At 34.4% G+C, this 144,179-nt stretch overlaps 1 protein-coding gene across 6 annotated transcripts; it reads left to right on the top strand.

Moving 5' to 3' along the window:
- Window positions 1–40,207: 40,207 nt before the first annotated feature.
- TRIQK (triple QxxK/R motif containing) lies at window positions 40,208–122,135 on the top strand. Of its 6 annotated transcripts, none has more exons than XM_055303530.1 (7): window positions 40,208–40,283; window positions 52,385–52,544; window positions 83,086–83,153; window positions 84,840–84,918; window positions 115,739–115,824; window positions 116,692–116,772; window positions 121,082–122,135. In XM_055303530.1, the coding sequence occupies exons 4-7, from the start codon at window positions 84,858–84,860 to the stop codon at window positions 121,193–121,195; spliced, it is 342 nt and encodes a 113-aa protein (XP_055159505.1). In that variant the 5' UTR covers window positions 40,208–40,283; window positions 52,385–52,544; window positions 83,086–83,153; window positions 84,840–84,857; the 3' UTR covers window positions 121,196–122,135. The 6 variants fall into 6 exon arrangements, with proteins under 6 accessions (XP_055159505.1, XP_055159504.1, XP_055159506.1 ...); XM_055303529.1 differs by having other exon boundaries at window positions 84,837–84,918; XM_055303531.1 differs by lacking the exon at window positions 83,086–83,153 and having other exon boundaries at window positions 40,214–40,283.
- The last annotated feature ends 22,044 nt before the right edge of the window (window positions 122,136–144,179 follow it).

The following is a 144,179-nucleotide window of genomic DNA, read 5'->3' as shown; positions in this document are numbered from 1 at the left end:
ATTAGTTCTTCTAATCCATGAACATGGGATATATTTTTATTTATTTGTCTTCCATTTCTTCCATCAATGTCTTGTAGTTTTCAGTATAAAGAGCTTTTACCTCTTAAGTTAGATTCATTCCTAAGTGTTTTATTGTTTTCAATGTTATTTTAAATGGGAACTGTTTATTTCTTTTTCAGAAAGTTGTTAAGTGGGGACAGCCCAGGTAGCTCAGCAGTTTAGTACCACCTTCAGCCCAGGGCATGATCCTGGAGATCTGGAGTCGAATCCCATGTCAGGCTCCCTGCATGGAGCCTGCTTCTCCCTCTGCCTGTGTCTCTGCCTCTCTCTTTGTGTGTGTGTCTTTCAGGAATAAATAAAATCTTTTTTTTAAAAAAAGAAAGTTGTTAGTGTATTGAAATGCTACTGATTTTTGTATGCTAATTTTAAATCTTGCAGCTTTACTGAATTCATTGATTAGATCTACCATTTTTGGTTGAGTCTTTAGGATCTTCTATGTATAGAGCCATGTCATCAGCAAGTAAGGATAATTTTACTTCTTACTTTCCAATTCTGATACCTTTTATGTCTTTTCTTCTCTGGTTGCTCTACCTAGAACTTCTTGTATCATGTTGAAGAGGAGTGGTGAGAGTTAGCACCCTTATCTTATTCCTGGTCTCAGTGGAAAAGCTTTCAACCTTTCACTGTTGAGAATGACATTAGCTGTGGGCTTGTCACATATGGCCTTTATTAAGTTGAGATACGTTCTTTCTATGCCTAATTGGTTAAGTTTTTATTATGAATAAATGTTGAATTTTATTGAATGCTTTTTCTGAGCCTACTGAGATTATCATATGTCTCTTTTCTTTTTTTGCTATTGTGATGTATCACGTTGATTGATTTGCATATGTTGAACCATCTTTGTATTCTAGGAATAAATACCACTTGATTGTGATGAATGACCCTTTTAATGTGCTGATGAATTTGATTTGATAATATTTTATTGAAAATTTTGGCATCTATATTCATCCGGCATATTGACCTGTAGGTTTATGTTCTAATGGTGTCCTTTTCTGGTTTTGGTAACAATTATTTTTTTATGTTGGTTTACAGTCAAGCCAAATAGTCAAAGAATTACTAAATAAAGCCATGTTAAATAAACTTGTATATTCTTTAATTAGGGATTTTCTGTAGATGGGTACTGTGGAGGCTGTGCATTGCCCTCAAAAAAAAAGTTCTCAAAATGTAAAGGTCTTAGAAAACTTATCTTAGTGTACCATGGACAATTCTGAAGAAATTAGCAAAGGCCATTTGGGTGATTCCTCTTGTGTCTGATGTCATCTTCCTCAGACACTCTCTTCATATTCCCTTTACATACAGAGAGAAAGATTCACTACACTGGTGTTTTTCAAATTTAGCATGCAGCAGAACAACTCAAGGGCTTGTGAAAATGCAGACTTCTGAGCCCCAAATCCACTGTTTCTGGTTCAATAGGTCTAGGATGAGGCCTGAAAATTTGCTTTTCTGACAAGTTCTCAAGTGATGTTGATGCTGCAGACTTGGGTACTACATTTTGAGAACTGCTGCATTATAACATTTAGGAATATTTTCTATCCTCTGATGGAGAGGGTTTACAAAGAAACCAAACCTACTGACAAAATGCTATTAGAGTTCATGATTCAAGTAGGTACATTACCTTTGTTAAGAGATGGTGAATTAATGCTGCTTTGCTCCCTGCTCTGGTAGCAGTGTACAATTAATTAACAACAAACTTTGAAATATATTTGAATTTTGATTTAACGTTAAGGAATAAAATAATCAGAATTAGAAACTAGGAAAATTTTTCAGTAATTTGTGCAGTTCAGTTAAACCATTTCTGGGGGTGACCAAATGGGGCATTGGATATTCACAATTATAATCAAGAGTTTACTTTGCCAAAACCACTGTTGTCCACTTGCAACTACCACTTCTCCCTCCAGTTTATATACTCATAAGATCTTGGCACATGGACCAAATCTTGGACACTCTGTTTTACCTGACCATCAACAAGGATATTTCAAACTATGTATTTGACTGGACTTAGGATGTTTTCTGGCACAAAGAAAAGACAGAATAGTAGTCATTTTTAATGTACAAAGAAAAGTTGAAAAAAAAAAGAAACCCAACAAACCAAATCTTTGCCCTTTCAAGACCTACAGGTCTTGACTGATCTAATCAATTTTGAGAATCCAAAATCAGCCCATATTTCCTCCTACCCATTTCTAATTCCTATCACATTTCCCAGCACCCCCCCACCTCACAATGTCTTCCTTCATACCTCTGTGATGAACATCTACTGCACACCCTCTCTAGATATTTTTCTCCATCTTATGAATATTTCCCCTCTCTCCCCACCCGATTCCCCATCATCCACTTTAAATTAAGGTTGAATCTCATCTATGATAGTACTTGTATTACTTGAGTCAAATTTCCTAAACTCTCTGGTTCTCAGTTGCTTCCTTTATAAAAGAGAGTTCATTTCCATGTTACAGTTTATGTTAGTAATGATCCAGTGATAAAACTTTTGTAAAGTACTGCTCAGTGTTTGGGACAAAGTAAACACTTAATTTCCTTCTCTTCTTCTCCCCTTCCCACAAGCTGTGCTTGACCACAGCTACATTGCTAGGATCTCTACTTTCTCATCCCTTCCATCACCCCTCTGACACGTGGGGGGAACCTGAAAATGATAATAGTAATCTAGGATGATATCTTCTTAAAAAGAAATAAACTATTTTTAGTTTAGAAATAAACTAAATAATAGAAATTAGAAATAAACTAAATAAATATTTTTAGTTTATTTCTAAACTAGAAAGTTTCTTCTTTAGTTGCTTTGTTAAACTATCAGCTTTCCTTATTTGCATCTTCCCTCATAAAGACATTATTGGTAGGAGGGCAATTTTATAGTTAAAATAGTAGGTATGGTGTAAACAGGTTTTCATTCACTTCCATTGTTTTAGATCAGGAAAGAGGAACAAGAGGAACACCTGTAGATAGAGGGGTCACCACACACACACACACACACACACACACACACACACACAGAGTTTATCAAAGACCACATGGACATCCATGATACTCAGAATCCTTCACATGGCATTGGTATAAATTGGCCACTAAACTGAAGCATCCAATCCTGTAATACCATTCAGGTAAAATACTAAACTAAAATGTGTTATGGGCTATGCCATAGGTGACATGCTTCAGAGTGCATGGAAAATTTGTGTAGCAAAACGACTTAGGTCAGAGAAAGTTGAATTAATTGTTAAGTTCTTTTCAAATAGTATGAATGTGACAAATACTTGCAAAATAAAGTATTATTTTCTAAGAATCCAAGCACCCATTTTTTTCTCTCTTCATGTTTCAGTTTGTTTCTAAATTTTTTCATCAATTAATACAGTATTTCCAATAGGTGCACATAGTGGCTGGCAACATCTTACAATATTAAACTACTTATATAACTACAAAATTTATATATATATATATATGTATATGCACACACACACATATATAGCTTTATGGAATATAACGCTGATACACCAGCAATGAATGGTGTTAAAAATAGAATTCCAAAGGTTTTATCTTTCTAAAAATATTTAAAATATTAGAGATTTAATTACATTTTCAAGAAGACATTTTAAATTTAGCTTTATTTAAATGATTTCAATTTAAAATTTATATGTATTAGTTTAATTTTATACTTTTAAATTTCAATAATTTTGAAAATTTTAAAATAAAAATATGACTTCGAAGATATACCAAAATAATTTTTAGGTTAGATTTCTCTACTTTTATTATGAATATATATATATTTTAAATTCCTTAATATGTCTAGATCATTTGGAATGAATACAAGTGGAGAACATGATAGAAACTGAAACTATAAAAATGGAATTCAGAAAAGAAAAAAAATATATTAAAAAAATAGAAAATCTACAAGAAGAAATTTCCTTAAGTTTTTAAAAGTTGGAAAAATGGGAGGGGGCCAATTTTTACAATGTGTAACTCATATCAACTTCATATATAAAGCATTATATATATATTTTTTATTTAATGGAGATTTAGCTACTGCTCAAAACAATGATGAGAAATAAAATTATGTTCACCAAACTACAACTTGAATTAATCAGTTGAAATCTCATCTTCTTTATTAAAAGAAGATTTAAATGCTGGTCAACAATGAGAATAAAAAATTATTTATATCAAAATCACTACTCAGAAACAACAATTCCAAATCTGGTCTGCCCATTAGAAGATGAAGAAAGTTATATTAATGAAGTAAAAAAACTGGAGTGAGAAAAATGAGATCTCAGGAACTTCACTGTTAATATTTGGTGATGATATTAGAAGATGGCCATCAAGACCTTCTGACTTCATAAACTATTCTAGCAAAATATGCTCCTGTTTAAACTAAAATTACAATATTCCATTGGATAAACGTTTACCAACTTCCATTAAAATGGAGAAAGAAATTAGGATATGTAATATATAAATGGCCAGGGACTAAGTATTTTTTAACTTTTGTCATAAGTTTCAAATCAATAGTCAAGTCTGTTATTGGCCAATAGGACAAAAACACTTAAGGTTTCAATAAAAAGAAAATTAAAATGTCACTTGCAAATAAAACACAAGCTACTACTAGAGCTATAATAAAGATTTAATAAACAGCAATAGCTAGTATTCAACAAATAAAAGCAAACACTGCTGTATATTGGCATGATGGTTGTAAAACAATAATATAATAGACTTTTTAAGCCATATACAATAATGCTTTCAGGCACTAACAGAATAGTATTTACAAAAAATAATAAGCACTTTTAAGTTTTGTAAAAACAACTTTAAAGTGTGATATTGGAAGAGACAAACACATAAGACTGGTAAAAAAATAATGGAAGACATAATCACTATCCAGAATGAAAAATTCAACATGAGATTAACACTTTAAAAGAAAAACAAATTATACATGAAATTTTAAAAACTAAATATTGCTCAATCAACCAGAGTGCACCAAGGACAAAAGTCAAATTTAACAAGAAATATTTATTATATGTATTGTTGAGTTAGCAGCAGCAGAAGAAAAAATAAAGTTAATGACTATTTCATTAGTTTCACACTTATTACAAAACACATTTGTTTTGACTCAAGTAAAGAACTGAGAGAAAAATGATTTTCAATTTTAGTCGAATACTGTTGATTCTATGATAGTAACTCTGAAATGGTTAATAAAGAAGAAGGAAGAATTTGGTCAACAATCTAGAAGAATTATTTATGCCATAGATGGCACATAATTTAAGTTGATTACTAAGAGACATGGCCTCAACTATGCTTATGGTGATAATATTCTTCAAAGTAACTAAAAAATTATATTTGATCAAAATTGTCTGGGTTTGCTACATCTTGAAAATATGTCAAATTTCAAATTTGACTGTAGCAGTACTCTGGAAAGCTGGAGGGAAATGCCTACCAAATGCTGTTAATGCAATTATATTTGTTTATTCAACATTTCAGATGCCCCAGAAGAATGTGATCTGGCTCATATCGGTATGCTTGTTTTCTCTCTCCCTTTCTCTCTCCCTTTCTGTCTCTTTGTCTATCTCTCTCAGACACACACACACACACACACACACACACACACACACACACACAGAACTCTGAATTTCATTAAGTGCTACTAAACTATTTCTAACTACTAGTTCATAGCTCCCTGAAGCTGGAAACTGATTCTTCATTATATTTTCCGGCACTTCAGATGCCCGGAATATGGTAAGTACCAAATAAATAAATACTCATTTGTGTTTGGATAAACCATGTCTCATGCCTTTACATCTTTGAATCTGATAGTCCTACAAGTCTACATTCCTCTGCTAAAGGCATATTTCTTTTCCTACCTGAGATATTCTAATGGTCTCTAGAGATATTTTTGTAAATCTTTTCCTAAACTGAGATAGATGTTCTTTCTTCACTGTTCCTAGCATCCCTTGGTTTTCACCTATTAAAACATATTAACCTCTCTTGAAAATGTGATTTACTTGTTTGACTTTCCCACTGAAAAGTATGAGTACCTTAAAATTGTTATTTTACTTTTGTAGACTCACTTCTAAAATGCTAACATAATAGAGTTTTAATAATTATCTATTAAAATGAATAAAAACTAATAAAATTTACTATTTTCTTTGTGTTTGAGGTATCAATAATAATTCTTTCCAAGTGCTTTTGTAATTACATACTTACCGAGAGCTGACCTTTTGTTACACATAAAATATTTGACCTTACACAAAGTGAGGGAATTTCATTTTTATCATGGTAGTTTTCAAGTTCCTGACAGTCTTTGATGAGAAATATAAAAGTTTATAAAGTATTGATTTAATTTAATTTTCTGCTTTTTTACTGTCCTAACACTAATCCCTTAGAAATTTCTCAATTTCTTTCAGTAAACTGCTCTCTTATCCAACAATCTTCTTTGTCAATTGTCTTTCTTAAAGTGAATCTAAGTCCTCACACTGAAGCTTAAACCCATTTCCTTCTCTCTGCATTTTTATTATAGCACTGAAAATTAATGGAAAGAATTAAAATGGATATGGAAAGAGAATTAAAATATATCAATATTAAGTAGGCTAAATATTTAATATTTGATTACATAATGTGATCATTAATCATTTATTCATTTATTCTACAAACATTTACTGAGGGATTATTAAGGGCCAAGCACTGGGTTGAGGACTTTCTGTAGGATTAAGAAATGAATAAGTTAAAGTTACTGTTTATTAAAGTTTTAGCAGAAAAAGTTTTAGTCTTGGGATTGACTGAGCATTTACATTTTTTCACTTGTATTGATAACTGCTCTTGTTTCTCATACTATATACCTTTATCTATCTATATATAATCTATTTAAATGTTCAGAAAATTAATGTTATAACTATTTAATTAATTTGTCTCGATTAATGGGTATTATAACATTTCTAGGCTTCACAACTTCATTTTTGTAAGTACTGTTTTATTGATAGAAATTTCTTAATATTCTTTCTTGGTCTATTAGAACTAGAATGATTTCAGAGATCAAATTCAAATTTTCTACATTAATGGGTAAGAAAATTGAAGACTAAAAGTCAGAATTAAACCCAGTTCCTAGACTCCTTGTTAATTCTTTTCTTTTTTCATTCATTCTTTCATTCATTCATCCATTGATTCATTCACTCAACATATATACATAAAAATCTACTTGTGTAGGTACTAAGATACCAGTCCCTTTTCTTCAGTGCCCTCCTGCCTATTTACTAGCACTGAACACATCAAGGAAATGGTCTCCATTATTTCAAAATCTAAGAGTAAATCATGAACACTAAACCTCACTTCTGATGACTAGATGTAAGGACAGAAATTGAGCTGCATTTAAGATGATATACCATTACCATGATTCACTTAAAGAAATAACATTGTGACCTAGATATCCAGAGTCCTCTAGCCCTCTAAGCTTGATAAAGTTTGAGATGCCCTTTCTTTTAATATATAAATAATATTTCTAAAAATCCTATCACAAGTACTGTGGAAATACCAGCAAGATCAAGTGATTTTGAGAATTTCACAGAGGACTTTTTTCTTTACTCCTTTACACAATCTGAATTCCTAGTGCCAGTCTCCTGATTTTGGTCTACTATGTTACTTCCTGTGGGCCTCCTCTTGCAGTTCTTCTCAGTTTAACCATTTCTTAATACATTACTAGAAAAATATCCTCTTTTAAAATATTTTACTGAAGGTTTATAGGAAATGAAGGGAAATTATACTCTAGCACTGCAGAGAGGCAGTGTGTAACTGAGTACTGGTCATTATAAAATTATCTAATTGTCCTCCACATAAGGAATTTCTCAGTGGATACTAATGCTCATAGATGTCATTCTGTATCCATCTTAATTATGTGCACCTCATCTCTTTCAAAGTGATTTTCCCATTTCTCCATTTCTTCAACCAACTTCTTCCTCTTGCTAGCTAAGAATTTCTATTAATTTATTTTGAAGATTATTTCAGTTTAATTAACCTAATAATTAATTTAGTCTCAGTATCCACTCTGGTCATAATTCTAGGTCTATCTGTGCAAATTTACGAAGGTTGCTTATTAAACTTTCTCAAAAATAAAATAATAAAATAAAATAAATAAAATAAAATAAAATAAAATAAACATCTGACCAGTCTATCTGAGGTCCAAACTCTTGCAAATTAATAATGCAAACAAGTAGAATCTTCCAGAACTTAGAAGAGGTCAGGCTCTCACTTATTTCACTATACTAATAAATAACTGGTGTTCAGATGATTCAGAGAATTAATCACAGTTCTTGATGTCAACGTACAGTCTAGCTGTTCACGTCCCTTCATTTGTGTACCTTTTTCTTATCAACCATTAACCTCATATACAAGTAGCTCCTTGCTCCTTGATGTTCGACATGATTCCTCCCATGTTACTATAATAGCATCTATAGGACACCCTACACTATATAGCCCAAGAGATTGTCTTGATTTCTGGTTCAAGGCAGCAGGCTACACACATCAATATACCCTCTCCAATTTATTGAAATAACAAAAAAATTAAAATGCCGCATAGAACATTGTAAAATAATAAAAGGGTACAATCAATAGACCAGTAATTTTCAAGAATTTTTGTAAAGTAGAAGATGGAATAGAAGGACAAGGTTTAGCATGGTGCATGCTGAAGCTGGGTAAGCAGACAACATAGATCATTCAAACCTTGCAGACCATGGAAAGGAACTCAGATTTCATTTCAAGTACAATGAAAAGTCATTGAAGAATGTTAATTAGGGGAGTGACATGATCTGATTTACATTGTTAAAACACACTCAGAGAGATTCTGGGGAAATTGCATTCTGAACTCAAGCCCAGGACAGTCACATTCCCAATTTCTTATCAACTATATCTCTGAAAGGCAGGAAACAGGGTAAGTAGCTTGTCAGAACTGGAACAATGTGTACTCATTCAAGGCCTTTGCCAATATATTTGGAGGAGAAAACATGTAGAACATGTTATCCTGGGGGTGGGGGAAAGGGCACTGGAATTCAGGATATTCCAGGATGCAGAAGGACTACAAGGAAAGTCACACAGATGGACTAAGATAATTCTTATGTCAAGACTGGGAATGCATTAAGACTTTTACCTGGAGAAAATATAGATGAAAAAGCCTCCTACTAGTGTTTTAACAGAAACATGACAGTTACTAAATTACATACCATTTGCTCACAGGATGGCAATTCATGTGCCTTCTATTACTCTTAGATTTCCTATCACATGAATACTCCAGGAAACCCGACCTAGCTGCTAGGGGTGAATGAAGACATGAGTAGGTAAAGAAAAAATATTGGTACTTTCACAGGAATGAAGAAAAACTATTTATTTATTTATTTATTTATTTATTTATTTATTTATTATTTATAGGATTTTATTTATTTATTCATGAGAGACACAGAAAGAGAGAGAGAGAGAGAGAGAGAGAGAGGGAGAGAGGCGGAGACACAGGCAGAGGGAGAAGCAGGCTCCATGCAGGGAGCCCAACATGGGACTCAATCCTGGGTCTCCAGGATCACGCCCTGAGCTAAAGGTGGCGCTAAACTGCTGAGCCACCCAGGCTGCCTGAAGAAAAATCTTTAATATAGATGCCCCTTTAAGAACTAGAATTGCAAGACATATACATAACAATGTTCACTAACTTCAACCAGAAGAATAATATCATTTTAAATATAATAAATTATAACATATAAATGACTACCTGTTTTCAAATTAAAAAAAATATTGGTAGATGAACTGAAAAAAGATAATTACAATTGAGAATGGTATCAATGATATGGAAGACTAAGAGGAAAATTACTTAAAAACCAAATGAAAATTTTATGGAAACAGCTAAAAGGGAAAAGATTCATAGAGGATCTAAACTGAAGTGAAAGGAGAAAGTGGAAACAACACAGACAAAAATTCTTTGCTTTTAGCATTGTTTTTATCCTGCAGATTGAAAGAGTTCACCAAACCCTAGGCAGAGTAAATGGAAAAAAAGACACATATCTTGATAATATTTCTGAATTCCACTAAAAGAGAAAAATGTAGAAATTTCCTATCAGAACAATTGAATTGAAAACAAAGGAAGAAAGATCAGATTGACATTGGACTTCTTATCTGCAATACTGGAGACAAAGAAATACTGGAATAACATACATTAATACAATAAGAGAGTTGTCTGAAAATTTTATATTTAGCAAAGATATCAGGGTATAAAAAATGACATTTAAGTAAAAAAAACAAAAAACAAAAAACTCCACTATAACCAAATAAAGAATGAATTACAAACCAGGCTCGCAGATAATGGTAGGAAACTATACAGTAAACAATAAGCTTTCAATAAATATAGTTTAGTGAACATAATTAATAATATTGTGACTGTAACATAATAAACATGGATTTTTGGTAAGAGCAGGAATGTATTATGATAGAAAATCAACAGTACTCTAGAATTAAAGTTCTAAACTATCCAAATAAGGAGTTTGGCAGTGGGTACAGGAAAATTAACAGCATTCTAAGAGAATTATTTTGAGAAGGGTTGGAAAAGTGGGGCAGTGAGTAAAAAGAGTGCTGTAACGACAGAGTCAGTATCTCATTTGATATAATACAATAAATATATATTTTGATTGAGTGTTAAGAATGTGAAGGACAAGGAGAAATATTAGGACTTCTAAACTAACAACAGTAAAAAAGGCAATAAATGATCTAGGGAAAAAAAAGAAAAAAACAGAAGCAACAAAATAAATGATAAAAATATGTTAATGTTGAAAGAATAAAAAATAAACATATGACTTGTTCCTCTAAATATGAGTGGATAAGTTCCACCTCTTAAAGAAAGAAGTTGTCAGCTTTGTGATTATTTTTTATGAAACGTAATTGAAACAAAGGGATTTTTAAGAAGGTGAAAAATAGATACCAGGGATATACTGAGAAAAGGAAAGCAGTCATCTCTATAAGAGATTCATTTGGGATCCAAAGACTTAAACAGGTTGCAAGTGAAAAAAAAAAAAAAAAGGGAGAAAAAAAACCCTTACTGCTATACACACTCTTTAATATTAATAAAAAAAGATAAAAATAAAGGAACACAATCCTCATCTTAGTAAATGTAAAAAATTTGAAAAATAGTAGAAAAATGGAATTAGAAAAATAGGATTAGAAAAATATACGTTGAGATTAATAAAATATTAAGAAGTACAAAGCAAGTTTTCTGGAAAGACCAATAAAATAGTTAAATCCCTTACTGAACCTTATAGAAGGCAAAATTAGGAGAGCAAAATACATGATTTAAATATGATTAGAAACATAATTAGAGATACATATAAAATTAGAGATATAATAAAAGATTTTTAAGAAGAAAATGGAAACTTTAGGAAACAAATTTGAAATATTGGAGGAAATTATATTTTTCCAGCAAAATTTAAGTTAATAAAATCTAACAAGGGGTGTAAAGCATGAGTAGATCAATGATCATGAAATACACTGAAAACTGTATTTAATATCAATAATTTTAAAAAGGCATCACACTCTCCTGATATGCTGTGTAAACCTCTCTGTGCTTAGGTTTTCTCATCTGTAAAATGTAAATAATAATGTCTACCTCACTGAGTTGCTGTGATGATTAAGTTAACATACATAAAGTGCTTAGAACAGTGCAATATATTAAACTTCATATAAATGTTAGCTACTCTTATATTGAAGAAGATACAATCCTAATGCTATTTAAATGCTAGAGGCCATAAAAAATAAAGATGGAGAATCCCTCATTGAAAAAAATTCTTAAATTTGATTATGATACAATAGAAAAATGTAGACCAATTTTCCTTATAAATAAAGCTATATTAAGTATAATATTAGCAAACTGAATCTAGCATTTTAAAAATAATCATTATTAGAAAATATTATTTATTCTAGAAAGACTAGAATGAGTTTATATCCATAAGTGTAATTAATCTCATTAATGAATTAAAGGAGGAAATCTTTATGAATGTGAAAATGCTTAAAGTAACTTTATTAAATTTAGCTGTCATTCCTAAAAACCAAAATAGAAAGAAACTAATTAAATATAAAAAAGAATGACTTCACAGCAACAGAAAACACTCATTTTAAATAGTCAAAGTCTATACTCTAAAATTAGGAACAAGGATTTCTCCTGTTACCATTATTTTAAGCCCACCCACAACATTATCTATGATCCTCCTTGTTTTATTTTTTTCATCAACACTTAAAACTGTATAATGCCCTGCATAATTTATGTATTTTCCTGCATTACTGTCTATATGATATTGACTTCCAGAATGTAAATTCCAGGAGTAGACTTTCTGTCTGTTTTATTCTCTGCTATATCCTCTGAGCCTTAAACAATGGCTGGCACGAAAATTAAGTAAGTATAATTAAATAAAGAAGTAAGTAATTTATTCCATTTTATTTTTGAGGTAATAACTAATGCAATAAGATAAGAAAATTGGGTTAGAAAAAGACAAAATTATTGTGATGACTGCATATATCAAGAAAACCTAGGGACTCAAAATAAAAATTTAAAGGGCTCCTAGAACTAATGAGCTATTTGGCAGGAGTTGGCTTTTTATTCCAGAAATTTAAATTTGAAGGAATATTCAAATCTCCATAGTAGTATATAAAATTAATGTTGAGTCACTCTTTTAATAGTAACCTAAAAAAATATTATGGGCCCTTGCTTCTAAAATCCCTGGAGCTCCTTTAATTCCTTTAATTCACTTTTCTCAATTCTATAATCCAGTAATACATTTAATTATTTTTGCCTAAGTTAATGAAAGGCAGTTTTTGTCACTTGAAGTAACACATCCTACCTGGTACAACAAATAAAAGTTGATTTTTAGGTCTTTTTAAATTTAAAAACCAAAAATACAAATAGAACTTTGGCAAATCTGACCAAAAAATTACAGAGGAAGCACAACGAGAAATCACAGGAAATAAAACAGGAGCATCACAGTAAAAATAGCATCAATCTTAGTCCCATAATTGACTGAAATTCTTAGAGAAGCAGATGTTCTGGCTAATTTACTTTTCTTATTAATTGACAAATAAAAAAGAAGTTCTTAACATTTGAAAAAAATTTCATGAAATGTATTTCTTCATTTTGTTATTTTAATATGTGATGTAAAGAGCATAATACACAGTTTCTTTGAGATTGCCAGCAGTACGCTTCAATTTTACCACATTCTGGCCAATATTGAATATTGGTATAGCACTATTCAGTTGTTTAATTTATGTTTTTATATATTGCTCTTTCATGACCTTAGTAATTGAGGTATTAGTCTTTTTAAAAATTAGTTATTACAAATGCTTTATTAAAATCATTAACACTTATGGCAAACTTCCCATTATTCATTGTCTTTTAATTCTCTGATTTTTTAAAAACAAACAAGAGGGTTTTTTTTTTTTTTAAGATTATTGACTTATTTATTCATGAGAGACACAGAGAGAGGCAGAGACATAAGCAGGCTCCCTCTGGGGAGCCTGATTCAGGCCTCGATCCCAGGATCCCAGGATCACGACCTGAGCCAAAGGCAGAGGCTCAACAACTGAGCCACGTAGACGTCCCAAAAAGAGTTTTTTTTTTTTTAATACTTTCATGTAGTCAAATCTATATTCCTTGACAGTTCCTTTACTTTTATGCTTAAAAGTATAGGTTCTGATTATCCAGATATCGTACCATATTTTATTCTATATATTTGCAATATCTTCTAAGTCTTAATTTGATGCATATGAAATTTATTTTCACTTTTGGGGTGAAATAGCTCTAAACTGACTATTTTAAAATAGAAACATTTTACAGACTAATCCTTTCATTGCTGAAATATAACATTATCTTTATTGCATATTAAATTAAATCCTCATGGCTAAAGAGTTTGTTCATGCATTGTCTGTTCTCTTTCACTGATTTGTCCACATATTTTTGCATTAAGTACTAATTTTCTTAGTTTTTTTGTTCATTACTTTTCTAAATAAGATTAAGAATAGTTTTTATATGTCTTACTGCCAAAAGTGAATAATAAATCACTACTATATTTGGTTGGAATGGAATTAAAATTTCAGATTGGAGAAAAAGGGGTAGATTTTTACAATCTTTTTAATAAAATTTAATTTTTATAAAATGTACTTCAACATGTATTCATCACATCATATTCTAAGGTATAAGAAATTGAATAAGACAGGGACACCTGGGTGGCGTGGTGCTTGAGTGGTTGGCTTCGGCTCAGGTCATGATCCCAGGGTCCTGAGATCCAGTCCTGCATCAGGCTCCCCGCAAGGGAGCCTGTTTCTCCCTCTGCCTGTGTCTCTGACTCTCTCTCTCTCTGTCTCTCTGTCTCTCATGAGTAAATAAATAAATCTTAAAAAAAAAAGAAATTGAATAAGACATAATCCCTAATTTTGAGAAAATTACAGTCAATAAAATTTGCTAAGTGTTCAGAGAGAAGTATCTTTTGGTGTAATGAGAATACAAGAAACTGATGCATGGGCCAAATGGATCTCGGGAAGCTTCTGGAACAGATGATGCTTGAGAGGACCAATTTATTAAGTATAAATGTTACCCAAGTAAATATTGGGGATTAAGTAAAACACAGTCAATCTAAAACAGAATAATTTTAGATGAGTTAAATCACTGAACTAATCATAGTACTTGAAAATAAGATTGACTTCATATTTTCTAGTATGAAAGTAAAACATAAAATGTACCTAATCCATCTAGTGCCCTTTTTGATTTAAATGCCAGAAAATGTGGCATGGAATTTAAACACCATGTATACATACAAACATACATACTTTTCTTCTTTCCTCCTTCCTTTTGTGACAATGAAGAATATATTAAAAAGAATATAATTTCACCTTTTGGGATATAATAATTTCAGAAAATATAAATAAGTATGAGGTAAAAATAAAAATCACCAAAGCTCACTATGGGACAGTCCCAGACTGTGATAACTTCACATTAGGTCCAGAGGTGTCTTAGAGACCATAGGCCACCAATGGAGGATAGGAGACTAACTTATTAAATACCAGCCTACGTTTATAGATATGCCTAAAATAATACTTAAAACCTGTCAAACTTTAAACCCAGCATGCTTATCCTTGGACCTGACCATCATACTTCTACAGAGCATAACTGTTGAGAGGTTATTGATCTTGGTTATTCTAGTTGACTAAATTTAAAAGATTCCCTTTTGGAAATGCAGATGGCAGTTGGTTTACTGATAGCAATTGTATCATGGAAAAGGGAACAATAAAAGCTGGGTATGCTATAGTATTCACTTGTGTTTTGCAATCACCAAAGCCTTATATTGAATATTCATACTGACTCCAAATATTTCTTCCTAGTCCTACATGCCTATGGAGCAATTTGGAAGGAAAATGGATTATTATCAAGTCATAACTCCCCAATTTAATTTAGGCCTGAAATTATGACTCTTCCTTAGGCTGTACCATACCTAAAGAGGTAGCTGTAATTCATCTCAAAGGACATCCAAAGGATATGACCTTAGAATCTAAAGGAAACAATTCAGTAGACTGTACAGCCAAGCCGACAGTAAAAAAAATAAACAAATAGTAAGTCTTTTACCAGTCTTAATTCCAATCAAGTCCATAAATCCAGTCTACTCAGACCAAGAAATTCATGTAGCCCAGGAATGAGGATATTAAAAAAAATGCACAAGATTGGCTTGTTAACAGGGAGGGAAAAATCTTTATAACCAAAGTAACCAATGGAAGGTAATACAGGATTTATACAGGCTACTGATTTGGGTAAAAAGAACACAGAGGTGACAAAAACTTTGGTAACAGAAACTGTCCCTAGATTTGGACTCCCTTGGTCCTTACAAAGTGACCATGGACTGTCTTTTATTACACAAATTAAAAAATGGGCCCTCTAAAACTGAATAGCCCGTGATATCTTAACTACAGTTAAAGGAGGCCCCAAATTAGATGACTGTCTCCTAATGGAATCCAAGGGCTATGTAGCTCTACCTTGTGTCCATGGCTTCCTCCAAGCTGGATAGGCTGCTGTACTCTGGGTTTTGCCTGAATGCACAGATGCATTATTAAAACCAATTTTACCCCGCCAACCTTCCAAATTTAAAATGATGGTGGACATGTTCTGTGTCTTATTGGTATGACCACCTAATATCCATTTTTCTTCCCTCTTTGGGACTGGATGATGTTGTTTGGCACATGGAAGTTCTCAATAAGTACATGGTCTTAAATGACACTCAGCATTTCCCTACTAAATACTGAAGTAACACCAATGAGTAAGGAAGTTTTACAAAATAGAATGGTGTTAGATGTTTTGACTGCTGTACAAGGTGGAACTTGCAGTCTCATAAAAACAGAATGCTGTATATACATTCCAGATTACCACAAAAGTATTTCTGGTTTTCTAACTGACTTGGATGCTCAAAGTGGTGCTTCAGATGATCCCTCTCTTCCCTTTAAGGATTGGCTAAATTCCTGGACTAGAAGAGGATTTTTTTTCAAGCATCAAAGGACTCTTATTTGGGCTTGTTTTTTCTTTTTTTATACTTACAATGGTTTACTCTTTTCTCCCTTCTCTCTCCACTTGGTGTCAAGACTCCTTCACTGTCATAACTTCAAGCAACAGATGATCCTTTCCACTTGGGGAGATCCACACATGCAGTCTCTCTTGGACTCAGCTGCCTCTACTTTCTGTAATATATATTCTGTATATATTTTGCTTTGTGTAATGCCCCCAAGTGACCAATATTGACCCATAGGTAGGGACATTTCTATGCCCCAATTCGGCAAGAAGTTACAGAAGATGAGACCTTCCACCCCCAGCAACCTTAAAGATTTAAGGGTTAAAACTGCTCAGGGGGAATGACGTGGGAAACAAAGGCAGAAGAAAAATTATTAAATTTCCTTACTACATACAGCCCATTGACAAGTCCTTGAAACAGGACATTCTTCTAGGGACTCAAATGCCTTGACGTTAATACTTTGCTAAGGGCAAAAGGCAATCTTAGACTGTCCGCCAGGTTCCTGTAGGTCTACTTCAACATGTAAAAATTCCTTTGGAAACTTCCTTTAACCTCCCACCCCAAGATGCATATTGGGAATCATCTCCCAGGCATATGGCCCACCGATATACATCTGAAGGGCCTCATGACTAAGGTTTTATTAGACAGTCATAAACGACCTTTCCCCAATAATAGCTAGCCCCTCAAGACCCCAAAAACCTTGCTTCCAAAATACCTAGGAGGCTTACACTAACCCCCTCCCAACTTGAAAGTATACAATGGGCCATTCACCGTGACCCCATTGCAGCCCTTTCTGCCCAGGGGTCCTGTCCCTATGCTTTAATAAAACCACTTTTTTGCACCAAAGATGTCTCAAGAATTCTTTCTTGGCCATTGGCTTCAAACTCTAATGTTTCCTACATCATTGTATATTCAAATCACTTCATAAGAAATAGTTTGCTAGGTCTAAGGCCACAAATACTTTTCCAGTAATTCGACTTCCCACATAACCCTGATACAGGGAGAAAATTTGCTAGTCAAATAGAGAAAAATGTCTGGTGTTCTTAGCAATTAAATTACTGCTATAAATTATTAGTCACTGTAGAGAATATTGGATTGTTATTAATTTTGGTAAAATGACAAATCAAGGTTCCTACCCTGTACATATGAGGGGTCAGAAGCTGGATTATGCTCATGACCACCTTATGTAGCCTCTTAGCAACTAGATCCTGGGCATGAAATATGTAAAACAGTTTTATAACAACAGTAATGATGGAGAAAAAGTCTCTAAAGGCCTGATATACAAGAGAAGTCATTTAAGATTTCTTTCAAAGTCAACATGACTGTATATAAACTTTGTTCAAACCCAAAGCCTGATTTATGGCCCTCCGTGCATGCATTATATGTACATCTGCTTTGTGAATCAGTAGCCTAAAGGAAACCCATCTCGTCCTTGAGATAATCAATCAATGCTCCTACTCACTGAATTCGTTAGGATAAAACTTGTGATTTCTGCCTATATGCTAATCTATAATCCTTTGAGCTTTTACAAGATGTAAAAAAAGCATATAACTCTGTAGAAACTGTTCATTGTTCGGATCACTTTCTTCCCTGTGAAGAGTATGTTTCCTGGTCAGTTGCCCTAACTTAGGCTTTTTGAATAAAGCACTCTTTCTTACTTTTAGCTCAAAGATTTGTTCAATTTGTGTCAACAGTAACAACAACAGAAAAGCATTTTACTTACATTTTCCTCAGTTAACTAACATGTTTTTGGTCAAGTTTGTCAGACTCTGTGACAACAAGGCCTGGGGGAAACTTGGAAGACTTTAGGATATGTCAGACATGGACAAACAGTTAAGTACATGACATTAAAGGTTAGCCTTTGGTTTCCCATAGTGAATGGCAACTGAAAATATAGTAAAGTAAAATCTCCTCTAATTTCTCTAATTTAAGCTATCTCCCAGTTTGTTTGTTTGTTTGTTTTTCTACCAGGAATAAATAGGTTTATTGGATTTCATCTACTGAGAGTTTCATCTAGGAGTTGTCAAGGAAAATAAAAAACAGAAGTGGAGGAAGAAATAGTTGATGGAGTCTAGAAACTATTGAGTAGTCATAAGGAATAGAGAAAATATGGTCACTAGCAAAATTTGCAATGAGCATTTATTGTACAGATAATCGCTTTTTCTCTCTTTTTTGCACATATAGACACATGCATACTTCAATTCACATTTAAGTTAAAAAAAAGCTATGTATTTTAGAAATGGCATTATAAAGTTTGGAGAATAATAATAGTTATACAAAATCTATTACAGTGTCAGTTGACTTCAAAAAAAGAAAACTAAAATATAATAAATATATAGTAGTATCTGACTTGAGTCTAGGAAAAAAATAAGGCAATGCATTTATTAACCGTTGGACACATGACAGGTGGAGAGGAATTTGTCATGACAATTAGCAGAAGAATAATTTATTCTACATGGAATTAAGCTCAGTTAGAGGTAACAAGTGCTGCATTATGCATCATAGTTGAATATTACTGCTGTGGTTTCCAGATTTTATAGAATAAATACATAAAAGACATACATAGTCAAGAAAATTTTTGGAAAAATAATGAAGAAAATGTAGGGGAAAGACAGGGAGAGGCACAATGGAAGGGAGAGCCACAATGGAAGGTAAGAGAAGAGAGAGAGAGAGAGAGAAAAAAAAAAAAACATTTTTCAGCCTACCTAAAAATTGTAACTTGGGACTTCATTGAACCAGCACATCATTTTCCAATTTGCATGAAAAACAATTTGATCTTAAGTTTCCATTTAGGTGATTAAAAACAAATTTGTAAATGTTAAATAAGTAATGACTTTTTGCAAAGGAGATATGTTTGAAAGGTAGGCTAATGTCTATAACAGAATAAAAAGGGAACTAAAGAATTAAGCTCCTCTTTTCAATTCTTTAATGAAGAATTAGCTTAAGTAAGACCCTATACTTAGGTTTCTTTCTTATTCTGATATCTAATATAATATTAACAACCAACTGAATTCTCCACTTTTCAGACCTCTGCTTAATGTGACCTTTAAAAACTCCTTTCTCCCTTTTCTTCTTTTGAATCTTTGTCTTCCAAATCCTTTGCTCATTACAAAATGGTAAGATCCTGTCCCCTGTGATGACTTCATTATTTTTTACCTCATAGCTCATTTGAACCTTCTCAGTATAAGAAAGTGTTAACTAAATATCGATTCTACCTGTATAGTACATGTGAAATTCAAATATACATCTGACATTTAAACACCATGATTTGCACAAGGATGCTAATGGACTGGATGAAGACAGGGCCGAGTGGAAATAGAATGCCACATCGTTACTACAGTAATTTTTCAGCCATCTTTTCATTAGTAAAAATAATGCCTCATGCTTCCTAATTTATAAACACATTTTCATGTATTATTTCAATTTAACTTTCCATTTCTGTGATTTAGATAGACATTTTTTCAGGTGAATGAAACTTGGAGAGAGGTTGAGTGACGTCAGCTTTACAAAGAGATAGTAAAAGAATCCAGCACTGAACTAAGATCTGCTGAGCTGAGCTGATCAGTAAATCATAAACTATTCTTGAGTTTAATCTTCAATTTAAGCAAAGATTGGATGTTTATTTTGAAGATCACGTGAAAGGAGCATGCAAAAGCTTAGGCGAGGAAATTAAAAAGACCAAATGTCATTGACCAAATGACAGCTGTGGCAGAAACAATGCTATGTAGTTATCAAACTTTATTTCCTTTCCACCCTGGGCACATAGAGTGTATCTGCAAGCCTCCTCTCTTCCAGTACACGAGACCATGTATGACTAAGTTCCGGCCAATGCAATATGAAAAATTTGGAAATGATATATACTGCTTCTGTGTGTGGTCCCTAAGAATGCATCCATTTGTTTCTCTGATTATTCTTTTGTACTTCTGCTTGACAGATGCAATAGATTCACCCAAGATCTTCAATACCTAAGAATAGTGGCACCTGTAGGTGAAAGAAGCCTGATTCTCTGGGTGACTTCATGGAGCAGCAGCCTCGCTGTCTTCCTGTATCAATTATGGACTCAGCAAGAAATAGCCCATGACTCTGTTAAACCACTGAAATTTGGCACTTGTTTCTTATAATAGTTACTCTACTCTGTACATATGAACAGCTGAGGATATTTTGTTCTGACCTGAGTTGAAGTGAAGTTCTCTCATCTGCTGTCTTCCTCTACTTTGTGTCTGCCATGGCATTACTCCAATAGAGTGACTTGAAGAGACTAGTAGTGTCTTACCACATAGATAGCAACCCTGCTCCTCTATTCAGTGTAGCTAGGTCTTACAGAGTAAATAAAAGCAATTTAGAGTAAATTTAAATTTAAAAACCATATAATTCATAGTACAGGCTTCACTGTATTTGTAACTTTTCAAACATCATCTTGTATAATTTTTATAGTAGCACTGTGAACGGGATATTATTATCCTAATTTATGGATGAGAACTCTAAGGCACAGAGACATTAAGTAATTTGTCCAATCTGTTGCAATATAGATTGTACAGACCTAGCATTTAAATTCAACTCTGAAAGGCCCCAAAGCTCCTTGAAATGGATTGTAGCAAGGTCCATCCTTCTCTTAATACTTCCTCGAGGCACTACCACCCCCACCAAAGAGGAAGAAGAGCCTCGATATCACATCATAACTTTACCTTCCTTCTGAGCTTACGATGTGACTCCCTTCAGGAAGCATAACAGAGGACAGTTGGCTGTACAGAAAAGAGAATATAGTAGCTCCCCTTGATACCTGGGGCATCTGGTACTGCAGGAACACTTAAAAGACCAGTATATCCTTAATCTATTCAATCGTTTAGAAGTAGAAAAATTATTTCTCTCAGATTTTTGCATCAGTTCTAGTGGATGTTCCAGCATGATAAAATTGCCCTGAGAGCAGTCAATCATGATCTCTTCCTCATCCTGGACATTTCCCACAACTGAACAACATATGGTTAATTCAGTGTCAGAATGCTGAAGGAATTTTTTCTCGTCCAGTAATCATGCATTCGGCTGGTTGACAAAACACTTTATTGAGTTTGCAGAGTACAATTATAGTTTAACATTCCACAACAAATATATATAAAAACATGATTTCCATTGAAATTCAGAAAATATACATTGCTAAAATTAAAGTGGACCAACTGTCTAGCTTTTCCATTTTTAAGTCTAGTTGAATCTCAAAATTATGTTTTCCACAGAAAAATCCCCAAGTAAGGTAATATTGCAAATGATGCTGTTGTTAATTGAGCAGATTTCAAATAAAAAATTACCAAAGAGAAACCAGATTTCCAAAATTAATAATGTCTTTTTACTACCTATTGCTAATTTTAAGTATTTCTATTTTGTCTTCATTTACTGATTTTTCTAAGATTCTTAACAAAAACAGAATATCTTATTTACCTATTTCTGGATATTATGAAAATGAGGCTTTATTGTATGTTCTGTAATATAAAATGAAATGTATTATTTTCATAAGGAAAAATAATGCCTTTGAGATATGGTAATATATAATATGGTAAGATGTAATATAATAGCCTAAAACACTATTAATATACCAGGATCAAAATGACACAGTAGGTAAATGCTGTATCCTATCCTTCTGTTTCAGTTTCTTAGAGTTCAGAGTAAAAATATTTTTTAAGTATCCAGGATTCCATTGGAAAACAAGAAGGATATCCTTTTTTGGTCTAGAAACTATGAGAAATTTTAAAAGATCCAATCAGATTGCATTCAATAGAAGAAAGCTCACCTGCAGCCAAGGACACATTATATTAGGACATAATGGAAGAAATAAAAAACAAATAAACCAGAAACTTGTTAAGAAAAAATTAAATAGCAATATTAACATTAAACCAAATAGAATTTAAGGTAATCAGCATTAAAATGAAATGATATAAAATATGATAGAGGAATTTTAGCAGTACAGACCAATAAAGGTTCTTTATGTACCAATCACCATAGTTGAAAAATACATAAAGTAAAACTGATAAACACAAAAATTTAAAGAATCTGCAATCATAGTCAGAAACTTTAATAAATACCTTTAAAAACTTTTCATTTGCTGAATTGAGGATATAAAAATCAGTAAGGATAAGCAATCTGAAAAACAGTATGGAGTTTCCTCAAAATGTTAAAAATAGAACTACAGTACAATCCAGCAATTGTGCTACTAGGTATTTATCCAAAGGATTCAAAAATAGTGATTGGAAGGGGCACATGTACCCTAACGTTTATAGCCACATTATCCACAATAGCCAAACTATGGAAAGAGTGCAGATGTCCACTGATTGACAAATGGATGAAGAAGATGTGAAAGAATGAAATCTTGCCATTTGCAATGATATTGATGGAGCTAGAGTGTATTAAGCTAAGTGAAATAAGTCAGTCAAAGACAAATACCATATGATTCCATTCATATATGGAATTTAACAAACAAAAAGATGAATGTAGGGGATAAAAAGAGAGAGGGAGGCAAACCATACAGAGAACAAACTGAGGGTCGCTGGAGGGGAGGCGGGTGGGGGATGAGCTAGATGGGTGATAGGTATAAAGGAAGGCCCTTGTTGTAATGCAACTGATGAACCACTAAATTCTGCTCCTGAAACCAATATTACACTAGGTGTTAACCAACTGGAATCTATTTAAACATTTTTTAAAGATTTATTTATTTGAGAGAGAGCAAGTGAGCAGGTGCCTGAGTGGGCATGCATGCAAGTGGGGGACAAAATCTTCAAGTAGACTCCCTGCTGAGTATGGAGCCCAATCTCACAACCCTAAGATCATGACCTGAGCTGAAACCGAGGCATTTAACTGACGAAGTCACCCAGGTAGCCCTAACTCAAATTTAAATAAAAACTTGAAACATAAATAAAATCAAAAAAAGCAAAACAAACAAAACAAAACAAAAACAGTAAAGGGATGTCTGGGTGGTTCAGTGGCTCAGCCACTGAGTGGCTTTATATACATAAAGCGTCTGCCTTTGGCTCAGATCATGATCCTGGGGTCATGGTCCCACATCAGGCTCCCTGCATGGAGCCTGCTTCTCCCTCTGCCTGTGTCTCTGCCTCTCTCTTTCTGTGTCTCTCATGAATAAATTAATAAAATCTAAAAAGAACAACAAAACAAAAACAACCCAACCTTGAAACAACAACAACAACAAAAAAAACAAAATTAAGAGTTTAAGCAAGGTATAATATATGTTACTTCTAGATTCACCACGAAGAGAATGAAGGTTATAAAATATTGTATAACATAATTAACAAACTCGATCTAGTAGATACACATACAATTTTATAGACGTTTGTATTCAATAGAAGGTTTAAACACAAATGGGACACCAAAAGAAAAAAAAACTACTGACTATGTACTAAACCACAAAACACATCTCAAAAAAGTCACCAGAAACTGGTATCATAGAGGACATCTTCATTGAAGATACAAGAAAATAAGAAATTAACACAAAAAATTAACTCTCTTCCAAGCCCCCTCCAAATCTACAAACCTATCAATTAAAGACAATGCTTTTAAATAATTATTTAAGAAAAATATAAATCTTAAACTATTTTTAAAGAATAAAACCACTACTTATCAAAATGTATACTTTGTGTTGATGACAGAAGTCAGAGAAAGATTTATGAATCTTAATTTATTATTAAAAACAATAAAGACTAAAGATATGTAACAAATATAGAACAAAAATAACATAAACTTAAAAAAAGAAGTCAGGAAAATTAAAACATACTAATAAAATAACAAATAGAAAAATACAAAAAAATTCTAAAGTTGATCAACAGAAATAGAAAGCAAGATTTTTAGAGAGAAAAATACAAAACTAACTGGAAAATATGGTCATGAAAAAAAGGGAGAAACCCATTAGGAACTCAAATGGACAAAGTTACTGAATAAAGTTTAAAATATTGTAAGAAAATGTACAAAATTATATGCCATAAATTTTAAAACTACAAAAAATGTATATATGTTTCAAGGAAAATGTGAATTCCCAAGTGCACTCAAGAAGAATTAGAATGATTGAATTAAACCTTTAACCTTACAAGAAATTGCAAGCCCAGAAAATTTTTGCCTAGATAGTGAGCTCTAGCAAGAATTCAAAAATAAACTATCTCTCTTCTTCTGCAAAGATTTCCAAAGCAAAGAAAATAAGGTATAAAGCTCCTAACTCAATTTATTAACCTAGGGTGCTCAGTAGCTACCAAAAGTGAGCAATGCTAGCAAACACCACACACACACAGACACACACACCATACACACATCTCACAACATGCCATTTATATTTATAAAATAGACACAAAGCCATTTAAAATATTAACAAGTCAAATTAAGCAATATTTTTAAAAAGGCATGACTAGGTAGTGTTTCTTCAGGGTAAATTATATTACCATATTAGATTATTTATTAAATGTAATGATAGTAAAATGTTATTTGTTTATCTCAATGAGTAATGATAAACATTTAATAGAAATAAATATTCATTTATAATAAAAGCATTTAACAAAACAGACCTAGAATAGAATATCTTTAATTTAAAGTACCAGATATTTAAGGGAACACCATATTCCAATGGTGAAACATTAAAAATATTTCAAATTACAGTTAATAGCAAAATGAAGATTCTCTCTATTGTTCCTATTCTGCAACATTATGTTGGAGGTCCTAGTTACTGGAATAATGAAAGTAAAGTGGTATCACTTGAAAAGGAAGAAATATCTCTGTCATTCATACACGATGCCAAATTCCAAGATAGTCCATTACTATTTGTACATGATCCCAAATTTCAAGATAATTAGCAAGCACAATTGGCAACAGCAAGTGGAATGGCTTGATACAAGATCAATAGGCAAAAATCAATAGCTTTCCCACAAACCAGAAGTAGGCAATTAGAAAATATAGCAGCGTGTAGTAAATACCATGCATAAAACTACAAAACTATAATATTCCAAAAAACAAACCTAAAGAAAAATGTGCATGACCTGAATAGAGAAGACTATGAAATTTTAGTTAATGAGCCATAAAAAAGACTAGTAATATGTATGTTAAAAAATGAGAACACAATATTAAAAAGGCATCTAAAAATCAGTAATATGAGTGAAATGCCCACCAAAATGTGAACAAGATTTTCATGGAATTTGAAAAACTGATTTTAAAATACATATAATAGTTGAGAGCTCCACATCTAGTGATTTGATTGAGCCTAAATACCCAGATTTACCTCTGGAATTCATTGCTTAATTCTTAATGCCTAAAACAACTAAAAACAATGAAAAATGCTTAAATATCTATATATCCAAAGAGTTACTAAGATTAAAGCATTTTACAACCACAAATATAACAGAAGGTATGGCAAATCTGATTTTTCAAAGATGAGTATAGTAATTCCTTCCACCCCACAAATCTGCAATGTGACCTCAACATGCTGTGAGAATCCCAAGCCATACCGCGAGGCTTTGTATAGGTTCTCCTATCAACAGCTCCAGCTAAGTGCAATGCAGCTTTCAAAACTTCTGACCCAGGTACCAGATATTTGTGTAGAAGGGCTTAGACCATTCCAACTACTAGCCATTTAGATCCTTCCTTAGCAGTTCAGACTCCCAGGAGAGACCTCAGATACTCTGGAGCAGACACTTCCTGTTGAGTCCTGTCCAAATTCCTGACCCACAGGATTTTTGCTCCAAATAAAATTATCATTTTATACCACTGGATTCGTGGTGGTGTGTTATGCAGTAACAGTTAATTGGAACAGCTGTATTTTAGAAAGTAGCAGGAATACTGAAAGTGCTTTTGCCCAGAAACTATATGTCAAAGGTAGAAACTTTTGGTGGTTCTCACACCCTTTAGGAGTCAGATCCCATCCGAGGCAGACAATATGATAGGAAACTCTCAAACACTGAATTGGGAACCTCAGTGTAAGAAGAAAGCAAAGTTAAATATACTCATGCCTCTATCTTCAAAGAACTGTTGTTGCCATTTCTAAGCAGAGAAAAGAAAAAAAAAAATCCCTGAGAAGTTGTACCTACAAGCTAGACTTTACATGTACGTGCAGACAACAGTTGACATTCTTATGCTTCAATTCAATTTTTTTTAAAGACCTTATTTATTTGAGAGAGAGAGAGAGAGAACACAAGTAGGGGAGAGGGACTGACAGAGAGGGAGAAGCATACTTCCCACTGAATAGGGAGCCTGATGTGGGGCTCCATCCTAGGATCCTGAGATCATGACCCAAGCTGAAGGCAGATGCTTAACTGACTGAGCCACCCAGGCACCCCTCAATTAGGTTTTAAATGATTCTATGGTCTTACTACCCTAACACGCTTACTGGGGTGATACAAATCCTCTCTGAAAGATTACACCTTTCTCCTACAACCAAAAGGTTCTGATAATTTATTTTCAAGTACAATTGAGTACCTCAGAATTTCTGCTGTCTGTTATAAGTAAGCAATGGATATCAGAGCTAATTTTCACCTGAAACAAATAAATTCAAATGTATCTATCAAATACAAATACAATGGTGGACATTAGGCAGCATAGGACATTGATCCCTGCTGAGAGACAAAAAATTTTAAGGCCAGGGCTCTGAATGCCCTAGTTTACTGCTTGGACAGTTCCTAGACTACAGTGTAGGGAGAGGAGACCCAGCCAGAGGCTGCTGGTACTCCTCAGTCAAGATGACGGAGTTGGGTATCTGGTGAGGCCAAGGCAACTACAGTTCACAGGAAGGAATCTCAGACCACAGAAACCTGCAGAGTGAGAGTTCTGCATTGACATAAAAGTTCCCTCTTCAAATTTCAGCTGAGTACCGGTCAGTGAGTGTGTGACAAGAAACAACCTGAGTTTGAGAAAAAACTACTTGAAAGAGGCAAAGGGAACAATCTATGGAGCTAACACAGGGTCATTAACAGTTTATGTTCTACCAGCCAAAGTGGAAATGCATCATAATTGAAAGGGCATTGGTTGGAATAAACACAAGTTTTGGGTTAGTAGTGGAGAAAGATTAATAGACTACAGTCTGCTCTGCTTCTGCAAAGCAAGCCTGAAAACAATTAAACTATTTCTAAATAACAACTGTATTCAAGAAAACAGCTCAAGAATATTTAAGAAATAAAAAATTTCTAGCATTCAACAAGGTAAAGTTCAAAATAGAGTTGGCATTCAATTAAAAAAGTTGCCAAGCATTCAAAAAAATAGGAATATATGATTCATATGATGAAAACAAAAAATCAGTCAATAGTAACAGACCCAGAGGTGACACAGATGATAAAATAAGCATATAAGAATGATAAAATAGTTGTAATTATCTTCTAAATGCTAGGGAAAGCAGAGGAAAAGAGGTATTTGTTAGGGAAAGGAATACATGATACAGGAAAGGTTAGTAAATTGAACTTCCAGGTATAGAAAGAAATTCCTTACATGAAAAATACACTGGATGGTATTAACAACAAAAAATATGAATGACTTGAAAATAATGCAATGGAGCAATACAAACTATCAAAAGCATATACAGAGATAAAAATATGAACAGGTCAAGTAGTCTAATGTGTATGTGTTTGGAGTCCTTGGAGGAGAAGGAAGAGTAGGAGGATAGAAAAAATATTTGAAGCAATGACTGAAAATTTTCCAAATTTAACAAAAATCAAAACCACGTAGGTCCAAGATACTCAACAAACCCCAAACATAAGAAGCATGAAGAAATCTATATTATAATCAAATTGCTTAAAGGGACTGATAAAGGGAAAATTTTAAATGCATCTGGAGAGAAAAGAATCATTAGTTATAGAAGAATAAATATAAAATGATAGCAGATAGCAGACTTCTTGTCAGAAATAACTGCAAGGCAGAAGAAAGTGGAGTAATATCCTTGAAATGCTGAAATGAAAACCACCAACCTGGACTTCTATACCCAGCAACAATGTCTTAAAAACTTAAGACAAGATAAAGGCTTATTCAGTCATACAAAAGGATTCACCACTACAGGCATCATAAGAAATGTTCAAGGAAGTCCTTCAAGCAGAAAGAAAATAATACCCAGTGAAACATGCATCCATGCAAAGAAGTAAACAGCACTACAAATTATAAATATGTAGGTAAAGATAAAATACCTTTTTCATATTTTAAAAATATTTCTAAAGGAAAATTATTAAAAGAAAAATAATAACATAGCGCTGAGTTCATAACATACATAGAAATAAAGTGAATGATAATAACAAAAAGCCTGAGAAGTGTATGTATATTGTTTTACGTTTCTTTAACTATATGTAAAATAATATAATTTCCTATCAGCAGAAATCAAGGAGGCCATAAGAGCAGACCTCCTGGGGCAATACACGTTATACAACCAGGTCTCCTTGGTCAGTTGCTGATATGCAGAAGAACTGAAATTATACAATTCATATGTCACAGCTCATATGTGCATATGCATTTTGTTCTTGCTAAAACAGTAGTCACACCACACAAAACTAACTCAACTATTCTTATTTCACTTCTTTATATGTGTACATTCTACCAATATTCAACTGATATAAACAGTGGCTTTCATAACACACTTACCTTGTATTTTGTGTCGTGCTGAACTCTCACACATCACCATCTGCCAGAATTCTGGGCTCACGGGGCATCCTGAACTCTACATGCAATGGGACGCCAATGAATGGTTGCAAAATGCATACCATGTATATCTCCTCTGTTCATGCACATCCTCCATTATCCAATTAGACTCCCTTTACAAAAGAAAAGTTCAAAGATAAAATTATTAAGAATTTCTTGATGGCAACAGTAGAGCATTGAGCAAACACAGGGCCTTTCTGAGCATGGGGTTCTGTGGGCCCACATAGTTCTCATGCCATTACTCTGGCCTTGAGTGGTATATTCTGGAGTTCAGTAAAAATTAGGGGGAAGTGTTGGGTTTTAAAGGACTGCCTGGCCTAACACGTAGTGCGACTGGCCTTATCCATCCTCTTCGTTCACTTCCTTCTCTCTTTGGCCCAGGTAGAGAAGATAGTGTTGTCACCCTCCTGGTTGGGGTCATATCATGTGACATGATGCCAAAGGATGAAAAAAGTTTCTGGTTCCCAATGTTATGTATGTTCCCAATGTAATGAAGCCCAATAGCCAGGGCTTCAACTGCACCTGGTCAGATAGTGTGAAAGGCCCTGGGGTTAACTTCAACATTGAAAATTATATAATTCATTACACCAATAGGAAAAGTGGAAAAACATTATGATGATTTCAAAGGATGAAAACATATATTTGATAAAGCCAATATGCACTTGAAACCAAAAGAAAAATTCTTTGAAAGCTAGATGCAAAAGGGAACTCCCTGAACCTGGTAGAGAATACCAACAACAACAACAAAAATTCATAGCTAAGAAATACTTAATGATAAAACTGTTGTGAAAATGTTAGGGTTCAGAGTGAATGGTCAAGAAAGAATTCAGTGCAAAGAGGTGTTTTTTTTTTTTTTTTTTCTAAGGTGTGGGGACAGGATGACTGGGCAGAAGGAGCTGCTTTGGGTTAGAAGAAGTGGCTGATTATATACTTCCAAGTTGGAAGGGTTTTAGGGATAGTGTAAGTCTCTATGGAATTTGGAAGCAAGGTTTCCAAGATCTTGAGGGGCTAGCTGTTGTAAGGCAAAGCATTGACTACCGACTAATAAAATCTTAGCCATGAGACCCTTCAGTTGCATACCAGTGGGCCATATGTTTCAAGAATGATTGCTAACATATATTTTGGAGGGTACAAATAAAGAAAGCTTCCAAAGGAATTTTTCATGTTAAATGAGACTTACTGGGTCCTGAAGGTCAGGCTAATGTTAAGCTAAAGTATTAGCATTGAGGGAGTTGACTTCCTCAAGGAAGGTCACTCTGCCTGTCTCAAGGACTTGTTGTAAGGAAATTTAATTTTTTTCTTTTTTCTTTGTTCCCCACATCAAAAATGTGTAAAGCTTTCCCTTTGAGAATACGGGAAAGACAACAAAAGCCTGAGAAAGAAGTGATAAATATTGAAAAGAAAAAATGGTCATTATTTACAAAATGATTGTGTAAAAAAATAAAATGATGTAGACAATTAAAAAAAAGTTTAGCAGAGTTTTGAGAGAAAATGAAAATTCAAATATCAATGTGAACTTCTGCTTCATGCCATGATAGAATAGTTAGTGCCAGACTAGCCCTTCTACCTTAACAACTGGACAAAATATGTGAAACAATATTTTCCAGGCTTTGGGCAAGACTTAGCACATGACTGTGATTCCTTAAAGAAATGAACACTTGACATGAGCCCAGGTTCACTGCAGCTCTCTGTCTGAAGCCAAATTCCTGATCATAGCATAAGGAGCTAAAGCACAAGCAAAGCACATCAGTTTCACTGATTTGCAGAGGCAGATTTCAGCATTTGAGGCTGTCAAAACAGCTGGAATCTACAGGATATTGGAGAGAAGACACATTAGGAAGGATCCCAAAATCTGTTTGGGGGTTTCCTACAGGTCCTTGACCAAGGAATAGGCCGGGCACATGCAATGAAAGACCTAGCAAGGCTTACCAAAGACCAGTGGCTATGAGATTGGGAGAATAAAGATACTAACGATTGATCAGAGCTGAGAGCCGAAATTCCAGCCCAAGTAGAATGAAGAAACCTCAGAAATACTCCAGGAATAAAACGGAGACGGCAGAACAACCACAACTTAAGTGCAAGGGCCATGTTCTAAAGTAAGAACTGCTCTGGACCTATACCATCAGAGCTTAAAACCAAACTTGGACAAAACAGTAGGGGAAACAGAGTTCAGAATTTGAGAATAGCTAATGCAAAGGGTTTGGGGAATCATTATGGAATTTCCACGAATCCACCTTCACAGAGTATAAAACCAGGCCTGGACAAATTCAAGGTGATTGGATATAACTGAACTTGCTGCTAGTAAAAAAACAAAGAAACAAACAAACAAAATAAGAACAACAACAACAAAAAAAACACTTCTCAGAGGAATTTAACATACTGTAAGGCCCCTACAATGTATCATCTACAATGTTCAGTATACAATAAAAAGTTACCAGATATGCAAAAAAAAAAAAAAAACAGGAAAATATGACCAACAGCAAAGAAAACAGCAGTCAATAAAAACTGATCTTGAGAAAGCCTAGGTGTTTTAATTACTAGATAAAGTGTTTGAAACAAATATTATAAACATGTTCAAGGACTTAAAGGGAAAGTGCCTTAATGAGTGAAGAGTTAAGGAATCTCAGTAGCAAGAAATATAACAAATAGAAATAGAAATGTAACAAACATTTAAATGGGAATTCTATTCTACAGTAGCTGAATTAAAAAAAAATACTGAATAAGCTGAAGGGCAGATTAAAGACAGCAAAAGTGGGCATCCGATTTGAAGAACAAAGAGTAAAGGTACACCTTTACCAGAGCCCCAGTGATCTGGGTGATATGCTATCATTCATGTAACTGGTATTAAAGAATGAAAGAAGAGATGTTAATTACACTTATCTGTGAGAATTGCATAATGTATATAATTGTCAAACCACTACGTTATACACCTGAGGCCAATATAATATTGCATATCAACTATATATTTCAATAAAAGATAAAAACAAGAATGAAAGAAGAATGACAATGGGCCAGAAAAGTTAATTGGGAAATTATAGCTGAAAAATTTCCGAGTAGTGCAAAGCCTTGGCTTATAAATCCCAATTAAGCAAAATCAAAGTAAGATAAATGCAGAGAAGTACATGTATACACCTAGACATGTGAAAGTCACAAGACAGAAAAACCAGGAGAGCATCCTGAAAGCAGTCAGAGGTGCAGAAAAAACAAAAAGGTGGATTGCAAACAGGTACAGTAAGATAAATAATGGCTAACTTCACAAAAGAAACATGGTGGCAAAAGGACAATGGAATGACATATTTAAAGTGCTCAAAGAAAAATTACTTTGGCCTTAAATTTTTAAGGAACTTTCAAAAAGGAAGGAGAAAACAGATTTTTTTTTCAGATAAACAAAAACTGAGAGAAAATATCACCAACACACTCGGACTATTAAAGAAAACTAATTCTTAACACTGTTTATTGAAGAGACTTCTCTCCCATTGCATATTCTTAGATGTTTGGTTGTAAATTAATTGACCATATATACATGGGGTTATGTCTGGGATCTCTATGCTATTCCTTTGATCTATGTGTCTGTTTTATGTCAATTGTTCTTATTACTATAGCTTTGGAATATAGTTTGAATTCAGGAAGCATGATGCCTCCAGCTTTGGCTAAATGTAAACTGGTTGTAGCCACTGTGGAAAGAGGTATGGAATGTGCCTCAAAAACTTAAAAAATAGAACTACCATATGAGCCATCAATTCCACTTTTGAGTATTTATCTTAAAAAAATGAGAACACTAACTCAAAAAGATACAAGCACCACTATTCACTGCAGCATTATTTATGATAGTCAAGATGTGGAAACAACCTAAGTGTCCATCGATAAGTGGATAAAGAAATTGTGCTGTGCATATATTATGTGTATATATATGTGCATATATATAACGTGTATACATGTATAATTCATTAAATGGAATATTACTCAACCATAAAAAAGAATGAAATCTTGCCATTTGCGAAGGTAGATGGACGTCAAAGGCATTATGCTAAGTAAAATAAGTCATAGAAAGGCAGATGCCATATTATCTGCCTTATATGTGAAATCTAAAAAGAAAAACAGAACAAACAACCCCCATCCCCCCCAAAAACAAACAAACAAGAAAAACAAGCTCATAGATATAGAGAACAGATTGGTGGTTGCCAGAGGCAGGGGCAGGGGGTGGGAAAAAATGTAATCTAATTGCATTTTCAACCCAGCATCTATCTATATCTATACCTATATCTCTTAATCCTATATCTATGTCTATACCTATATCTATATCTATATCAAAATCTTGGATTCACTCTTCTATGTATTCATTATCATTTTTGAAGATCTACCTAGGAGGTTCCCAACAGTGAGCTAAGCACTATACTATTGAAGAGTATTGGGTTAAGGAAGATGGATGCTAATTAAAAAGTAAAAGTACACAATAAGCTTTAATGGCTTTTAAAAGTAATTGTTAAAAATTTAATCTCCTCGACCCTCAATTTCCTTATTTCTGAAGATGATGCAGGATAGTAAATGTAACTTCAGATAAATGTTGCAAGAAATAATTGAAATGTATCGACATACTTTGTTGAGTCCAAAGAAAATGTTCAAAAGTAAAAATGTATGTATGTGTTTATTTGTACTTATTTTTATTTGACATATATATGCACATAATAACAGAATTATTTATAATCTTGTATTTTGTGTGAAATGAAACTTGAAAGTTGGAGAGGATAGAAAAATATACTAATTCTACAATATAAAGGGAATTGATGTTATTCAAGATGTAGGAAAGAACAAAAAAGCTCCAGAAATGGCAAATATTTGAGAAAACATAAAAGACAATTCTCTGTTTTCTTCAAAACAGCTAACCATCTAGGTCAAAAGCAGATACATTTTAAAGTGAGGCTTTGTAATGCATTTAAAGGAAACATATACAACAGTAATACAAAAGATGGAGTTGGGCCAGATGAATGGAATTACACTGTCATAAGGTTCTGACATTTGTGAAGTGTGATGTATGAATGGGAAGTGTAAAGTAATATGTGTGAAATGTGCAACTGTGAACTCCAGATCTGGGCCGCTGAGAGTGGAGGAGAAAACTAAGGGTGTGAAGGAGGGGCACAGAGGATCACTCAAATACATAATGTATAGACATAATATGAATCTTAGCAATAATTTTAGGATATATATCATCAATTCTAGAATTAGAGAACACTATCCAACAAATGCTGAATACACATTCTTCTCAAGTACCTTGGGAACAGTCATTGAGATAAATCATATGCCGGGCTATAAAATAAATTTCAATAATTTTCAGAAGTTCGAAATCTTACAGAGTACATTCTCTAACAACAATGGAATTAAATTAAATGTCAATAGTAATAAAAGACATTTAGAAAACCTCCAAATACTTGAACTCAAAACAATACAATTCTAAATAATCCAATGATAAAACTCACAGAAAGAGAAATTTAAAAATATTTTCAAATGAATGCTGATTAAAACACAACATATCAAAATTTATGAGATATCACTACAGCAATCCTTAGAGGTAATTTTCTACCTTTCAATGCCTATGATTTTAAAGTTTAACAATTTAAATCAATTATCTTACTCTCCACCTAAGATTATGGAAAAATATGAAAATTAAGTAGAAAAAAAAAGAAATAATAAAAACAAATCAATGAAATAGAAAACAAATGTGGGAAAGTTAACAAAGCCAAAATTTGGTTTTCTGAAAGGTCAATATGTTTGAATCTCATAAATACTTCAGTTAGGAGGACAAAATACAACACCTTGGGGGAAAAAATGTAGTATTACATTTTTATTTAGAATGTGGACATGCTCTACAAATCTCTGATTCTACTCCCAATTATAAACCAAAGAGAAACTCTTATAAATCTATACCAGGAAATTTACATAAGAGTGTTTATAACCACCCTGTTTATTATAGAACAAACCCTGACATAGCCCCGAAGCCCTACAATAGAAGAACAGATAAATGAATTGTAGCATATTTGTGCACTAGAGTATGATAAGGAACTAAGTCAATTACAGCTATGCAGATCGATTAATTTAATCAAAAATTTATTGAGTGTCCATTAGGTGCTTGACACTGATCTCAGCACTTGGGGTACACCGTTTAAGGACTGACAGGATCTCTACCCTCAAGCAACGTACACTCTTGAGGTAGAGAAAGATAATAAGTAATTCGCATGATAAACAGGTAAATTATGTATAAAGTACACTAAAAAGTGATGGACGACTAAATAAAAGAGCAAGTGAAGCCTTGGTAAGTGGGCTCTGCAGTACTTGAGCTGGAGAAAGTGGGAGGGTAAGATACGAGGGGAGCACAGGAAGGTTGCTGTTATCACTGTGATACTCAAAGAATATGATATTGAGGTGCCTTAGAGATAGTGAGTGACAAAAGCACATACAGATGCTGTGCCTCAAGTCCGTGCTGTAGCAGTGAAAACTATAAAATTCTGCAGTTGCTCTTTTCTCCTCATGTGAGGAATTCAGAGGCTTTGTTTTGAGAGGGAAGGGGTATGAGATCAAAGCAGTTTTGATTAATGAGTCACCACCTGGATATAAGGCAGCTATCAACTGGAAAGGCCATTATTATTATTATTATTATTATTATTATTATTATTATGTGTCCCCTTAAGAAGAGAAAAAAATCCTGTTGGGGAATTATTTATAAACTGCATCCTGATTTCGGTTTAGAGTCATTATCATACTGGGTTAAATTTTCAATAAACGGAGAAAAAAAGTAAATGTAAACAGCTTCAACTGGCTACAAGATATACCTTTTACCGACATGTCATTTGTCGGTTAAGAAATAGCTGGCATCTATACGTTGAAATTATATCCTCAAAATATTTTGTAATATGTGTTCATAACTTATTTTTTATGGTTTATTAATTTTATGAGGTTTGTGAAGGAAGTTTTTCTTTAGGAAAAGCATACCCATTTTCAAGGTTTTATTATAGCATTATGGGCTAAAACCATGATTTTCAAGCTCTATTACACAATGCTGTTTGATTGATTATTTTTATAAACAAGTTAATTTATTCTTGGTCTTCTTATTTGGCTATAGTTTTAAGATCTTGGTGTTTAAAGACATTTACTAAAAAATAAATAAAATAAAGACATTTACTTTGTTATATGGTAAGGTTTCCATATATATATATATATATATATATATATATATATATATATATATTAAAGCAGAACCTTAAATTTACATCTGAGAGTGTGTATTGCATAGAAGCCTATTTTATCAATAAAGATGAGCAGTTAAAATAGAAAAAAAAGACGACTTTGGGGATCACAGGGATTTCTTAAATGAATTCACATGAAAAGTCATTTCTTTAAATGTCTTAAACAAAATTCACTTTAAATGCCTCCCTATGGGGCACCTGAGTGGCTCAGTTGGTTAAACGTCTGCCTTCACTGAGGTTATGATCTCAAGGTTCTGGGATTGAGCCCCACGTCAGGCTCCCTGCTGGGTTTGGGGGGAGCCTGCTTCTCCCTCTTTCTCTGCCCCTCCCCTCCTAATCATCCTCACTCTCTCAAATAAATAAAATATTAAAAAAAGGGCCTCCCTATATTCTAGGATGACTGAACAGAAATAGTAATATGCATAGCCGACCTACTAAGCAGCCATTTTCTGGCTACTGAGAGGGCTAATTTCGATATTTAAACTTTAATATTTAAGGCAAAGCACTGCTGAAAAATATCAAATAATTTGATATTCTATTTATTTTAATATGCCTAATGAATATCATATATTTTGACAGAACCATAATTTCTGCAAATGATCCATATTGGTTCCCCCAAATTTTAAGCTATATGCATATTCATCTAAAGTGTTAGCACATGTAATTATTAGATTCCAATTTATATTTCAACCTACTACAAATTTAAATAAAGCATGTCTGTCATTACATGGCAAAGGAATAAGCATATTCATAACATACATCTGGATGTTTTAATTTTACATTAAGCCATTTACTTCTTATTCAATGTCCCTAAGATACATTTTATTTCATATTAGGTTAGTTTGTACTTCATTATTTCTTCTAATGTATATTTGTGCCTAAGGGGAAATTTCAAATTATATATGTTCCATATATTGGAGCAGAAGCATAAGTTAAAAAATGAATAACTGAGGCATGGATAACGTGAGACTCTTCTACTCCAGAGTGGAGAACTAGAAATATTATTTTTTGGAGTTTAACTATTTGGATAGAAGTACTATAAAACTACATTGCAATAGTCATATTCATATAGGGTGAGGTGGCTAGTGCTCATTTTACAGAACAGCAAAGTGTTTGCAGCACAACTTGCCAGGACAAGCTATCTCATGAGAAAATGCTCAAGATAATAAATTTAGTGACAGAGACTCATTATTCATTGTTCTGGCCTGATTTCCCCATTGCGGGTAGAGTTTTGACGTGTATTCCTATGGATTTGTAGCACAGTATTTTCTACTGGATGTTTAAATAGATACCAAGGTGTAGAGTTCCAGAAATTTGAATGTATGCTTCAAACATCTGGAGCTATACATATGGGAAATATACAGCTGTGTTTATTTCAATGATTACACATTTACATGCATACAATACATTTATTTAAATGTATAATCTCTTATATATGTGAGAATATTCAAACAAATGCATTTGCTGTACTTATTTGAATATGCAATTGAAAAAGGATTCAAATAAATAATTCACCACTTTTATTTTAAATCTTACAGTATTTATTTATGTAATGTGCTTATTAATATACAATCATAGCTCTTTCTTTTTAGTCTAAAACCAAATATTTTTAAAAGATTAAAGAAACATAATGGTGATCATGAGTCATACAAATCAAGAAATTCTGGGGAGAGGTATTCATCGTTAGTGAGCTTTCAGAAGAATCTGAAAATTCAGCAGGACAAGAGAATAAAATCAGTTGCGATTGGAATGTTTCTCCCCCCCCCCAACAATTTTATCATAGTATAGTGGATATTTTAAACATTTAAAAATATTTTATTTATTTATTCCTGAGAGAAAGAGAGAGAGAGAGAGAGGCAGAGACCCAGGCAGAAGGAGAAGCAGGCTCCGAGCAGGGAGCCTGATGTGGGACTCGATCCTGGGACCCCGGGGTCACACCCTGGACCAATGGCAGCACTAACCCACTGAGCCACCCAGGGCTGCCCTGGATATTTTATTTTTTATTTATTTTATTATTTTATTTTATTTTATTTTATTTTATTTTATTTTATTTTATTTTATTTTATTATTATTTTATTTTATTTTATTATTATTTATTTTATTTTTTTTTGCCCTGGATATTTTAATTGAATCTCAACGCACTTCTCGTCCAGAAGAATTGATTTGTTTTGTTTTCCTTTATGATTACAACCGTATCCGACAAGGTAATACACTCCTGGGCATTGGTTTAAGATAGAAGGAAAAAGGGTGTGGGATCCCCGGGTGGCTCAGTGGTTTGGCGCCTGCCTTTGGCCCAGGTCGTGACCCTGGAGACCCGGGATCAAGTCCCACGTCGGGCTCCCTGCATGGAGCCTGCTTCTCCCTCTGCCTGTGTCTCTGCCTCTCTCTCTCTCTCTCTCTCTGGGTCTCTCATGAATAAATAAATAAAATATTTTTTAAAAAAAAGAAGGAAAAAGGGTTGCACTATTTTAAAAACCTCGTGTATACAAATCTGGTTAAGAGTGTTAAGATACCCTCCTTGAACTTCACCTCTATTTCTGGACAGAGACTGGAGACCAGCAAATGATGGAGGAGAAAATAAAATAAAATCCCATTTTGGATTCAATTCCTGGCCCTGATACCCTGAGAGATTTCAGAGACCTTCTAGCTGGGTCTCTTATTTACCCTGGTCTCAATCCTTCTGCATTCTGCGTGCTAGTTCCTTTCTCAGGGCGGATTTTTTTGTTTTTCGTTTTTTGTTTGTTTGTTTGTTTTGTTTGTTTTTGGTCCAAAGCGCTGGCCCTACATACAGGAAAATGACTTGACACTGGAGCAAGAGAAACACTGAGAATTAAATTAGAACTCGCATATATATAATTTTTTTTTTTTGAAAGAGGGGCCGCCCGGGGTGGCTGAGCGGTTCAGCGCCTCCCTTCCACCCAGGCCGTGACCCCGGGGTCCCGGGATCGAGTCCCATGTCGGGCTCCCTGCATGGAGCCTGCTTCTCCCTCTGCCTGTGTCTCTAATAAAAAAAAAAAAAAAAAAATTTTTTTGGAAAGAATTTTAAATTTGATGGACCACAGACTTAAAAATAATAACGATGATGAGTGCACTTTTGCAGTGGCTGGAGGATGAATCCATGCAGCCTCCCGCGCCCCGCCCCAGCGTCCAGAGGTCCTGGGCACCCGGAGCTCTCCTGGGGGGTCGGGAGGGGCACCTGGGCGAAGGTGTGACTCATTCCCTTGCCCGAAACTCCCCGGCTCTGCAGCTCATCCCCATCCAAGTTGTAGGTCCCGTTGCCCTAATTGCCGGACCTCGGGTGAGAGGCTTCAGCCCCACCCCCCCACCCCCCGCGGTTTTCAGGGGTGTCCGATGCCTCCTCCCAGGGATGCTCCCCGGGGAGCGCGGATGCCGAGAGCGTGCACGCGAGTGTCGGGTGGCCAGGCTTCAACAGCAAAATTACGCATTTCTGCGTGTGTTTTCTGCCTATAAAACAAGTCACAGCCCTTCGTTCTTCCTTCCAATTCCTTGGGGTTGCCTCGTGGGTTCGGGGTCCGGGCTCCAGGAGCCCGCGCTCGTGGGCGGCGGGGACCCGCGGCGGCGGCGGCAGCGGCTGCGGCGGGAGACACGCTGGCCAATCAGCGCGCGCGGCCGCCGCCAGGCCCCGCCCCTTCCGCCGGGCCCCGCCCCCTCCCGCACCGCCCCTTGGGAGTAGGGCCGCGCGGCCCGCTGGTCCCGCCCCTCCTCTGAGTGACAGCACCGTGGACAGCAACCTCCGCCGCCGGACGCCAACTTTGTCCGCCCCGGGCGCCTCGGCTGAGCTGAGGTGTGTGTGTCCGGCGACGGCGAGGGGGGCTGGAGGGGGAGGCCCTGCCAGGGAAGCCCGGGGCGGGATGGCGGGGTGCGGGGGGGGGGAGCGTCCAGGCCTGGAAGCGGCCGCACGTCCTCAGCGAGCCTCCCCCCCGCTCGTGGGCCCCCCACGGGCCTTGAGGAAGGCTCGTCCCGCCCCCTGAGAGCGGCCCTCGGGCGGGCCGCGTGCGCGGAGGTTCTGGAACGGGGCTGTGCGTGGGGGGGAACCCGAGGCCCGGGAAACGCAGGAGGTACGGTGCTAACTTAGGGACCCCTTCCGGCGTTCGGGACGCTCGCGGGAGAGGGGGGTGCAGAGGAGAGGCGGCGGGGGGCGTGGCCGCCGCTGTTGCTTAGCAACGCGCGGTTCCCGCCCTGCCAGCGTGTCCGGCCGAAGCGCGGGGCCCTGGACGTTTTAGCCCCGCCCACCTCCCCCCCCCCCCAGGGCCTGGGATTGGCTCCCTCGTGCTGTCACTTACCTCGCTGTCGTTTCTCGCGCTGCCCAGCGCTGCGGGTGTGTATGTAGTGCTTGCTCCCTCCTCCGTGTCCCCCCCCCCCCCCCCCCGTCTCCTTACCTTTTTTTTTTTTTTCCCCTCTGCCTTTCCTTCCTAATAAGTATCTGCAGACCAACACATTTGCAGGGAAAAGCCTCAGGCAGCGTGATGGGTGGCTTTAGGTGCAAGTAAGCGGTGGGGTGGGATGGGGTGGGGTGGGGTGGGCATCTTTGCCTGCTGCTTGGCGCATCCCTGAACCCACAGTGTCCGTGTCCGTGCATGGCCGGGAACAGGAGGTGCGGACATCTGCTTTCTTGGACCTATAATTCTTTTTTTTTTTTTTCTGCTGCTGCCCATTTGAGCTCAGGGGGCAAGGCAACAAGTTGAAGCAACTCAGGTTTGGACAGGTCCCCCCCAGTCCATGACCTCCCTTTCTTGACCCTTCTGTGGAAAAGTGGGTGATACTAAGCGCCTACGGCCCCTTTGCTCCATTGACCCACATTTAATGATTAACTGTGAGCTGGTGACTACAGATGATAACCCCTTCGGATCTCCTGGCTCCTATCAGTTGGGCCCAAATGATTCAGCAGAACAAACATTGCAGAGAGAAAACACAAAAGGAGCTAAAAATCTGCTTTGACTTCCTTCTGCTAGGCTTACTGTGTAAATCCCCAAGAAGGAAGGAAGCTTGTGCTGCTTGATAAGGCAGCGGAGGACTTCGGGCCTAGAAGTTAGAAACCTGGCAGGGTTAGGAAATATTTGTCCTTGGGCAATAACCTTCGTAACTGTATTCTCATCTATAAAGTGGGGCTACTGTGCCCTTTGTTCCTAAAAAAGTAAAGAGGAATAATTGATCATGAACTTATTATTAATGATCTACACGAATGTGAAGTGTTATTTGTTACACTTTATCTTTTGGTCTGTATGATCTGAATTTGTAGACACCTAAGAAGTATGATGATTCAGATTAAAGTATTTTCACACTTCCCTTGTGACTTATCGTTGGGCTATTTAGAATTGGAGAAGAAACTCCTTTATTTGTTATTGATTCTCTGATAGTTCTGGTTATGTAGCACTGTAAATGTCTTGCACGACACTTTTTCCCCCCCATTGACATCACTAGTTTTTTCAAAGTATGTACCTAGCCTGCAAGGATTGGGAAAGATGACCTTCAGCTCCAAAGATGAATGACCTTTTTGGTGTCATATACTACCTTGAGAAGACAAGGAAAGCTGATGACTCTCCCCTGAGAGAAAGACACAGTTTGAAGCATTAAGTGGTCCTGGATTAAGATCCTGTTTTGGATCAACTTCCTGAGTGATAAAGAAATCACTCTCCCCCTTGCCTCGTCCCAGAGAGAGACTGAGTACACAGCTGGGAACAGAATGGGTCTTTTTCCTTTCTTCCACAATGCATTTTCCCATAACTTTAATTCAAGATTTTAAGTCAATCCGACCATCCCCCTCCTTTTTTTTTTAACTATTTAATAAGCAGGAACTAGTAGTGCTCGATAAATTTTTGCTGTCTTTTCAAAACCATGTAAGCTATAATTTTTTTCAAATGCCCTTTGGTCATTCTCTTAAAGGATATTCTTACTTTTAAGCAAATGGAAAGAGAAATTATTGTCAAATATTTTGAGAAAATGTGAAACTGTAATTTTGAGATAAACATTCAATACATAAATTGTCTCTTTTATAAAATTCCATTTTTAAAAAAGATTTTATTTATTTATTCATGAAAAGCACAGAAAGAGAGAGAGGGGGCAGAGACACAGGCAGAGGGAGAAGTAGGCTCCATGCAGGGAGCCCGATGCGGGTCTCGATCCCCGGTCTCCAGGATCACACCCTGGGCTGAAAGCGGTGCTGAACCACTGAGCCAGCCGGGCTGCCCTAAAAGTCCATTTTGGACAAAGAAAAGCTGATTATTTTTAGGATATGCCAGTTGAATACTATGACCTGACTCCTAAATCTCTTTTCTTCAAATTAAGTGAGTTATCTTTTATACTATTTTAATTTTCCTGTGGCTAAGATATATTGTGGTTGCACTGTGGTTCTTTTCCTGATTTCTATATTTAAATAAAAGGCTATAAATAGTTACTTTGTTTGCTGAAGTTTCCTCACCTAGGTTTCCTTACCTAGGTTTACCAATAAAAGTGGGTATCTAGTAGATATTATCATTAGATAGGGAGACATTGAAAAGAGAAAACATTTATTGCTTTTGTAATAAACATAAGAGTATATAGGAGTGCTTGTTTTCTTTATTAGCATTTATAATTTTATTTGAACTCTTTAATATTTAACTATTCCTTTCTTAGCTCCATTTCTGGATAAGAAGCACGTATGAAGACAAATTGATTAGGGAAATCATTCTAATGAAGTTAAAGTTTTTAGGGGCTCAATAGATAATAGCTTTTTTTCTCGAGTTTGTAGACAGGTGGAATTTACAATATCAGCTTCATGACTAAATGTCTGACTAGTCATAATGCTTTGGATAGGAGACCAAAAATGAGTACTTCCCACCCATTTCTATGTCCCCTTCTTTTTCTCAGAACCTAGACTTCAGTGAGAGAAAATTTCAGTTTGCTGAAAAGTTACATTTACGCAGAATTACTGATATGCATGGTCCAGGGCAGAAAGTGAAGTAAAAGAAGGAAAACTTCTGGTACTTACAGGGTTATAATAACTAATATCTACCCGTTGGAGTAATATGGACCAATGGATTTCAGCCGCCAGTCAGATAACTCTCCTATTGGGAAGCTGCAAATAAGGAGTGGGATCTGAGGCCGGTACTATTAACCTAGTGCTCTGATTTTCCAACCTGGATCATCCCTTCGGGTCATTTGAAAGAAGTGGAGGTGTTTTCAAATTATTACTATATGTTTAAAAGCTACTGGCAATGGGGGCCCTGTGTAATGTAGAGGTCCAGCTCAATGAAGAATTTTCCTCCCCCACTCCCAATGCCAAAAACATGTCCTTTGAGAACCACTGTTCCAGTGGAAGTCCTCCACATGGAAACGTGTGGCTAGGCCAGATTTCCCACTCATGTTTATTCCTCTGTATTCGTATTTTTGATATCAATAGATTTAGCTCTAGGTGTGAAGGTTTTAATAAAAATATTGCTAAGAAAAATTATAATTTTTTGGCATTCTTCCAGAATGTCTAAAACAATATGGAAAATAGTGATACATATTTTATAATATTTGATATCCTCAAGACATTTCTAATGAACAGATAAGGATCAGAATCCTAGAGCTAAATCTTTTCACACCTGTTTCATATGCACCTGTTAAGTATCTTTGCAATGAAGGAGTGAAATAGGTATGCATTTTCATGAAAAAGAAAAGATGATTTCCTAGCTTCTTAATGTGGAAATGTTAAATAATGATAGAAAGACAAATATTCTACTCAGAGGCTTAATAAATTCTGTTTCGTTGAATCAGAAAGTGGAGGCAGTTCCATAAGTGAGAGGATCTTATCAATTTCATGGTTTTCAAACCACTGAACATGGAGAATGACAACAAGAATAAAAAGAAGCTTAGTTCTTCCATAGTAGTATTATGTGGTGGTGTAGGTACAGCCTAATTAATTGAACAACTTAAAATTTTGGCAAAGACAAAAGGAAGATGGTTTAACCCAAAAAAACATTTTAACATACTTTAGATATTAAAAATATCCAAATATTGCAGGATGTAGAATAACAAATCGTGTGGATACCTGTGACAGAATCCTACTTGTGGATGACAGTTTATAACCTACCCTAGGTAGAAGGTGCACAGGACTGAAAGTCTTAGACTTGTCACCAGCAGTAGATATGTTATTTTGAGGGAGGGTAGTTACAATGTTCCAGGCATCAAGTTCCTTTTATGTGGATATACATATTTGAAAATTTGTGATATTCTTCCATTTTTATGAAGAATGTGCTTGAGCATTATAACACATTCTCATTATTCACAGTGGTTCAGTATAGCATTGAATGTCTCTGGGCAGGGGCATATCTGTTTTTTTTTTTTTTTTTTTCAGGATGGAAAGGTATAATTTTAAAAAGAACCAGTTTCTGATTCCATTTTGTCATTTCCTAGGTGTCCATTCTCTGCCTCTTCTCTCCACAACATCTCCACCCCCCATACATACATACTTACATTTGGAAAACACTGGGCTACGTAGAAATGATCTGTATAGTCTCTCTCAATGCCAAAATATTCTGGATAATAAAGTGGAACCCCAAAATCCTACAGCTCCAAGGAAAATGTAATCAGAAGATTCAGTGGCATACCTGTGAAAATCAAGAGTTTTAAGCTAAAGAAGAACATTTGAGGGAATTGTTTGACATCTAACACATGCAAGAATTCATGGCCTCTATGGACGGGAGAACTCCATATAAAAAGAAGAGACCATGATTAAGCGACAATAAGAAGATAAGATAAAACAAAAAGACGAAAAAACTAAAAATGAACACTATTAGTTTTATATTCCTGCTTTACCAAACTGCCACAAATTTAGTGACTTTAAAAACCACAGATTCATCATCTTACAGATCTGTAGTTTGGAAGTCTGACATAGGTCTCACTGGGTGGAAATCGGGGTGTTAGGAGGGGTGCATTCCTTTCTGGAGGCTCCAGAAGGGGATGTTTCCTCCCCCCTTCCTGCTCCTGGGTGATGCTCGCATTCCTTGGTTTATGGCCCCCTTCCTTCACCTTCAAAGCCTGTAACATTCCATCTCTGTATTTTTTTGTAGTCAAATCCTATTCGGGGGGATCCCTGGGTGGCGCAGCGGTTTGGCGCCTGCCTTTGGCCTAGGGCACGATCCTGGAGACCCGGGATCCAATCCCATGTCGGGCTCCCGGTGCATGGAGCCTGCTTCTCCCTCTGCCTGTGTATCTGCCTCTCTCTCTCTCTCTCTCTCTCTCTCTCTCTCTCTCTCTCTCTTACTATCATAAATAAATAAAAATTAAAAAAAAACAAAAACAAAAAACAAAAAACAAATCCTATTCAGACCATAGCAGGAAAAGATCCACTTTTAAAGACCAACAGGGATAATTCATGATAATCTCTCCATTTTGAGGTTCTTCATTTTAATCACATGTATAAAGTCCCTTTTGCCATGTGATCCTCACAGGTAATCACATATTCACAGGTTAGGGAATCAGGACCTGGACTGGACATCTTTGAGGGGCATATTTTTCTGCCTCCCACAATGACATATTAAAAATCCCATATTTGGGGCAGTAAAAAACAGAATTGGTATTATTGCAGAAAGTTTAATCAGTGTGGAAAATAGACTCGAAAAGTTCTCTGTAAATATTGAATTCATGAACAGAAATGTGATATAAAGAGGAAGAAGAATGAAGCCTATTATGTGAATATTTGGAGTTTCTGAAGAAGAGAGACTGGTATATAGGTAACTGTTCCTAAAGAAGACTACACAGATTTTGAAAAAAAAAAAAAAAAGCAAGGGGGTAACAGGAAACAAAACTTTTCTGAGCTAAAAAAAGGCATATAGATGCAGAAAGTACATATAAAATGTGACAACTCAAAGAGACACAATATCAAAAAAATTTCAAATTAGTATAGTGATAAAAACATTTTTCATATATCTAGAAAGAAAATAAGATAGCATATACTGTCAGGAAACAAAAAGTAGGCTGGTCTCAGACTCCTGTTCTGTAGCAGTAAATACCAGAAGACAATAGAGTGACATCTTTAGTTTTTTGTTTATGTTGTTTTTTGTTGTTGTTGTTAAATCCATGCAATTTGTATTTCTTTTGTGATGACAACAGAAAACCATTCCTAAGTTTATAAGAGACCCTGAACTACACTTTGTTTGCTTTTCTGGATTCGGGATGGGGATGGGGGGAGAACTTAAGACCTACAACAATTTATTAGAAAATGAAATAATATAAATGTAAAAGTCATGGCATATTAAAAAAAAAAACAGCTGATGGTATATCCTAAGGTTCTAGAATATAGATGTAACTCTAAATAATTTTGTTAAGTCGAGTTAAAAAATGATTGCAAATGCAAAAAACTGCTTGTATGAGAAGATGTATAATGCAAAAGTTAATTCAGCAACAACAATCTAGATTTGAATAACATTTTGTGATTTTCCAATTTATTTATGCTGGCAGTGAAACCTGGTAATTTAAGAATATGAACAGATTTTAAAATATACCTAAATTATTCATCACAAACTATGATCCACGGGCTCCCCAAATCTGGCTCACTGCTTGTTTTTGTATGGTCCATGACCTAAGGAGAGTTTTTATGTTTTTAAATGGTTGGGAAAAACAAACAATGTTCTGTGATGTAAACATATGAAATTCAAATTTTGTTTATAAATAAAGTTTTATTGGAACACACCTACCCATTTATTGACATAGCATATGTGGTGCTAAAACAGCAGAGCTGAATGATTGCAGCAGATACGCAGATGTGTTGCTGTATTGCTTTGCATGGCTCAGAGCACTACAGATTGTTGTGACACAGTTATAATTTGATTTTTCCTCTTGACCTTCAAAGCCTAAATATTTATGATCTGGCCCTTTACAGGAAAAGTTTGCAACTCCTGCCCTATAAACTTTAAACCATAAACTTTGGATTTATATAGATTGGAATTTTCTTATTATTTCAGGGTAGCCAAATTTACTAAGTAATTGCCCTTTGGTGTTCTACCTATCTGAGCATTTCTTTGGTCTTCTGTGGACCGGCGTTAAAAACAAATCCGTTATTCTTCATATTTAATCATCCAAAATTTCTCTTTTTCATCTCTGTGGCTTAAATGAAACATATTCATGTAAAGATTTTAGAATTTCATTTCCAAACACATTCAGTTAGCTATTACAGTCTTATTAGAAATAGCAATGTTTTACTCTTGTATGCCAAAAATCTATGTGCTTATAGAGATAAGCATGTACTGTATCAATAGGTAAGTTACGTTATCAATAAGTTAATTAGCAAAGATTTGTTTGGCAGGTACAGTTATAGGTGAATTATATAGAGACAGTGGCTTTGAAATGAGGTTTTGAAGGATGCCTGTGAATTTAAGGTGGATGAGGCTGGGGCTAAGGTAACATCAAGGCAAAGAGAATGAGATCTGTAAAGCTGCTAAGCTGCCAATAGGGTCACATAGTTGGGAAATGAAAGAAACTCAGTGGCTGGAACACAATTTGAAGAAAAGTGACTGGAGTTGAGGCAATAAAGACCTGCTGGCCCAGGCTGAGAAGGCTGTTATATGCCACACAAAGTGATTTTCATCTATAGGCAGTAAGGATCCATTTTAGATTTTCATGCTATGGAGCCAATGTAATTGGATCAGTATCTTAAAATAATGGCTCTTAAACTTTTCAAATACACCACTCTCTAAATTTTTTTAATGTTAGGAATATACCATCACAGAACAAAAGTAGCATTGGGCTATACCCTCTATGTCCCATTTGTAATAAAAATTTCCTTGAGGGAGGATATATACACAATCCCCTAATTATCCTAATAATTTATATAGTATGTAAATTTTGTGAGCAGGCTTTTAAATAAAATCATATAATTTTAAATTTTCAAAATATTAAGAAGTTACCTGTAAAGCAAATAATAATAATAATAATCTCTCTGGCCTCTCCTGGGTACACAGAACTACCTTAAAATCAAACAATGTATGTTTGCACACTGTACCAGTTTTATATGTGGCTTATTTATTATTATTATTATTATTATTATTATTATTATTATTATTTTATATGTGGCTTATAAAACCTTTTTAAAACTAGAGATGGGGTGCCTGGATGGCTCAGTGGTTGAGATTCTGCCTTTGACTCAGGTTGTGACCCTGGGGTCCTGGGATCCAGTCCTGCATCAGGCTCCCCGCAGGAAGCCTGCTTCTCCCTCTGCCTGTGTCTCTGCCTCTCTCTCTCTGTGTCTCTCATGAATAAATAAATAAAACATTTAAAGAACAAAACAAACTAGAGATGTTTAATTATGGACTACTTGAACATTTGGATTTTCTTTTCTTAGATATTTAAAAAACAATATTTAATGCTTAGCATTTCTTCTTATAAAATAAGCATATTTAGTTTGAATACCTGTAAAGAATCTGACTAAAACTATATCTCACTATAAACATTGATTTAGATATAGTAATAAAAGTAGTTTTCCAGGTAATATTGTCTCACACTTACATGGACCTTTATATTTGCCACATTGTTTTCATAGTAATGATCTTATTTCATCCTTACAATAATCTGTGATATATATAAAAGTGTTCTTTACTCCATTTTATAGATTTGAAGTCTACATCTCAGAGGGATTATCTGAACATACTCTGCACTGTAGAAGAAAGCCAGTGTGCTCTGTGGTCAGATAGATTTGCATTCAAATTTCTGCCCTTTTCTTTGTTAACTGTGTGTGCCTGGAAAAGTCACTTAATCATTAGGAAACTCATCTTTCCCAGTTGGAGTGAATTGTACTTATCCCATAGGCATGTTATGAGAATTTCTTTCTGATAATATGTATGACATACAAAGCACAGTAAATGGGGACTGCTGATAAGATTATTGTTGCTAATATTAATTGTCATCAATAAGGGCCCAACACCCATTAGTCACATTTTCAAAACCCTAATGTTCTGAAAAAAAAAAGTTCTGCTAAATAAGTTTTTCCCCAAGTTTTACATAAACTCAGTTGTGGCATAACCATATTTAAAATGATGTGGGGTTATTTATGTAGTGTTGTTTACTTTCCTAGTCATTGTCAATAGTGAAAAGATTTTGCTATGAACTAGTAATATACTGATCCTGCTTTGCTCCAAGAGAGTTACATAATTATAGTAAATGGGACATATTCCCTCTCTGGAATCTAAAAACCTTCAAGACACAACTGGGCCAAACATTTTAGATTAAGGACTATAAATATATTTATTATTTATGACTCTTTTAATAACAACTTTATTGAAATGTATTTCACAACCATTACATTTATTACTTTAGAGTGTGCAATTCAGTAGTTTTGTAGCATATTTACATAGTTGTACAACTATCCCCACTATGTAATTCTAGAATGTTTTGATAAGCTCAAAAAAGAAACCCTGTACCCATTATCAGTCATGTCCATCTCTTCCACTCTCACATAACTGTTAATCTATTTTCTATCTCTGTAGATTTTCTCATTCTGGACATTTCATATAAAGAGAAGAAGAGGAATGATGTATTAATTGGAGTTTTGTGCCTGGCTTCTTTCACTTAGCATAATGTTTTCAAGGTTACCCATGGTGTAACACGTTCAATATTTCATTTCTTTTTATGGTGGAATAATATTCCATTGTATGGTTATATAACTTTTCCTTATCTATTCATCATGGATTGTTTCCACTTTTGGGCTGTAAGAATAATGCTGCTATGAACATCCATGTACAAGTTTTTATGTGGACATATGTTTTCATTTTTCCTCGGTAAATATTGGAGTTGCTGGGTCATATGATTTACTTTATGTTTTTTGGAGGGAACTGCCAAATTTTTTTGAAGGTGGCTGTGCATCATTATACTTTTCCACCAGCAGTGTGTGAAGGTTCTAGTTTACCTTAATCCTCACTGACACTTTATATTGTCTGTCTAGTGAAGTAGTTTTGATTTGAATTTCGCTAGTGACTAATGAAATTTAGCATCTTTGCATGTGCTTGTTGGCAAATTGTTTTTATTCTTTGTGAGAAATCTCTATTTAATCCTTTGCCCTTCTAAAAATTGGATTTTTTGCATTTTTACTGTTGAGTTGTAAGAGTTCTTCATTATTCTGGGTGTAAGTCCCATATTGGATACATGATTTGCAAATATTTTCTCCTTTCCTGTGGGTTGTCGTTTCACTTTGTTGGTCATGTACTTTGGAGCACAGAAGTTTTTCTTTCTTCTAATGAAGTGCAATATACCTATTTTTTCCATAGGGGCTTGTATGTTTTGCGTTGTTTCTAAGAAACTGTTGCCTGACCCAAGGTCACGAAGTTTTACTCCTCTGTTTTCTTCTAAGCATTTTTAAATTTCAGTATTTACTTCTAAGTCTATGATTCATTTGAGTTAATTGAGTTAATTTTTGTGTATGGTATGAAACAATACTTTGATGTAGGAAAGATGTTAAGATTTGGACCCGACAGACAAGAAAGAATTCTTGAGACATCTTTGGTCCAAAAAGGTGATTTTATTAAAGCACAAGGTTAGGACCTGTGGGCAGAAATAGCTGCACTGGTGTCATGAGCAGTGGCCAACTATATCCCAATTTTCAAGATGAGAGTTGGTTAGGGACGGCATAAGTCTCTAAGGAACTTTGGAAGCAACATTTCCAGGACCTTGAGGGGGCTAGCTCTTGTTTGGGAAAAGGTCATTTATTACTATCTAATAAAATCTTAGTCATGAGACCCTTCCAGTGTATATCATTGGGTCATATACTTGGGGGATGATTGCTAACATGTATCCTGCGAGGAGGTAGAGATGAAGGAAGTTTCCAAAGACATTTTTATATATTAAAATGGACTTACAGGATCCTGGGGGTCAGGCTAAGATTGCCTTTTGCCCTTAGCAAAGTGTTCGCATCAAGGCAGCTGAGCTCCTAAAGGAAAGTCACTCTGCCTGTTTCAAGGACTGGCAGTGGACTGTAGAGAGTAAGGAAATTTAATTTGTCTTTTTGCCTTTTTTTTTTTCACATAAGACTTCCATTTTATTCTTCTGCAGCATCATTTTTTAAAAAGACTATGCTTTTGTATTATCATGCTTGAGCTGGATTATTATCACTACTTAAAAACAGCCTAAAGATTGCAAGCTATTTTTACTGATATGATTAAAATTAGTGAAACTTGTGTTTTTAAATGCTTGGGGTTAGATTTTAAGTTGGTGTTATTATTATGAGAAAGTGGTTAAGAACCATTTAAACTTGATACTCTTATCTATAAAAGAGCAATTGCAACATAAAGCTAGAAGTAAGTTCAGTGCCTGGCGCATAATAGGTATTCAGTAAATAGTTGCTGAACAAAAAATGAATAAATCATATATATTTAATTTGCTTTTTAATGGGCATTTAGTTTAGAAAGTAGCATATTTAAACATTTAAGGTTAAATAAATACAATTATTTTATAGGTCAATACTGTATAAATTACAATAACAGAGAACAAATTCAAATTGGTCCCTTTATATCATATTCAACTCTAAAATATAGTGAACACATCTCTAACTACTTTTCAGATAATCACTATACAATGAACTATTCTTGAAGTGTGATCTGCAGAAATAATGTTACTATTTATTACAGTGGAAAGGGGGTCTTTAATTAAATAAATTTCAGAGACATTGGGTTAAGTAAATTAAATAGACTTAGTACAGGATTTCTCAGAACCCTTTTTTTTTTTTTGAAGGTGTGCATTGTGAAAAAGGGACACAGTATACAACATTTTCTGAGTATATTTGACCAAAGAAACTTAATTCAATTGAATATAGACAGACTTAGCAAACCCAGAAACACCTCTTGGAAAATGCTACCACAGTGATTTTATTTTGTGGGTATTAGGGCACTGGAGGTCATCCATTTTTAATGTTTCCATATACTCTATTTCGAATTCCAGTAAGAAAAAGCAACCAAGAGCATTGTTATTGGTATCTGGAATTGAATTTGCCAGGAATGCAAGCGCAGCTTCCTCAGTAAAGATCTCGCCTTTGGAAACATCTTACCCCTTGGCAGCTCTCCAGAGTTCAGACTTGGCAGCATCAAGGACACAGCACAAGGTGTGTTTATTTGATTTTAACATTTGGCAAAAGGTGTTTTGACTTGTGGTTTGTTTTCTCTCACTTGTTTTTCTTGTTTTGGTTTGTTTGCTTCTGGCAGTGAACTTGAGTTTGGAATGTGGTTCTTTCTTAAGGAAGATGGGGGTATGTTTTTACTTACATTTGTTTTGTGGCATTTGGGCAAATCCAAGTAAGTAAAGCAAGGTCTGCAGAGCTATAAATCTATATCTGACTTATTGTTTAAATCATTTAGTAGGGATCCTTGGGTGGCGCAGCGGTTTGGCGCCTGCCTTTGGCCCAGGGCGCGATCCTGGAGACCCGGGATCAAATCCCACATCGGGCTTCCGGTGCATGGAGCCTGCTTCTCCCTCTGCCTGTGTCTCTGCCTCTCTCTCTCTCTGTGACTATCATAAATAAATTTAAAAAAAAAATAAAAAAAAGAAAGTTTAAAAAAATAAATCATTTAGTATTATTAGTTGTCTATTAGGATTTGGTCCTCCATAAAATACTTCATCTCTCTTATGTTTGATACACCATGATACTTTGGTACATCACTATATTTTGGTAATTATACATAGATTATAATCAATGTCCCTATACAGTAAGTAATGAACAGATTAGGATCATCATAAAATGTCATTCAATGTCACTTTTAATCTTTCTTGATTAATGGGTATATTTGCGTTTCACATATTTTGTGGGAAGAGAAAATATGTTATCCAATCAAAGCATATGAGCCCCCATTACATCTCTGACCTTATCTTCTGCTGTCCTCTTCCACCTCTTCCTCTGCTCAGAACCTTTCAATGGCTCTCTCTTTCACTCAAGATAAAAGCTAAAGCTCTTAAACTGGCCTATATGTCTCTGCAAGAGATGATTCCTTGTTACTGCTCTAATCTCATCTCTAATCACTCACTTGCTCAGCCATACTGGCTCTTGTGTTGTTCTTTGAACATACCAGACGTATTCCCATCTCAGGGTTTTTATACTGTTCCCTCTATTGAATTACTCTTCCCTAGGTATCTGCATAGCCAATTTATTTACTTTCTTTTGGGTCTTTATTATGAAGATCACTGTCTAAATGAGGTCTTACCTGGTCACCATCCAAATATCCCTGCTCTCTATTTTCTACTCCACATTTAACACGATATAATAAACTGGATATTTAATACTTAGTTGTGTTGCTAATGACATTATTCTTCACAAGAATATTGGTTCCTATGAGGGCAGGTGTGTTTGTTTGTTCTCTTTTACTCCATCTCTAGCAACTGGAGTCATCCTTGGTCCCTGATGAGCGAATGAATGAACCACCAGTTAATATAGCAAACATTTTTTAAGCACTTAACCATGAGGGAGGCACTAGGCTGATTGGTGACCACACATGTGGTGTCTAAATGGAGTGTGTCTCCATCCGATGGGGGTGATGAAGTCATGGCACAGGAGGTCAAAGAATCACCTGGGGCAGAACAAAGGAGCCAGAAGTTTATTGAATACACTGAAAGGGAGTGGTGAGCAGAACAGCAGAGGAGAGGTTGCTTGCGAAGAGGCTGTTTTTAAAGGGGGAAGGGGAAGAGGTATGCCATCGGATGGACTTCTCCTTTCTGGTCTCTGTGCCTAATTGTAAGTATCCCATTGGTCAGTTAGGGCCTCTGGGCATTTTGAGTTGGGTCTCCCGATGGGCCCTTCCGCATTCCATTGCTGAATCCTGTTTGCCTGAGAGCTGCCTCGACGATACAGGGATGAAATACACATGTCCTGTCTTCAGAAGTACCGTTTGAAGGGTGGTGGGCGGTCACAGCAGCCATCTCACTACACTGTAGTGTTGTGATAAGAGTATGAATACTGTGCTGTCATCACTCGGAGAAGAAACAGCATTTGAGTCAGAGTGTGTTGGGCTTATGGAAGGCTTCTTTAAAAAGGTAATTTTTAATTTTTATTTTTATTGATCAGTTGGAATAGCCTAGGTTATGCTGTAGGAACAAACATCCCAATTCAATGTCTTTACACAACAAATGTTTGTTTCTCATACAGATTACATGTCCAAAATGTGTTGATAGGAAGGCTTATGTACTTCCATGATCCAGGTGCAGCAATGGGAAGAGAGTGGCTAATTATGCACTGGCATGTAGAGTTTTATTGGTCAAAACAAATTTCAAAATGAGGACTGTGAAATGCAATATCATCTCTACCCAGAGGGAAAGAAAAATTGGAAGATATGTGAGTAGAACTAATGACTGCTATACCTTTCTACTGTTTTAAAGGAGTAGAAGATATCCAGGTAAAGAAGTACTTGAAAGTATTTCAGAGAGGGGAGGAGCATGAGCAAAGGCAGTAAGCTGTTATGTTGTGTGATAATTTCAGGGAACTGTATGTAATTCAAAGTAGTCAGAGCACAGTGTTGGTGTGGGGTTAAGACAGGTAGAGACTGGAGGGACAACAGGGTTTAGATCACATCAAACTATGAAATTAGAACTCCATCCTAAAGGACATAGGGAAACACTGAATGATATAATATACTTCAGGGAAGTTTCTTGATTAAACTTAATTTATGGAAGATTATGCTAGAAGCAGTGTGGGGGATGGTTTGAGGGGAGCAAGACCTGAGACAGCAAAACCAATTATGATACTAATGCAGTAATGCTGGTGAGACTCTAGATGAAGGCAATGACAGAGAAATGATAAAGGAGCAGAACAAAGGGTAAAAAGGCAGGAAAAGTATATACATGGGGGTGGTGGACTCCAGGGCACCGAGGGGGCCTTGGTAGAAAAAAGGGCACTTAGTCCACTGAGATGATAGTAGAGGTAATGGCATGAACAGTATTCATACCTTAGCATGTGTGTGTTTGGTGTGTATATAAATGTGTATGTTGGTGTGTGAGAGTGTGAGTTAGAGTAGGCTTGTAAGTGTGAGGTTCTTACCTAGTGATCCGTATATTCTTTGCGGCTTGGGGAACCAGCTCATGTGCCTAGAATAAAATGAAGGTGGGTGGAAGACTTTAGGAGAGCCCTGCAAGTTGTAATGGGTCAAATGGGACATACCGCCAAGTTGGAGCAGAGAAGTTGCTGGGAAGTGTTATTATGTACTTGAAAAAAATCAGATTATACATTTTACTGCAAAAATTGCTTTGGGAAGCTCAGTTGCTTTTTCTTTAAATTGTTTAGAGTTCAGTAATAATTCAAAAATGTACACTTGAAAAGACTTTTGTGTATACTACTTCCATTAGAGGGACTCATGAGATATAATCTAGCTCCAACCCCAGAATTTTGGTTAATGTGATAATAAGGACCCAATCATTTCATAACAGAGGGAATACAAATTTCTAAAATTAGTGAGGTAGTTATCCAGTGCTTTTGTAAAATCCTTCTTTTATGATACACTTTCAAATAAAGTAGTGTAATGTGACAGTGAAGTTTAATTTTTGAAGAAAAGATAGAGAAATGATTGGAATACTTGTGATATTTTTCTTAAAGGTTTTAGAAGATGTGGTTTGGAATGTTCTATAATTTAAAGGATATTTTAAAATCATGTTTCTTGTTTGCCATGGTGTATTAGACCCATGGTTAAGATATTTGGGAACTACATTTATTATTGCAAATTAAAGTTTTGAGGCCTGGATGACAGAACCAGTTTTATCTAATAGCAGAGTACTTCCCTAGGGACCCATACTGGCCTGCTCAATGCATCAGTGGGAATATAGATACATACAGATATTGATATAGGTATGTTAACTTTATATATATATATATACACATATATAAACTTAGTACAACTTAGAGATACAGTTACCAGTTTTAAAACTGGAGAGAAGGGATCCCTGGGTGGTGCAGTGGTTTGGCGCCTGCCTTTGGCCCAGTGCGCGATCCTGGAGACCCGGGATCGAATCCCACGTCGGGCTCCCGGTGCATGGAGCCTGCTTCTCCCTCTGCCTGTGTCTCTGCCTCTCTCTCTCTCTGTATGACTATCGTAAATAAATAAAAAAAAAATTAAAACTGGAGAGAAGTGTTTAAGCCTGTTTGATTGTTTGTTTAGAAGCCAACCATTTTACAAAGTATTTTTGAGTACTGATTATGTGCATATACTGTAAGCATGAAAGTGGTACTCTCTTAATCCAGGATTTCCAAGACTACTGAGAATAAAACAGCATATATAATTTGGCATCTTAAAAGTTAATCCACAGATACTTTTTTTGAAGCCATTTAGCTGATAATAGAAGATAGGAGACCAAATAGTAGCTGACAAGTGTATAATTTATATGTAATTAAGTTAGTATAGGCATAGTATATCCTGAGACCATTCTCATACTCTAAGAACCTTGAACTATAAAGGAACTCATTGACTTTTTAAATGAATGTGAGGTCATCAAGTTCAGGTTGTGTTTTTTGTTTATAAAAGCCATTTGGACTATGTGGTAACCTCAACAGTGAGTAACCGATTAAACCGACGTGACAGCATGACGTAATGATACTAATAACATTTAATGAACACTTACTATGTGAGAAGCGCCATGTTAAATACTTTATATCTTTAGCTATTTAATTGAGTGCTCACAACAGCTGTATGGGAGAGGTATTCTTACTGTGCCTATTTTAAAAATGGTAAATGAGCTTAGTTTGGTAAATAAGTAAAAAATGATAGAACCAGAAAGGAAATAAGTTAGAGAAAAGTTAATCCATCTTTTATCAGGCTCATATTCCTATAAGAGATAGAGAATTAATAGTTATATTTTAAACCTCAAGGTGTTTTTAACTTTTTACAATAACTAACCATAAAATATGGGTGATTTAAGTTAACACAACTGTCTTCTGAAAAATATTTACTCAATAACGTGTATTGAGTGTCTACTATGTGCCACAGTTTTCTAATTGTTTTGGATTTCAGTATATAAAAACAAAGATCTCTGCTCTTGTGGTACTATGTTCTAACGGAGGGAATTCAGAAAATAAACAGTAGAGTAAATTTGATACTAAAAAGCCTTTTTAATATTTTCAAATAGTTGATTGAACTAAGGAAAAACAACTTTTCTGTTGCAACATTGATAGTCTAATTGTTCCTATTGTTTTATAGTGCTTATATCAAATCATGAAAAGGATGAAATATTGATTGTCATTTATTTTAAATAATTTGAGATTAAATATTATTGACCATTATTTTGAAGACATCTCTCCCTTTCCTCCCTCCTTACACACTGAAGATGCAGCATTCCAAGAAAGCAATTAAATGTCATTTGCCATTTGTAAAAGAACTTTGTTTTGTATAATTACAGACCTGGGTGGTCTGTGGCTAAAATGGAAGGAAAGTGAATTGAAAAAAAAGAAAAAAAGTCTTCGGACATATTTTTCCTATGAAGACACATTAAAGTGTGGTCTTAGCACCTTAAAATAACTGCAAATGCTCATGGTTGAAGATTCAATTTTGCTCTCTTTGTTCAGCTCTATCGGTGTGTCTTTATGTGTGCATGAGAAAAAAGAGGAAGGGCAAGAATAAATATGAGATTGAATTATCCCAGGGCTCCCTAGGTGCTTTTGTTACAGGAGCTTTTCAGAATCCTACCACTGTAATTCCAGGAATTGACTAAACATTTACATATATTGTTAGAATACAGGACGCCATTTCTCTGTGTCTTGGGGTTCTTCTACTCTCTTTAGCGATCTTAGTATTGCTATATATCGGATCTTCCTTTATGTATGCATCTCCAGTAGACCACTCTGAACCGCTCTATTTGGTAGGCCATCTTTCATTAATTCTCTCTTGTGAATGCTTTAAGGAGTTAAATAATGGATATGGTTTATGGACTTCATTATTGAAGTAGTAATGATGTGGTACAGTGAAAAATTAAAATGTTCAATCACAAGGTCATTAACAAAGAATGAAAAATAATTAAGGGCAAAAGAAGAAAGACGGTTTTAAGATAAAATTCAAACTTGCGTATAAAAAGACCACTGTGTTGAGAGAGGCATTGGAAAGATTTCTGCAAAGAATAGAATCTGTATTAAAAGAAAAGTCCAGTTCTGTTAGTAACTAGACTTTTGTATAGAAGAGATAACATGAAAGTCTTTGGAACAGGCTGTAGAAAGGTTTTGGAAAAAGTAGAGGTAACTAAAGTGACAAATGTAGTTTAAAAATGAACAGTAAGGAGTATGATGCATTATGGAGAAATATGGTCCCATCAGAAATCATGATCATGGCTAATAAATGTGAACAAGTTTGAGAAGATTTTTTTTCTTTATTAATTGCTTTAGGGACTTTATTCATAGACTAAAAGTTGCTTACTTTCATGAAATCCTGTTTTCTGATCTGAGCTAAACAGGGTAAGTTTAAAGGCAGGGGCTCAGAGCAGTTCATAGCCTTTTTACTACATTCATTTTTAAATGCCTTATTTGAAAGAGGATGTCCTAGTTTATGATTTTCATGTTTTTTTTCCCTTTTAGAAAGAGGCAGATGGTATGAAAACTGGACTCCCTTATTTAAAGGGAATGTTGATATTTATAACCAAGCTTATCTCCAGCAAGATTTGTTTTTTGCAGCTGTTCCAGGTTGGAAAAAAAATATTATATTAAAGCCCTGGCTTGTTTTTCTTTCCATATTTGGGGGGTGGGGGGAATCTTCAGAATGTGAAAAAGTGATGTTTGATTTTAAACATGAATGCAATGTAAACTGTGATTTTTTCCTTCTATATGTGAATTTTCTGTTTGTATGCTGTGATATTACTCTTTTTGTTTCGCTGATCTATTTCCTAGATACATCACACTTGAAAAATAATTTACTCATCATTTTCATATCATCAAAGTATTCTAGGAAGTATAGTAGATTTTTATTAAGAGCTGGCCTGTTTTATTAAACAAACCATTTTCTAATTTTCTGTTTTGATATTTTAGTCATTTTCTTTCTGCCCAGAGCATCTTTTTCACTGGGAAATTAAGTTTTTTTTTTTAATGTTTGTTTTTTTTTAACATCTAATATTTATTTTTCTTTTTTATTTTCTATTCTTTGCTTCGGTTTTTAATAGAAACTGCTGGACCATTTCTGTGGCATATTTAGCATTTTAAAAAATAATTTAATTAAAAATTAATTTTGTTTTATGCTCTAAACTTAATACATGGAACTATCTCTTTGGGCACATGGTAACACTAAAATGAATATGCTGTACACACAAAATCTTTGTGCATATTTGTCCTGTATATGCACCCACACATACACAGTTTTTCATAAAGAAGGGTGTCTTTGTAGTAAATATATTGATTCATTGTGAATAAATGTTATTACTGATTTATTAGAGATAATTTATGCAGCTTGCTTGTTAAATTAAAACAAGCTCCACTATCTTCTTGAATATGAAATTTTATGCAAATTATGATTGTCAGACTTATATATTTTTTCTTTTTAACAATTGAAACCAATACTTTTATTTGAAAGTTTTTATTGCCTGAGATGCATGAGTGGCTCAGTTGGTTAGGCATCTGACTCTTGTTTTAAGCACAGGTCATGATTCAGGGTGATGGGCTAGAGCCCTGTGCCAGGCTCCACACTCAGCACAGAGCCTGCTTGTCCTTTTCCCTCTGCTCCTCCTCGCCTGCTCGTGCTGTCTCTCTCAGATAGATAAGTAAATAAAATCTTTTAAAAAAGTTTGTATTGCCTGTCTTTCAGCACTTATAGTTAAACTATTTATTTTAACATCATGAAGACTAGCATATTTGGTAAATCTTTGAAATAAACTGTTACCAGTGCAGATAGTTTATTTCCAGAGAGTTTCTGTTTTCTGAGTAAATCGTGTAAACTTCAATCTTTAATTCACAAAATTATCACTTTTATCTCTTATTACGTAGAATATGAACATCTTTAGTTGATTTTTGTCAGTTCCATTAGTTACAAATCTTTTATTATTCTTATTCATTATAATGATACTCATAGTTAAAAGTGTTAAGTGAAGGATATGGGAATTCTTTGTTGGTTATCACTTATTTGTCTTTTCATAAGGAATGCTTTTCATGCTAGTATAACAGTTCATTGCACAAATGCCATTCTTTCCTGCATGAATGTTTGCCTAAGGTAGGTTTAGTAGAAATTTAAATGCAATTTTCAAATTAAGAAACAAATCGACATGAAACAGTGAAAGATGTTAGTTAGCATTTTGTTGCTTTGTCTTCTCACCATGTAACAAAGCAAGTGATTTTACAGAAGGTACGAAACTGTGCAAATAAAAATCATGCATGTCACTATTCTGGGTTTTCTTGTTATTACTGCATGTTCCCAATGGATACCTATATGAGTGAGCATTTAAGGACCATGTGACTGGGGTTGTCTATATTCATTTTCTAGTTCTTTAGCCAAGAGATCCAAAGTATGTTTTTCAAATTATTTGAAAATAATAAAGGTGAAAAGATGTTTTTTCAACCAGTACCTTATATTTCTGAATGACATATAAGTTCAGATACAAATGGCAGGGGCAGAAATAAAATGAACTCTTATATGACATAACTGAAGGATATGCTATGTTTAATCATATAAATATAGAAGTAACAGTGTACGAGAGAAAATGAAATAAAGTATATTTATAAAGAGAAAATGAAATAAAGTATATTTATAAACCATATTAAAATAATTGACTTTTTAAATTCAGAAAACACTTGTGTATTTCCTGTGCTTGTGGCCTTTAAACATCAGTGATCATTATTCTGTTTGCTCATGAGGGCAAATAGCAAACAGCTGACAATAATCATTCTCTTTTGGAAATAACTTCTAGAGGACCTGGTTCAGAGGCAAAATGTTAATTAATTAACTATTAATTAATTACTTTTTAAAGATTTTATTTATTCATGAGAGACACAAAGAGAGATAGGCAGAGATACAGGCAGAGGGAGAAGCAGGCTCCCTGCGGGGAACCCTATGCGGGACTCCACCCTGGGGCTCCAGGATCATGACCTGAGCCAGAAGGCAGACACTTAACTGCTGAGCCACCCAGGCGTCCTGCAAAATGTTAATTTATCTGGAGGAGGATTTTATCAACACTGTTGAAAATTGGCCAGTGGGAAAGAGAGAAAACTTGCAGAGTACTAATGCTGCCTTACAGTAGAATAAAATTGATCCTAAAATAAACACCATTAAAACATGTTTATTTAAAAATTTTATTTATTTATTCATGAGAGACAGAGAGAGAGAGAGGCAGAGACACAGGCAGAGGGAGAAGCAGGCTCCATGCAGGAAGCCTGATGCAGGACTTGATCCCAGGACCCTGGAATCACGATCTGAGCTGAAGGCAGATGGTCAACTGCTGGGCCATGTAGGAACCCCTAAAAACATATGTTAATGTAGTGACATTTTAACTTATTAATAAAAATATAGTTTAGGAAAGGATTTTTTAAAATTACACATTATTTTGTGTTTAAAAATAATGACTAGTAATAACTTGTATAGCTATGTTTAACTGAATCAATAATTACCTATCAGGTGACCCATTCCAGGTATATATTAATTAGTTTTCTTTAGCTGCATAACAAATTACCATAAACTTAATGACTTAAAGCAACAACCATTTATTAGCCCCAGTTTTGTGGGTCAGAAGTCCAGCATGGCCTGACTGAGAGTTCTCTCCTCAGGATCTTACAAACCTTAAATCAAATGCCAACCACGATGCTTAGGGCTCTGTGGCAGCATCTACTTCTAAACTCATGTAAATTGTTTGCCAAATGTAGTTTCTTGTGGTTGTAGGACTGAAGTCCTCATTTCCTCTTAGCTAAGTGACCTCTTTCAGGCCACTCATGTCTTGCCACATGGCCTCATCCTTCAGTAGAGAGTTTCTCATGTATCAAATCCCTTTCAGATTGAATCTCTCTAACTTCTCTATGACCTCTAAATCAAGATTTAAAGTGCTCTTATTATTAAGTGAATCCCACTTCGATAATATTCCTATTTTAAAGTCAGCTGATACAGCCATTAATTAAATCCGTGAAATTTCTTTTGCCATTTAATGTACCGTAATCATAGAAGTTATATTTCATCATATTCATAGATTCCCACACTCAAACTTTGATTTATTATGTGCTCCAAGATCACCTCATTATTTCTGTAGCTAATACCAAGTCTTTCTTGCTTTACTCAACATTTTTGTATTTACATTTGACACACCACTTCCTACATCTCTGCCATATTACCATACTTTTTTCTTACCTGGGTTTAAAACAGGATAGACACGGAGAATCCACACACTGAGATTTCTATTTTTCAAAAGCAGGTTATGCATTTCTAGGCAAAGTTACTCTGGGTCTCTACTGGACATTCAAAACTCTTTTGAGAAACCACAGAGTATCCCAGTTATTTGCAAAAAGCTGTAATATATTTAGGAAATGATGTGAGAGAAGTATAGTAATGAAATATCTTATAAGGTCATTGGACAACATATTTTGAGGTACAGGTTAAGCTGGGTGCAATACAAGGGGGACATGAGAGAATAATGGAAAAAAGAAAACCATTGTGAATACAAGGTGGTTATTAAGCTGGCCATGGCTGCAAATAGAAAACATAGACTTTTGTTTAGTCAAGTGGGAAATCTCTGGACATGCTGTACAGAACCAATTATAGTTGACCCTTGAATAACATGAGTTTGAACTTGTGTTTAAAATATACAGATTTTTTCAATAAATACAGCATTTTCTCTAGCTTACTTTATTATAAGAATACAATATATAATTTATACAATATACAAAATATGTGTTAATTGACTATATTATTGGCAAGTCTTCCATATAATAATGAACTGTAAGTAGTTAGGTTTTGGAAGAATTAAAAGTTATGCATGGATTTTTCGCTGTGTGGTGGATTGGTACCCCTGACCCCAACGTTGTTCAGAGGTCAACTGTAGCTGAATTGAGGAAGAGAAAGAAATGTATTGCCCACATCTTCCTATCTTTTGTTTCTCATTTGTCAAAACTCATCTCATGGTATGTTACTGTCCATGTGCTTTTCAGATTGTTGTTGGAGAAGTCAGATCTCACACTGTATACTGTGGGATCATTAGGATCTTGGAAGTGATGGGAGGAGCCATGCTTCCTATGGGTGCAAGAGTAGGTATTTCTATGACTGTGGAGATGGTAGGGAAGTTGTACTTTTTTACCTTCACACCCAGAGGATGTCAAGGCAGAGAGTGGTATTAGAAGATGAGTTGAAGGTAATGGCTGGTGTCGTCCACTGGGCAAGTGACTGAGGCCATAGTAGGCAGTGAATCTGGGGAAGTGCATAAATTAGGTCTAATTTATGATTTATAGCGATTGCATCTGGCCAACCTCTTTAAAGATTCTTTATCATATGTAAATATGATAGCATCTAGGACACAGTTAAAAGTCATTAAATGCTTGTAAAGTTTAATTTTTAGGTAATGTAATCTCCTTGGTTCTTAGAGTCTCTTCAGAATTTGGATATTTTTTTTGGGGGGCAGGGAAATATTTCAATCATAATTAATATGGGAAATAGTAGATATCATTCCTTTGGATACCTTTGTTAATTGAGTCCTAGCATGATACTGAAAAACATTGATCTTGTCAATGTGTGGCATTTCAAATGTGAGAATTCTACTAGGTCAGTATTCTTTACTGGTATAGACAGAAGCCATTTGTCTAAATTTCAAACAATTGCAGTAGAATTCATATTAGAATTATATTAGAAATATTAGAAAAATATTTTCTTATTGTCATTTATTTTGCTGTCATCATTAGCAAGATCAGGGTAGGGTGGAACCCCGGTTCTCTGATAAAGCTAGTTGAATGGTCCCAAGAACCCCTACTTGGATAAAACAAACAGACACCAAGGCACATCAAAATTAAATTGCTAAAAACAGTGACAAAAGAAATCTAAAATAGTCAAAGCAGGGGATTCATATGAAGTAAAGAAAAAAAAAAGAAATTTGAAGAGTGATCTTTAATATGATGCCAACAAGAAGACAAAGGAGTGATGTCTTTCAAGTACTGAAAGAAAATAGAGTTCTATACCCAACAAAAATATTCTTCAAACATGACAGACAAAACAAATATTTTTATTTTTTTTAAGATTTTATATCTTTATTCATGAGACACACACACACACACACACACAGAGAGAGAGAGAGAGAGAGAGAGAGAGAGAGAGAGAGAGAGAGGCAGAGACATAGGCAGAGGGGGAAGCAGGCTCCATTCAGGGAGCCAAAACAAATACTTTTATATCTAAAAAAACAGCTGAGAGAATTTGTTGCCAAAAACTTAAACTACAAGAAATAGTAAAGGAAGTTCTTCAGGAAAAAGGAAATTGAGGCAGCAATCTATACAATGGATAAAGAGCTGGAAATGTAAATATGTTGGTAAATATGAAAAGTATTTTTCTCATTTTTAAAAACTTAAAAAATATACTTTGATTGTTTAAAGCAAATATATTGGCTATGACTTATTTTATTTACATGTAGATGTAACATGTATGATAATAATGGCCCAAAGGATTAAGGAAAGGGAATGGAAGTTTACTGTTGTAAAGCCTTATATATTTGAAGATAGACTGTGAAACAATATATATACATTATAGAGTGACCACTAACAATGCAAAACAAGAATACAAGTTAAAAGGGAAGATAGAATACTAAAATATGTTCAGTTAATCCCAAAGCAGCACATAAAGAAGAATAAGAAAAAGAATAGATGGAACAAACAGGAAATAAATTACATGATAGCAGATATAAACACAAACACAATTCTATTAAATTAAGTGATTGTCACACTTCATTTATTATTTTTTTTAAAGATTTATTTATTTATTTGAGGGGGTAAGGGGCAGAGAGAGAGAGAGTCTTAAGCAGACTCTATTGGGATGAGCCCCTCAATGTGGGGCTCAATCTCATGACCCTAAGTTCATGACCTGAGCCGAAACCAAGAATCAGACGCTTCACCAACTCTGCTACCCAGGAGCCCCTTAATGCTCCATTTAAACAAAATATTTTCAGATTGGGTAAAAAAGCACGACCCAACTGAATGCTCTTTTTGGATCCAATTAAATATCTTTGTGCAAGCAATCTCAATTTTATCTGTCTTTTTTGTTTCCACCAGATAACCAAAGAAATTGATTTTTTGATGTTTATTATTAAGAAGCATGAAAATTTATATATGTACTATATATATTCCCTAAATAGTATCAGCTATTGATTTGAATTTATTTATTTATTTATTTATTTATTTATTTATTTATTTATTTATTTATTTAAAATAGAGATAGAGCATGAGGGGGGAAGGACAGAGGGAGAGAGAGAGGCTGACTCCCTACTGAGCAGGGAGCCCTATGTGTGGCTGTGTGGCTCCATCCCAGGACCCTGAAATCATGACCTGAACTGAAGCAGACATTTAACCAACTGAGCCACCCAGGTGCCCCTTGAATGTTTTAAAATGTTATATAAATGTATTAACTTGTGTATCATTGTCCACAGATGTAATATATATATATATTCATTTATTTTAGGAAGAAAGAGTGAATGGTAGGGAGGAACAGATGAGAAGGGAGAGGGAGGAAGAAAAGAATCCCAAGCAGATCCTGCCCTGAATACAGAGCCTCGGGCAATCCCATGACCTGAGCTGAAACCAAGAGTGGGGTGCTCACCTGACTGAGTCACCCAGGTGCCCTTCACGGCATACACATTTTAGCTGCATTATATTTCATTGATGAGTCAATTGTGGTGTACTAACAGGGCTTGGGTTTTTTTTTTCAAATTTTAAATTTTTGCTATTATTAAAAATGTTGCATTAAATAGTCTTATTAGTGTTCTGTTCACATAGAGGATTATTTTTCTAATTCATATAACTAGCAGTGGAATTGATGATTCTGGTATATACATATCTTAGATCTTATTAGATATTGCTCTTGCACTCCCCCAAATGCTCATTAATACTGCACTTATTTTATTATAACCTATTCTCTTAAAAAAGTTCCATAAGAGTTTTTGCATATATTTTACAGGTATTCATAGTATTTATAGATATTTAAAAATTTGTATTGCTATAATAATTATGATTTTTGCATATAGATTTTATAAATTGTAACTTTGCTGAGTTTTTATGAAGAATCTTGTGCAGATTCAAATAATTTGCCTGTAGTTTTTCTCTGCCCCTTCCCAGTCATATTATTTATGAATAATAACTTTTTTTTCCTTTCAATCCCTATATCTTGTCTCCCCTTGTCTCGCTATATTACCTAGATTTCTAATAACAGTGATTATCTTTGTCTTGTTCATGATTTTCACTATTAGAGTAATCTTTTCTTTATCTGTTTGCTGTCAACAAAGTAAGAAAGTTCTTTTCTACTATTTACTTCCTTCCTCTCTCTTTTCCTTCCTCTCCCGCTCCTCCCTTCTTTTCTTTTTTCATTCTGTAAGAATCAATAAATACTGAATATAACTTTTTTTTTCACCTGTATCTGTTGAGGACTTCCAATTTTTTTCACCTTAAATCAGTTAATACTGAGAGTATTATTAGTGTGTTATCTAATGTTGAATGATCCTTCCATTTTTGTTATTTGCCCAGGTTTATCCTGATAAATTTTGTTATTATGATTATGAATACTCTATTTATTTTCGATATTATATTTAGGATTTTTATCTCTCTCTTTATAATTGAGTCTGTCCTATGATTTCCCATTTTCATAATATACTTGCCTTGGGGTCATTGAAAGGATTTGTTAGCCTTATGAAATGAGTTGAGAAGTGTTGTACCTATTTGTATTTTTCAAAACAGCCTGTCATTTTATGGATCTGATATAGCCTGTTTACATGGATTATCTGTCTTTTGAATGGTTAATAGCACTTACCTGTAAAACTATCCAGTCTTTTTGGTTTCATTTTATGTGTATATCTTTTACTTTTTAAGGGTAGATTTTAAACACTGATTGGTTTCTTTAAATGACTTTCATTCTATTCAATTTTATGCTACCTTTACCTTCTTGAACTATTTAGAAAACAGTAAATCTGTTTTCTAAGAAATGATATTTTATCTTAATTTTTAAATTTATTGACAAGAAATTTTTTATAGTATCCTCTTGTTAAATAATAATAATAGTTGCTGAATGTTTAGCCATATTCCCTTATATATTTCTAATAGTTTTGTACCTTTTTTCTTGTTCTGTCACAACATTTGTTCCATGTTCTTCTTTTTTAAAAGTTCAACTTTTGCTATGTTGATCATCTCATCTCTTTTGCATCGTTATTTCATTGCTTATTGTTCTTAGTTTATTTTATCACTTCTTGTAATGTGGGGGGCATTACTCCTTTTTTTTCCTAGTGTTTTTAGTTCCTTTTTTTCAGTCTCTTGTCTATTTTTATTTCTTTCTTCTAAGTATTCTGTTAGTTGAATCTTATATTTTTTGTAACTTTTCATTGATGTATAATATGTAAATTATAAATACATAATAATACATAGAACAACATAACACAAGAGCATTAGATGTTCACCTTTCACAAAATGAACACTCATATAAACAGAACCCTGATAATGTCTTGGTAATTTGCAGTTGAAGTGTTTTAATGTCAGTAATCCATAACATTGATGGAATGTAAAGTCTTTTATTTCTTTTTAACTATTTCAAATCAACATTTTCTATATTTTCCATATTTTCACTTGATCGCTTTCCTTTATTTCTTTTTTTCTGAAACTGAATGCTCCTAGGTCAGCTATCAAGCAATATTTTGATAACTTCTTTAATGAAATGCCTTATAAAAGGCATTACTGGGATGCCTGGGTAGCTCAGTCAGTTGAGCCTTGAACTCTTGGTTTTGGCTCAGGCTGTGATCTCATAGGTCATGGGACAGAGCTCTTTGGTGAGGCTCCACACAGCAGGGAGTCTGCCTGGGGATTCTTTCCTTCTGCCCCTCCCCCCCCCCACACACACATACACACACATACTCTCTCTCTCTCTCTCTGGAATAAATAAATAAATATTTTTTAAAAAGACATGGGGTACCTGGGTGACTCTGTGGTGGACCATCCACCTTTGGCTCAGGTCATGATCCTGGGGTCCTGGGACTGAGTCCTGCATTGAGCTCCCCTGCAGCATGTTCTGGGAACATGCTTCTCCCTCTGCCTATGTCTCTGCCTCTCTCAGTGTGTCTCATGAATAAATAAATAAAATCTTTAAAAAAAATATTACATATTTGATAGAATAGGAATTAAGGAATAGGCAAGGGTAAATAGAACTTGGTACAAAATAGAATTTATGGTTTTCTCATTTGTGTTTTGGCTCATACCTGGGATATTTTTTCTCTATTTATCCATTGTTATAGAAACCTATAAATGTACTTTTGGGGTGTGCATGGGTGGCACAGCTCGTTAAGTATCTGACTCTTGGTTTTGTCTCAGATCATGATCTCAGGGTCCTGAGATCAAGCCCCACATTGGGCTATGTGCTCAGCATGGAGTCTGCTTAAGACCGTCTCTCCCTCAAATAAATAAATAAATCTTTAAAAAAGAATAAATGTATTTTTGTACTTTTTTCTCTATTTTTCTTTATTTTCTTATTTCTACATAATAGAATTATATTAGTTAATAACTCAGTTCTTCTCCCCATTAACCTTTCTCCACATTATTTTCTCAATTTTTAAACTTAATACTTTTTATTGTATTTCTCTGGTAGTTTAGTTTGGTGGTTTTAAAAATGAGTAATGTGCATCATTGTTTATAAATATAAGGTTTAATAACACAATCTGTTTGAAAACTACCAGTCTGAGAAATCCTTATATTAGTTAAATGGTAAATGATATAATCACATGAGACTTCAATATAATGAATGCATTTAAATGCAACTTCTATGAAATTATATGTGTACTAGTTATTTTTATACTTTTGATACTTATTTACTAATAAAGCTATTTTTTAGTAAGTCATAAAATATTATGAAACTACTGGAAACAAAATTATCATAAAGAACATTCTGATGATTGCTTTGAGATGTTTATTTCCCCTTATGTACTCAGATTTAGTTTATATCAGGGAACATATTGGTTTTAAAAGATATGTTTTAAGATGTAGGTAGTATTATTATTGGGCCTCTCCAATTTGTTTGTTTCTAGGATTTGTTTCTAGGCATGAAAATAATTATCCTTAACCTGATACAAATGTTCATGTATACTAGCTTTCTAAATTTGAAAGAATTTAGGAATCATATAAGAAAGGAAATGATTTTGTCAAGTTCATCCAATCTTTTTTTTTTTTTTTTGGAAAAAAAAAAAAAAAACCTTGGCTCAGCTAAAGTTTTATATGCTCTGGTCTGGTATATTAACATTGCATGTTTTTTAGAAACTATCCATACAGAGTGTAATCCTAAGTAAAATAAGTCAGGGAAAGAAATGCCATATGATTTCACTCATGCATGGAATTCAAGAAACAAAACAAGTGAGCAAAGGAAAAAAAAGAGAGGGAAACCATAAATCAGGCTCTTAATTATAAAGAACAAACTGATAGTTACAAGAGGGGAGGTGGTTGGGGGCATGGGTGAAACAAATGATGAGGATTAAAGAGTACACTTATGATGAGCACTGAGCACTGTACAGAATTTTTGAATCACTATATTGTATACCTAAACTAACATAATACTATATATTAACTATATTGTAATGAAAATAAAAGGCTTAATAAAAAAAAGAAAATTTGAAAACCATCATTTTCAAATCTTAGATTAAGTGATGAAACCAGTATACTTACATGTAATTACACCATATAGTTCTTGAATATTATCAATTCAATCTATGCAATCTATTTCTTTTTTATGTATGAATATTTACATATACATTGAAATGACACTTTTAGTTATCTGTTTAGAATTCCATTAACCCTTACCTTCAAAGAGCCTTGATTTTATTCCACTAGCTGCCCCTCCTGTATGCAAATATATGCTTATGAGAAATAGACCCCATGGCCAACTTTAGGGATAGGCCTAAGTTGTTTTAGGAGCAGTCTCATTTTTTCTTGCCATAGAGTGGAGCACATGCCTGTAAGCCATAAAATAATGTGATTGGCATCTGTGGGGTATTTAAGATTTGATATCACTATTATCCTCAAGTTGTTCTACATTAGCACAGGTTAGTTACTTGTTAGATTTAGTTCAAATAAGCTCTTGCCCATTGTTTCTTAGGTGATCTACAAGTTAAAAAAATCTTTGATATTAACTTTTTATTACTGAATATTATACAAAAAAATAAACATGACAAATTTCATTGATAATAATGTTGATAGGTTTGTCACTATTAGAGAAGAAAGTTACAAATAGAAATATGGAAAGCACAAAACTACTACAAATTGTGTGGCATTGGATTGGAAATTGGAAGCACTGACTTCATACCAGTACATATGTTATCTAGCTCTGTGCACTGACAAGTTTGGAAACAGTGTCACTCATTAGCAGTGAACATAACCTGTCCCCAGATCTTGACGTATAAATGCTATTCCTCATTGAAAGGTAACTGGGCTCATGAGAGAAATGGCAGATTCCAGGGCAGGATCAAGGAAAGTGTAAGATGAACCTTGAATATTTTATTTTGTCAAAAAGAACAGGTGTTTAAAAAATGACGCAGCCTATGTCAGAAGTTATAGATTACTTGAAGGACCTTCCATCGGCTAACTTCAGGACAATTTGAGCATCGAAATAAACAAATGATATAAGTGAATTTTAACCCATTGAATAAAACAGCAATTTATGAGTATATACTGATATAAACACAAAAATGAATAAATGGGGAGAAGAAAACACTTTTTCATACCATAGAATATGAGCTAATAAATGCAGAAGGAATGGTAAAATTAGGAAATCATCATTTGACAATTGTATGAGTATAATTAATTCATCACAAAACATCAATAAATACTAAACTAGTAGTTGCAAGTTTGAGGAAGAATAGGATATTTATATAATTTCAAAGTACCCCCAATCAAATACTTAGTAATTACAAAGAGGAAAAGACTAAATTCTCAGTGGAGAAATCAGGCACATTATCACATTATCACTTTGATCAAGTGATCAAAGTTAGCACTACCAGTTAAGGAAAATATGCAATGAGAAGAAAATAGCATTGCTTCTTTGACATTCCTATGAGTTTAGTTAGAAAATAAATGAGATAGAATGTAGGAAAAACAAGTTGATCATTGGGAGAAATTCATGTTGTCATTCCTCAAAATGGTGCTGGATGTATGATCGAAGAAGCCAGGGCTAGAGATATAGGTCCTTGATACATATATTCCAGGGAATCAGGACCCAAGGAGAGCATATGTGGAATGAATGAACTATGGGGAGCACCAGTGTTTAACAGGCAGACTAAGGAAGAGTGAATATGAAGATGATCAAAAAGAAATCAAGCTGGAATAAGGGAGAACTGGGACAGTGCTAACTAGGAAACTCAACAGCTTAGTTTCAAGACCAAATACTCAGTAGTGTGATGCGTCACAGAGAAATTCATAAATGAGGACAGTTTGTGCCATAGTACAATCTGATACCATGGTCTTGTATATGCAGCAAGTATTGTCTAAAATAATCATTTATTTCCTGAAATGGAAGTATTCCAGGAGATTTTCCATTCCTTCCTTCTATTGCAACACCTTATGAATGACAGAACTAGTTGAGGGACAGTGTGCTATTGTGAATTGTACTTGTATACTTTATAGTTAGGGCAAGAGTGCGCCGGGGCAGGAGTTGGCCCAGGGCAGTCCTGGTTTATACTTGCTGTCCTAGTGTCACAGAGTTCCCTTTCACTCTCAAAATGTTCTGGCGTGGGTGGTAAATTTTATGCTCACTCTATGCTAGATCTCTGTCGGCAGAATATTCCTATCCTCTGTGAACCTGGGGAGCTGATAAGCGTGTCTCTTAGCCAGTTCTGGACATCTTTTATTCATTAACCAGCTGCCTATTCACTTCCCTTACAATCCATCTAAACCAGCTTTCCAATAATCCCTCTATTTCACCAAACTTTACATCAAACGGAGGCTTCATGAGATGATAATATGCAAAATTTGAAAAGTTGGTCAAGTCACGTTAGAAACATGACCTATTCAAGTCTTCTTTAAGAGATCGACAAGGCATATGAAGAGATTCAGAAAAACCATTCAGTAGACTTCTCAAAGTTCTTAATATATTGTCTTAACGTGACCATATTTGAGGAATTTGGTTCATATTTGCTTCAACGTAAAATTTATGCAAACTAAGAAAAATGAAAACTTTAACTTTAAATAAGTCAAACTTGGTTATTGTGATTTTGTTAGATATAGAGTGTATCAAAAAATTAAAAAAGATTTAGAGTGTATTAGAACAGTTCATGTATACTGAACACAGATATATTATTTGGACATTCCCAGTGAAATGCGTTTAAACTTTTGGGCAAAAAAAAAAAAAAAAAAAAAGTCGGGATCCCTGGGTGGCGCAGCGGTTTGGCGCCTGCCTTTGGCCCAGGGCACGATCCTGGAGACCCGGGATCGAATCCCACATTGGGCTCCCGGTGCATGGAGCCTGCTTCTCCCTCTGCCTGTGTCTCTGCCTCTCTCTCTCTCTCTCTCTGTGACTATCATAAATAAAAATTAAAAAAAAAGTCCTTTTTGTCAGTAAACCTTTGTCTCTGATAAGTTGCCAAAACCTCTGAAACATAAGAAGTCACTAATGTTACTTGAGAACTAAGAAAAAGGAGTTCATATTAAGAGATTATGATAAAATAGGGCAGCCCGGGTGGCTCAGCGGTTCAGCGCCACCTTCGGCCCAGGGCCTGATCCTGGAGACCTGGGATTCGAGTCCCACATCGGGCTCCCTGCGTGGAGCCTGCTTCTCCCTCTGCCTGCATCTCTGATCTGACTCTCTCTGTGTGTGTGTGTGTCTCTCATGAATAAATAAATAAAATCTTTAAAAAAAGGAAATTATGATAAAATAGATATACATCTGCTTATTTAGGAATTACAGAGATAAGAATAGATGCCATCTGAGATGTTCACATCTAGAGCTTATTGTTTTCCTTCATCCTTTAGCTACCAGTTTTTGGTGCCATCTGGACAGAATCAAACTTTTTATTATCTGTATGATAATTGAAACAATCTTGGGTTTCATATAATTCTCATAAAATACAAAAAATCCTCTCTCAATATAATTCTCTTAAAATAACCAGTTTCAGGGATTATAAGTATTGAAATATCAAGGCTTGTGACCTTTAGATCTGTAATCCTATTTTCAATCATTCTTTGTCTCATCAAAAACCAAAACCAAAAAACAAACCAATCTAAAGGTATATTAGTTAGCTAGTGGTCAAAGTAGACATGGAACTGCCTCTTCTCTGCCTCAGGATCTTCTCTGCCTTATGCCTTATGTCTCTTCATCTATCAGCACTTTGTAATAGTAAAAACAGGGTCTTCAGTTTTATTTATTTGGTGCCATATTGTTGTAACCTTAGAAATGTCTGAAAAAACATAAAAAATGACAAAAAATCCTTTGTTTGAAAGGTAATATAATTTAGGTCACTAATGACTTTATTGACAATAAGAAGTTATGTCGTAGGCCAATCCTAGTTTAACTAACCTATCCTATCTCCTTTTGCAAATGTATTACAAGAGATTAACTGAAGTACATGTCTCATTTTGCTGAATTAAACCCTCTAAATAGGAAAGATTATTTTTCCACTTAGGAATGTGGCCACTTACTTGGTGGAAATTCTCTCCTTCTCAGATTTGAAGTGTTTATTCCTTTGATATTTATGCAAAGTTCAGAATTAAAAAAAATAATAATAATTCCATGGGACCCAGCTACTGCAGCACCCCCTTCCCCCAGTGATGAGCATTGTTGATGGTATATGCAAGGCAGCTTTTTGTCTATTCTGGGCAGTATAAATTTAATGTGTTGTTTTCTAGTATGTCATGTGTCCAGATGCCACAACAATCTGTGCATTAAAAAGGCATTAAAATAAAAGTAAGTAAAATATTTGTGGGGATTTTTTGATGGAGGCCAGGGAATTAAGTGATACTATTATGTTTAGATAAACTAATTCTTCGAGGTTTTAGGAAAAACAAGAGCTTGTTTCCTTACAGCAATTACAAATATTTTATAATGTGTATTTTTAATACTCTCCTACCCTCACCACCTACCCTTTATCTTTTTTTCCCTATTACCTCCTTTTATTACCTATTTTTGTTAATGACATACTATCTCTCTAACCAGATATTTTGCCAAGTGTGGTCCATGTACCACCTGGGATTGAAAACCTTGGCAGGGAGTTGGTGCTTGTTAAAAAATGCAGCTTCCTTGGTCTCTCCCCAACCTTCCTGACTGGGTATCTCTGAATAATGAAACCTGGGACTTTGTATCTTAATCATCACTCAAATGTAAAAGCATAGTTATCTTCAGCCCTTCTTCTGCCCTGTGCCCCCTTCCTGCTATTCCCAAATTCTGAAAAGTCAAACACTAAATGTCTCTTCCTTTTTATTTGCTATGTTGCTCTCTTAGTAGATTGCCTTTGGAAAGTACCTAGATTTGTTTTAAGCTTGTTAATTATCTTCAACCTTCTAGCCTTTCTAATCACATTAAAAAGTAACTGCTTTGATTACCTCATTGCCCAATACCCTCTTAATGTTCCCTGTTGAGTTTAGAAAAAGTCTGAAGATCAGCCAATTTTTAAAAGCTTCTAAAGTTTTGTCAGACTGCCTCATTCAACCTCCACCAGAGAGGCTGAAGGATCTCCCGGTCCCTGCTGAGACCTTCCATCTACTTCCAGCAGCGTTTCTCAAATGCTAGTGCACAGAATTACCTATAAGCTGGTTAAAAAGAAAAGTAGTGATTCTTAAACATTAATGGTCAAAAAACAAGAACAAAACGCACAAGCAAAAAACCCCCCTCCCAAAACCCTGGAGACTCATGGACCTGAGCCCTTGAGATTTTGATTCAGTAGGACCATGATGGGGGAGTCTGCATTTTAATGAGCATCCCACACAACTCTTGACATTGGTGATGGATGGACAGCATTTTTGACAAATGCTGACCTAGAGCCTCTAGTTGTTCTGTTGAGTTGATATGCCTAACTAGACTCTAGAGACTGGAGTCTTTCTTCTAAGGTGTTCAGTTCCAGCCAGCTGACCCTTCCCAAAGGGACTGGGATTCCTCATTTTACCTAGGCCACAGCTGACTCAGGAGAGGCCTGAGTACTCGAGGCAGTTTGGAGATAACCTAATAACACATTCCTGTTATCTTTCTTTGCTGTCCAAGATGACACATTTGACCATTTGTCCTCCCCTGAACACTTATGCCCCTGTTATTCTGTGGCTCATTTTCATTGTTTTACTGAACCAATCTCTTGCTATTTTCTTCCTTCTAGTTCTCTTTATGTCCCTCTTGAACCCTATCCACCCTCAAGCACTCCATTGATTATCACTTTACCTTCTTGACATTAATTGAAACCTGATTTTTCTCGTAGACACCATTTCCCTAAAGCCTTCTTAAGTGGAGACTCTTCTTTCTTTAACTCTCCCCATACCTGTGGACCAGAAGTCTGGTTGTTATCTTTTTATTTTCTTATTGCCACTTCTAGTTCATTTACTTTTCCATGCAAATAAAAACAAACAAGACAAATGAAGCAAGAAACCCATCTCCTTTGTAGCTGATTCCTTCTGACTGTAGTACGCTCGACCTCTCTTTATTGCTGTTAACTGTGGCTATGCAGGTCACTCCTCTGTCTTCCTAACTTAGAGTCTTTCTACCTTAGCCCAAATCCTTCAACCATCATGGGTGCCTTCTCTAACCACATGTGTGAGGTTTGTATTGTTCTGGCTTCTCATTTCCTTAACTTGTCTGCCCTTCTGGATCATAACCTACTCTGTCACAGCAATAACATCGGTCACTCCATAACTCTCTATTAATCACCTTTGTTCTCTAGTCAAAGAAACTCTAGTTCTTTTCTTCCCAAAACTTTGGTTATTTGACCTCATCCAAATCTTTAGGTCCAAAAATTAGTCTACTTTCTGCTTAACTCTACACCCTTTGTGGTTTTCACTTCCTTCTCTGTCTTTAGACACCATGGCATATCACTTTATCCACTTTATATAGTATCCTAAGCTTTATGGCCCTATTGCCCTGCTGTCATGCCTCTCTGGGAAAAACCTAAACTTTGCTTAATCCAGCTGTCTGTCCCTTCCCAAAGCCAGCAGTGAGCAGCTGAGCATGCAGAAAAAAATAAATGCTATTTTCAATCATGTAGTTTAATGCTACCATGGATTCTTGGTTACCAAATTAATTCAGTCTCACAGTGTTTCTCATTAATCCTGTTTTCCCTGGACAGCCCTCTCTATTTGTCCCCAGCATAATTTTTCCCCAGCATAAATTCCAGCCTCTGCACTCTCAAATTTGCAGTTTCTACCTTCCGTTTCACTCTTAGAAGATAATCATGCCTCTTACTTCAGATGAATGGGGAGCTGCCAGGTTGGAACTCCTACTTTGGGCTACCAGAACTCAAAACTTAACACGTATTCTTACTATCTTTTTTTTTTTTTTCCTCTTTCCTGTTAAAGTGAAAGAGGTAGCTTGCTATGATTATTATGTCAAGTGTGCGCTGAATTCTGTCCCTTTCTACATACTTGAAAAGCCCAGTAATTTTTAATTTTTTTTCCTGTCTTTTTACCCTCTCACTTTCTGCTACTGGCTCCTTGTACTTATTATTTAGAGGGACTCCAGTTTTCATTTGCATTCAAAAACAAGCCCTCAAGAGTAAAACAAAACAAAGTCTAACCAAAAAAGCTTCCTTAACCTCTCCCTTCCTCTCTGCATAATATCCTCTCTCTCCCCTTCCCTTTACTTACTTTGTAATAGATTTGTCTATGCCTTCCATCTCTGCTGTCTCACCTCTCATATATTCCTTCACCCATGGGAAGTAAGTGTTTTGATGAGTGTTTCAGGAAAGAAGCAGGGACCACCATTGTTAAATGATGTCACAAGGGCATAAAACTGATGAATACTCATTTGGTTTAGGTCTAAAGGAGCCATTGCTTCTTTCACTCAGCATACTGTTTTTGAGATTTATCTTCATTGTATATTATCAGTATATATATATTTTTTTGCTGAGTAATATTACACTGTATGAATGTATGAATAAACCACAGTTCATCAGTTCTTCCATTGATCAACGTGGGGGCTATTTCCAAATTTTAGCTATTGTGAATAGAGATACTGTGAACATCCTTATACAAAGCTTTTTTTGTGGGTGTATGTATTTATCTCTCTTAGATAAATACCTAAGAGTGGAATTGCTGGCAGTTAACATTGTAAGAAATTGCCAGTTTTCCAAAGTGATTGTGATTTTATACTCTCATCGGCAACGTATCAGGATTTCAGTTTTTTCACATCCAATATTTTGTATAGTAAAGCTTTATTTGAACCATTCTAGTGGGTATAGTGAAATTTTAATTCTTATTTTAATTTGCATTTTCCTGACTACTAGTGGTGTTGAGCTTCTTCATGTACTTGTCATCTGTTTATCTTCTTTGATGAAGTTTCTGTTCAAGGCTTTCACCTGTTTTTTTTTTTTTATTGAGTTATATGTTGTATATTACCTGAGTAGTTCTTTATATATCCTGAGTGTGAGTTCTTTTTCAGATACAGATATTACGAGTATTTACAAACTGTTTATAAATTACACATTTACTTTCTTTTTTCTTCCTGGTATCTTTTGCTGAGCAAAAACTAATTTTGATGAAGTTCAGTACATTTTTATTTTTTGCCTTTATGGTCTATCCTGTTTGTGTTCTGAGAAATATTTACTTACTCCAGGGTCATAAAGATAATCTCTTTTTTTCCTAGTAGCTTTATTGTTTTAGCTCTTTTGTTTAGGTCTATGACCTATCCTCAATTGATTTTTACATGTGGTGTGAGATAGGGGTCCAATTTTGGTTTGTTTTCCCATAATGATATACATTCATTATAGTATTCATTTTAGTTCCATCATATGACTGAAGGATGAGTCCCAACAGCTAAGATTCCTTTCCTAGAATATGACTTTTTGGGGTCACACAGCTAATTATCTTGCAGTTACTTTTCTTAGGAATTTTTCTGTCAATGTGGTCAAATGATCAGGATTTTATAAATCACTTTTCCAAGTATTCAAGCCTTTTTTTTTTTTTAAGATTTATTTATATGAGAGAGAGAGTATGAGCAGGGGCGAGAAGCAGAGGGAGAAGGAGAAGCAGACACCCCACTGAGCAGGGAGCCAGACGTGGGGCTCAGTCCCAGGACCCTGAGGTCATGACCTGAGCTGAAGGCAGATGCTTAACTGACTGAGCTACCCAGGTACCTGCCCCTGACCCAGGTGCCCCTCAAGTTTTGACATATTCTTTCTGTGGCTCTAAAAGAAATTAATTTGACAAAGTGAAAATGAGGTGGACACTTTGATCCCTGAAAACACTCAGAAGACCACTGTTTAACTCTCCAGTTTTACATAATAGGACTTTGTCCTGCTTGTAATAATTTATCTCAATATATATATTTATGTCAAAGTATTCATTGTCTATTGTGTCACACTTTGATAGTGTCCCAAATGACTTTTTTTTCATTTCCTTAAGTGTGGAGGATTATCTCTGGAAATCTGAATCATGTGCCCTTGCTTGAAATATTAAAATATAGATTTCACAAATGGGGGAATATGAAAATGACATTTAAAGTACATTGCAGAGCATGAGTAAATTCATAAAAATGTGAATGAGCTTGTCAAAATCATGGAACTAAAGGCTGAATTTGATAGTACATCAGAACATGAGTAAGGAGAACAGATACTTGTGTTATTAATGGTCCTGTATATTAAGAGTTTTTGCTTTATCTAGGAAATGGGCCATTATTTGGATGACTTAAATATGCTGCTTACACAATCAGCTTTGAATTTTTAAAACATCAGTCTGGAATAATGAATGCATCAGATCAGGGACAAGTGCCTTCTTTATTTACCCACTACTCTGTTCATCCCAACATCTGGCATAAGATTTTATTTTCATGATTGGTTCTCAATTCTGATCCAGCCATAACCAAACATCTTTTCTGCCTATTTATAACTTCATACTAAAGTAAGAATTTTTTGAAGGAAGGGTCTTTTAGCCTTAAAAACTGAGATCATTACTTTTTCTGTGGTCATGGGTTGAATTTTTTAATAACCTGTGTTTTGATCTGTATTTAAATGTCACAGTCTGGATTGAATGCTTTTTCTGGAAGCAGAGACATATGTGAAGGCTTCAGGTTTCTTATTTCTTTCTTGTTCTTTCTGGATTTCATAAAAAAGATATAAATGAGCAATAAAATACCTTGGTCAGAATGTGATAGGATATTGTATTACCTTTGTTTGTTTTTAAAGGTCACATATTGTATTTAAAAATACATGTGGCAAATTGCTGTGTAAAATTAGGTTAAGAAAGGATATTAAAAACAAAAACATTCTCTTTAATCTGAAAAGTCCTGGAGAGTGTTAGTTTTAATTAAATAAAAATTAATTATGAAGTATTTTAATATGCAATTTAGGCATTAAATAAAATTAGCATTTTTTTCTTCCTTAAGTATGTGTTATCAAGTTTCAAGAATGTTAAAAACTTCTCTGATGATTTAATCTGAAATCATTCCTACAGCGAAATTCATAAATAATAAATATTATCTTATTAATCCATATTTTAGTTTAGCTGGGTCTCAGAGCAAGTTAGTTCCTCAGGGAATGCGGTGTTCTTTATAAAAGAAGGTGATGAGATGTACTCTCCAAGGAATTAAATTGTGAAAACAATCTTGGTATTGTACATGCTAATATAAATCTGTTATTCCCTTTCCGCATCTATCACAACACATTTTAAATTGTGGCTGATCTTGTATGCAAATAGCTGTCTTATTAGAAATTGCGGCTCTATGTGCTAATGTCTCCCTGGATTTCTTGGGAGTTTGCTATCTTACCATCAAAGCAATAGAAATGAATGATGATTACTGCAAGGCTTTGAAGAACAAAGAAAAGTCAGAACATTTTAGAGGTTCTAGATGTCCGAGGCACTGACAGTTTGCACCATACACATGAATGGGAATCTCTTTCGATCATATAAAATAGCCTCAATGTGTTTATTAGAAAAGTAAGATATTTTCTGCCTTCTTGTGTTTGTTACAGCTAATAAAATATAAGTCATTTTTGCATGGGTGTGTTCTCTAGGCGTGTTTTGGTTTCAACATTTGGTAAAGTTTTATTTTGCTTAAAGAATAGAATAGGGTAAATAAAGAATAGAACAGAATAATTTCAGGGAATAAAGTTTTAAAATTTGAAATTTTGGTTAAGGATTATCAGTCACTAAAATCATTAGGAACAAAAATTTAAAGTTAGTTCTTCTTTAATACATCTCTTAGGTTGATATTCTTTTAAAGATTTTATATTCACAGGTTATATACATATAAAATGTATCCATAGAATACCGGCCTTTATAAAAATCCAGGTTTGTTTTTCTTTTTGTTTTTTGTTTTTTTTTTTTAGCTTTTTTTGGTATCACTTTGTTTATTTAAAGTACATTTTAAAATAAGTAAAATCTAATTCACTTTGTTGAGAAGATACTCTCTATGAATCTCTTCCTTTTTTATTTACTATCGGTAAGGAATGAATAAAATACTGACTTCTAAAATGTTATCTCTGTTAGGATGTTGATTCAAATGACCAAGAAGGAATTGAGGGACACAGTGAGTGACCATTTTGGTAGTTAGCCTTAGTAATTTGCTTTTTAAAAATTTAAGCTATTCCATAAAGGCAGCACACAAAACTAAGTTGAAAAGGAAATAATGTCTGTGTATTTATTTATTTAAGCTAACTTCTCTCCTAAAATGGAGTAATAATTTTTAGCCCCTTAATAATCAAGATTAAAATAACTTGCCTTGACTCCTCTTTACAATTAGTAAATGCAAAACGCTATGCAAATGGATTGCTATATGAATAAATTATAACATATCTATTGATATTTTTTATGATGCTTGTATTAATGTTCTGAATAATAACAAGTGAGAACATAGGATTAGGTGATGACTTAGTTTCATTTTTGAAATTTTAAGGTTGTGTTATCTTAGATATGATAACTACATGTTTTATGAGAGGCAAAGATTTAATTTATTTGACTTTTTGTCTTACTTTGCACATTCTTCAATATTACCATAATGTTAAATCTGAAGATTATTACAAATAGAGACATAGATTTTTTTTAGCAGAACTTATAATTTCTTACACATAGTAGTAATTTTTAATTTGGGGGTGCCATTTACTGTATTAGGTGGTATCATTGTTGGGATTGCCCTGTGTGACCATATGTATAAATAAACAATACAATTTGATCTAAACCAATTTCAAAGACATCTGGCATTTGAGAACCTTAATAATGTTCTTTAGGATAATTATAGTCCAGTAGCTTATACAGGACATCTATATATACTTGTTTTCCTTAGGGTGATTCTGTCAGCTGTAACAAATAAATCTAAAATGTATAGAGGCTCAAATGCTACAAGTTACTTCTTGTCCTCACAGCAGCCTGAAAGAGAAAAAACAAGTAGGTTGAGTAGCTTTCCTTTGTGTAGTCATTCAGGGCCCAGGATGTCATAGGCTCTTGCCATCTTCATTAGATTATTTTCAGCACCACTCTGGAGGCATCTCATTTTAGCCAGATGAATGAGCACATATGGAATGTCTTTGTAGTTTGGTTCTAGAAGTAGCAAACACTAATTTTTCATATTCTGTTGGCTGAAACTTAACCACATGCCCATAGCTAGCCTTAGAAGAAGCTGGAAACTCTGTCAAGGGAGCTCAGGAAAAAAGAAAAAGCAAAAACAAAGGAGAACATGTATTTTAGTAAGCAGCTAGCAATTTTTCCCATAGTTCACCTTTCTGGTCACGAGACAGCCATGCACAGCATTTTTCTTATCTATTTTGTAGGAAGATCCTAAAGTTCCCTACTTACTGCATCCAGAACAAAGTCAAGGATCTCAAGCAGGTACACAGTGATCCTTCTCAGGTTTGAATGTGGTTCCTTGAAGTTTACAGACAAACTTTCCTAATGGTGAAGCAGAGAATAATAACTGCTTCATATCCCCTATAATCATTCCCATTTAGAAAGGGAAGAATGGGATAAATGGGAACCACACAGGAAGCACTGATCCAGCATGGTAACGATACCTGCTGCACATGAGGCCACTGAGAAGGCCCATTCATTGTACTGACAGAAGTTTCTTCCTTGGACCATAATTATGATTTTTTTAGAAGTGAAATTCCCTTGTCCGTTGTTCTTTATGGCTCTGCCTTCTGGAGGGTTCTGCGTCCTAGTCACCTGTGAAGTGGCTGTTACAAATCTATAGCGTTTGCCTTCCTTGGGAGCTGCAATGGGCTAATTTAAGTTTAGAGGTCCAAGGATTTATTTTCATTCTCATACTTTTTTTAGACAAATTTGGTTTCCTTGTAAATATAATTCCCTCAGATTTTAGTAGCCGTCTTAATATTTCTGGCTAGTTTCATATGACCATGCAGTTTCTTTCCATAGTTCTCACACCTATTTATTTTCTATTCCTCAGAACTCCTCTACTTGTCTCTTTCTACCTGATAGTGGCTGCTTCCAGGTGATCTGAAACAATAGGTTCAGGTGAGAGAAGAGCATCCCAATCTACTTTTTATCTCTCTCTCTGTCTCTTTGAGAAGTCTTAATGGACCTTTGTTATTCAAAGCCTTTTTCTCTTTTATTTCTTGCTATTTGACTTTTAGAAGAAGCTGGCTTTTCCAACCTTGTTAGCCCCCAAATTACATAGCTCTCTATCACTTGGTATTTTTGATTATGAATTGGCCAGTTCTTGCCTCACCGCATCTTTATTCCGTAGTTCCTTACTAGAAGCAGTGAGGAGCAATTTCTAGGCGCCACTCTGGGAACAATTAAGTCTGTAATAAATAGACCTCACCACCCAACATATATAAGTACTCTAGAATTTCATTCCTTTTTCAGTCATTCTACTTTTTGGTAAAGTACTAAGATGATAAACAAGCTAGAGTTTATCCTCTTCCACCCCAGGCTGACCAAAGGTACTGCATTCCTACATGTACCCTTAAGGTTTGTCAGGGGATAATTTCCGTTCTAGCCAATTGGAAGGTGAGAGAGAACACAGCCTTCAACAAAGATTTTAATGTTCGGGTCTAGAAGTGACATACATGACTTCCATTCATATTCTTTTGACAAGAACTAACTTACATGTTTGAAATGAGGCTAGGAAACATAGTCTAACTCTGTGCCAGGAAGAAAAGGAGAATTTGAATTTTAGTGAGTAGGTTATAATCTCTGCCATATTTATTTTTCAAGTTTCTTTTAAGTTTCTTTTTTAAATTCAATTTGCCAAGCATATAGCATAACACCCAGTGCTCATCTCATCAATTTTTTTAGTTTTTATTTAAATTCCAGCTAGTTAGCAGTGTAATACTAGTTTCAGTTGCACAGTATAGTGATTCAGCACTTCCGTACAACACCCAGTGCTCCTTGCAAGTGCCCTCCATAATACCCATCACCTATTTCACTGTGGCCCAACCCCTCTTCCCTCTGGTAACCATCAGTTTGTTTTCTGTAGTTAGGAATCTGTTTCTTGATTTCCCTCTCTCTCCATTCCTTTTTTTTTTTTTCTCCTTTGCTTGTTTGTTTCTTAAATTCCACATGTCTGCCACATATTTAAATTCAATAAAAATAATAAGACTTGAAAGATGTGTTGTGGACTAAATCAAACAGTGCATATAATGTAGTAAGCATGAGAATATTAGGAAATGGTAGTAATTTATACTATTTATAGGAGAGACAGTCTAGAACTCAAATTTATGCACTTTGTTTCCTATGTCATGCCTTTTTAAAAATATCATGTCTTTTTAAAACAAGATTCAAAGTAACTGAGATTCAAACTTTAGACTTTTTGTGTAACAATAGGTAATTGGAAAGAAACATACTGCCAAGAGCATGCCTATAACCCAAACCCATCTGAATAAATACTACATGATTTTCACATTTACAAATAATACTCTCTAACAGTTTGGTTTAATTGGGTATTGATAATACTTGATAAAATGAATGTTACCAAGAACAAATAATTGGGAAATTTAATTACCAGCAATTGTATCCTGGATAATTTATTTGAAAGAATTTTGTGTTCTTTACTGATCTCTAATGGGAGTAAGTCAAAGACATTTTTACCCATTGCTTTAAAAATGAATTTTATGGAATAAATTATTCCTGAAGTTTGTAGATAGTCCTTTTGATTTTTTAGGACTTCATCATAATTATTTTCTTTCTTTGCAGCAGGCATTTTGGAGATCAAAGATGGGTAGAAAAGATGCCTCCACTATAAAACTTCCTGTTGATCAGTACAGAAAGCAAATTGGTAAGCAATGAATTCCCTTTGATACATTCCTGTGAATTAAGATAAAGAAAAAAACAATTATGTGTGATATTAAGAAAATAACTTTTCCCTAATACATAGGATACACAGAATATGAATACAAAGGATTATATAGTTTTTAAAGAGCAAAAAATAAGTATAGCCCTGCTTACTAATGCAGAAATACACTTTGTGTACTTGTGATTTTCAAAGCTCTTATGATTTTTATTAATTTAATAAAAACAAAAATACATTTTATTATTTTTATTAAGGCTAGAAGCTTTTATATAGTAAATATTTTAGTATCATCATCTATTAAATCATTTCTTTTTATTCATGTAAAAATTTTGTTGATTCAATGACAATAGTTTAATAAGCCCGAAATTCCTTAAAATTTTATTTTAACAAAATGGTGGACCAAAGTCCACTCATCAACATGAAAAAAAAAAAAAAACAACAAAAAACCAGGAAGCTTATCTATTTTAGACTATATGCTAAGTACGAGATTTTCTACCCATTCTTTTCAAAGGTACATGGAGTGTTATAAAAAATTACCCACATAAAAAGTCATAAACCAAATCCCCCCCAATTTTAATGAATCTGTATCCAACAACTTTGAGCAAAGTGTAGGAAAATTAGAAATTAGAAATCAGAAGTGAAAAAGGTAACTTATCCTTTCCCATTTTGCATCTTGTCTTTTTACATGGTCCTACTCATTCCCACCCATTCCCACTTCTTTGGAAATAGAAAAATAATGATTAATAAAAAAAACTTCTAAAAAACTGAATGATAAACAGAGAAGTTACAACAGAAGTCAGAAAATAATTATTAATACCAAAAGAGAATACACTTATTTTCTAAATGTGATATATAAGGTATACTCCATAAAGATCTTTTTGAAAAACAAAGGAGATGCAAAATGAAAAGAATATTTAGACTATATATAACCAATTGAAAATTTATATGTAGAGAAATAAAGTCTTACTATAAATAACTAAAGTAATCTGGAAACCCAGTGGTAAAATGGGTACAAAAAATGAAGAGGCAATTCATGAAAGAGGAAATCTAAATAGGCAAAAACAATAAAAACAAAACAACTGCTACTACAATAAAAAATGATATCAAAAGAGCCTTACAAAATGATCTGACTTATCTAACTGATAGATAAAAGCATATTACAAAAGTATTTCTAACTAGATTGATTTCTTTTTTTTAGAAGTTTTATTTCTTTATTCATGAAAGATAGAGAGGCCGACACACAGGCAGAGGGAGAAGCAGGCTCCATGCGGGGAGCCTGATGTGGGACTCGATCCCGGAACCCCAGGATCATGCCCTGCGCCAAAGGCAGACGCTCACCTGCTGAGCCACCCAGTCATCCCATAACTAGATTAATTTCTTGAAGGATGGTTTATGATGTTTGATTTTTTTTTTTTTGTATATCCTTTCTTCCTTCACTTGTAGGATGCCTGATGAATGAATAGTGTGGGTTGTTATGTTATTTACGTTTAAGTAGGACTGACTTGATCATATTAAAGTCGCTGATCCAATGGCATCTGCTGACCACATAGAGAATAATCATATTGTGGATCAATTCACAGTCCAAATATTAAATACAAATTCTTAGAATTTTGACAAGCATATATACCCAGGTAACCAGAAATACCAATCACAATAGAAACATTTCCATTTTCTCAGGTAAATCTTCGTATTTGCTTCCAGTCAGTCTTTACCTACCTCCATATGCGTATGCAACCACTGTTCTGATTTCTATCACCATAGATGATTTTTTTGCTAAAAAAAATCTTGCAAAGGCTTTTATTGAAATTGAATTTTATGTAACGATCAATTTTGGGGAATAGACACTAAAAATCTAAAGTCTTCTGTTTTATAAACATGACATATTTTTCCTTTTATTTACTTTTATTCATATTTATTAGAGCCAAGGGAGGGTGAGACAAAGTGATATAATTATGAAGGCCTCAGCCCTGTTCTTATACTAAATTGTTCAGAGGGTGCTGTGATAGGCATTATATTCCCATACAAAGTTCTCTTTCCTGTTTTACTTCTTCTTGAAAATATTAACTTCACAGATGCACCTGTCTCACAAGATTCTTTGGAGATCCATAAGAAGGGTTAGACTAGTTTTTGCATGGATACGAGTTATCCTGTGTGTATGTACTTTGCAAATATAATAATCATAATCAAACACAATATACTAAAAGTAAGAGCGGTGGTATACTTTTCTTCACTACTTTTAAGGATAATGCATTGCAGTCATAAGATATGCATATATGTATATACATAAGTATATATGGATATACTATAGAATATTATAATATCTAAGTTTTTTGTAAAGACAGAGAGATGAAATAGAAAAGATTACTGACCAGTTAGTTAATACAAACTAATTAATTATGATATTAACTAATTCAAGGATTTTTCTTAAGGAAGGATTTTTTGATTTTCTGTATCAGGGTTAGAAAATACCACAAGCCTAAGATCATACTAATGATGATAGACCTCTCACTGGCACTGTCTCCCCTAAATGGAATCCTATGCAGATGTTTCCCAGATCTGATCAAAAATGTGAGGAGAGAATAAAGCAGCTAAAATTATCTTGAAGAGATATTTCAGTATTGGTGGTTAAAAAAAAGAGAACTATAAATAGCAAATGAAATGAGTATCATAGTGGGTTTTTTTTTTACTATTAAAGTTATTGGTAAGCTACTTTAATTGCTAGTTAATAAACATTCACAAAGAATAGTGGCATTACATATGTGCATTGTCCTCTTCTTACTAAATCTCACTTATTTATATAATTTCTGTTTGGTCAATCAGGAACTGTATTTAGTAATACCATGCTGTTTTTTGAATGATGATTTTAATATCACTGTTTAATGTTTATAGTCTGCCAAAAGTTTTGCCTTTTCAATTAGGTACTAAATGACAGTGATTAATGGCTTTCATAAAAGCTTTCTTTATATTATTCTTTGCTCAAGTAAGAATAAAGTGGGCTGATGCTGAGTGGAAACACCTTGTAGATACTGATCTTCACACTAAATGGACAGTTTTAATTATTATAACATGATCTTGAAATGTGTAGTGAACTAAGATGAAATACCTTCTTGCTTTCCAGGCAATGCACCTAAGAAAAACAATATTCTGAAATATTACCAGCTAAAACAAATTGGTTTTGGTCCTATCATTTCTTCAGATATAATATTGAAAGAATGGATAGTAAGATTGCATAATATTAGATGTATTGTTTTAGAGATAAATCATTTCAAAATTGGAAGAAAATTTTATAAACTGCTTTAGCATAATTATTTTCTAAATATATGTTATTAAGTATATCAGGCCAAATAATATTTATATGTGCTAGGTAAATCATTATAAAAAGACAACTAATTTACTTGTCAATCTCTTTTTCTTATATATTAAAGTTTGCTAACAATTATTAAGCATCTTGTGCCAGACACCTCTTATTTTATCTTCACAGTAGTCCTGTAAAAGAGCAACTACTATTATCTCCATTATTAAGATTAGGAAGATTTGGCACAGATGGGTTAAAGAATTTTCCCAAGGTTCTACAATTGGTAGGAGGTAGAGCCAGAACTCAATTCCAAAGAATTGACCACAGAATCCCTTTACTATACTACTTCCTTGGGGTTGAAGACTATAGTAGGTACTGGAAGATGAAAGATAATTAAGTCATAAGATTTGAGTTCATGGAATTGACAATATAATAGCACTTTGGCTGTCAGGAGATTCTGAGGTAACTCCGCTCCTAATTTAGAAAGACAAAAATATGATGCTTCCATTTCTTCTCTATTTTTAAAATTTCATAATACTTTTTATGATATTGACATACCATTTCTTAAAAGTTTTTATTAAAATTCCAGTTACTTAGCATACACTGTAATATTAGTTTTAGGTGAACAATTTACTGATTTATCCCTTCCATACAACACCCAGTGCTCATCACTACAAGTGTATGTATTAACCACCATCACCTATTTAACTCATCCCCCTACTCTTGCTGGTAACTATTTTTGTTCTTTATAGTTGAGTCTGTTTCTTGGTTTTCCTCTCTCCTCTCTCTCTCTGTTTCTTAACTTCTACACATGAGTAAAATCATATGGTATTTGTCTTTCTCTATTTCTTTTTTTAAAATTTTTATTTATTTATGATAGTCACACAGAGAGACAGAGAGAGAGAGAGGCAGAGACATAGGCAGAGGGAGAAGCAAGCTCCATGCACCGGGAGCCTGACGTGGGATTCGATCCCGGGTCTCCAGGATCGCGCCCTGGGCCAAAGGCAGGCGCCAAACCACTGCACCACCCAGGGATCTCTCTCTATTTCATTAGCATAATACTCTTTAGCTCCATCCACATCTTTGGAAATGGCAAGATTTCATTCTTTTTGATGGCTGAGTAATATTCCATTGTGTGTGTATTGTGTGTATGTATCCACAATGTAATATATTACTTTGATATTACTTTTATATTATACTAATTATATATTAGTATATAGTATAATATATTACTACACACAACATCTTATTTATCCATTCACCAACGATGGACATTTGGGCTTTTTCCATAATTTGACTTTTTCTTAAAGATTTTATATATGTACTTATGAGAGACACAGAGAGAGGCAGAGACACAGGGAGAGGGAGAAGCAGGTTCCCTGCAGGGAGCCCGATGTGGGACTTGATCCCAGGACCCCAGATCACACCCTGAGCCGAAGGCAGATGCTCAACCACTGAGCCACCCAGGTGTCCCCATAATTTGACTATTGTTGATAATGATGCTAAAACATCAGGGTGCATGTGTCCCTTTGAATCAGTATTTTTATATCCTTTGAGTAAATACATAATAGTGGAACTGCTGGGTCGTAGGGCAGTTCTATTTTTAACATTTTAAGAAACCTTCACACTGTTTTCCAGAGTGGTTGCACCAGCTTGCACTCCCACCAACAGTGTAAGAGGGTTCCCTTTTCTTCCCCATCCTTGCCAACATCTGTTATTTCCTGAGGTGTTACTATTAGCCATTCTGACTGGTGTGAGGTGATATCTCATTGTAGTTTAGGTTTGTATTTCCCTGATGATGAGTGATGTTGAGCATCTTTTCACGTGTCTATTAGCCATCTGTATGTCTTTTTTGAAAAATGTGTATTCATGTCTTCTGCTTATTTCTTAACTGGATTATTCATTTTTTAGGTTTTGAGTTTGAGAAGTTCTTTCTAGATTCTGGATACTAGCCCTTTATCTGATATGTCATTTGCAAATATCTTCTCCCATTCTGTAGGTTGCTTTTTTTTTTTTTTGTTAACTGTTTTCTTTGCTGTGCAGAAGCTTTTTATCTTGATGAAGTCCCAATAGTTCATTTTAGCTTATCTTTCCCTTGCCTCCAGAGACGTGTCTATTAAGAGGTTGCTACAGCCAGTGTCAAAGAGGTTGCTGCCTGTCTTCTCCTCTAGGATTTTGATGGTTTCTTTTCTGACATTTAGGTCTTTCATCCATTTTGAATTTATTTTTGTGTGTGGTGTAAGAAAGTGGTCCAGTTTCATTCTTCTGCACTTTACTGTATAGTTTCCCCAATACCATGTATTGAAGAGAGTGTCTTTTTCCCACTGGCTATTCTTTCCTGCTTTGTCGAAGATGGGTTGACCATATAGTTATGGGTCCATTTCTGGATTCTCTAATCTGTTGCACTGATCTATGTGTCTGTTTTTGTGCCAGTACCATACGGTCTGGATGACTGGAGTCTTGTAATATAGCTTGAAGTATGGAATTGTCATGCTTCGAGATTGCTTTGGCTATTCGTGTCTCTTGTGGTTCCATACAAATTTTAGGATTTTTGTTCTAGCTCTGCAAAAAATGCTGGTGGTATTTTGATAGGGATTGCATTAGATGTTTAGATTGATTTGAGTAGTATAAACATTTTATTGTTCTTCCAATCCACGAGCATGGAATGTTTTTCCATTTCTTTGTATCCTCTTCAATTTCTTTCATAAATGTTCTCTAGTTTTCAGAATACAGATCTTTTACCTCTTTTGTTAGGTTTATTGCTAGGTATCTTCTGGTTTTTGGTGCAGTTGTGAAGGGTATTACTTGTTTTCTCTTTCTGCTGCTTCATTACTGGTGTATAGAAATGCAACAGATGATTTTGTATGCTATGACCTTTTTGAATTCATGTATCATTTCTAGCAATTTTTTGATGGACTGTTTCAGGTTTTCTACATAGAGAATCATGTCGTCTACAAATAGTGAAAGCCTGACCTCTCCCTTGCTGATTTGGATCCCTTTATTTGTGTTATCTGATTGCTGAGGCTAGGACTTCCAGTACTGTGTTTAATAATGGTGAGAGTGGACATCCGTCATTCCTAACTGTAGAGGAAAAGTTCTCAGTTTTTCCCCATTGAGGATGATATTAGCTGTGGGTCTTTTGTATGTGGCCTTTATGTTGCTGAGGCATGTTCCCTTTATCCCTATACTATGGAGGGTTTTTATCAAGAATGGATGTTGTATTTTGTCAAATTCTTTTTTCTGCATCTGTTGAGAAGATCATATGGTTCTTATACTTTCTCTTATTAATGTAGTATATCACATTGATTGATTTGTGGTTACTGGCCACCCGCACAGTAGAGGAATAAGTCCCACTTGATCGTGGTGAATGATTCCTTTAATGTACTGTTGGATTCAATATCCTAGTATCTTGTTGAGTCTTTTTACATCCATGTTCATCATAGATGTTGGCTGTAATTTTCCTTTTTTGTGGGTTTTGGAATCAAGGTAATGCTGGCCTCGTAGAAAGAGTTTGGAAGTTCTCCTTCCACTTCTATGTTGTGAAACGGTTTGAGAATAGGTATTAATTCTTTAAATGTTTGGTGGAATTCCTCTGGAAAGCCATCTGGCCCTGGACTTTTGTTTGTTGGGAGTTTTTTTTTTTTTTTTTTTTTTTTTTTAATTACTGAGTTTCTTGGCTGGTTATGAGGAGTACCGTTATTGTTGAAATACGTTTTCTCTGGTTATAGAATTCTCATTTGGCAGGTTTTTTTCCCCCCTGTGTGATCTTTCAACATAAAATATTACCACACTGTATTTTGGCTATTATTTTTGGTCACTGGGAAATCAATCTAAATGTTATGTCTTTAAAAATAATCAACCTTTTCTTTTGTACCTCCTTTTAAAATTTTCTGTGTCTTTGGATTTCCGCAATTTCACTATGATGAGTTTAAGTATAGATTTGACTTCATTTATCATACTTGAGGTATTGTTATTGTAATGGCATATGTTATTGTAGGTCCATTTCTTTAATACGTTCTAGAAAATTCTTAGCCATTGTGTTTACTTCAGTTTTCTTCTTCTTCTCTCCTTTTGGGAAAATACCAGATATTCTATTGCGGTGTAATAGGATATGTGTATTTTTAGCTGTTAAGTTGTTCTCCAAATTGGTTGTACCATTTTATAGTCCTATGAACAAAGCGTTGTCTATTTCTCCATATCTTTTTGTTATCATCAGACTTAAATTTTTGCCAATCTCATGCACATGCAATTGTATTTATTCTTATTTTAGTTTTTGCTGTGTTGTTTACTGAGGTTAAACTTATCTCATATATTTACCGATTTTTGGATTCTTTTTCTTTTGTGAATATATTGCTGCTCATATTTCTTTTCTTTCCTTTTTTTGGTGAGTGGGCTTTTAACTGCTCTTTCTTTTTCTTTTTTTCATCTGTTCATATATCTATAGTTTCTTGAATGAATTTGGATAACACATTTTGTGATAAAGTTGAATGAAATATATTAAGTTGTTTTTCTCTCATTGTATTGAATTCTTTATGTACACTGATAATAATCCTCTGTTTCTTTATTTTGTTATTAAACTTGCTTATTGCCTTGGAAATATTATTATATCATAATAATACTTGTTTAATTACTACAGCTTTGGGTTTTTTCTAATTTTTATTTTTTTAAAGATTTTGGGCAGCCCGGGTGGCTGAGCGGTTTAGTGCTGCCTTCAGCCCAGGGCGTGACCCTGGAGACCCAGGATCAAGTCCCACATTGGGCTCCCTGTGAGGAGCCTGCTTCTCCCTCTGTCTGTGTCTCTGCCTCTCTCTGTCTCTCTGTCTCTCATGAATAAATAAATAAAATCTTTAAAAAAATTATTTATTTGAGAGAGACAAAGATAGTGATAGAGATCATGAGAGAGAACACGAATGGGGAGGATACGGAGAAGCAGGCTTCCGGCTGAGCAGGGAGCCCAACATGGGGCTGGATGCCAGGGCCCTGGATCATGACTTAACTGACTGAGCCAGGAGCCCCTTACTACAGCTTTATAATACATCTTGACAAACGGTAAAACAAAACCTCTCCTCTCTTTGTTGTTTTTAAAAACTGTGTCAGTTATTTTTGGTCTTTTATCCTCTTGTGTGAATTTTAAAATTAACTTTGTACAGTCATGAAAAAGGACATTGGTAGTCATCTTGGGATTATAGTAGATTTATAGATTACTTTCGGGAAAATTTATATCTTTATGTATGAAATTTGCATCAATTTTATCATTTTAAATAACATATAGTTGGTGCTTTTGATAAATTTTCATTATTTTCTTTATAAAGTTGTTGAATTTTCTGAGTTAAACAGAAGTGATACATATCTCAATTTTTTGCTATTGTGGCTAGATCTTATAAAATTATATTTTGTGATTGGTTGTTACTATATAAACATGCTACTGAATTCTAATTGTTAATCTTATATTAAGCAACTTGAGTACATTTTATTACTTGTAAAAATTTGTAATTTCTCTTTGATGTTCTGTGTAGTTTTCTAATAGGTACACTTGAAAAAAAATCTTTCAGTTTATCTTTTATATCTTGTTATGTTGTTTTTCACTTGGAAATAGAGATATTCTATTCCTAACTTTAAAGAAAATGTTTCAATCATTTTGCCATTATGTGTCATGCTAGTTCTAGGTTTTTGGTACATACTTGTTAAGCTAAGGAAATTCCCCTTTGTTCTTACTTTACTAAGAAATTTTTCCCCTTTTATAAAGTAATGAATTATGTTGCATTTTATTGAATGTTTTTTCTATCAGAAGAATATTTTTTCTGTCAAGTTATAGTAATAGATTTTCTTTTTTCCTTCCTTTTTTTAAAGATTTAATCTTTATTTACTCATGAGAGACACACAGAGAGAGGCAGAGACATAGAGGGAGAAGCAGGCTCCCTGTATGGAGCCCAATGTGGGACTAGATCCCAGGACCCCGGGATCATGACCTGAACCACTTAGGCATCCCTATACATTATTTTTTTTAAAAAAATGGAATTGGCATATGTCTTTTCATTCTCTTATCATCTTTGTTCAGTTTTAGTTTGAACGTCATACAAGATTTCTATAATGAATTGGAGATATACTCTTCTTTTATATCCTGTAGGACAGTTATACAAATTTGGAAATGTCACTTTCTAGAATGTTTCTAAAAGTCTCTAGCAAAACCTCTGTCTGAAGCTTTTTATTTGAATGGATCTTTAACAATTTTCTCTCTTTTTTAATGCTTAAATGACTTATATGTTTGAACCATGCTAGCTAACATATTCAGTGACAAAATTGAATGAAAAACTTTCAAATGTATTCATAAAGTTGTGTGCACATTTTTTTAGTATTTTTAAAATATCTACTATAATTTCTATTTTTAGTTGATGCTATCTTTATCAATATTAGCTGAGATGTCTAATATTTTACACATTTTAAAGAATTAACTTTTGGTACTATGTATTCTGTTGTTTCTTTTTCCATAATTTTACTCTTTAGGATTTCCTTCATAGTGATTCCTTAATTTTTCTTTCTTTTGTAATTATTTGAGTTGAATGCTTTGCTATTTGTTTTTAAAATTCTTAAAAATAATGTATTCATGTAATAGATCAGTTTTTTCATATCATATTGGCAACATATTATTTTATACTTGTTATGAATGTTCGAGCTGTCATTCTGTGAGAAATAAAGTTAAAATATCCTCATTAAAACTATGGAGATATTAATTTTTGTAATTCTATTGGTTTTTGCCTTTTATATTTTGAGGGTACGTTTTTGTTGCATAGTATTTCTAAATTTGTATATATTTCTGGTAATTTCTCTTTTTCTATTTATCAAATAATGGTCTTTTTATTTTGAAAAATGCATTTAAGTTTTTCATTAGGGTTTTTTTGTCTTATATTAATATTGGTAAATAACTTTCTTTTGTTTAGTATTTTGATAATTTTTTCCATACTGCTTTATTCTTGTTTCAACTTTTGCATTATGTTTTATGTTTTTATATAGCCTAAGAATCTTTGTTTTTGAGCAAGCAAATTTAAATCTATATCATTTACTGTGAATGAAAAATCAAGATATGTTTCCATAATACTATTTTGTTATATTTACTTGTGGCAGGTTTTCTTTGCTAATCTCTACCCAAACCTTTTTTCCTGAGAAATCTGGAGTTCTTCTTGTTCAAATTTTGAAAGGTTTGCATTTCATTTAATTTAATTTTTCTTCCTTTTTTCCTTCCTTCCATCCTTCCTTCCTGCCTGCCTTCCTGCCTTCCCTGTTCATCCTCCTACTCTTCTTCCTTCCCCTTGTTTCCTCTTCTTCTTCTTTGTCTTCATTTTCTTCTTCTTCAATTCCTCAAATTTTATTTTGTGAAATCTCTGTCTTAGTGAAATCTAAAGTCTATTAATATCTTTATTTATCCAAAGCAATATAAAGATTTTTAACTCTATATTATTACTCCTTCCTGTTGCTCATGTTATTGTGTTTATTACTTTATTTCTCTCATTTTCAATAGCACAAACTCAATTATTACAGCTATCATTTTGTAGTTTTAGTAACCAGTAATTACTTATATCTAACTTCATACTTGCTTTTTTTCCTTTTTGTATTTCACATCTGCCTTCTGGTGAAGTTTCCTTATTTTTGCCTTCATGCAAATATCTATTAGTCTCGGTCTGTGTTTATAAAGCAGTAGTACTACATTGTACTTATACTTGAATTATAGTTTAGCTGGGTACATAATTTTAGGTTGATATTTGTATCTCCTCAGAACTTCGAAAATACTGTTTTATTCATTTCCTGTTTCTTGTGTCTCTGATGAGATATCTTCCAATAATGTAATTGCCACTTCTTTTAATTAGAGTTTTCATTCCTGTTTTCAGATTTTTCTTTTTAACCTTTTTAGCTTTAATCTAATGCAAATGCTTATTTTTATTTAGTAAAAAGGAAAAAATACTTGAAATTTGGTGTGCTCCTTCATCCTAAAGATTCTTGCCTTTCTTAAGTTCTGGAAGGATTTAAATATATTATTATTATTATTATTATTATTATTATTATTATTATTATTATTATTTTGTCTTTTGAATAATGGCTTTCTCCCTTCTAATTTCTCCTTTTAGAATTACTGTTCTATATAAATTGAGTCTTCATATTACAACATTCATCTCTCTTAAAATCATAGTTATATATTTTCTCTCTTTAAATTTCTGTCATATTTTGGGTTTGTTATTTCTCAGACTTATCTTCCCTTTGATTAGAATTTAAGAATTTTTATTATTTCTCAATCATTTATTTATTACTATGTCTAACTTGTATCCATGGATATGTGATTTCACTGACCTTTTCTGCCATGTGTAAAAGGACCATTTAATCACTTTAAAAATCATTCTTTTTTGTTCTATTTCTTTGGTTTTTTCCTCTTTAATTATTTTAAACACCAATTGTACATATCATACTTTCAGGCTTTTTTCCACTGTTCCTTCTTATGGTACCAACTTGCCCAACTGTTATGTTGGCTTATTGTACCTCATGCTATTTTATTTTTCTTTCTTTTTTTTCAATCCTTTTATGGTTTATGTTTCTCCTCCCCTCCTCTGTATGTGTGTGTGTGTCTGCATGTGTGTGTATTCATCTTCAATAGAGTCATTTGTTTTTCTTTCTGTTTTCTCCTGCTGTGAGAGTTCCTGCAGTCTGAATTGTTTAATAATCTTACAGAGCAGTGTTTAATTTACTTACTCACAGTAGGGATTTTATTTTGGATCATTATTCTGACTTATTTATTGGCCTAAGATTCTTGCAGTTTGGACCTCACAACTTCTTTTTTAGTCTGACAGGCTTAAGAATTGTATTTCTCACAGGTGACACATCTTGTCTCCACACCTAGAACTTAGAGGAAGTAGAAATATTTCTTGCTATTTCTCCAAATAAGTACAGGTTATTTTTCTGTCTTTTTTGTATGATTCAGTCAGTCCTTTGGAGATCTCAATTTTACCCATATATTTCAGTTTCAGCTTCTTTTTCACAGCTATGCTACACATGCCTGGGCCTAAAGGAAATGTGCAAGCCTCTTGATATCTACAGCCAGACACAGGTTTTAGATTGCCGATCCTCCACCTCCCCACTCAAGGCTATTAGGATATCCCCTAAAACTAGCTGTTTTGCTTTGAGTTTTATCTTTGTTTCTACCATTTGAACATTTCCATTTTTCCTTTTATTATCATGTATGTATGTATGTAAGTATATACACCTTCAATATTTATAGCTTCACAGGATGGGCTTTTTAGTACTGTTTCTAGGTGTTTATATCAAAAAAAGGATCCACCTCAGCTCTGCCTAACAAATTTTCAGAACTAGAAGTCTTTTGAGCATTTTACTTGGCTGATAGCACATACTACTTTTTTCTTTTGTATGTTTTTTCTTTCTTTTGTATGTATGTATGTGTGTGTGTATATATATATATATATATATATATATCTGCTGAGATTTAAACATTCTTAAAGACAGAAGCTTTATCTAATTTTATTTTGCATCAGTGATCACTTCTAATGATAGAAAGTACCTAAAAATATTCAATAAAAAAAATCTGCCTAATTCTAAGGTAATTAAGTTCTATATATTCTTTGTATAATCTACTCTGTTCATATTACTCTTAAGTGTTCTATTATATGTCTTGAAAGAATGAGTATCTTTAACTCGAAAACTTACTAAAATATGCTGTTATTTAACCTTTCTGAAAGTTCCTGTTTTATCTTCCCTGTGATACTTTTTTAAAGTTTTCCATTGATTTTTATCTCTGTATCTGCAAGGATATACTACACATAGCAATTACTTTGAAAACTACTTATTTGCTTGTTTTGGCTAGGTGCAAACTAAAGACTGATATGCTTTATAATATCTTCTACTCAACGACATATGCTTGGTCAGCATTCTTAATATGATTTTTTGAGAAATTAATTAATATCTCATGAGCAACTTGCTGGTTTATCTTTCTAGCAACCCAAAGCATAGTGCTTGTTTCCTAGTCCTTATGTGATGTTATATCATAGTGGATCCTCTGCAATGTATGATTAATATAAAGGTGTTCTCAGTATTTAAAGAAAAAATTGGTTTGAGTTGCCTTTATAACACAATTTTTAAAGTTTGCATGAATTTTTATTTTTAAGGATGAATTTACTTATTTCCTCTCCTTAGTCCAAATATCCATAAATAATTTTGAAAAAAATAATTTTTGCAAATTGTACATCATATTGTAAAACTGGCTAAATGTAAAGGTATACTATACCAGTGATAATCCACTGGATCTGTATTTTTTATTTTTTATCTATTTTATTAAGTTTCTCATTTTGTAAAAAGTTTTACATCAGCTTGATTAACAAATTATTATTTTTTGCCTGTGACCATGGAAATTTCTGATTTTATTCATTTTGTAGCTATCAAAAAACTGATCATTTGTTTATTCACATAGTTACCAGAATTTGCTATAGGATTCCACAGGAAAGACTATAGATCCTTGCTTTTGTAATGAGTATTCTAGTTATTTGTAGTTTATAATAGAGTAACCTAAATTTGTGTTCATATGGCAGGGAAATTACTTTATATGCCAAATTACATTGCTCTTTTATATGTAATGCAAGTAATATGGTATGGTAATACCATATGGTAATCATATGGTAAGATGAGAAAAGTAAGATTTCAAATAGTGTTTTGCTTTTTGAAGAGGGGAGGGATTTGAAACAGTTGATGGGAAATTATTCTAAAAATGTTGAAGGAAATATAAGTCTTTACTTTGATTAACAAATATTATTTGTCAGTATTTTTGGCATGCTGTAAATAACTCATCTTCCAATAATTCGTTTGAGTAATTAAATTTAGATTGCAAATTTTTCTTTTCAAATATTTTGACTCTTATCTCCTTGCTTTTCTATTGTATCTTAATTGGTGTGGTCTCTATAAATGGACAATAAATTATATATCTTTGTTATAGAGATCAGACAGTGAATAGAACTTGGTATTCATCCCAGACAGAATTATGATTGAATGTATTTGCAAGATTAAAGCACTGAATTTACTTTTTTCTAATTAAAGGCAATTAAAGATTTCCAGACACAAATAAAAGACAATGAATTGAGGAATAAGTGTAGGAGCAAGTCCATTTGCAGGTGAAAAGATGTGCCTTTGAAGCAGAACCAGCTGTATTTTCATTGAAAGAATAACAGTTTAGGAAGCTTTTCTGCATGTGCTTGCTTGATAGCATAATGTACTCATAAGCAGCTTATGCAGTATTCAGAAAATAACAGTGCATTAATTTTTAAAGCAGCAAAGGCAGAGGAAGAGCAGTACTGCCACATGATGATAATGAGTGTGGCTAGTGTAATGTCGACTGTTGAGAAAGAGACAAACAGTGAGCTTCTGAAAAATGAACATTTATAAAACAATAAGCAGATATTCACATGATAATGAGCTTAGACAGCAATATCAACAAAGGGCAAAGATGCAGTCTTGTTTCTGGACAAAGTAAAGGAATTGAAAAGCAAAAAGCCAAGAGCAGTTAAGTAATCTATTATTTCGTTCAACTAAGAAAACTCTCAGTGAAACTATGACATAGTTAAAGCATGTCTTTAAATATGAAATAATTTATTATTTCATATGTTGAATTAAGTAGAGCATATAAATTATTCTGTTCTTTTCTAAATTAGTGTAATATGAGGAATAGTATATGACAATATTAAAGTACTAAATATTTATGACTTTTATTAAATGTTTTTGTGATTCTTGTGATTCTTTATAGAAATGGTGCCAATGTTAGTTAAATATATTTTCACATACTGAATAAGAAAGGAAACTTTAACACAGATAATATCTACTGATTAGAAATTATAACTGAAAATTACTTTTTAAATTATTCTGTTTTAAAAGCAGATACTACAAAGTCTGCAAAGTATATATAAATAAAAATTATGAATATGTGTGGAATCATCTTTGCTATCAAAAAATCCAGGTGTAATTCAGAAATTATTTTGCATCAGTGTTTTACTTTTTAGTTATGATTTTGCTTTTACTTGATACTCATAATCCCTGTTTAGACGTGGAGCAGGAACTTCTGTTGATTATGTGCCATGAGTTTTCAAGTATATATTTTAAATCTATATTTAACAGGAGAAATCAGAGACAGGCTAGTTTGATTTGTTAAAGTTGCTGGAATTGGGAACTAGATGCATTTTATTAGGTGCATCTTACTCTTCTGTAATTGGAAGAAACTTGATAATTTTTTGAGTTTAAGAATGATTAAAGTGATCCCAAGGAAAGAAGGAGTATCCATTCCACTTTGCTCTTCATTTTATAAGAATATGAACCAGAGCAGGAAATAGCCATGATTCTAGAGTGAAACAAAAAATACAAACTGGTAGTGGAAAGAGAAAGTCCTTCAGAGTCAAGACTGAATTTCATGTCAATCCCAGCTGAATTCATTCTTCTCTTATCTCCTGGAATAAATAAAAGATTAATTAATCAGTCTCTCTTTGCCTCTCTCTTTCTTTCTCTTCTTCTCTCCCTCTCCTTCCGCCCTTTCTTATTTTTACATTATTTCAGGTTGGATTTCTGCCCTTTATCATTAAAATAATTTTGAAAGGATCTTCAGCTACCTGTATATTTTCCAACCAAGCCTGGGTTACGATTCTCAGGTCTCTAGCTGGTTGTAGTAGTTGTAATTTATGACCTCCCTCCTCCAAAATTCATTCTGAATCTTGTTCCTAGCAAGTGTCTTAGTCTGATGAGTTGTCTTTAGTGGGTAACCCACGTCTTCATTCCTAAAGGTTCTATGCGATTCTTTTATTTATAAAGTTATAAAGCAAATGGACTTGCTCCTACACTTACTCCTCAATTCTTCATAACTTTATAATGACAATAATAAATGACTTTATTATTGGTCATAATAGTACCTGAGATTACCCCAGAAGTTCCCTAACATCTTTCCAAATTCTTTTGGCCTTCAATATGTATTAACTAATCATTTTATCCGTGATAACCAGCATCGATTACCCTAGCCAATACTGCGATTCTCCGTCTTGCCTGTTTACCTGTAGGCATAAATAATCCAAACTGACCAGGTGGCAGACTCAGTATCCAGTTCAGGAAAACTAATATTGTGCCTTTCTTAAGTTACCTCTTTTCCTACGTAAAACAACAAAATGTACTGCTCAAACTTCGGCCACTGGGAGGATTTCCTTTATAGGTTTTGTTCTAGGGCCATCTCCAAGGATAGCAGTCTGCTTCCAGCTGGTGTCAGCATGTTACAAAGAGCCATCCACAAACATTTTTTTTTTAACTGCTAAAATGGTACACCCAATTTTATGGTTTGTTGAATTAGATAACCTCCAATTCATAACTGGTAGCTCTGGCCAGATGGTCTCTGAGTCTCATGACCAGGTAGTCAGTCTCCATCAGAGCTTGGTAGCAATCCAGGAGTTGTTTCTTAGCAGCTGTTACCTGCTGAAGGATGTATGGCACTGTTCCAAAGCTCTAGAGACTGCCACATCTTTTTTGGGGGGACCTGCTAAAGGCTTATTTCTATGTCACAGCTAAAAGCACTTCAAGCTTCATTTATTCTGCTATGCCATAAACTCTTAAGAGGTAGAGTGGCTTGCATAGCAATCTACTGGAGAACCTTTTATTGTCCCATGCCCCACTCAACACCAGCAGCTTTTCAGGTTCTCTCTGTATCTCAGATATGTATGTAGATTTTTAAAACACTATAGCATGGACAACTACGTAACCATCATCCAGCTTAAAAACTGGACGTACTCCAGTACCTGAGAACCCTCTTTATGCCCCTTCCCAACTGCAATAGTCTCTAAGCCTCAGAGGTAAACCATAATTTTGATTTTTTAATAATTCTGTTTATGTGTCAAACAATATATTGTTTTGTTTTTGGATTTTATATCAGTGAAATCATACCGTATATATTATGTAATTTGCTCTGATTGAATATCATGTTTTAGAGTTTTATTCTTTTTTAAAAAGATTTTATTTGAGAGAGAAAGAAAGAGCCACAGAGATAGTGAAAGAGTGCATATGTGGGGAGTAGAGTGCATATGTGGGGAGTAGAGGGAGAAGCCGAGTCCCTACTGAGCAGGGAGCTTGATGCCAGGTTCTATCCCAGGACCCTGGGATCATGGCCTGAGCCAAAGTTAGACACTTAACTGACTGAACCACCCAGGCGCCCCTAGAGTTTTATTCTTATTGATGAAATTTGATAATAGTTTATTCATTTTTATGCTTTATAGCATTTCATTGTTTCTGTATACCAGAATTTTTCTGTTTTCCTGGTTTTGACATTAGATCATTCTCTGTTTCTTTTTTTTTTTCTATAAATGTTATTATAAGCACTCATTGCATATTTTTGGACATGTCTGTTCTTTGATGATATGTACAAGAGTTTCTCTATAATATACCTAGTAGAAGAATGTTGTGTCATAGATCATAGAAGAATGTTATCAATTCATGCCAAGTACTTAAGTTAGACCTATGTCCCTATCTTAATGGTAGTTATAGCATAAAGCACAGCAAGGTGGACATTTTTTCTTGGAAACAATCCTAACATGCTCCAAATCAGTGGACCTCCATGAATCAGAATTTAGGTGGCAAGTTTCTGTATTTAACAGAATGTTCCCTCTTTTCCCTCTTATGCACATACCTGAATGAGGCATCTCAGGCAGTTGTCATGTCTTCTCCAACCTTACGTCATATCATTGTCATTGTGATATATTGTGTAGTAGTGGGGCAGTTAAATTCTCTTGGAATGAGACCATAGCCTTGAGACAGACAGTTGTTCTAGTTCTTGAGCAGAACAATAAGTATACTGCTGTTCCTGTCTAGTAAAGGCAGATAGTCTCTTGTACTTATGATTGGAACCTAGAAAAAAACATTGGCTAGAATAGTTAGCTATTTGTTATCATGTATGAAGGATTTTTTATAGTCTCCTACTGTAAGAACAATAAGAAAATTCTACCATAAGTTTGAATGTAATAGTTCATTTGGTCCCTGAAGACCAACTAGTCACAGTAAGAAAATAAATAATCTGTGGAAATAATCCGTGTGACTGAATATTTAGTTTTTATGATAATAGTGAATCTCTGAAACTTCTCCAGGAATGAAGATTTTAGTAAGGAAAGGGAGTAATATTTCTGCTTTGCCTTTACTTTCAAAATAATTCCACAGTACATATCAGGGAACCACGCTTCAGATCCTTCCTATCATTTCAGCGCATACACCCAGAAACTGTCAGTGTTCATAGAACCTGAAATGGACCACTGAGCCTAGCATCAGGAATTGAACTTTTTAATTTGAAATTTACTTTATTTTTTTTTAATTGAATAAATTTGGCATGTAACATTGTGTAAGTTTAAGGTATACAATGTAGGATTTTGATACATTTATGTATTATGCTGCTGATGTAGCAAAATTTATCATGTTGCATAATTAAAGTATGACATTTTTATCTATATTCATTTTACTGTGCATTCAATCTCTATGGCTTATTTATTACTTGTTACAAGTTTGTATACTTACACCATCACTTCTCTCCCTCTCTTCCATCCATCCAACCCCTGGTAACTTACCACTTTACTGTTTGTTTTTTTCTTAACAGGCTTAGCTTTTTTAGATTCCACATATAAATGATACCATATAGCATGATATAATTAGCACCTATTGTCTCTTGTCTTTCTGATAATAGCCATTCTAATAGGCATGAGGTACTATTTCATAGTTGTTTTGATTTGCATTTCCCTGATTAGTGATATTGAGCATCTTTTCATGTGTCTGTTGGCCATTTTGATGTTCTCTTTGGAAATATTTTTATTGTTATTTTTTAATTGGATGGTTTGGGGTTTTATGTTATTAAGTTGATTTGCAAAAGTTTTCTCCCATTCTATAGTTTGTCATTTCATTTTTTTTCTTTTGCTGTACAGAAGCCTTTTTTTCTCAGGACTACTTTAGCTATTTAGAGTCTTTTGTAGTTCCACACAAATTTTAGGACTTTTTCTTCTATTTCTGTGAGGAATGCCTTTGGTATTCTGATGAGGATTGCATTAAATCTGTAGACAACTTTAGGTGGTATGGCCATTTTAACAATATTAATTCTTCTAATCCATGCATGGGATTTCTTTCCATTTTTAGTTTCTTCAGTTTTTTTCAGCCAACTCTCGTAATTTTCACTGCATAGATCTTTTACTTCCTTGCTTAAATGTATTCCTATTTTATTGTTTTAGTGCTGTTGTGAATGGGATAGTTCTATTTTGTGAGATGCTTCATAATTAGTGTAAAGAAATGCAATTGATTTCTGTACGTTGATTTTGTATCCTGCCATTTACCAAAATTTAAAATTGTTGATTCTACATACAAGACTGAATCATCAGCAAATAGTTTACTTTTTCCTTTCCTGATTTGGATGTCTTTTAGTTCTTTGTTATGTCTAATTGCACTAGCTAGGGCTTTCAATACTATATTGAATGGGAGTGGTAAGAATAGGCATCCTTGTCTTATTCCTAATCTTAGAGGGATTGCTTTCAATTTTTCTCCATTAAGTATAATGTTAACTGTAGGTTTGTCACATATTCCTTTATTATGTTGAAGTATGTTCTTCTGTACCTGATCTGTTAAGGATTTTTATTATCAAAGGGTGTTATATTTTGTCAAATTCTTTTTCTGCATCTATCAAGATGATCATATGATTTTTATCTTTCGTTTTTTGAGTGTGATAATATTACAGTTATTGATTTGCATATATTGAACCATCCTTGCATCCCAAGGATAAGTCCCTCTTGGCCATGGTGTATAATCCTTTAACGAATTCTTGAAATCAGTTACCACATTATAGTGGCTATATTTTTAATGTTATTTTCCTTTGACCTTTACAGTATAATTAAGAGTTTAGTATATATTCTAAAAATGATTTAAAAAAAGATTTATTTATATATTTGAGAGAGAGAACAGGAGCAGGGGGGAGGGGTGGAGAAGAGGTGAGAATCTTCAAGTGGACTCTCTGCTGAGCATGGAGCCCCAAACTGACCCTAGAACCCTGAGATCATGACCTGAGCCTAAATTAAGAGTTGGACATTTCAACAAAATGAGCCACTCAGGCAACCCTATTCTAAAAAGATTCTAACTTTTTGTCACCATCAGAATTTTGTGTACATTTGTCTTTTTTTTTTTTCAGCTCGATATCCTTATTTCAACATTTCTTGTGCAGCAGGTCTAGTGTCAGTGAACTTCCTCAGCTTTTATTTATCTGAGAAAGCCTTTATTTCTCCTTATATATGAAGGATAACCTTGCCAGAGAGGATATTCTTGGGTGACAGTTTTTAATATTTCAGTATTTTAAATCTATCATTCCACTCTCTCCTGACCTGTAGAGTTTTTGGTGAGAAATTTACTTGTTGTGAAATAGGCATTCCTTTGTAGGTTACTGCCATTTTTTCCCTGGCTGCCTTTAAAATTCTTTATCATTGACTTTTAACATTTTTAATAAAATGTATCTTGGAGATGATCTTTTTGCATTAAGTGATAAGGTCTCCTATAAGCTTCATATAATTATATCCAATCCCCTGTATTTGGGAAGTTCTCAGCTATCACTTATTTAATTAAACTCTCTGCCCTCTTTTCCCTCTCTTCTCCTTCTGGAATACCCATTATTTTTATATTGGCTTTTCTAATGGAATCTAATTGCTCTTGTAGGATTACATCACTTTTTAAAAAAATCTAAGTTCTTTCTCAAACTCTTTTACCTGAGTGATTTCTAGATATCTGTCTTCTAGCTTGTAAATTCTCTCTTCTATCTGATCTGATCTACTTCCAATACATTCTAATGCATTAGAATTATTACAGAATTTCTGTTTTGTTCTTATTTAGAATTCCAATATTTTTGATAAACTTCTCTTTTTTGTTTGCTATTTTTATTCCTGAGATATTTTTAGTGCCTTTCTGAGTTTTCTTGGAGCTCTTGAATGTCTTCAAACAGGTATTTGAAATTCCTTTATCCATTAGATCATGATATTCCATATCTTTGTGTTCAGTTGCTAGGAAAGTGTCATTTTTTTTGTGACATTGTATTATCATGATTTCTTATGTTTGATGAAAAGTGCTTCTGCCACCACATTGAAAGTAGTGTACACCTTTTGTATTTAGGTAAAGTTTTGTTTAATGTGATTCTAATGGTTCAACAGGTTGGTAATTAGGAGTCTTCCTTTTGCCTTCCAGAAGGTGGTGGTATAGCGTAATTTTTTGGTTTCTCTTCTCACAGCTGATTCACCAGGTTGGGAGTCCAGGCATTAAAAAAAAAAAAAAAAAAAAACTGGTGGCAGGTGGGTGAAGGTGTGTACTTCACTTTTGGAGCTCTGGGTGTGCCCACAGCTGTCTCTATAGAGGGTTCCGTGATTGTGAAGGAAGGAGTTCCATATGACTTAAGGGGATCCTATTGCCAGGAACCTGAGGCAGAGAGCAGGAAACACTTCTCTTTGTCTTCCTACTTCCCTCCTAAGAGAAAGCAATAGATTCCCCAGCTGCAGAGCACACAACTGGGTAGACCCCACTCACAACCTTCACCTTCCACCTTCTCTGCCAGAAAGATTGTGCTGGCACATAGCCATGCCTGAAGCAGCCTCCTATGCAGCTGCTACCTCTGGGGCAACTTCCCTGGCTCCCCTGCCTCCTCTGCCATCCAATCCTCCTGTTTTTGGGTGCATGAATAGATATGTCTCTTGAGTGTCCTGGTATGTGGTGCAGAGGCACTTTTCTTTAGTGAGGGATATCTGATTAGTTGTAAATGAAAGGGGAGGGAAAAAAGGAATAATGCATGCTGCCATGATGCTGACCTAACTCTTAGACTTTCAATTTGTTACCTATAAAGCACTTTTTTTTTTTTTCCGACTTGAGAGACTTCAGTGACATTTTGGCCCTCCAGGGATTCATGTTTCCTGAGTATTTGCACTTTGATGCTCCCAGTATTTGGAATTACTTCTATCAGATAGCTACATGACTTTCTCTCTAAATTCATTTAAGTATCTAGCCAAGTGACATTAAGTAATAACGTCTAGTGACATTACCAAGGAGGCCTTCTCTGACCACTGTTTCTGAAACAGTTCATCTCTCCCTTTTATTTTCTGCCCCTTACCAACTTCATTTTTCTTTTTGGTGCATTTTATCACTTAGGAAACTGAACATTTTTTGTTTGCTTATTATTTATTTTTTAACAAGGGTAATAGACAATTGATCTGTTTTGCTCATACTACTGTGTGTTTAGTACCCTTAACATTGTTTAACATTGTTTATTACATGGTAAGTGCTTAATAAATAATTTTTTAAAAGATTTTAAGTAATCTCCACACCCAGTGCCGGACTCAAACTTACAACTCTGAGATGAAGAGTCAGGTGCTCTACTGACTGAGCCAGCCAGGCATCCTCCAGTAAATATTTTTTAAGGAATGAATGAATCAATAAATGAGTTGTTTAGGAAATGGGATATAAAAATTCTGGTGACCATAAGGGTACATTTTCAATTATGCTTAATTAGGTACAAGTGATAGTCAGTGATATGATCTAATGTCACACTATTCTCAGAGGTTCTGATAATTCTATCTACTAACCTTAAGAAGTCATGACTCATGCAATTAAAATTTTGGACGCAGGTGAAAATAAACTATCATATACATTTTCTTATATTTTTCTTGTTTCCTGATGGACAATAATTAATATTTTGTTATTTGCTAGCCAAAATATCCCTATTTCAGAGATTTCATCTTCTACTCAATAACTGTGCATATACTAATAGTCTGGTAATCAGTGCTGATATTAGGTCAAAGAGCAATTTTATGACATATTTTCCTATATAAAATGCAAGTTTTAATGTTTCTTAATTTTGAAATGTCCATTTTTCAGCATTAAAACCAGATACATTTAAAAAAAGCTAAAATTGACTATGGAATAAATACTAAAGCTCACACATCTTAAATGTATTTTTGTCATATGTGAGTTCTTATAAATCCAAGCATTCACATAAAAATAAATTTACTTTATTGTTCTAACTGCATTAACTATATCATTATCATATTTGGGGAAGGTTTTTCACTTTCTCCCCAAAAATGCTCTCGAATTTTACATGCAAAAAGGTTTTGTAATGAGTAATTCACATTTATACACTCTCTATTTGTTAAGAATCTCAGATTGATTTGAAAGAATTTTAACTCTCAATGTCACAATTTTTAGAGAAATTTTTTGTTTTGATTGGTAATCTTAATGCAATTATCTAAATGTATTTTCTTTAATAAGAATTGTACACAAGGATAATAGAATCTGTATTCTTACAAGGCCATAAAAACAGTTTTCCATATTATAGAATTTTCTACTAGAAAATTAATTTTGCAACTTTATTTTAAACATACAAAGATAGCATTTTATTAATATAAATATATCTCATAAGTTTAAATTATATAGTCATTTTAGAGAGAATTAAAGAGAAGGTTATGGCTCTTTTGATGGTGATCATTGAGATTGGGGATTAAGAATGGCATTTATCGGGATGTCTGGGTGGCTCAGTGGTTTAGCTCCTGCCTTCAGCCCAGGAATCGATCCTGGAACTCGATCCTGGAATCTTGGGATCGAGTCCCACATTGGAGTCCCTGCATGCAGCCTGCTTCTCCTTCTGCCCGGGTGTCTGCCTCTCTCTTTCTGTCTGTCTATCTCTCTCTCTGGGTCTCTCATGAATAAATAAATAAAATCTTAAAAAAAAAAGAATCGAATGTATCATCATGTATCAACCTGAACATTACATATATTTCTGTACATTGTTTTGCACTCACAATATAAAAAAATCTATTAATGTAAATTGTCAAAAATAATAATGTAACTTTTTAATAGTACAGATCTAGCAACTTCAGGATACTCTTCAATTAAACCAGACACAAAACTGGAGAGAAGAGTAGTAGGAAATTTTATGTCACAACTAAATCACAGATACTATCTAAGGATAAGTTATAGTTTTATCATGAATATAAAGTTTCAGTAACAAGAATATAATAATCCTTCTAACTTTGCATATGTGTTTCACTTTTTATTTCAAAACTATTAAACTATAATAAGAACACACATCCAATGGTTTTATGTCATACAAGATTATTATATAAGAACATATAGCCTATTTATGTTTTCCTTAAAAAGCTTGCCTGGTATTTTTAACGAAAACACACCTGTGCTACAGCAGTCTATTCACTTTTATAATTCTTTGCTTGCAGACATTTAAAGGCCTAAATTAATAAATGTCCACTGTATACATCAACTTTCCATGACACATGTCCAAGAAGTTCAAATATAAGCACAGAAAATCAAATAAAACTAGCTCTACAAACCATTATATTGCTTATTTCCATTATATAAGAATATAAAATTTATCAGTGTGCATATTAAAATTTTTAAAATAATGTAGGTTCTTTTTAAAAATAGCAAACTGAATAAAATTGATTTAGAACCTAAAGAAATAAGTATACATTTTGTAATCTCTAGGGCAATTTTTAAAACATATTAAGAAATATATGAAAATCATAATAGTTTAAATTGAATACTAAAATGTTTAAATAATTCAAAAAAAGGCAGGAAAAGTAAAGCAGGAACAAACCAAAGGGAAGAAAAAGAAACTAATAATAAAACAGATCTAAATAAAAACATTAAGAGTTCCATTAAATGTTAATGGTCTAAACATACCAATTAAAAGACAGTAGATTTTCAGGTTGAAATTTTATAAAATCACCTAAATCTAGGCTGTATGAAAGAAATAACTTCAAATACAACAACATTAAAAGTAAAGAGAGGAGAAGTACTTCTTGAATAAAACGTAAGGATCCGTTTCTCTATAAAAGCAATAAAAAGAATGGCAAAAAAAAAGAATCACTTTTTCAGAAATCTGTAAATTAATGAAACTCTTACAACAGTCCAAGGAATATTTGTTTGAGAAAAACAACTGAATCTCAATAAGAAAATTTGGCTTTGTTCAGTTTTAACTGCTATTAATTCCATCTTTGTCTGCTTATCCTTACAATTGTAGTAGTTGTGAAAAACAGCATCTTGTAGTTAGTGGAGAAGGCAGAATGAGTTTGGAGCTATGCCACATTCCATCCTCACAGAATTGTCCTTATCTGACCTGTCTGGTAATCACTGAAAAGCCTCATTCTCAAAACTTGTCCTTATTTAACTAGACTTAGAACTCACTCTGTGTGAAGAGCCCTTCCCAGCATTTGACAAATACAGTCAGTGGCTAGTTAGTATCACAACTACTTGAAGCAGCATTACTAGTTGGGACTAGCTGGAGGCTGTCCTAAAAATATTGAAAAACTGGGCAATGAGATGTCTGTAGGGTCTTTAAAAATCTCTAACATAGATTTCTGGGAATCTAGAAAGCCACAAACTGTGCAAGGCTATGCCATGTCTAATAAAGACCCAAAAAGGCTATAAAATTTCTCACCTCTTGATGACCTTTATGAAGCTAGCAGGAAGAGAAGGCTAAGGCAGAACTATAAACCCCTGTCAAAAGATGGAAAATGTATAACAACACACATGCACACCCACACACACACACACACATGCATGCATGCACACCCGCACACCCACATATACCATACACAACTCCCCAGCAAAGCTGGAAGACATTGGTTCAAGGCATTTAAGAAAGTATTTGTCCAGTCTTTAGATTAACATTAAGCTGAGAGGCTGCAAATGACAAGAGAACACAGACTCTACAGAATTAGACCATAAAAGTCATTAAAAAACAAACAAACAATAGGGATGCCTGGGTGGCTCAGCAGTTTGGTGCCTGCCTAAAAAATTGAAATATGAGAATGATGCCTCATTAAATAAAGCACCTTATTATAGAATTGTAAATTATGTATATTTTTAAAAAGCATATAGAAATTCTAGAGTTGAAAAATACAGTAATTTAAAAAATTTCACCAGAGGGACTTCACAGCAGTTGTGAACTGACAGAAGAATCAGGGAACATGAAGACAAGTTAATTGAGATTATATTTTATGAGGAACATGAAGAGAAAAGAATAAATGAATGACAAAAAAATGAACAGAAATCTGTAGGACACCATCCATCATATCAGTCTATGCACAATAGTACAACCAATCTATGTACAATAGTTCCAGAATGAGAGGAGGGAGAGGATCAGAAAGGTATTTGAAAAAATAATATCCAGAAACTTCCCTAATTTGATGAAGCACTTTAATTTTTTTTATCTAAGAACCTCAACAGATTTCAAGTAGGATAAAAACAAAGAGATCCACTCTGGGCCACATTATTGTCAAACTGTTGAAAGTCAAATATACCGAATGAATCCTGAAAGCAGCAAGAGAAAAGTAACATATTACATATGATGTGTTGAAAGCAATAGACAGTCAGCCAAGAATTCTATATCCAGCACAACTGTCCTCCAAAAAAGGGAGAAATTAGATGTTTTTGGATAAACAAAATCAGATAATTTGTTAATAGCACACCTGCCCTGCAAGAAACACTAAAAGAAGTCCTTGAGGCTAGGATGATAGTACACAAGGCAGTAACTCAAATCCATATACAGAAAAAAAACAAAAAACAACAAAAAATAGGTAACTGCATAGGTAAATAAAGTCCACATAGATTTTTTGTGTGTAACTCTTTTCCTCTCTTTACTAATTTATGAGATGCTGCTAAAACAGTACGTAGATGGCAATTTACACCTGTTAAACAGTATGTTTATGAAGAGGACAGATTTCAAATCAATAACCTAGCTTTCTGCCTACAAGTTTAGAATATGAAAAAAGCAAACTAAGCCCAAAAGGAAATCATAAGGATTAGAGTGGAAAAAACATAGAGAACAACAGTTAAAAAAAAAAATTCACTTAGAAAGATCAATACACTTAAGAAACCGCTAGTTATACTATTTTTTAAAAAAGGAATGCTCAGATTACTAATATCATTAATGAGACAGGGTACATTGCATATTGACCTTTATGGATATAAATGGATTATAAAGGAATATTATAAACAGTTGTATGCTAAAAATTAGATAATCTAGAGGAAAAAATACTAATACTAGTTCTGATGTGACACTACCAGAACTCTGATCCATTGCTTGTGGGTATATGAAATGATACACCCACCCTGGAAAATGGTTTGGCAGTTTCTTACAAAGTTAAATATATACTTATACCATATTGACTCAATAGTCCTACTCTAGATAAATTGAAAACTTGTGTTCATATTAAAACTCATACACCTGTGCTTATAGGTAGCTCTTGTAATAAGCTTGCCAAATACTAGACATAACCCAAATGCACTTAAGTGAGTGAATGGATAAACAAACTCTGGTACCTTTGTATAATGGAATACTAATCAGCAATAGTGAAGAATGAATAGGTGATTCATGCAACTTGGGTGATACTTAAAGGCCTTATGCTGAGTCAAAGAAGCCATTGTCACATTATTGCCATCTTGCTGAAAAGACAGCTATAGAAATGGACTGTAGAGCAGTGGTTGCCAGGAATTGTGGGTGGGAGGAGGCATGGATCTAAAAGGATACCACATGGAGTTTTTTGAGATAGAACTATTCTGTACCCTGATTATGGTAGTAATTAGATGAATCTATACAAGAGCATTAAAATTCATAGAACTTTATACCAAAAGGGAAAAAAATCAATTTCATTGTGATAATTTAAGAATAAAATATAATAAAGTAGTATTATGGGATTATATTGGAGAAAGGAAGCATAAATCAATCAATTAGGAAGCTCAGCGATGGAGGAAAAAAAGCTCTTATTAAACTATGCTATAGGAAATGAAAATACAGAAATGTGCTGAAAGGTGTCATTGAACAGAGAAACTAGATAATTGAGGCCCCAGATCAGCTTCATAGTCTTAAATTCTCCAGGTTTCCTCTCATATAAAATGTATTGAGCAGTTGCCAAACAGCTACTTTGGTTATTGCATTATTGATATAACCAAAATCAGACCCAAATGTGTCTAAGAAGCCATCTACATATAAAATCTAGATGTTTATATGTGGATTATATATGTGTGTATTTTTTTTTTAATTAAGTACTTAGAAGGCAGGGACTTCTGTGTTTTATCTTTTTTTTTTTCTTTTACAATTGTGTAGGCATAGGTATCCTTCTTGAAGCCATAAAAAATTTAAATGTTGAAAACTTATTTGGGTATAATAGAAACATCTAGTTTTAGTTCTAAAGAACTTAACAGATACCCCAGTAAACTTTTTTACCTAGTAGACTGAAACCTCATATTTCACTATATACTTTTGGATATCATACTTAGCAAGCAGAATGCTAAACTAATGACAGATGCACTATTTGGAGAAGTACCAGGTGCAAATAATTTTTAAAACCTTGTATTTATCATAAATACAGTTTCAAATGTTCGTATCAACTTTAATATGCATCTGGAGGTATTATTCTCTAAGAATCAGGAGTTAAATTGAAATGGAACACATTATTTAACCAGTGAGTTCCATGGCAAGTGAAGTAGAGTGATAAATTCTCACTTTAACATTGACTCTTTAAGATATATTTGAGTCTGTTTTATGGCAGACACATCTTCCAGAATAATGCACACATGTATGAAAAACATTTGGTTAAGACGATCCTTTTTCCATTTATTTTTCCCCATTGCACCCAGAGATTATTATAGGGCATGTGTAAGATAAAACAAGAAATGGCTTTTTGGCCTCAGATCTATAATCTTCAAATTTCTCTTTAGATTCTCTTTAAAAATTTGCTTTGTAACCCTGAGTGGAGGCATTTGATGTGTCACCATTTTCATTGTTCTGAGCTGTTTATATCTCAGCAGGAATAATGACATGAATAGTTTGACTGTTGAGATGTGAAATCAGAGTGAACACTTGTCAAGGCTTTTTCAGCAAAATTAAATGTTGCTAATTTAAAATGGGTCAGAGTAATATTTTTCTGTAGTTTGTTCATTTCATAATTTAAATTTAGATCATTTGATGTACATTTTTACAATTGGTTCATTTCTGGATCATTAAACCTTATCATCAAATAATATTTATTAAGCTTCTGCATGTTCATAGATCCAGAATGACTGCTACATGATAGCAGTTAAGGAAATAGAATACACTGGCTCTTTTAAAAAACACACACACACACATAGCTCTTCAGCCAAATAAACACTTTTATGTGTCTAATGAACACAAATAGAGCATTTCTTCATTACTCCCATCCATTTGACTCACTTCTCCCTGCCATTTCTGATTCTAAAAATCTATATGGAATTCTAAAGGCACTTTTGAATCATTAGCAAACACATTATTTTATTGCACATTAACTTTTTATGACATACTATAATGTAGATCCACTGCTTTCAGATTTATTTCAGTGTAAGGAAGATGTGGAAATTAAAGTTAAAAGTTGCATTATTTACATAAAGGAGATACAGGGTAAGATTTGGAAAGGAATTGATCATGAAGGAAGGGGAGTAAGAGAAAAAAGGCAAACTAAGGAGACTATAAAATTTTGAGAGAATATATGGTCTTAAGCTAACTCCCACACAGAGTGACATACTGTATTCGAGACCCATTGACCCAGTTCTGAGCTAAACGTTCTTTTGGTTAACAAAAGAGTGTACTATTCTGTCAATGTTTTTGTTACTGTTGTTTTTGATTTGTTTGTTTTTTTGTTATTGTTCAATCTATTTTCTTCACAGGTTATGTAACTCATCAGTTACATGCAGGTCATATACAAACCCAGGTTTGTTACTCATTCGAACACAAATGGTACATAAAAAGGGAAATTTGGTGATGCTTAGTTTTGTTCATCTTTGGCTGTGAAATGTGGTAAAGAGGATTGAAATTAATATTTAAATGTAGCTTTCCTACATCTTTTATCTAGCCATATATATTCTGTCCTCTTGTAAGAGCAAACAAAAGTTAAATATGTGTTTTTCTAATGAATTCAGTGACAAAAAGTTAAGTATTTACAGATCTTCCTCAGGTTCTTACAGAAAACTTGAGGATATCCCCTCAAGTTGATTATTTGGATATTTTGCATATTCCTAATAAAATAAGTGTATAATGATCTCTTATTCTTCATGTAGGGTGATAAAGTTAATTTACCTATTAATGGGATCTTGTATATACTCATTTACCCATTTGTTTTTAAATGCTTCCAAAAGGTTCACTGTCTTTACTTTAAACATCTTACTCTCTAAAATAGGCTTTTATCTTTTTAGCTCTTCACTACACACCGAATCAAAGATGTCTGTCATATCTTCTTCCTGGAAAAAAAATTAAGAGAGAAATTGACCTTAGTGTGACACATTTATGACTTCCATAACTGGGAGCTGCTTTGCAGCTCTGTGTCTCCGTCTTACTGTATTTAAACATTCTTTGACATTTCAGATGGCTGTTAAACTTGAATTATATATATGCGTAGTTTATTGCCTGAAATTATTTCTTTCTAGGTAAACAAGATTATAAAAAAACCAAACCTATTTTACGAGCAACCAAATTAAAAGCAGAAGCAAAGAAAACAGCAATAGGCATAAAGGTACCTGTATTTGGTAACTTTAAAATTTGATATATGCATGCCATTTCATTTTCTAAAACTGGATTGCATAAATGTTGAATGCTAAATGTTTTATGACATTTCAAAATCAAAGTCAATGCCAGAATTGAAGGCTTTTATAAAGAGTTTACTTAATGGGAAACATCATTCTGATCCTGAGATTTTTACCAGGTCTTAAAATAAAACACAATGTCACATAAGAGAGCCAGTTCTATTTAAAGTTGCAATTTATTTTTTCTCTAGCTACTGTAAATATTGTTCAAAATTTTCAGTGATTTATGTGGCCTGAATCAAAAACGTCTTTTATTTTCAATAAATTTGATCTTATGGTTATTGAAGTTTTATTTATAATTATACATACTTAGGTCATTAATATGTATGATTTTACTCTGTGTATTATTATTGTTGTCAGTACTCTCTATGATGAAATTCTAACGATGTCTCCAAACTTGTTCTTTTAGAAAACCAGTGTTTTAACTGCTTAGGAAGGGATAAATGGATCTGAGAATGATGTAAGCAGATATTAATCCAATGTGCTAGCACAATGAAGTTCAACAGAATTACATTTACATTATTACTCATATCAATTTTTTTGCCAAGTATTTCGAGGTGAATCAAAGTATAAATACAAAAATTAACTTGACAGTTCTACTGTCAAATGTATAAAATTAAAGCGATTAGTATATATACTTTATTGAAATATTAAAATGTTAAAAGAAGATTTTGGTTTTTATCTGGCAGATGAAAAATCAATTTTTCTAAGTTATAGCTTATAACAAATGCCAAGGTATTACTACCAGGCTGTAACAGCTGTTGAACTGCCAGATGATATATTTGGTTGTCTTCCAGAATTTGCTATTACGATCACGAAACACTGCCTTCTTTTTACTCCTGATTGCTGATTTTGATCAAGCATTGCCGTGTGATACGGTATGTTTCCACAACACACTCCCCTCAGTTAGTGCTATGTGTCAGTTTTTAATGAAAAAAAAGTAAATTGCCTTTTTGTTTAAAAGAGAGATGATTCATCTTTTGAAGTTTTCATTCACAAGAAATTTTATTCATCTTTAAAATTATTTCCATGACATGGTATTTCTAAAAGCCATACTTAGGGGTTTTCTTCTTTGTTTTACAGTTAGTTACCTGATGATTGTCTCTTGTAGTAGGAGTGCTATTTGTAATTTTCCACCAAGGCACTATGTCACTTTTATCTCTCACAATATGGTGTTTTGCTCTTGGAATTTTTTAAAGAAAGATATTGGGGTAGCAAAATCCACTTGTGGCACAATATAATGAGCAGCTATAAATTAGAATTTGAGAAATGGTGCAGCCATTCATTTATTAATATATACATATTCTCTTTTTCATTTGCTCATATAATTTTTGTTATTCTAATTTGAGGAAATGACTGTCTTAGAATGAGATAAACCTACCATATAGTGAAATTTTCTAATATATTTTTATGAATATTACAGAATTTGCTTTTCTTTTTTATGAGAAAAAAGTTCTTAGATTTCATTTATGATTTAAAGTATGTACAAAAGAGTTTCTGACTGACATCCAGACAAAGCTCTTTTTTAATAAGCTGGCATATCATTTTGATATGTAAACCTATGGAAAATAAAAATCTTAACTTTAAACATTGTTTACTTTGCTTAAAAAATTACATGAAGAGCCCATTAAAATGATATGGAACTTTTTAGAATCAGAACCATAGAGGTAGTTTACATTTCAAATCTGGCATACTAATTAGTTTGCCCTGTCAAACTTTGATTGCCTTGTCATTTTAGCATAGGATTTTAAATAACGAAGTTTCTTTCAGCAATTGCCATTTAATGCTGTTTAATTTCCCCAGTGAGTGATTTTATCCATATTGATAATGTCAGAGAAGCAACTAAGGACTAATGAACATCAAACATGTTTGACTCTTATCTAGTTGATAGAGGATGACCATAATATTATAGTATTTTTATCACTTTACTACTTATTTTTAGAATGAATCATAGTTATCTCTTAAAATAATTTAAATCTATAGAAATATGAACAGCTGCACGGAATAGAAAAATAACAGCAATGACAACACTGATCACAGAAGAAAGAGGCCTAGGATCACATTCCTCTTGCCTCTAACTATTGCCATCATCTAGCTAAGTATACGCTGACATATTTGCAAAATGGCAATTATGCCATTACCTCACAGGGTGGTCAGGAACGTTAAATGATACCATGAAAACTCTTAACATTGAACCCAGGACATAGAATTCATTTATAAATTGTTAGCTGAGAAAATATTTCTTTGAATTAGCCATTACTGGTTTGTACAAACAAGACTTCACTTGGATGTTTGTCAGCGGCCTCAAGATCCCCCGCTTCAACTAAGTCTGCATTGTATTAGATACTATATGTGATAAAATGTTCTCAGCTTTGCTGTGGAGATAGTGATATGGCTGTTGTAAAGTTTTCAGAGAATTACATAATTTTAATATCCTTTACATATAGATTATATAAATCTTAATCCTTCAATTATTTGTTTAGAAATGCTGTATTATGATGTTGTAGAACCTGTAGAAAGAGAGATGACTAAGACATGATCATCTTGGAGGGATTTATACAAGAAATAATTTCCAGATTTCATTACCATGTAAAATCAACAGTATTGACTGAGAAATCTAGGACTAGAGATGTAAAGAATACACAATACAGTCTCTATGCTCAAAGACTTTTAGTGCCTTTTTGTAAACATATGTTTAGTAATAGAAAATGCTTTGAGAGAACAATAATGATTCAGAATAAGATGTGAATATTACTGGATCAAAATCTGGAATTAATTTCTGTTCAGAATCTATTTTATTTCCTATGTCTTACCAATGTAAACAGAATGTTATAATTTATGACCTAATAATTAGTGCCACCTAAGAAATATTTGCACAACCAATATTTCCTATTGCATTGCTATTTAAAAAATAATTAGGTGATTTTTCAAGAATTGTAATATTAAAAATTTTTTAGAATGTAAATATCTGTGTTTTCTAATGTTTAGAAAGAAAAAGATAATTAATATTTGTTAATTAATTAGTTTATTTGAAAGGTTTTTTTGAAAGGTGTAATCTAATAAGAGAATAAGTATCAAAAATTTAATTTATCTGTTACATAAATAAAATACTCAAGTGTCAACCAGATCCTGCTAAGAACCTCTTGGGATGAGCCATCTGGAAACATTATTTTTCTTCTTTTTTGTGATTTCAGATGTAAAACTGAAAATGGCCGGGCGGGGGGGGGGGGGTCATAAATGCCTACAGGTCTCTAACTTATGGTTAGTGTCACCAGCATCCTGAAAGCAGTATTTTCAAATTTTATTATTTTAACCCTTTATATATCCAGTCCCCACAGTGTTCATCTTCTCAACTTTTTAAAAAAGAAAATGATGCTATTCCTCCCCCATTCAATAGTCTTTAGCCCTACCCCCTCCACCATATATTCAGTAGACTTAATTGAATTAATGGATTGTCTAAAGCTGTATTCTATGAATGTTCTCTACTTCCTACCCTTAAAACCCATTTTCATGCCCTTGGGTATCCTGAAAATGTAGAGTGAAGATTACAGAGAGTTTTTTGAAGGGCAAGGAGCAGTTGAAAAGCAGCAGTTAGAGGTGATTATCAAATGAGATGTGGATGATGGCCTCCAATCAAGACAAAAACTTTATTCTTGCTTTAAGCTTGTCTGGATGGGGACTGCTGTTGAACAGTTTTGTTGTCCACTATACAGAACAGATGGAGTTTGCAGTTGTGTGTCACTTGTTTATTACATCCTCTTAAAATTAGTAGCTGTGTAACCAGATGGGTCTGGGAGCACAGCTGTGGATATAAGAATATAAATGAAACCTGTCTGATGCTGCCGTGCCCTTTTGAGATGCCAAAGTGTTCCAACTGCAACAAAGAAAAATTCACTTTCATTTGACATTAAATTGATGTATTAGATTAAAAAAATGAAACCTTACAAAAATAGTTGACACTGAGTCTGTCAACCCCATGATTTTTATCAATATTTTTTTTCATAGTCTGGAAATCTAAATAAATGTAAAATGTCTGCATAAGGTACCCATGTGTGATTTCAGCGCCCAGGTAAAAATTTCATGTTTATTATAAACCAAATTTATTTTAATGTTTTTAAAGTTTATTAGGTGGCATCTGTTGAATTAATAATTTTACGTTCTGATGAAATGTAAAATATATTCATGTAAATGCAAATAAACTGCTTCTCCATAAAACAATGCCAGGAATGGGTATGATACACAATTGAAAATTAGAAAGGCATATTAGGCTCTTTAGGATATGGAACTGGCACTAGTTGCTCTTTTTTTGCTCTTTTTAGCCAAATGATATGTTAATATTGAGAACATTCCTTAATGTGTATGTGTATACTACATACTGTATACTATATACTTCATATATATATATATATATATATATATATATATTATGTTTATGGAGTTTTTAAGAGATAATAGGATTTTTGCCATAATACATGGGGTAAAATTTTTGTCCACTATTTTAACATAATTAATATAATCCACATCAAATCACCAAATGAAATATTCAGAATCAGCCTTCGCAGTTCTGGTAAATTATACTGTATCTTGCTTCATGAGTGAAGAGTACTCAGTTTTGTTCCCCTACATTATGAACTATAGAAGTTAGAGTTTAAAAATTAGAGTTTCAACAAAATAATACTTAATAAAGATTTACAGAGACATAATTTAGAAACTGGTTGTAATAGTTTCTTCCCATTAGAAAAAGAAAGATAAACCTGTGTCCAAAAGCTACAACTAATAACAAATTTATTGAAGCAACAAATAAAGTTAAACATACTCAAATAGAGAACAGGGAAACTATGTAGGCACAAACTACACTGCATGCACTCAACACCTTGATATCCCAACTATGAAAATATGTTAAAATTATGAAGTTTGATTTTGCTATTAGAAAAGCACAAATTGCATAGAAATAATAGTAGAAATCAGTCGCCCACTGATGTACTTGTTTTTGCAGTCGGTATTAAGTATAAAATAAGTTACTTTACTTAATGACAAGAAGTGTTAAACAAATAGAATGTGATTAATTAGGTTCAAATTATTATTCTGGATGATAGAATTAGGTTGCTATTTTCTCTGATGAAACTTATAACATGAGCCAATCTCTTTTCATCAATTTCAAACCTACTTTTTTTTTTCCCTCCTCAGGAAGTTGGCCTTGTACTTGCAGCTATATTGGCCCTCCTACTGGCTTTCTATGCTTTCTTTTATCTCAGACTGTCCACAGATGTTGACCCTGATCTGGAACGAGATGAAGATTAGCTGAACAGCAATCAATGCATTAAAGGGAAATAATTTTATAAAAGTACCCCTTGGGACCAATACTTTCTAAAGTACTGAAACTGGAACATCTTGAATTCTTTCTGCTGGTATTTTCAGTTTTCAAAAACATCTTTTTAAATAGTTGCATAGGATATCAAGAAAAGAACCTTACCTAGCAACGTAGTATAATGTATGCTACTGGATACTTTTATAAATCTTTCTACTTTGACAGGCAACCTATTCATGGTGCGTTTAGATTAAATGGAAAACAGATCCTAAATTCTTCGGATGTCTCAGCCAATTTATGTGTATAACTCCATCACTTACAGATTACTAAATCTATTTTTGTCCCATATACATCATAAGTAAAAGTATATATCCTCATTTACAGAAACATTCTCAAATCACATTCAGAGCCTAAGAAGGAATGAAAAGTCATGGGAAATTTTTCATTTTACAAAGAAGCCCTGCTTTCTTTCCAGACATATTTTATATCATTAGAGAGACTATCTGCCATACATCTACAGTAATCTTTTTCCTTCTTTGCCAACTGTTCAGTGCACATGTGCTCCATCAGAAATGGCACCTGGATGACAGAAGCTCAAAGAGTCACATATGTCTGTAAAATAGAGTTCCTTTCCTCTTGGGCTGTCTGAACTGGTGTAAATAGAAAGTTCAGTTGATCTTGATTTTAATTAACTTATTATTGTATTAGTATAAACTTGGAATTCTGTTTTAATTACGTTGTTCTGGCTGCTTGCAGTATCAGTTTGCCCCTCTTGTTAGGGAGATATGTAACAATCTGTCATTAAGTTGTGCAGTTGTGTTTTGATTTTTTTTCTCCTTCCCACACAACAGTAACAGAAGTCCTACCTATTCAGAATCATTTTCTTGGATTGTCTATTAAATCCAAACAATACAAAGTTGGTTTACAAAATCACGCTTTGTCTCTTGAGAGTTAATCAATTAGAACTGTTTCGTGAAAAATAAATAATACAAGAAGATAATATGTCTTGTATTACTCACATATGTGATTTCTTGTTTACATGAATTTTCAAGGTACTTTGCATTGGTTGGAGCATAACAATCAATATAGTCAATATTTTTATGGGTAATGGATTTTTTTAAAAGGTATTTTTAGAACACACAAATATGTAAAGCTTTGAAAATGGGAAAATCTGTGTCCACAGCAGACTTGTTAGCTACTGCCTTATATAAAGATGTATAAAAGATTAATAGTTTAAAACATGCTCAACAAAGTGTTTTATATCATAGATACTGTACTTATGAAGAGCAAATAAAATGTTAAGATTATTTCCATATTTGCCAAGAGAAGAAAGCTTTGATGAATACCCTCGATATTCTTTGAGACTTTTGCAAATAGTTGAATAGGACTGTGTAGCATTATGTTCTGTAGAATTTTTTCAAATAGCATAATTTATTTCATCAATGTGAAAACAGCCCAAAGTTCCAGTATCCTCACAGATCATTTATGCCAAACATCTGAGGGCAAAATTTAGCCAGTGTTATTTACTGGATCCTACCCCTTGAAATCACAAACACATGAGACAGACCAAGAGTTCTCATACACTCACCACAGCAGACCAATCCAAGTGGCATTTTTAGGAAAGGTTGCAGCATTTAATGCCATGTGGTATGTCTGTTCGAGAAGTGGGTGGAAAGGGAATATCCAAGCTGGCATTTTGGATATGATGGGCCTTTTCCTTTCCTGAGTGACATGCCACATGTCAAGAAATACTGCTTTTCCCCCACTCCTATCACATTTACGTGAACAATTTTCATTTAGTTACTTTACCTCCCATATGGTGTTAAAAACAGTCAGATTCAATAGAGATTATTTCTAATTTCAGTAGTAATTTAAATGAGAAGATATGTAATAATTGTTTATTAGATACCTATCCAAGTGAAATATAACCAAATTTACAGTATTTAAAATAGGTGACTATGCTCTTGGCAATATCTGAAAATTCATTACCCTGAAAAAAAAAGTTACTGTTCCCTTCTGTTCTTGAGGTATTCTTTTGAGGGAAAAAGGTTGTTTCTGATAGTAATAAATATTAATCTATACATAGTATAATTATAGGCTAGTTTGATTACCTCATTTTACCGACACCCTGAGTCTCCGGCTAGTTCATTTGTGCAGTTGACTTATGATGGCTCCAGAGAACCATTAAGTCCTGAAGACTCCACTCTGATTTTAACAAATAGCAGGTAAACTGAGACAATATATGTTTATACAACACTGTTTTCATGAAATGCAAATTTTTCAGACTCACATTAACTGGGAAGCAACCTGTAGAGAAATCCCAGCTTGAAATCTGGTTTGAATCTTTGAAGATGGAGAGGTGATGTCCGGCCTGCATTTTCAGGGGACCACACTTCTGAATAGTGACTGGTGTCTGACAAAAATCTAAGACTGGTATCAGACACACATTTTAGGTGTGGGTTTTTCTCCTCCGGTAATTCACTGCTCAGAGTGATTCAGAAGACAAAAAACAGAAAAATTATAAGGACTTTTCAGAATGTTATAATCTATTTGTTAACATGCTCTGCAGGATCAATTTCAGCTAATGCAGCAGAGTTTACATACAGCCTGTGGGGTACTGTGAATGGAGCTAGAAGAGTTACTGGTTCTTACTCTCCGTGCAAAATAAACATCTATAGATTGACCTGAGAGGAGATACTGTAAAAAATATAACCTCATCCAGGATTTATTTTAAAGCAAATGAACAAAAAGCCTATCATTGTACCCATGGAGAGTTTGTTTTCAGGTGGCACATACTTGAAGATTTTCCATCTTTTCAATTTTTTTGAAATATTCTACCCCAACCAATGATTGCAAGATCCTGAAAATATGTTCTTATTCATTTCTGTAATTCCAGTAGCATAGTGATCTGCACATATTGAATAAATGCATGTCAAAATTTAAGTTAATTTCTTTTAGTCCTCTCAGAATCTGGTACAGTTGCTGCATGTAACAGATGATCAAAATTTATTTGCATTTAATAAATAAAACTTAGAAATCACTATATTAATCAACTCAGCATTTAGCATTTATGATCATCGAATGTTCTGGGACAAATATACGTTTCATCCTGTTCCTTTTTAAGATCAAGACACCTAGTGTTAAGTTTACTGCAGAACAGAGACGTTGCTCTTTTCTAGGAAATCAAACATGTTATTTTTATCTTAGTATTGTTAAAAACCACACTGTTTTTAATTTGACCTAGTATATACATCCTCATACCCAATGAAAATAAAACTAAATTGTCATTATGCTTATATTTACATGAATGCTCAAGCAGTATATTTTCCAGATTCTAAAACAATATAGTCAATGATAATCCAGTAAACTATGCTTTATTTAGATGGGCTTCAGAAATAAAACTTGTAGAAATTAAACTTAGAGAATTTTCATGTATTTCATCCATAATGTAAGGTTGTTGAGCCAGAGACTATCTAAGATAAGTGCACTTACCTTGGGCTTCTCTAGGGAGATTCCTACCATTTCTCCCTTAGCAGCACTGCCTTCTTTTATTAGAATTGCTCCAATGCAGCCTGGATAGAATGATGTTTGCTAGATTTTGTTTCACTGACATCATATCTAGAATCAGTGCAACCCACAGTAAGAAGGAAAAAAAAACTAGCAGATGAATTCAGTGCCAACAGAAACATCCTTACGATTTTATTTTGTATGTTAGTGATGCAGGTAAGTATGAAGGAAACTGGGAGAGTCACTCAAAGAATTATACCAGTGTGGAAATATCCACAATGGGCCAGTAAATTCATTTAAAACAATTGAACTGCTGCCCTATTCAACATAGTGCCTCATTCTTAAATAATTTTTTTTTATCCTTAGCAGCAGACATGAGATCCTTATTTCAAGAAAAATAAGATACTTTACATGCCAGAAGATTTTTTGATGACAGTACCCCCTCCTATTCTTCATTTTTTAAAACAACAACCAAATTGGTGGGGAGGCAGCCAAAATTTGAGGTACCAATGCCTCTCGAACAGATGTCGCACCATTATTTTTTAGCTCGTTTAGATGAATAAACATGTTAAACTGTGAAGTATTACATTTTAGATTTTTTCATTAAAAAAAGAGACAATCTGTTTACTGTCCTAATTGAGACAACAATCCTTGTGGTTGCCAGTTTTGGCAGTCATAACAATGAACTATAAATATTTGAACCAACCAAGTAAATGGTGACTATAAAGGCTATAGCATGTGTAAAGTTCTGTTTTCATGGGCACCCATCTTAGTATGCCTTTTTTTTTTTCTGACTTCTTCAAATACAATTGTGTAAATCTGAAGTTTCATGGTAAGCCTAAAAGAAATTGATTTCAATATCTAATTTCGTTCTAGTTTATTATCCTTTTTAGCGTTCAGCTATCCATCTGCTTGTAACAAATTGCTACTGCAGTTGCTCTACTGAATGTGACAAGGCAGGTCTTTCATTGGATTGCCTTCTCTGTACATCCTAGGGTAACACACACAAAAAGAAAATTAGAGGGTTTTTCTTCTGTTTTCATATTTGTAAAGCGAGGTTAAAGACACGGTACATCTCTTACATTGCAGCAGCTATTAGTTTTTTTAAGAGAAGGTTTTATAAATAAACCATGCTGAGATAGAACTCTGGCTGTAATGTCCATGAGAAGGAGGTCACAGTCTTAGTAGCAATAGGATGCTTTGCACGAAACACTGGCATGTGAGAAGTTGGTAGATCACAGAGAAATAATCCAGGCATAAACAATCATTTATTACACGAGTTCGCAAACATTGGTGATCCAGATAGCCAGCGCCCTTGTAGGCATCTTATTTGAGGACACTTGCTCCCTTTTCTACCTTTCAACTTCTCCTCTCCCGACCCCAGCTCCACACTCTAGGCAATCTTTAACATTTCCTCTCTCAGTTTGTGTGAACCTCACTGTACCTCAAGTCATTCTTAACTATGTACTCACCGTATTAACTACCTCTGCTCTTAGAGGTACTCACCGTATTAACTACCTCTGCTGCTTAGAATCAAGATCGATCCTCATCTATTTTTCCCACCACCTCTCACTCCTTAGCCCTTTCCTTTTTATTACCAACCACCTGCATTACACAAACTAGAGAGAGAAGAGTATAATGAACCTCAGTGTACCCATCACCTGGAGTCAACAATTACCAATATTTTGCCACTCATTTCCCCTATTTCTCTTTTTTGTAATCTAAGGTATTTTAAAGTGAACCTCAAAGAAGGTGACGTTTTACCTATAAATATCTCAGTATACATCTCTGAGAAGAACCTTTACTTTTTGTTTATTTATTGTCTTTTTTCTCATCATAAATTCTCAGGAAACTATTATTACAGCTAATAGGATTAGTTATTTCTTCATATCATTTACTACTAAGTCCATCTTAGAACATCCCTAATTGTTTTCAAGGTATCTATTTATATGGATAGATAATAGATTTTTGAGTCAAGATCTGTACTGCATTTGATGGTAAACCTCTTAAATTTCTTTTATTCTGTAGCAAATCTCTTTGTCTTTAACGCTATTGATTTGTTGAAGAAACCACATTATTTGTCTTCCTAAATGTCCAATATTCTAGATTTGGCTATTTTCATTTTGTTATTTATTTTATACCTCCTTTTTTCTTTTATTTTTAAAAGGTTTTATTTATTTATTCATGAGAGACAGAGAGAGGCAGAGACACAGGCAGAGGGAGAAGCAGGCTCCATGCAGGGAGCCTGATGTGGGACTCGATCCCTGGTCTCCAGGATCACACCCTGGGAGGGAGGCAGGCACTAAACTGTTGAGCCACCCAGGCTCCCCTATACCTCATTTTTTTTCATATTTTCTGTAAACTAGTAGTTAGATCTTAGGCTAGATTAGATCCAGATAGTTTTGTTATTGTTATTTGTTTGTTTTTAAGGCAATAGAAAGTCATAGTACTTAATGAGACACATAATCTCTAGTCTCATTTGTAGCGATGCTGAAATTTACCAGCGGGTTCATGTGCTAGTAACCCAATTCCCTCCAAAATACGGTTTATATCAAACATTTTGCCTGAAGCTTTTAGCATCTGTTTATGATTATTCCCTAGGTCTAGTATATCATGAGGCATTACAAAATGATAATTTTTTTAAGATTTTACTTATTTTTTTTTTAATTTTAATTGGGAGGGTGAGAGAGCAAGTGCACAACTGAGAACTTCACTTGGGGGGAGGGTCAGGAGGAGAGGAAAAGAAAGAATCCTAAGCAGATTCCATGCCCAGCACAGAGCTTGCCCTAAGGCTTGGTCTCAGGACGCTGAGATCCTGACCTGAGTAGAGATCAAGAATCAGACGCTTAAATGACTGAGCCACCCAGGCACCCCAGAATGATAATTTTCTATCATTTCTTCAGCATTTAAGTGAAATAATTAAAAAAAAAAAACTTAATCAACTTTTTGGTTACCTTAAAACATGGCTCCTAACAGTGAAGGAAAGATAAATACTTGAATCTTTCCCTTTATCAAATTTCAGAGCAATAGATTAGTACTCTCTAATAGTGATCAATGGAGATTTCCCATTGTTGTTCCTGTTGTTGCTTTTATTATCATTGTAAAGCCATAGATTTTACACCTGTGATGTGTTTCAACCCGTTGCAAACATCATTCTTTTCAGTACTGAAACACAAATTCCATTATCATGCTTTATATTAGAGATATTATTATTAAAATCATGAAAGTCTTATGCTTTTATATGATTTTACATTTTTACAAAAGTGACAGCCAATGTAGTCAGATTTTTAAAACAAGAATAAGTGGTAAATGTGGGAAAAGACTAATATTTACAGATTATATGATTAGCTGGAAAACTAATAAGATATTGAGTTAAATTTATATAACATCCAATGGAAAATATATAAGAATTAGTAGCTCTATCTACCTAATAATTATAATAGCTAAATATCATAATATAAAAAATATATCTTACAGTCACAAAATTATGAATTGTCTAGAAAAACAATCAGCAAGAAATATGAAGAGTCTTCATTGGAAAAAAGACTTTACAGGGTAAGATAATCAAACTTAAATAAAAAAGAGACCAACTGTGTCCCTGGATGAGATGATTCAATATTGTACAAATTTAAACTTTCTTCTAAATTGGAAACAGAAAGAGAACCTTAATCCACCAGATATTAAAGTGTATTATAAAGTTATAATAATTAAAATAATCTCATAGTCAAGGAAAGTAGACAAAACAATAAAATGTAAGGTCTGGAAATGGATCCAAATATAAAGATTCACTTAATGTATCCTGTAAGTCATGAAGATGGAAAGATAGATTATATATTAAATATATTAAAAAATTGAGTATCCATCTGGAAATTAAAAGATGCCTATAACATGGCTTAAAACAAGATTAGTTTCTAATGGAATTTATTATTTCTAAATGGAAAAAAAAATCATAAAATATTAGAAGAAACTACAGTGTTTTTAGAATCTTCCAGTACAGAAATTATTTCTAGGCATTGATTCATGAGTCAGAAATCATAAAGGAAATACTGTTGGATTATAACACATTAAATTAAAATCTAACACACAGCCCAGCACTCAGTGTTAATTAAAGATGTGAGGAAACAGTCTCTTTCATATACTGCTTGGGGGAATGGTAATCTCACACACTTTCTGGAAGGCACTTTTGCAGTGTACTTTAAAAGTCTAAAATTTCATATTTACTTTAGTTGCTTCCATATATCTTTAGAAATTCTTTCAAGATAATAACGCCTGTAGTATGCAAAAATGCACCCAAGTACATTAACCACAGCTTTGTTCATAACTTCAAAAAACCTGAAAGCAATGTAAAAGTCCAACACAAGTCTTTTTAAACAAACTGTGTTACATCTATTAAATAAAATGTGATGAATTCATTAAAATAGTATATTTTAATATCTATTGATATGGAGAGAGGTAAAGAAGCACTTAAAAGTAGGATACGTGTGATAGGATTCTATTTTGCTTGAATGTGTATGTACATACATGTGTACCTATATGAGTGCATTTGAAGAATATTTAAAAGAAGTAAGCATTTCTGGATATTAGATTATAAGTGATTTTTACCTCTTTATATTGAGTGACTCCATCTCCATTCTGCAGAGAGGACTAGAAAGATTTTTACTGAGCTATATCGTGAGTGCAGACACCTGATAAGTCTGTCCATTTTTTTTCCACTACGTTCTTCTATTTTTCATTCATTTAATAACCATTAAGCACCTATCAAGTACTAATAAGTAATCTTTCAAATTCCCCATCTCTACCCAGTGTAAGTAGCCTGGAAAAAGGCAGCTCTGCTTTTTTCATAGGGAGAAATTTAGAATGTTTCAGAAAGGAACTGATACTTAAGTTTATTCATTTTCATCCAAAAAAGTATTGATTGAGCATTCACCATAGGGCAGAACTGTACTTTGTGCTTGCAACAAATCCACGAACATTAAGAACGAGAAAGCAAACTTGATACTCTTGCTCTCATGACATGTGACCTGCAGACATAGTGATGATCTCATTGTTAACCTTCTTCCCTTCCTCGGCCTAAAGCCATTTTTTTTTCATTTTCTCTTATTAATCTGGAAAAATGCCTGCATATCTATCCTCCCAAGATTTATGTGTTCCCAGATAAATCGCTGGACTTTCCCCCTAGAAGCCCCCAGCCCTGCCCACCCAAGGCTGTTAGATGATTGTCCTCTTCTATAGAATTTCTTCCATGATTATCCATTTATGCACCTCCTAACCAGGCCCTGCGATCTTTAAGGAAGGAACTCTGGGTTTTATTGCTTTATTTCGAATGCCAAGCACTGCACTAGACCCATGGCTTATTCCTCAGTCCATATGTTGGATTAGGTGCTACACCTCATTCCGTAGAACAGGATTTCTCACCCTGGGCATTACTGATTGCATTTTGGGCCAGGTAATTCCTTGCTGTGGTGATCCCTCCTGTGAACTGTAGGAGGTTTTGCAGCCTACCTAGGTGCTAGCATGCAACTTCATGCCAGCAGCACCTGCTTCTGCCCTCCTTATAGTTGGGGGATGTCATCAAGGGGATATGACCACTGGTGGACCCCTGAGCAGCCTGCAGCCCGCAGCCCGGGGAGCAGTGGGCAAGCAGAGGCCCCTCAGGCCCACCCCAGCCTTTGGAACGTGGTTCCACCCGCTGCAGGTTTGCACAGCCCTAAGGGTCACTTTTCAAGGCTGCAACTTGACAGAGCGGTGTGGACCGCACACTGACGGAACCCAGGTAAGGCCTCTCTATAAACTTAAGATTTCATAAGCCCCGCCACCCAGACACAACCTGTGCTTGTTTCCTCGTTTATGAAACTGCCACCTACATGTTGTGGGGCTCTGGTTCCTTCAGTGTCGCCTTGCCAGCTGGGTCTGGGGCCTGGCTCAGATTTCACCCGGGAAGCTCCCAAGGATTCAAACCAATGGGTGTTACAACCAACAATGTCTCCAGCCATAGCCAAATGTCCCCTGGCGTCAGAATGTCCCCAACTGCAGCACTGAGCACCACCACTGTCCTAGAGCTGTGACCACCACCATGGCATCGAGAACAAGGTAGACGTGGCGAGGTGTGGACAGGACTTTCTTGGCAGGTACTTCAAGTCCTTTCTCAGAGGTATTTAGTTTTTGTTAACTCCCAGCACTCCTAGTCTATACTCATTGTGACTCAAATCCAGTACTCCGCCTGGAGCTTGGTGGTGGTGGTGGTGGTGGTGGTGGTGGTGGTGCTGGGGGAGGTCACAGGAAAACACAGACATGCCTGAGCTGGACCCACCTGCTGCTCAAATCCCTAGTGTTACTGCAAACTTGCTGGGTTTCTTTTTTCAAAGGAAAGGGAGAAGAACATGTTGATGTTATCAAACAATCTAGAATTTTTTTCAACACACTGTGAGACTAAACTCCTAAAGCAGGAAAGGATGGCCCTTCCACCTTCTTTCCTTTTCTTTTTTCTTTTCCTTTCTTTTCTTCTTTCTCTTTTCTCTTCTTTCTTTCCTTCCTTCCTCCTTTCCTTTCCTTTCCTTTCCTTTCCTTTCCTTTCCTTTCCTTTCCTTTCCTTTCCTTTCCTTTCCTTTCCTTTCCCTCTTCTCTCCTCTCCTCTCCTCTCCTCTCTTCTCCTCTCTCTCCTCTTCTTCATTCAACAAAACCCATTCTTCATTCAACAAAACCCTTTCAGTGCAGCCAGAGAAATTTCTTATGTAGGTAGCTAAATAACGAGCCTGAGAAACAGATACATAATTCTTAGAGTTATTAGAAACTTAAATGTATAAATTATTTTTCATGGAAGCAGTGTCTGAGCCCCCATTTTCTCATTTTAGAATGTAAAACAACATTTTTTAAAAGCCTGTGTGTGTACATGTGTATTGTTGAGAGATATAAATAAAAGAAATACTCATGCAGCTAGTGCCCAGCTTACTGACATTTACTATTGTCTGTCTGTTTTACCTTTTTGCCTTTTTAAAAGGATATATAAAGATGTTTCACTTTAAAATTTTCAGTTTCCTGATCATCTTGATTGTTTCGCATTAGTTGTACCATTAATTCTCTAAAAATTTCCAAGGAAACTCTGCTGTCATCTGTAAATAAATACTTGATGTTGTTCTTATCCCATCCTTATTGTTTGCATTTTCCCTCTAATCCAAGAATTATTTAGTAGAAATTTAACATATATATGTAATATATATATAATATACTAATTAACATATATATGTAATAAAATATATATATATATTATATTATATTAATTAATATATATATAAATATATATAATTAATATATATATAAATATATTATATATATTATAATATATATATATATTATATTTCTGTTCTACAGGTAGAACAGCCTGGTATTTAAGTTTTAGTTTTTGAGTTCAAGTTTTACTGCACGGTAATAGTTGTTTGCATTATTTCTATTTTGTGGAACTTGCTGATGTTTTCTATTTGACCTAATATATAATTCCTTTTTGGAAAGATTCATGTGCACTTTAAAAAGTGGTGTATTTTATTATAGTATTATGTTCAATATATAAGTACACAAAATCTACCTTATGCTGTACAGATCTTCAACATTTTTACTTATTTTTCATCCATTTGATTTACCTTATATTGAGATTAGTACATTAAGGTTTTTTATTATTAGGTATTTATTTGTTCATGCATCCTCTATAGTATTTGCTTTTTGAACGTAGTTGCTCTGTTATTTGATATATTGATATTCATAGCTATTATATCTTTATTGTGAGTTTTGGCTTCTAACATTCTAGAGAATTTTTTGTACTTTTTGGCTTGAATTCTACTTTTTTAAAATGTCAATATCACAATTTCTGCTTTCTCATAGTTTTGTTTTCCTGATAAATTTTTTCCCACACCTTTAATTTCAACCTTTGACACACTGTATGCAAGGTGAGCCTCTTGCGTGGAACTATAGAGTTGATATTTACTCTATGAGCCAACTAGGAATTTTTTTCTTGTAATGGATGAGTCAAGCCCATTCACATTTTTTGATGTGGTTAATATATTGGTATCAATTCTGTGTATAATTTTATGTACTAATTACCATATTGATTTTGTTATATGTGTTGTGTTTCTCTGACATATCTCTACTTTTTTAAAAAAAGATTATTTTGGTACTTTTAAACATTGCCATTTTTATTGAGAGGTCTCTCTGATATTTATACTTTTTTGCATATGAAAACATTTTTACAAAAAAATGTTTTACTCTGTAGACTGTCAGTTTTAGATGATATCCTTGATTCTTATCCATTGCCTATAAAATAGTCAGTAATCTTATTTTCTTCTTTGTCTTTTCTTTCTATTTCAAGGTGTTTTCTTTCTAATTTGGCAGAGTATATCATATGTAACCATATTATGTTCACAATATTTCTTCCACCCATGCTACTACCCTCCTTTTAGGTATTTAATTATTACATTTAATTCTAAAATTAAATATATGAAATGCTTATCATCATTTCTTTTGCCAGAGCTCTTCAAGTTATGTCCTAGTTAAGTGAAGCTCATCCAAACAAGGAAAGGCTCGTGTGTATTCTGTGGATTCATAAACCTTTAAAAATGTTTTTCTATTGCCTTGCCACTTGAGGGGAAATTGGTTGTTTCTAAAATACTTGGCTTGCGAGTTCTTTCCTTGAATATCTTCAAGGAAGACTCTTTTCCACTGTTGCTTTGTTTTGTATGTTGCCCTTGAGAAGTTTGTTGCCAGCCTATTTTTTTAAATAGTGATTGTAAGTAATTCAATTTTATTGTCTGTATACCCTGAATGTTTTTCTGTCTTTAAATTCATACTGTTTCTCCAGGATATGTGCTCGAAGTTTGTTTCTGAGTTTTCAAAGACTCACAGTGGGCCCTTTGAATATGTAAAATGGTTACTTTTCTTAGTTCTGAAAAATTGTCTTTGATTATAGTTTTATATATCAGTTATAGCACATTTTGTTTTCCTTCTTCAAAGACTTCAATTATATGTATGTTGAACTCTCTTTGCGTATCTTCTATTTCAACCGTTTTCTCTTTGACTATTTTACTTGTTACCTTATCTCATGTTTATCCTTTTGGTTTTTTTTTCTTTTCTTTTCTTCTAAGTCTGTTATTCAGTTTCACTCGAATCTATTATACCTTGGATACCTTTTAATTTATTCTTTATTTCTGAGATGGATATTGTTTTTTTTTTTCTTTAATTTGTTTACTGAGAGCAGTTAACTCTTAATGATTTACTTTCTTTTTTCTCACTTATGGGCTTAGTTTTAAAATTTCTGATTCTTATTTATTTTGATACCTACATCTATGCATATATCTGTATATCAATATCTAATCTCCAACTTCTTATTTGAGGTTTTTCAATTCAGTGAAAAATTGTCTACTGTTTTGTGGATTTTTCTTTTATTTTCTTGCTTTTCTGTTCTTCTTTGGTAGGGAGCATTTCATCGGCTGAAGTATTTTTATTTGAATTTTCTGTCTCCATCTTCCATTAGCTTTGTATGTAGTTAGCTTGAAGTTTTTTTTTTTTCCCTATCCATCGGTACTTTGAGGGTAGAGTCAGTAGCTCAGGAGTGCCCCTTCAGTCAGTATAGTAACGCCTATTTCTTATATGAATGCCCTAGCGGTAGGGGAGACAGAGAATTGACATGTCTTGGTCTCTTTTATTCCTGAAAGATCTTCAATAGTCCCCTCTTAGTTTCTTCTTTCTCACTTACACTACATCCTCAAGGGCATAATATTTTCTCTACTTTTAGGACTGTCTCCAGGAAGCAATGCTTTTTGAAGCTGCTGACTTCTTCAATACAACTCATTTTCCAGCCTCTTTCCTATAGCTGATATTGTGAACTTCCAAATATTAGATGCCAGATTTTGCCACTTAGCATTGTACTTTCTTTTTCTGAGGTCTTTGGTTTGTCTATGTCTTCCTTTCCTTTCCTTTTTAATGGTATCTCTTAAGCTTCCTTTTCCCTATGTTTGGCATCTACAGGCCCAGGCGATCATTGGAATGTGGTGTTTATATCTCTATGGTAACTTGATCATGATATTTTCTACTTCCTAGTAAAGCTAAAGACATCAGTCATTTGGGGTTTTATTTGTACTGTATTTTGATATTATCATTTTGGGGGAAGACTTGAGGAGAGATTTGGTTTCAGGAGGACACCATTATTTCCAGTCCCAGAATTTCCTTGGAAATAGTTTGAAATTGGCTATTTTCTAGGCTAAAAGTATAAGGTCACTTTGGATTTGTTTTCAACAGGTTTTATTATATTTTGAATTTAAATTTTTTGTGTGTAAGTTGCATATCCCTAACTAGACTCCATAATTCGAGGGGAGTGGTCTTGTAGTTTCGATTTTACCACAGTACCTAGCATATTAATGTACACATAATAGTTTCTTAATAAATATTAATTATTTAGTTATGACTATCATTTATTGATGGAAGAAGATGTTGTATATACTTAAAGCAAAACATTTGGGTTATTTATAGATCTTTTTTAAAAAATATCTTTACATTGGAATAAATGTTCAGAAATATCTTCTGAAACAATTAAAATATAGTTCAATTTCTTAAAAGAAGCCATGTTTTAAGGGAAATACCTCTCTGAGAACACATTCTTATGAAATAATAGAAACTGAGTAATTTCTCCAATTCATATTTTTCTCAGTACCTTCTCTGTAAAAACACAAAAGAAAACTTACACATTTTGTTCTTTATTTTAGTACATGTAAAAATTAAAGCAGCAAACAATAAGGAAATATAACACATTATTGTAATCTCTATTTATTAATTCTTTTAATTTATATGCAAATTATATGTTTTAATAATCATAAATTACTTGGCATCAGGTTGTTCCTAGTAATGAGCAGTTCGAGAGATGGCACTTTTTTGAAATTCTAATAAAGCATTCCACGGAGCCTTCTTCCTTTGTGAACATTGCTGCCCCTTGAAACATCCTGAAATACAGAGCTGAAATGATTTGAAACCTCAGAAGAAGGTTTTTAAGGTTGGAATAGGAAGCCACTCTTGGCTTCATGGCTAGATCTGAACATTGAAGTTAAGAAGCAATTTCAGATCAATCTGTAGAAAGATTTTACCTCTGATCATGAGCAAACAGAGGCCCTCTCTCCAGTAGGTGTCAGGAGTCATGTGATGGACACTAATGATGTCTGCTGCCTTTTATCATCTGTCAGGGACAAGTCACATTTATTTCCACACAGACAGTGAGGACATTTAATGAAACAAAACAGCATTATCGAGCTCCAGGTTTCCCAATCCTCTTTGGTCCTAAAAATGAGGCTTCAGGTTCATTAAATTGTGGCTTGTGGAGGGATACCACAATTACAGTCTACTGAACCAAAAATTATAATAAAATCCCAAAGCAAAGCTTTAATATACACTAACCGCCTCTATTTCAAAAGTTCAAATCAATACAGCAAATATCACAGGTTTAGGGTATATATATTTATTTTTTATCATTCTTTAATCTATATGTTTATTAAATAAAAAATACAAAAACCAATAAAAAACTCAATCCAATTCTTATTATCTAGAAATATTCCCTTATAATATTTATATATTTGTACTTTTCCTTTTAGCCTTCTAGGGTTTATGGTACATTCATATTCTAATAAAAATATGTAATTTTATTAGTTTCTAGCCCTCAATAGCCTGTGACTACAGCAATACCCCAATTTTTCAGTTTGGAAGCAGAGACAACTCTACCATATTGTCGTTTTCTTTCTGATTTATTCATTCGCTCAACAAATACTTAACTGCATTTCTACTATATGCAAGTACTTTTAGCAACTGGGAATATAGTAGTGAACTAAAATGTGTAACATCCCTGTCCATGCAGAGCTCACATTCCGGAAGAGTAGGTAAGCAGAAATATAAAATAGATAAATGAAAAAATACATAAACACAGTAGGCCAGGAGATGAACAGTGTTTTGGAGAAACAGAAGGTAGAGGGATGGAGAATGAGTATTTCCATCCTCCCACTTGCTCTGGCACAGCCACAGCTCACACTGGTCTTGATTTCACCAGACATGCTTCGACCTAAGGGCCTTTGCACTCACTGTTCTTTCTTTGTGACTCATTCTTCCTCCTCTCTCTCATCTTCATTCAAATGTCACCTTCTCATTGAGGCCTACCCTAACTACCCTACTTAAAGTGGCAACCTGGGGGCGCCTGGGTGGCTCATTCAGTTAATTGTCTGCTTTAGGCTCAGGTCATGATCTCAGTGTCCTAGGATGGAGCCCTGAATTGGGCTTTCTACCCAGCTCCCAGCCTGCTTCTCCCTATCCTCCCTGCCTATGCTCTCTTACTATCTATGTTTTTCTCTCTCAAATAAATAAATTAAATTAAATTGAAACCTGATGCCACCTCTCCTGCCCCCAGCATCCTCCACCCACTTAGCACAATCCTTTTTCTTCAGAACACTTAACGTTTTTTAACATTCTGCGTATTTTACTTGGTTATTCTGCATATTATCTATTTCTCAGCTTCCTTCCACTGGAATGTAAGGTCTATAATGGCAGAGACTTTTTTGTCTGGTCAATTGTGTATTCCAAGTGCTGAAACTAGTGCCTGGCACACAGTACGTGTTCAGAAATATATGTGAGATGGTTAAAGAGGAGATGTTGAATAAGTGGTTGAATATCCAAAACTCAAGTTTTGAAGAAGCCCAGGGTGGAAATACAAACACGGAAGTCATGTAGACTGACATTTTAAGTCATAAAATTGGAAGATGGGATGCCAGGGGGCTCAGTGGCTGAGCATCTGCCTTTGGCTCAGGGCATGATCCCCGGTCCCAGGATCGAATCCCACATCAGGCTCCCTGCAAGGAGCCTGCTTCTCCCTTTGCCTGTGTTTCTGCCTCTGTCTCAGAATAATGACTCATGAATAAATAAATAAAATCTTTTTAAAAAATTAAATTGGAAGAGATCTCCTTCGGAATGAGTTAAAATGGACAAGAAGAGAGGTTATTGGAAATTCATTAGCAATGTCAATATTAAGAAATCGGCAAGATGAGGAAGCTTCAGGGAGAAAGGCTGAGAAAAGTGGAGACTAAAGTAGGAACACCAATTGAGCATGGCCTCCTGTGATCTGAGCAAAGAACATGTTTCAATAAAGAAAAGCCCAGCAAGTTTTGGGTATCTATCTTTTTGCAAAAGATAAATATGCAACGTCTCAAGTTTCATTGCCTTATAAGTACTATACTACAAGAGAAGCTCTGTATTTCTAAGTAATAAAAATAATTGTTATTGTCACTCCAAATCTCAGAGTGTTACAAAGATGCTAATTTTTATAAAGTTTAAGCACATGTAATGCATGCGTAAACTGCAGCATGGCCTTGAAAATGAATAGCAAATATCTGTAATGTCTCAAGATGCCCTGATTCTACTTTAGAGATTGTGGACCTACAGAATAAGGCTTGAAGGGACCTCAGATTGAGATCATCCCAACAAGAATTCATCTCCTGCTTCCTCAGTTCTCTTGCTCCTCTGTTTTCCACATGGCACATTTTTTTTTTTTTTCCGTAGACCTACCTGCCCTACCTGATTCTTCTTCCCTTTTCCAGCCAAGGGACTAGCTCTGCTGGCTTCTCGTCCTGTCAGCTTCACCCCATGCTCATTCCCATCTCCTGTCCTCTCTTTCCCTACAGTGGGCATCTTCTTCCAGGCCCTTTACACTGTGCTTTCAGTTTTCTCTTCGTAACCAGGTGTCCTAAAAGCAATCTCTTCTAGGCTCACTTGCATTCACTAACTCTCCCTTTCATTCCCCACCTGCTGCACTTTGACATACGTAGGTCCTCATATCTCCACATCTGTTCTAGCTGAGATTACCGACAATGGCCTACCTCTCCAGTTCAGTGGATGCTCTTCGGTTCTTGCTTTGCCTGTCTGGGGATTTGGCATTGTTGGAAGCTATCTTCAGCTTGCCACTTTTTCTTCTTCTGGCTGTCACACCACATTATCCTTCTTTCCCACTTTTCCTCCTGATTCTTTGTAGTCCCCTCTGTGGCTTCCCTGTCCTCTCCCTGGCCTTAACTTTGAGTATCCTGTGGGGTACGATGCATGGTCCTTAGCATTCCTTAGGCTTTAATCCACATGAACCCCTTGTTCCAGTCTAATTAAATTGAAATGAACTTATTTATTCCCCCAATGGTCACCTGTGTTTTCCTTCTCTGCTTTTTGCTGGTGCTCTATCTACTTTCCAGATTCTTTCCCTGCTGTCACCACCTGCTCACTCACAGGTCTTTATAGTACTGGTGCTTCAGGATTCAACTGAAATGGCATTTTCTCTTCCTCCCTAGAGCACTTCAGCTGTCCCTTTCATAAGGCACTTACCACAGCTCATCAAGCATTAGAATTATTTATGTAGCCCGTTATTCCCCTAAAGTCTGGCCCTGCGTCGAATGCCTCCTTTCCTACCTTGGCCTTGGATGGCTGAAACTCAGTAAATAGACTGAAAACAGAATAGATAAATGGGAATATCTAATATTAGAGTCATAGCAAAAGTTCATTTGGTTAGCCATTTCCAGAATTGCCTACCACACTCCCAAATTATTGGATTCCTGTCCTGTTGAAAATACCGTGGTTGCAAAGCATCTCAGTGAGGGATGGTTATGGTAACAATTTATTGAGAAGTAGGTATCTTTTTACAGTTCTGAATAACTGGACACTAAAATATAGAAATGCATTTACAAATATGCAAATTATAGTGATTATCTTCAGTTACTTTCAAGGAACCATTTATATGTACATCAATACTGTTATTTCACAAGTTTTTATAATGTTTTAGATATTTATTATGTGTGACTTCACAGTTCTGAGTACCTTGGCAGAGTTCACTCTGAAATACAATTAACATTAATGATTATTAATAACTTTAATGGAGCATTATATTAACATGTGAGGCGATTAGGGCTTATTACACTTATTACTAATACCCCTCATATAATAATTTCTTTAAGAGTTCTAAAATGTATTGTGCCATTATTTTGGCCCCTTTTCCTTGAGCATTGCTTGGGCTTACAACTACCAAAACTACTATGTTTAATTAGCTAGGAATAAAAATAGCAACAGAAGTTATCATTTATTGAGCATTATGCCAGCCGAGGGCCACTGATAAACACTTCTCATGTGTCATTTCCTTTGATCCTCACAAGATAACACTTGTTATCCAAGGAGCTCAATAACACTGTTATCCCCATTTTACAATGCAACTGAAGCTTTGAAAAGTGAAGTAAATTTTTTAAGGTCACAGTCTAGAAATAGCAGTTCTAGGTTTCAAAAAAAAAAATTCTAGAACATTTCTAGGTTTCCTGATTCCAGGGCCAGTCTTTTAACCATGCTTATTCGGCTTCCAGATATCTTTGCTTTCAGTAAGACAGAGACTTGAGTAGGTGTTACCACTTCCATCTGGTTTGCTGGTTTCCATATTTGACATTGGTAAGGTCCTGTTGTACTTGTCTCTATGAAAAAAATGTTCCCAAATAGGGAATTTATTAAAAATACTATGGAATGGGACGTCTGGGTGGTTCAGTGGTTGAGCGTCTGCCTTTGGTTTAGGACGTGATTCTGGAGTCCTGGTATCGGGTCCCACATTGGGCTTCCTGCAGGGAGCCTGCTTCTCTTCCTTCTGCCTATGTCTCTGCCTCTCTCTGTGTGTCTCTCATGAATAAATAAAATCTTAAACGCTGTGGAATGGAGTATGTTTACTGCATTTGCATCTCCATAATCTTTGATTTGAGAAGCACTAGCTTAAAAGAAAATGAGCCTAGCTTAATTTTAAGTGCTCAAAAAATACATTTTAAACAATCTATTCTCTACCCTTGACTGCATCAAGTTGTCTGACCCGTTTTGGAACATCAGAGTGAAGTTTGCCCACCTCCAGTATTTGAAATTTTTTAATTTTAGTGGTTCCATAAGGATATCTAAGTTAGATGGATGAACTCACAGGAAGGTTCCTTGAAGTTCTAAATCAGGAATATTTGAAGGCTATCAGAGCAGTGCAACTGAGACAGAATTTCTTAAAGCCTTCATATGGATTTCAGACTTCGATTTCCTCTTACCAGCATTTACCCTACTTTCCCTATCTGAAGATCACAATCCTTGACAACCAAGGCAGAAAAATCATCAGACCTTATCAGATCTGTTCTCTACTTGTCATCCGTCAGCATTGTACAATCGGACCTGAATCACAGGCAAAGCTGGACCTTCCCTGCTCTTATTTGGAATATAGGTAAGTGAGACTTTCAATATATCATATTAGCAATTTTCACTCATTTCAGTTCATTTAGGGGCTAAGATTTCTAAGGGTATTCCCTAATAGTGTCTGGTACTATGTGCTCTTCTTTAATATACCCTTGTACAGTGATATCTATTAGAAAGCTGTCTTGGGGGATATATGTAACTTCTGAAGTGATGATTGTAAACCATTTTGAATGAACCAACTTTAAGGAATCCGATGAAAGCTCTGCATACCCCTGCCTCAAATAGTGCACCTAGACATTCAAGTTTCATATAATTTCAGGAAATGTACAAACCAAAGAGGTTCATCTATGAACCCTTGTGGAGAAAATCCTGATTAAAATCACCATTACTAAAATAAATAAATAAATAAATAAATAAATAAATAAATAAATAAATGAAATAAAGTCACCATTACTGAAGACGTTCTCATTTTCATTTTCATTATCACAATTATATCAGGGCAATTAAACTGGTAATATAAATAATTTAATTCTAACATATTTATTGTAGAGTCTCATGTCACAAGTTTATACCTGTCTTTACTCCGAATATTTTGAAGACCACCTTCATAAGACTTGATTACCACCTGCCTTTTCTAACACAGCTGTTTTGTATTACTGGTTCATTTAAGGCAGTGTGTGTAATAGCAAAAGTCAAGGCTTTGAAAAATAATGTTAATCAAGGTATTTAATATCTCTAAGCGATAGTATTCCCATCTGCTGAGTGTGATTAGGATATACTTCATTGCTTGTTTGTTTGTTTTTTAATGGGTGAGAATTAAGTGGGAATGTCAGCTCCCCAACCCCAGAAATATCATTGGTTTTGTTAATTGCTGTTCCTCAGTTCTAGTCCAGAACAGTGCCTGGCACATAGTAGGTGCGTCATGAAGATTTATTGACTGCATCAATAAAGCACACAAAATTCCTAGCAGATCATATGTCCTTAGTAATGACTTTTTAACCACAATGATTACAATAATGTTTCGGAAATGAAATAATCAACAGACAAGACGTCTTTGGAACATGCCTTTTAACTGTATGCCACTTGCAGCCGGTTCAGCTTGTTGTAAGTTCCTGTTGCTACTTTACATTTGTTGTCGCTTCCTCACAGATTCCTTCCCAGCAAGCCTGCTTAAGATTCCCTACTCTTATCCTAAACCAGGAATTCTCTACTATTTTTCAGTCTCAGATTCTTCACAATCTATTACTTTATGCATTTGACTTGCTCATCATCTCTTTCTCCTGTTAGAGTCTGTATTATGAGTAAGGACTTTTTAATCTCATTCACTTGTCATGACCGTAAGTCATCCGAAGTGCCGGACACATAGTTAGCACTTAACAAACATCTGTTAAAAGAACAGGGGAATGATACTTAACTCTTATTCGTCCTACGACTAGTTAAGGTTTTCCTCACACCTGCTAGTATGTATAGGTCCTAGTCTCACAGAACATGGAACTCTACTTCCTCTCCAGAGGGCCCAGCTTTGGTCATCGTACTCTTCTGGAAACAATCCTGAGAGCTATTATCCAAATCTTGTTCTCCTGTCTCTGTCTGCCGTGCTTTCCATATCGTTTGTGATCCTCATCACAGACACAATTGCTTGCTGACCCAGCAGCCATTTTTCCCTTTTATCCTCCCTTCAGAACCCAAGTTCTGTTCAGTTATCCACACTTCTGTACACAGCCATTGTTCTGGGGGAGGTCAGGCCAGCCCCAGTCCGAGGGCATGGACCCTGATTATTAATCTAATCCAATCATATGTTCTTGTTCCTTTTTCTGGCGATTGACTTAAGTGTGGATTTGTGATTCAGTGCTGGCCAGTGAGATGTGAGGGGCTTTTCTTAAAATTTCCCTGAACTGGTAAGAAAGTAGATATTAACACCATACTCTAAGTTTTGGAGAGCTCTAGAGAGCACTAGAATGGAAGAGTATAAGAAAGCAAGAGTGATAGACACAAACCACAGAACCAAGTGACTAAGAAAATAAATCACAGAACATAAAAAATGAATACAAGAACGAGAGACAGAAGCTACCAGCAAGGCCCTGAGGGAGAGAAAATGAGTCCAAGAATAAGAGAGAAAGACTGTCCGTAAAGACCAGTTAAGTGAAAAGACCTAACTCTATACTATTTTCTAAAAGGATGAGCAAATAAAAAATGACTCTTCTGTTGACCTGGCAGCAAGAAGCTTCCTTCCTGTAGAAGCTGAAAATTCAAACTGGATATTTCTACCTGCTGTTTACCATTGAATGACTATGTAATAAGTTTTTATTGTATTTCGTAGATTCTGTTGGAGACCTTACATATGTCTTTTAGTTACTTACGGATAGAATTTAACAAGTTACATCCTAAATATCCAGAATCCTAGAGTTTCTCAGAAATGTTATTATATTTTTCCACAATTCTTAGCCTCTATTTGCATGACTTCATTATACACTCCCTATGAAGAATGCCAAGGAACAGCCACAGGTGTCTGGCACACTCTGACTATGGCCAGGAGACCCATATCATTAGGATAATGGCCACGAGTCATCCTGCTTGGCTATGTGTTTGAAATCAAAACGAGGCAAAACCAACATAAGTGCAGTTAATTTAAGGCACTTTCTCTCTATTTATTAAAGCTAATTGCAAGTCTAGCTTACAATTAACAATAGCCCAAAGGATTAAAATGCCATGTCACTTGACATAACTGAAGGTCCATGGCACTGCCCCCTGGATTTTAATATTTCCAGGAATGGATCTCATTGCTTATGGTGTTATGGCTGGAAAGAGTCCTGCTGCTGTAAAATAAGTATCGACAATATCTTGGCAATGCCAAAACAATTTATGATTTTTATGACAGTCTATACTGGTGCCTGGTATTAAAGCAATACAGCTGGAGGCTAATTAATGGATGCAGGTAGGATGTTCCATCCTGTAAGAAGGAGGTTGCCTGTTCCCTCACCGGCTGCTGGCTGCAGCTCTCATACTGATATCATGTTGTTGCCAGTGTTGCCACCTCATTAGAAAATTAGCTTTTAATTAACTTTGGAAGCTGTTGCATGGGTTTCGATAGGAGGCATACATTTGTACACATCTTGTTGCAGAATTAAACCGCCCCTTCGTGTTTCTAATGGGCCTCTCCTGCCTTGCAGAAAAGCAGCAGTCTAGCCGCTTGCAGGCAGCAGCTCCATGGGTAGCAGTGGCCAC

The sequence above is a fragment of the Nyctereutes procyonoides genome, unplaced genomic scaffold, assembly GCF_905146905.1.
Source record: "Nyctereutes procyonoides isolate TBG_1078 unplaced genomic scaffold, NYPRO_anot_genome, whole genome shotgun sequence".
Classification (NCBI taxonomy): domain Eukaryota; kingdom Metazoa; phylum Chordata; class Mammalia; order Carnivora; family Canidae; genus Nyctereutes; species Nyctereutes procyonoides.
Note: the sequence above shows the minus strand (reverse complement) of the source record. Positions and strands in the feature narration are given on the sequence as shown.

Coding starts and splice junctions, on each gene's coding strand:
- TRIQK (XM_055303530.1), top strand. CDS start 84,858: ATGGGTAGAAAAGATGCCTCCACTATAAAACTTCCTGTTGATCAGTAC. Junction 84,919..115,738: donor TCAGTACAGAAAGCAAATTG/GTAAGCAATGAA, acceptor ATTTCTTTCTAG/GTAAACAAGATTATAAAAAA. Junction 116,773..121,081: donor AAGCATTGCCGTGTGATACG/GTATGTTTCCAC, acceptor TTCCCTCCTCAG/GAAGTTGGCCTTGTACTTGC.